At 34.2% G+C, this 144,179-nt stretch overlaps 1 pseudogene; it reads left to right on the plus strand.

Moving 5' to 3' along the window:
• Positions 1-19,329: 19,329 nt before the first annotated feature.
• On the plus strand, positions 19,330-110,634 carry LOC143680230 (suppressor of cytokine signaling 4-like; annotated as a pseudogene).
• Positions 110,635-144,179: the final 33,545 nt, after the last annotated feature.

The raw sequence follows: 144,179 nt of genomic DNA on the forward strand, positions 1-144,179 counted from the left end.
TTTCTAAAGTTTATTTTGAAATTATTTATTATTAAATTCACTATTTCAGAATTCCAAGCAATTTATTGAGTTACTAATTCAGAGCCAGATGATTCACAACGGTAATTTGATGGAGCATTCCCACAATATTATTTAAGAGCTGATGTTTAGCTATGACAAAAGATTGTTAACTCAGTAGGCTTTGCAAATCCTGAGGCTTCATATTTTACCCAGTGTATAAGCACATATGTGAAATTTTCTGAACAATTTCTTTATATCTCTCTCTGAATATAATCAACATTACATTGCATGCATATTAAATCTATAGTTCAAATCATATCCTAATTCAAAACCTTTATATACAATTTTTAGCCAGTTTTCTTTACTTGAATTATTATAATCAGTACTAGGTTCATTCTTATCATCTTCATAGAAATAATAGCTCAAAGAATGATAAAAATGTGCCAAAACTATGCAAAATTAACTTCCATGCATCATCTCACTGAGCACACCAAAAAGGCATCCACTGGGACAAACAAAAGCTAGGTAGCTCATCCAAGATTTTGTAACTAAGAAGTTATGAAGCAAAGATTTGCACTCAAGCTTTCTGATTCCGGAGTCTTCTTCTCCATCAATATTTTGCCGCATGCCCTACAGACAGTCTTAGTGGAAAACTAAACTCTTCTTCTGCCATGTTAAATTTTCTACTCTTCCTATTGAATATCATGGACACTGCCTTAGTTCATGTTCTCATTTCTCACTTAGATTACTATGATAACCCTTGAACTATTTTTTTTCAGACTATCCTTCTCACAGTTGTCATATTTAATGTCCTAAAATTCCAACCTGATGTTACCCTTCCACTGTTTAAAATTCTCAACCTTTAGAAATACATTTAAAATCTTCAGCATGATATCAAGTTTAAATATGTGCCTATACCCTGGGTACAATATGAAGCCTGAGGATCTGCAATGTTGACTCTGTCACCAATCCTACCTGCCCAGTGTCATCTTTTATGTCTTTTCTGACAAACATTAGTGGTATGCATACAGTAGGCTGAATTACATGTTCTCTACTAAATAGGCTGGGGAAATAAAACAAGGCAAAACAAATAACAAAAAAGACAAAAAAAACCCCAGATAAACAGCAATAATAGAAACATGCTGCTAAGCATCATAAAATCCAGGCATGCAGGAGTGACAATGTGGCCAAAGCCAATGATCCAAGCTGTTTTTAGCACTAAAAGAAGTGATTCACAAGTCTTCTCCTGGGAGCCATTGAGTCTCCATATAAAGTATTTACTCACAATTGTACCTGGTGGTATGGCAGGAAAAGAAATGCTGATGGCTTTTTCTTTTTGTCTGCCTTCCAAGTCTTGTATGGATACTGTTGTTGGTAGACTCTTCTAGATTTGTAGACAGGTTTTATGGCCTAGGAGTGAGAAAATATGTGGTCCTTTCTTTAAATAAATAGTTGCTCCCAACGTTCTTTGCCTCAATCTGAAACTCCTTTGTTTCTCCCTAAAAGGCATGTTTATATTTATATTTTATATTTTAAACTTATATCTTGGAGGAAAACAATAATGTCAGGCATTTCTGCATCTGATATTTATGGATTTATGTCTGCTTCTTCAGGTTTTTACTGTTGATATTGTAAGTCAATTTTTCTAGGATCTACAAACCTCATTCTTCTAAAGTTTCTGCCCTTGAAATTGGACGCTTAGGCTTTCAAATTGTTGTCAAACCCTCAAAGAATACACGAGTAAAATTTAACAATATCCAAAAAACTGGTATGTGTATGTATAGGTGTGTGTTTGGGGTGGATGTAGGTGGACACGAAAGGTGAGAGCTTACTGTTACCATACAGTACAGAAATATGACAACTAGGAAACACCAATAGGGGAAAGAAAGGACCGTCTAATATTTCAAAATGCATTTTGTCCATCTGGGTGACGGGTATTAAAAATAAAACAGCCACTTGCAAGTTTATAATAGAAATTTATTTGAACATGCATCAAGGTTTTTCTGAAATGATTTAACATTTTTAGTTTTTCTACAATGTATCCAAGTGTCTAGAACTTCATCACTTCATACTGAAATCCAATAGTTGCTATGCAGAAAGGATCTTTACAGTACATTTTACAAGTTTAGTACACGAACAGGATGGAGCATTACCGACCTTGTTCCACCAGCAGAAAAGAATTAGATTTCAGCAGAGAAGTAGTGGAGTGTAATCATGTTTTTGAGCTGGAGTTTCAGTAATTTCCCATATTTGATTTCAAATTTAAAGTAATTGTATTTAGATAAGGTTCTTTAGTTGAAAGTGAAGCTGATTATAGAAAAGTTAGACTCTTAGGTACTTAAAAGAAGTAAATAATTACACCTCATCATTTTATGTGTCCTTTTGCCTCAGAAAATCACAATGGCCGACATTTAATTATGCATATCTGACTACGTTAATGAGGAATTTACACTCTATTAATTGAAAGGTCCTCAAAATCTTATAGAGTTGTTTTTCAAGGAATGAAAATGATTTTATTTACAATGCTTTTTACATAATTAAAAATCTCATCTTTGTTATAATACATAAGACTTTTTTTAATGTAAGTTATTTTATAAAAGGATGTATGTGAAATAAAAATAAATGAATAAATTGGTTACATTTTTCATATGTATGAGGAACTTGTGACTAGGTAAAGAAATAGACAGAAGTAGTAACAGAGAGATGTTAGAAAATTCTCCTGAAGAATCCTTGTGTGTTTAATATTTACTAAAGAGAATGGGCTGAAACCAACATGGGATAAACTGATACTAACTAAATTATTAACACTTTAGCAGAGCCAAGCATTTAAGGAAAAGGGGGCAGATGAAATCAAGGACTTGTTCAGATCCTAGAAAGGAAAAGATTGGGTAAGTTAGAGCTCTACCAAGGCTACTAACTGTAATCTCTGGGATAATGTGCCCTTGAATGAAGTTAATGGAGTTCTGTGCTGCTAATATCAACAAAGCATGACACACTCTAATACACTGCCCCTTGATTATAATGGTTAACACAATAACCAAATTCCAAGCCACCCACGATAATCACCTCTATCATTGATACTATGAAGTACTCCAACATGTGTGCTTACTATATGGATGCTAAGTAGCACTGAATTATAAATTTAAATCACCAAATATTAATACAATACTGGATATATGGCAGATTTGGTGGTGATAGCAATGGTAAAACATGTATCATCTTTGCCTTGAGTATTTTATTTTTTAATTTTTTTCAATAATAAGTATAAGACAAGACTTTGGTGTTGAGAACTGATGTATAATTGCGTAAGTAAATAAAAACTTTGCAGAAGTTTATAATTAATAAAAACTTCCCAAAATATACAGAATGGGAAGCTCATTAAAGACTTCATAAATTCTACGATATTTTAATGTTTTTTTCTACATTTATGATTAAACAAATTGTTCTTCCTTAAATTATTAGTAAGCTCTTTCTTACAAAATTCAAAGGCTACTTTTGATCTTTGATGTCTTTTCATGCTACTGATTCACATCTTAATATAACAGCACTGTGATCATTTTGCAAGATCTTTCTGATCATGCCACTCTCCTCTATTCAGTATCCTCCAGTGGCTTCCTAGTTTGCTCAGAGAAAAATCTAGAGTCTTTGTAATAGCACCTTGATATGTCAAACTCACTACATTTCTAACCACCTCTCTTTGCCTCCTTTTCTTTTTTTCTATCTGCTTCAGCCACCTAGATATTATTCAAAATATACAGTCATGACCCATTTGCATCTTACTTAGCCTTTAACACTCATCTCTCAGATATCCGTTTGGTTAATTCTTTCATCCAAATTTGGATCAGATTTCATCTATTCGATGAACTATATAATATGGAAAACATCTGTTTCCTTCTCTCTATTTCCTACTTTTCAGATCCCCAGCATACTACATGCCTTCTTTTATCTGCATATATTTTATGACCTTACAACATATTATATCACTTACTTAGTAATATGCTCATTTTTTCATTCATCTGGCAAGTACCTACAGCAATATCTGAAATACAGAAGGAACAGAGTGCAAATTTATTTCCTGATTAAATGAATGAATCACTGTCCCTCAAAAATTCCCTTCCTTTCAATTCAATTACACTGATTCACTTCTGAAACACTTTTCTCCCTCTCATTATTTTTGTTTGTTTGTTTTACTTCATTTTACTGGCTTTTCTTCTTCAATCCTCTATCCTAATATTTTTCTTGGGATCTTGGCCAATTTTTCCTCTGATACTGTAGTTTCTCCTTGGAGCATCTCTGTAATTCAAGGCTTTAACCTCAAAGTTGAAACAGTAAGACTCACAGCTGCAGGAAGAATGGAAGTTGGAAGAAAGTGCAATGATATCTTCAGAGTTACAAAATAAAAGTAGCCAACCTAGAATCCTATACTCATTAAGATTTCCTTAAAAATGAAGGGAAAAAAAATAGTTTAGACTAGCAAAAAGCAGAGATAAAAGACACTGGTGTTTATGGAAAAAGGAAACTGATCTCAAAACGAAATTTGGAATTGAAGGGATAAAATGAAGATTGATTATATAAATGTATTACAATAAATTAATTTGACTGTTAAACAAATTCAATGACTTACATGTTTTTAAAATGTATATAAAACCATTCTTCTTATGAAAACAATGCAGAAGGCAGGAAAATGTAAATGGAGTTCATGAGTTCTAAGGTTCAAGTATTACCAGGGAAGTGGGTAAAATTTAAAAAGATTGTGTTAGACTATAATATGTCAAGAAGGCATATTGTAATTTCTCAGTAAATCACCAACATAATGTTAAAATAAATTTGTAATAAGTAATGAAAAGAAATATTTTAATTAAAATTTGACCAGACCCAAAGTCTTAAAGAAAGGAAAGGAAAGAAACACTGAGTATATGAGTCAAAAAGAAAATAGAGTATGAATATAAATCACCTATGAAAGTATGTGCATTAAATGTAAACAGATTGATATCCCAATTAGAAGACTTAGAGCATCAAAGTGAATTAAAAACAAAATTAGTAGAAGTCTCTTAACAAGGACACTCTTTAAATTTAAAGAATTAGAAACTTTGTAAGCAAAGGGATAGGAAATAACGATAAACTATATAGGCACTAATCAAATGGAAGTTTATATAACTGTATTAATATCAAACAAAGTAGATTTTAGGACAGAAAACATCGTGAAAAAGGACATTTCAAATGAAATTTTCAATTAAATAGAAAGATATCTAAATACCGAGTTTTCAAGTTCCCAATAAAACACCTTCAAAATAAATAAAGAAAATAATTACTGTTCTATGCAGAGAAATTGACAAATACACATTAATACAAGGAATTATGAAAGCAGAGATTTGTTGGTTCTTAAAAAAATTACTAAGCTGATTAATCCCTAGCAATCTTGGTGAATAAAAATAGAAACAAAATACCAACATCAAGAGTAGAAAAAAGAAAATCTTCACATAGCCTATAGACATCAAAAAAGGCAATATTAGAATAGTATAGACAATTTTAAAACAATGCATTTGATGACTTGAATGAAACAGAAAAATCCCTAAGATATAAAGCTTACCAAAGTTAACAGAACAAGAAATGGAAAAATAGCAATTGTGTAATATCTTTTAATTATTTTTGTATAATAAAATCAGTTTTTTAAAATTGCTACAAGACTTAAGACCAGTTTTTCACAATTTCTTCCAAAAAACAGAAGAAAAAGGAACACTTCTTGTTTTATGAAATCAATATTTCTCTGATGCCAAAGACATACAAAGACAGCACAAAAACAAAAAACTACAGATCAATATCATTCATGAATGTGGATGCAAAATTCCTCAAGAAAATCTCAGCAAACCGTATCTAAAATGTATAAAAAGAATTTTATATCATGTCCAAGTGGGATTTATTCCAGGTATGCTAGGCCGATTCAACATCTGAAAACAAATAAATGTAATTAATCGTATCATCAAGTTAAAAACTAGAAATCATATAATCATTTCAAGCAATGCAGACAAAACATTTGCAAAAATCCAACATCCGTTCATGATAAAGATTCTCAGTAAGGTAATAATAGAAGAGAACTACCTCAACTTGGTAAAGAGCATCTACAAAACACCTTCAGCTGACATCACACAAAATGAATAAACCAAAATTTAAAATACCAACATTTATACTTGCTCCAAAGATAACAAAATACTTGGGTATATACTTAACAAAACATGTGCATGGTCTGCATGCTGAAAATTATAAAGTGCTGATTAAAGAAACCAAAGAAGACCTAAGTAAGTGGAGAGGCATACCATGTTTGTGGATGGAAGCCTCGTCATAGTAAAGATGTCAGTTCTCCCTACACTGATCTATAGACTTAATTCAACCCCTATTAAAAGCCAAGCAAGAACTTCAGAATTGTAACCCATACCAAACTTTGAAATCTATTTTACAACCAAGTGTTGTAACGTGCTTTGAAATTTGTTGCTTTTTTGTATATGTTATTTTTCACACACACACACACACAAAATTGATTGTGATAAGTGCACAGCTATAATGATGATATTGTGAACCAATGATTGCACGCTTTGGATGATTAAATGGTATGTGAATATAAAGATATATATCAATAAAAAGTAATAATTTAAAAAGCAAAAAAAAAAAATTGCTACAGAGAAAATCCCAGACAGAATCAAATGGATTTACCATAGATTCTTCCAAATATTTAAGGAAGAAATAACATCAACCCTACATAATCTTTCTAGAGTAGAATAATAACAAACATTTCCTAACTCTTTTAATGACATTATGATATACTTGATTCCATTATCTGACATGAATATTGTAAAACAGAAAAATTAAAGACCAATCTGTTTCATGAAAATTCTTGCAAAACTAAAATAGTGTGCAGCAAACATAATCTCTGATATTTAAAACAAAATTAAAGAGGAAGTAATAGGTGGTTTTGGTATATTAAAATTATAATAATAATGCACTCAATAAATAACATTCACTGGGAAAAATAGGGAAAATCCTATAAACATCTTGAAAGTGGCATAAAGAACATTTGAAAAAACTCTAAGGAAGTTAATTCTAGAAAGTAATTTTCCAAATATGCTAAAATTACAAAACTGTACAATAAATGTCATATAATTGTAAAATATTGGTAACAAGATTGAGATAGTGATGCTTATGATCATCTCTTCTGTCCAATATTGTATCAAATACATTAACTACTTAAAAAATTTATGTTGTTTATGCTTTTAATACTTGCATGAGGTTTCTTTTCCAGAAATTTGCAATCAGATTCTAGGATCTATATGGAAATATTTAGGGCTAAGAACAATCAAAACAATTTGAAGAAGAACAAACCTGGAGGACTTACACTAAATGACACAAAAACATTATTAATTTATAGTAATTAAGACAGTATCTTATAAATGCAGCATAGACAAATTGATTAATTGCACAAAACATAGAGTCCAAATCAATAAAGAAAGCATGATCTTTTAAAAATTTTCTCCTTGGTCAATTAGCTACTCATTTGGAAAATGGTGCCTTGACCCCTACCATACATGACAAATAAAAATCACTCCCAGATCAACTGCAGAAATAAATTTGAATAATAAAGCAAAAAAGCCTTTAGTTGAACACAAAAGAAAACATATTAGTGACTTTGGAGATAGCACAGATTTTTTTAAACACAACAGAAAAAGCAGTATCCAACAAAATAAAAGAAAATTGGACTGCATTAAAAATATTTGTATTAATTAAAATATACCAGAATGAAATTAATAAGGCAACCTGCAGAGCACTGGAAGATATTGACCACAAGCGTATACTACTTAGGACTCATCTAGAATATATAAAGAACATGTACAAATGGATGAGAATAAGTTAGAAAATCTTATAGAAAAATGGACAAAAAAGGTTTGAACATTTTTTTTACAAAATTAAACACGTATGGCCAATAACATGTTAAAAGTCACCAGTTATTAGAAGAATATTACTTAAAGCTGGTATCATGAAACATACCTTAAAACAAAATTAATGAAAATTATACATTTTCATACCCTGCTGGAGAGAGTGCAAATCAGCAGAACATCTTGGAAACATCATTTGGCAATATCTATTAAAACTGAACATACACTCTGGCCCTATAAACCCGCTGCTAAGGATGTACCCAATGTAATTCAGCACACATTTTTACCAAAAATGCATCCTAGAATGTTTACAGAAGCAATAGTAATGATCACCCAAACCAGGAACTGCAAAAATGCTCAAAAATTATCATAATATATTTGCATAATATCATTCCCATAAAATCCTGGATGACCCCACGAACATATTGTACAGACAAAGAATCCAGACACCAAATAATATATACCATTATATTTCATTGATTTAAGTTTAATAACTGGCAAAACAAGTCAATGTTGTTAAAAGCTAGGATTCTAGTTGCCTTTAGGGGAAGGATAGCAAAGCAGGTAGTAACTGGGTAGGAGCATGAAGGAAACTCCAGCAGCTCAGGTAATTTTCTGCTTCTGGGTCTTGATGCCTGTAACCTAGATATGTCCCATCTGGAAAAATTCATCAACATCTTTATATTTATGAAATAGGAAATTTTTCTCATGCGTATATTATCTGAATGAAAATTTCAAGTTGGTGTTTAATGAATGATTTAATCAATAAATCAACTGCAAGAAGAGTTTTAATGATAACCAAGAAAAGAGGAACATGAATTTTGATACAAACAGGTAGCTGAGGAATGTTTTCAAAAACTTGTAATGAGGAGTGTGAGGGTGATTCAGTGGTGGAATGCTCGTCTGCCATGTGGGAAACCCGGGTTTGATTCCTGGCCCATGAACTTCCCAAACAAACAAGCAAACAAATGAAAAACCAAGCCAAAAAAAATTCAACCAATGGTGCTGCAGTAAGGGGATACTCGCATGGGAAAAGAATGAAATGTGACCGCCACCATACAGCATGCAAAGAAAAAATAAAACTTACAATGAAGTAATTTCTGAACAAACCCGCTTTTTAAAAAATGTCAGTTCAAAAGAAAATGACACATAACTCATAATTTAACAGATATTTCTTTCATGAATATCATTCTATATTTCCTTGTAAATATTGGCACAATGCTGTGGAAAACAAATCTGTCTTCAGAGAGGATGAGACAATTTTTCCCAAACATTTAAAGTTTCTTTAAAGAAAATTCCTCAGAAAACAAAACTACTTACATAAAGATATTCCCTATAAAGTGCATTTCTCATAGCACTAACTTGAAAGCAATTCAAGGGTCTCACAGTGATGGTTTGGTCAAGCCAGTTCAAACTGGCTTGGTAGAACTGATTTGAGCATTTCTTACCAAATTCAAATTCAGAGACATCATGTTTGAGGCTAGAAATCAGCCAAGGTAAAGTACAACTAAAATCAATAAATAATGCAAATCAGGATTTTCCGCTGCTGCCATTGGAGTCCTGGCTGTTTAACAATTACCAGCACACCACATGTAAGATTAAATAAAATTTTATTCTAGCATAAATTTGCAATATTAAGCAATAAGTAAAAGTAAATTTAAAAGGCTTTATACTTTTCTGTTGAAAACTGCCCTATTAAAGTTATTTTAAAATATCACCATTTCATTTTACCATTACCAAATGATGCTTGAGGGAAAATACCTGAAAATAACTGTAACATGGTAATTTTGGAGAATGTAATTTTATTGCTCTTATGCTTGCATTGTTAGTTAAAGTTTTTAAAGCAAATAATGTTATTGTGGGGCACACAGTATTTGAAGATGTGAACAGCCTGCTAAAATGGCTGCCTAAAGTACTTCCAGGAAATAATGATTTAGCACTTGTTATATAGCTTTGACTCAGCAGATGTTATATAATTGTTTGGTATGCTGCCACCTTTGTGTAATAATGGTAGAAAAACCCATCCCTGCATACATAGCTTGCAGGACAGAGAGGAATGAATAAAGCCTGACCACTCTACTGGTGGCTCCTTGTGCTTTCTTTCTGGGCAAGAATGACTGAACCTTGAGCTGGAGCCTGACAGCCATTGTAAATTGAAAAATGTAATAAAATGCATTTAATTATTAAAAAAAAATCCAGAATTTATTACATAAATGAGAAACTTAATAGAATTCATATTTATTGTAAAAATCATAAAGCCTAATAACTCAAACTTTATATCAGTTAAAGCTTACTGTTTTTTTAAAATGCTAAAATTTTTTATCAATCTTTTTAAATTCAGATGTCCTAATGTACTCTATTGTTTACAATAGTGATAACATAGATGCTTCATTTGGAACACCTCCATACTTTTTCTTAAAATAAGAAAGATATTAACATCTTGCTAAGTTGTTTTAAAAAAGCTAAGATACATGTATGAAATGGTAACTTCTATTAAAGGAGATCAAGTCCCTTAATTACAAAAGTCCACGAATATTTTGGAGGTATGCAACATGTATGGTATACTTTTCAAAATTTATATTTCAAATGTAGATAGTAACTAAGATGCCAAAGAAACCTATAAGCATAGAAGACTGGGAAAGTAACAACACAATATCCAAACAAATAATCAAGCATTATATTATCTCATTTGTGACCAGGACTGTATTAATTGAAATAAAAATTGAATTTCATATTTTCCCTTGTAAAATACATTAACTATTATAAATCTAGTTAAACATAGACTTAATTATAAAAATGATGTAATCCATTTGTGTATCTGCTGCTTATCACATAACTTTTTGGCATGTTTTGTGAATCATATAAAATTTTTATTTTTATATCTAATATATAATAAATTTTAATAAGGTTCCAGTTTGAAAGTAGAAGTGCTCTTTATTCATTCAGTGAAAATGAAATTATTTTAATGTATACCTTCTTAGAGTAATGTGGGGAAGTGTGAGCTAATTATATTACTAGAGAAAAGAATCATTATTACAAAAGTTAGGAATTGGATATATACAGTGCAAATCTAAAGAATTCTAATTCAGTTCAGCTTTCAAGATAGTCTGATTTTCCAAAAGAATATCATTTTAATAATACATTGACAAACGGGTAATTTCCAAGGATATATTCGCCTCAATATCTTTTGGAATCCTTTAATACCAACTCTCAGCTCTTCCAATTCCTTTCAAAATATTTCATAGACCAACTGGAACTTTAAGTTGTGTTCTCAGAACTTCTAGTTCCATATAAAAATATAACTCGTTTTCCTGTGACATCAAGAACAAAGGCTAAGTGGTCTGACACACTTAGTTTCCCATAAGATGGTAGAATTAAAAAGCGATTTGTATTGTAGGATTAGAATATGACACATTCTATTTGTCTGTATTAGTTGGGCATTCAGGTCAGGAAGGGTTTCATCTAAAACATATCCGCCTTGGTTTTCTGATTTTCTTTACTGGCCTTATGCATCTTTTTTCCCATAAATATTTTTACTCTTCTCTAGTGGGCATGTTTATACCCTGCAAATATGTCTATGATTTAATAATCAGGTCCCCAATGATCCATTTTCTCATTAGCCTTTGTAACTCGTCTCTTTATTAGGTATTTAGGGTAAATGGATGTGAAAACAAAATAAAAACAACCAAAAAGGATTTTTAAAGTAAACAGGTTGCCTATTCTATATACTCTTAATATTGCTTTGATATAATTTACTTTCAAAAAGCTTCTCACCATGACTCACTTGATCTGCAGGACATACTCTACCTTCCCTTCTTTACTATGACTGTACTGTCCATGCTCTTAGCAAAGCCAGTCCATCCACTTGGGCACTGATTGCATCCTCTCTTATCTACTGAACAGTATTGCTCCAGCTGTTTTCTCCTTTATCTCCTGCAGATGATTTTTTTCACTTTCTACAAGATTATATTCTTTAACATGCTGACATTGTGTTACTTCCTTAAAAGAAAACCTTGTTGGCTGCATTTTCTCTCCAACTATTGGTTCATTTCATTCCTTATCTTTATGGTAAAAATATTTTGTCTATGGATGCTTTCATCTAGTTCTCAAATTTCATTCTCTCTTAAACCCATTCCAGTAAGGCTTTCACCCGTACCACTCAGCCATCTGTGCCTTCATCAATGTCACCTGTGATCAGCACATCACTAAGTCTTATGATCAATACTCACTTTCTTTCTTATTCTAATTTCAGTGTTACTCACAGTTGATTGTTCTCTTTTCAAGATGCTTTTCACTGTACTTCAAGGACATGCCATTTTCTCAGTTATTTTCCCTATCTATCTGGAATTACTCCTAGGTCTCTTATTGATTTCTTCTCATCTCCTTAATCTCTAGATGTTGAATGGTCCCTATTAAGATCTCTTTTCTATATGCTGTCACACTCTAATCTCACCTAGTTTCATGGTTTTATATTTTGACTACTTTATAATATATCGCTCCAGCCTCAATTGCTTCTCTGAGTATATAGTTTATTATGCTTTTCTGAACATCCACAGATCATCCATCCTATAATTAAATATATATATTTTTTACATTAAAAATATTACTTGATATGAATGTCACCTTTCTTAATGTCACATTCATCAGGACTTTTTGTTTGCTGATTGGTTTGTGTGTTTATTTGTGCCCATGTGTGTGTTTACTCATCCTTCAAGAAACTCTGTCTAGGTCAGAGTTGATCAACAAAAAATTGGTATGTATTCAACTTGATCCCTACTACTATCTATATGGGTACTTGGGTACCTGGGTATATGAATAGACTTTTCCTTTCAAAAATTAAAACAAAATTGTCTGGTTAATATATTACCTATTTAGCTAAATTTCCCATGCCAACCAGATTCTTATCTAATATAATTGTCCAACTCAAACAATAATATTTTCCTGATTTCATTATTTAGCCTTCTATCTATGATACAGAGTTTTTATTAGTAGATCAGTGGATGCCAGCTTTAGTTCTGTTTCCCAAAAGGAGAGAAAATCTCCATTTGTTAAAATACACTACTACTAGTTTTCTTCCTGTGAGACACATTCAGGAAATACATACATACATATATATATATATATATATATATATATATACACACACACACACACATATGTATATACACACACATATGTATATATGTATATATATACTGGTTTAAGGCTGTTGTGTACCATAGAAAACTCATATTCTTTCAATCCTAATCCACATATGGGAGGGAAGACCTATTGTTTAAGGTGGATGCTTTGGTTAGATTGTTTCCATCAATATTTGCCTCCATATATTCAAGGTGGGATCACTTACTGGAGTCTTTTAAGAGGACTTAAGTCTTCAGAAAGCTTCAGAGCCAACAAAGACAGATACATTTGGAGATGCAAAAAGAAAATACCCCAAGGGAAGCTATTTGAAATCAAAACCCAGCAGATACCACTACATGAATTTGGCTCATCAGTCTTTCTTGAGCCAAGGTATCTTTCTCTGAATGCCTTAGTTTGGACATTTTATGGTCTTAGACCTTTAAAGTTGTAATTTAATAAATTTCCTTTATAAAAGCCAACACATTTTTAGTATATCACATTTACAGTAGCATTAACATACCAGAACACATTTTGGTACCAGAAGTGGGGTGCTGTAAATTGTAAATTACCAAACATGTTGGAAGAGCTTTTTACATGGATAAGGGGAAGATTCTGGAAGTGTTGTTAGAATGTTGATAGAGAAGGCCTAAAAATGCTTTGAAAAGACTGTCAGTAGAAATGTGGATTATAAAGATACCTTCGGTGAGGCTATAGACAGAAATGATGAACATGTCATTGCAAACTAGAAGAAATACAACCCTGATTTTAAAGTGCCAGGGAATTTGGCAAAATTGTGTACTACTATTCGATGGATTTAGAATTTAAAGGCAATGACCCATGATACTTACCTGAGGAAATTTTTAAATTAATTGTAAAAAATGTAACCTGATTTCTCCTTGCAGCTTAAAGTAAAATGTGACAGAAAAGGGATAAGTTGGAACCCAACTCATGGGTACAAAGAAAACAAGTATTGATGATCTGGAAAATTTGGGGCTTCCAAAGAGTAAGGCCCCAGTGAATAGTGTTCCACATGAGGATTTAAGCAGACATTGAAGAAGTAAGCCATTACAGGACAAGTAAGGATTGAAGATGGAGTTATCCAGAAAGGATTTGTGGAAAGTCATATTGTCTGATGGCTATGACCCCCGTATATTGCATGGAAAACCAACAAATGTCTTGTGAGATCTAAATGAACAGAACCACTGCCAATATGAGAAAAAAGGGACATAAAAGGGACAGATTGATGGAAAAATGACCTCAAAGTCAAATTCATGGAAGCTAAGGTCTGAAGCCTAGAAACTTTAGGCAGAGATTGGATCCACCCATGCATGTGGAGAGGGTAAGTTCACCCCAAAAGCAGAAGGCAGGCCTTCAACCTTGATCTTAGGAAGATTTTTGCCACTTCAAGCCTCAGAAAGGGTGGAGTAAATTTCCCAGGCATTTGGAGGAGCCTGGCAATTGGCCCATTGCTTTGAGGGAATTGACCATGTGTCCTGGAGATGGCAAAGAAGCCAGGTGTGACCTGATGCTTGGAGAGGGTGGAGCCAACAAAAGAACATTTCCCAATGGGGCAACTCTCACCGTAGCACTTGCAGACACCAGGGTTGCTGTGTTAATCCTTGGAAAAGTAGAAAGGGCTGCTTTCTAAAGCCCAGAGGATAAATGACTCTCAGAGTTTCAAATCCAGTAGAGTTTGTCCTACAGGTTTTCAGTCACTGTTTGGGTCCAGTGACCCCTGTTATCCTTTAGATTTCTCCCTATGACAATTGGAACATGTATCCTATGACTGTTCCTCCTTTGATATTGGAAGCAAATAACTTATTCTGAGTTTCACATGTTAACAGTCAGAGGAGAATTTTTGCCTTAGGACAGACCATGCCTGCAAATTACCTCGATAAGATTTTGTACTGATATTGACTTTGTATTGTATTTGTATTATTACTGAAATGATTTAAGACTTTGTGATATTGTAATGGAATTAATATATTTTACATATGGAAATAATGTCTTTTGGGGGTTCAGAGGGTGGAATGTGCTGGTTTGAAATTGTTGTGTACTCAGAAAAGACGTGTTCTTTAATTTGATTCAATATTTTTGGGTGATATCTTCTTGATTAAGTTGTTTCCATGGAGATGTGACCCAGAAAATTGTGGGTGGGTCTACATGATTACATCATTTCCCTTGAGATGTGTCTTCACTCACTGAAGGTGAGTTACTTACTGGGGTCCTTTAAGAGGGAACCATTTTGGAAAACACTTTAGAGCCAGCACAAACAGAGATATTTGGAGATGCAGAAAGAAAATGCCTCAGGGAAGTTGTTTGAAAACAAAAGCCAAAGGACCAAAGATACCAGCCATGTGCCTTTCCACCTGACAGAGGTGTTCCAAACCCATCAGCCTTTCTTGGATCAAGGTATCTATTTGTGGATGCCTTAGTTTAGACATATTTATGGCCTTAGAACTGTAAACATGTAACTTAAAAAATTCACTTTATAAAAGGCAACTCATTTTTGGTATATTGCATTTCCAGTAGCATTAAGAAACTAAAACACATGGCTTTCTTAAGTGAGCATGAAAGATGCTTTAACTAAGCACTTCTGTCATGTGGATGATCAATTGAAAATTCTTGTTCTTAGATAAACTTAAGCATATGGTCAAAAATTATCCTGAGTTAAAGTCTGGTGAATACTATCTAATATGGGGTGGAACCCAAAAGCTTGGAATCCATAGATTCTTCCTCTGATAATGAGGAGGAGGAAAAGAAAGAAATATGGTAAGTAGAGGAACAGGAGTCACCCTATCAGATTTGCTCGGTACTACAGAAAAAGCTAAAAGCAGTGCAGGAGTAACCTAATGGGATAGATCCTCAAAATTTACAACCTCCTGAGTGGAAACTCCACACTCCCATGGGAAATTACACTGCTGTGGAATTTGGTTGTCTTTGGCAGCCTTCAAGGCAGAAAGCCAGGAAGTCATTACCCAGTTGGCTTTATAATTATGGAACACAGCAGCTGAAGGTATAATATGAATAACAGAATGGAGATGAGTAAGTTAGCATTATGAAGAACCCATCTCTATGCCGGTATGCCTACTTGAATTGTGAAGAAATGGTATATTTGTTAGCCTGACTAATAGCTGCATATAAGGCTGCCTGTCCCAATGAGGGAGCTATCCCATATCCTGTCCCCCCATCTATGAAAGAACTGCAAGATGTTTTGTGGGGTCTTGGGATTAAATCTGCAGTATATTCTGAGAATCTTGAAGGCCCCAACAATGAAGCTTTTACATCAGGAATGAAAGACAGACACTGCTTCTAATCATTTTTATGAACACTTCATGTCCATTTTGAGTCCTCTAGTAGGACAATGCATTTCAAGAGCTGCTCAAACTATAACAGATATCAGGGAATCAGAGCAGCTCCAAGATAAAGGAACGGGAGTGGCAGGAAAGATTTACTAGGAATATGACGGCTCTAATTGGGTCTCACACAAGAAAATGTAGGCTGATCTAATTGCTACAGGGACATAACTAGAAACCATAGATAAACAACCCAATGCTGTTTTAATTAAAATATGGAACAAATTACCTAAAGACAAGAGATTTACTAAAATGAATCCTCAAGCGGCTTAGGGTGAAAATAAACCAACTAATAAAACTCCTTCCAAACACAAAATACCCAACCATCTGCATCTCCAGAGGAGTTTTGTCAAGCCCTCTTTCCCCTCTCATAGTGAAGAGATCAAGACCCTCAGGTAAAAGCAAAAACTGGGGAGCCCAGGGATCAGAGACCACCTGTAGAATTAACTATTTATTGGTCCTCTACCAACAAACACAGAATGTTAGATCTAGTGAACCTGAGAACTGAATGTACTTTGATTTATGGGAATATAACCCAATTTTATGGTCCTGTGTAGGCCACAGATGGCTATGGGGGAAAGACAGACAATCAAAAACTAATGACATAATTTGATCTTATATATTGAGAGATTCCCCACACCTGAATGAATTATATATTTCTCTTATATACAAATATGTATTAGGAATTGATCTTATCTTAAATTACACATTACAAGGGTCATAGGGGAATTCTGCCTATTATAGAGTAGTAAAAGTACTGCAACCTCAGAAGTTTGTAGTCAGATAATATGAGCTTCCATGGGAAAATCAATAAATTTCTGCAACCATTAAGGAACTAGAAAGAGTGGGAATATTAATACCAACCATAGCCCTTCTAATAACTCTGTGTGGCCTGTATGGAAACCTGACAGGACCTGGTGCATGGTAGTTGATTACAGTGAATTAAATGAAGTAATGCCACCTTTGTATAAAACAGTTCCAAATATTGGCTCTTTACTACAAGAAATTAGCACACATTTATGCAAATATCATTTGGTTTTAGATTTGTTTATTGCTTCCTTCAGTGTTCTCTTAGATAAAACAAGTTGTGGTAGTTAGGTTCAGGTGTCAACTTGGCTATAGGTGAAGGTGCCTAGTTCTACTGCTATGGACATGAGCCAATGGCATGTGAAGCTCATCTGTCACTGATTACATCTGCAGTTGGCTAGGAGGCATGCCTGTTGCAATGAATGATGTTTGATTTAATTGGCTGGATGCTTAAATGAGAGTGCTCAATGTAGCACAGCCCAAGAAGCTCAGCGTACCTCATTTCAGCACTCACAGCTCAGTCCAGGCCTTTGGAGATGCAGAAAGAAATCACCCCAGGGAAAGTTATTGGAACCCAGAATCCTAGAGAGAACACCAACAGAGATTTCCCTGTGCCTTCCTGTGTAAGAGAGAACCTCAAATGAAAGTTAGCTGCCTTTCCTCTGAAGAAGTATGTGTTGTTAACTAAATAAATCCCCTTTTATTAAAAGCCAATCCATCTGGTGTGTTGCATTCTGACAGCTTTGGCAGACTTGAACACAAGTCAACCTGCTTTCCCCTTCACCTAAGAATAACAACAGAAGGCTTTTGTTGTGCTGCCACAAGGCTATCCACATGACCTGACTATTTGTCACAGCCTAGTGGCAAGACTTGGCCAATTGGGAGTAACCTAAATTTGTGATTTCATTTCATTATATTAGTGACATTATGTTAACCCGTGAATCTCTTTCAGAGGTATAAGGCATGTCAGAGACCTTAATATCTCATTTTGAGAGTGTGGATGGGCAATCAACCACCGTGACAAGCTATAAGGCCCTGAGTGCTCTGTCAAACTATTGGTTCTTGCATGGTCAGGTAAGACAAAATTGTTCCTTCTTCGGTAATTAATAAAAGTATACTATTTTCCTATGCTGCATGCACCAAAGCAATTATTGGCCTTTATAAGTTATTGGAGACCTTTCACTCCTCATTTAGCTCAAATATTAAAAGCCTTGAATATGCTAATTAGAAAAGCTCATATTTGGGGATGAGGTGACCCCTAGTAGGCTCCTTTTTATAAAGCAAAAAAGGCAGTAGGACAGGCACAACCATTAAGAGGGGTAATCCCACTTTACCTTGTGAATTTCATATGGCTAGCACTGTCGTTGGCATCAGGTGGGGTTTGTGGTGATGGCAATATTCTAAATGGGTGACTATAGAGTTTTGGTAACAATTATGGAAAAAAAGTAGAATTAAGATATACACCCTTAGAAAAGCAACGGTGTCCTGCATATAATACTGTGTTACAAATGGCAGATCTGATACGGAAAGGTCCTATCATCTTGAGGTCTGCCTTCCCTATACAGGAGTTGATTACTGACATGGTCAATAAGCCACATTCTGGCAGTGTGCATTTAAGTATCTTAACAAAGTAGAAAGCTTACTTACTGCAGTGCAGTGTTTACAGACCCATCCCACTTAGTGCCTAGATGCATGAAATGTTAGGACCAGTATCATATGTAGCAGATTCAGCAGCTAAAATTGACACACTTGAAATAGCTGTTGAGCTACCCACTGTAAGGAATACAGAAACAATTCCTGAGTCTGCTTGGTACACTAATGGATCCATTAGCAGGCAGCCTCCCACATGAAAAACTGTGGTAGTAGTACCCCGTACTGACATTATATGGTATAAAACTTCCACTCTGCAAAACAGTGAATAAACTGAAATACAGATCATATTGATGGCCATAATGCAAAGGCCAAGGAAATCCTAATCATCAGTACCAACAGTTGTGATGTTTACAAAGGCCTCATGAGCTACATAGCAATCTGGAAACAAAAAGAGTGAACAGTCTGAAGTTAAGAACTGTGGCAAGACATCTGGGACAAATGCCAGTGATGAAATGTAACTGTCTACTATGCCCCTGCCCAGACGCCTAACATGCAAATCAAGAATGTTGAAGCAGATGCTCTCACGTGAGTCTGAAATCACACTATTGAAACCTGAGAAACAACCAAGTGGCCTCATGGAAAAGCACACTTTGGGGTTATCAAACCTTATGTCAGTTAGCCCAATGATTCCAGTTATCCATCGCAAACCAACAACTTATAGGCATCACTCAGGAGTACCTGTCATGCTCCCTGTGATGACCACACTGATAGCATCACCATGTGGGACACAGCAGCTGATCACAGGCTCAAGTAACCTGGTGGCAAGTGGAGTACATCAGCCCCCTTCTGCCCTTGGAAGAGGCAAGGCATGCATTCACCATCATAGATACTGCCATGGGACTTCTGTTAGATTTTTCCACTGGGAAAAGCTAATCAATGAGAAACCAATGCTGCCTAGAAAAAGTAAACAACCTTGATGGCATACCTACACATATAGACAGTGGTTGGGGAACCCCTTTCACTAGATGAATGACCCAGGCAGGGACTATAGACTTTGGTGTAACGTGGACTTTTCATCTACCTTATAACCCACAGTCATAGGCCCTATAGAAAGAATGAATGGCCTCTTAAAGAAACAGTTGAAAGATGATAGGAAATCCCTACAACAATTGACTAAAAGGCTATATCAAATCTTAATCCTCCTAAACTCTCTACTAGGGTCTGCAGTCCCAGCCCCAGCTGAAATGATACCAGCAGGGCCAATGCAAGTGTTAAGAACACAAATAAAAGGGCCAGCACTTCACAGTTTAAAAGGGGGAATAATAATAATTTATTGCCTATGTCCAAGACCATACAAATGGGGGAAAATAAGTCCCTTTGGCCTTCGTGCTGATCTATGGCTCCATGCTGGTGAAGAATCCTAAGGCCATGAGAATAGAAGTCCCTCAAAGCATTGTAATATGGCTGCAATTTATACAACAAATGCCTGTTAAAATCTTTAACACCAATCCAGGGCCTCCTATTCCCACAGGAACTTTATATATAACTATATATGTAACTACATATATATGTAACTATATATATATAAAATTCTTATGCCTAGAATAGCAATTGATGTGCCAATGGAAGACTCCCAAGACTTGCAGTGGTACAGAGGGAGAATATTTTTAATGTAAAACCTCCCCTGTGGATAGGCCACGGTGGCTCAGCAGGCAGAGTTCTCATCTGCCATGCCAGAGACCCAGCTTCGATTCCTGGTGCGTGCCCATGCAAAGAAAAGAGAAAAAACTCCCCACATTCCTCTTTGCCTGATACCTTACTACCTGCTAATGACACTCTGGCATGTTTATTATCAGGTCTACAAGATTTACCCTTTATTGTTCCCCACAAACATCTTTCTTTTAGTCCATAGCACCCTAGAAAACACCTTTCTACAGTGGACTTTAGAGGTAACTCATGTCCACAATTAAGCCTAAAATGTTGAGTTTGCATTGGATTGCCATCTTTGGGTGCTACTGGCCTTTCCTGGACCATAACTCCTGCTAACTGGACTATGTGGAATGCCTTGTTGACATAGCAAAACTTGATACCCCAACAAATCTGGAATGAGGCCTTCTCTTTTAAAACTGAAATCCAATTACCATCTTATAATGAGACTCAAGCTTTTCCCTTGTGAGGGAACAAGTATATAAGCCTGGACTATATTAAGGCTTGCTGTACATAACAGAATAGGATGGCTGACAGTCAGAAACAGTAACTTTAAACTATATTGCCCCTGTCTGCATGGAGCATCTTAATAGAAACTGATATAAAGTGGTTACCCTCAGAAGTGTGTAATTTTACCATTAAGCAACAAAATCATAGCCTTATCTTATGGCAAAATATCTCCCACAGACATAGAACATATGTCTCCCCCATATGGTGGCTATGGAAATGTGGCCATATACATGGTCATATTTACCTTCAAATTGGACAGGGCATTGCAAATGAGGATAATCCTATGTCATTGCCATATTAATATACTTTACCACACATTCCTAACAATTGTGATATGGTTAAATCTAAGTATTGGATGAACCATACCTCTTGGTGGTATCATTTTTTAGCTAATTTTGTCCCAGTGGGAGCTGCAATGGCTACCAAGAAGCATCTAGCAACTTAACCTAATCATACAGCTCATGAACAATGTGAACCTATGTTGAAAATATCATTGTTAAATGATGAGACCACTCAATTACAGAAAGTAGTCTGACAAAACAAAATGGTTTTAAGCATTTCAACTGTGGCACAAGGCCCTTATAAAAACACAATGTTGCACATATATTTCTGATCACTCAATTTTTCACAAACATTAAATCATATGCAAGAGCACATACACAGTATTGATCAATTACGTAGTGACCCCTTTCTACTTGGTTTAATTCCTTTACTCAGCCTTGGCAGCATTTTTTGTAGGAATATCTTCCCTATGCGTTGAATTATGAATATCCTATCTTTCATATTGTTGTGGTGTATGGATGCAATGCCTGTCCTATGGGCAACATAAATTGGTACATGGGGGTGGATTGCGGTGTCTCAGGGATGGACCCCTCCTAAATGGGAATGAAACCCCAAGCACATAACAGTCTGCTTGTCCGGGACAAAGGTCAGGAAAATAAACAACTTCCCTAAAAGGAAAAGAATGTAGTCATGAATGTAAAGGGATGGGAGCAGGAAAGCACTGATTGTATCTTATTCTTAAACTTTAACCTTAATAAATATCAGGTCATAAACTATTTAATGATTATAATAAAGTCTGATGTCTTCATACTCTATGGTATGTCTTTGTTCTAAAATCATATACATATTGCCTCTTATAATTTTGTCCTTCTGTGGAGTGCTATCCCTTTGAGATCACCAACACCAGAGACTCTCTCCTGTTCATAAGTCCTAATAAATCTATGTCTACTTCAGTGGCTGGTGTATTTCTTAGTCTTGTGGTGGTAATGGCTTGTTCTCTTCATGAACTCAGCCTGAGTTTGAACAATAATAAAATAAGATTGAGAAAAACTAAGTTTATCAAACACAAAGGAGGTTGTTTTAATAACACATGAATGTAAGACTCTCTAATACACTTAAATTTACAGTGAATTTCCCAGACACATTGAATCAAAAATCTCCTAACCTGTTTTGCCCAAAGAATTCTCTATGAAGCTTGTTGCTATATGGTGCATTATGGAAACATGGACTCAGGCACAACCAGAGCTTCCAGGAAATAACCACTTTATTGCTTGCAGAACACAATGGATCCAAAGGAACAGGGGAAAATATTTCATCTTGGTTCATCCTACAGTAAAGCTAACTGCTTGGGTTAAGGTTCACAGTTGACAGCTCCACACCTCTATTCACATGGGAGTTAAAGGACCAGTAATGGCTGGTCCCCTGGGGAGACCAATTGCTAAGCAGCTCCTCATGATACCCTTTCCACCAAAGTTGGGAGACATGCACAGAGTACTCTGCTTTTATACATTTCAGGGGGAAAAGGCTTTGCCAAAGAGCAATCTTTATGCCCTGCTAAGCAGCAGGGATTGTTGAGGATGTAATGCATCCACAGGCTGCATGAGGTCTCTTGCAAAATAGAAACATAGTATGAACATCAGCATGTAAACAAGTGCAAAGGAAAGCATACCAAACAACGGTATGCAAACAAGAGAAGAAGCATAACAAAGATCTGCAGATACACAAGCAAGAAGAGGAAAGAAGAGAGAGAGGTGAGGGCTAGGAGATGGCTGCTGATGTGTCCTTGACTTCCTCAACATCTTCTTTGTGTGACCAATGTTCCATAGTCCATCAATTTCAGAAATAATATGATAGAACATTCCCAAAGTTTAAACAACACAATTCTTGGGTTTTAATATTCACCTTTATTAATTTTATACTAAACAAGCACATGGGATAGTCTGGTTGAGAGACACTTTCTTATTAAAGATCTTACTGCAAATAATGCACTCAGCTTTCTTTTGCCTTATTCTTTACTCCTGGGGGAACATGATGAGAGCTGATGGGGATTTACCTACATGTATAAGTAGACATTTCATAGGCAAGGGACAGAGAAAATTATTATTTTTTTTTTATAATGGGGAACAAGGCAAATATTTCCTCCCCTCCTGGAAAGGTCTCCTCAGAAAAGTTTCTCCAAGTTCTGAAATGGCATTGATATTTTTAAATGCAATTTATTGAGATATATTCAGAAACCATATAATCATCCAAAGTATACAAAGATTCATAGTATCATATTATAGTTGTGCATTCATCACCATTTTTTTAACATTTTCATTGCTATCAAACAACAAAAATAAGAATAAAAAAAGTAGAAAAGAACACCCCAAGCATCCCATACACACTATACCTCCCGTTAATTATTTATTTTTTGTCTTTATTTTCTTACTCATCTGTCCATACACTGGGGAAAGTGAATGTCAGTCACAAGGTTTTCATAATCACAGAGTAACATGGTAAAAGCTATATGACTATATAATCTTCTTCAAGCATCAAGCTACTGAATTAGAGTTGAACAGCTTCAGGCATTTTAATTTGGTTACTCCAATTAACCAAAAACTGAAAAGGGATATCTATATAATGCATAAGAATTACCTCCAGAATGAACTGTTAACTATATTTAAAAGCTCTCAGCCACTGAAACTTAATTTGTTTCATTTCTCTTACCCCTTTTGGTGAAGAAGTCTTTCACAATCTTACAATGCCATGGCCAGGCTCATACCAGAGAGTCAGGTCCAACATTGCCAGGGAGATTTACACCACTTGGAGTCATGTCCCATGTAGGGGGTAAGACAGCGAGGTTACCTCTGCAGCTGGATTGGAGAAAGCATCCACATCTGAGCAACAAAAGAGTTTCTCTGGCTGTGATTTTAGGCATAATTATAAGTAGTCTTAGCTTCTACTTGACATGAATAAATTTAATTAGGGCAAGTCACAAGATCAAGGGCTTGGACAATTAAATTGTTAGTCCCATTACTTGTGAGAATATCAGGTCTTCCTCACATGGGAAAGTTTAATATTTCCCCTTTTTGCTGCAATGCTTCCAGGGGACATTGCAAATAATTTTATCTTCTGTCCAGATTACTCTGGGATGCATCAAGGCATCACACAATACCGTGTAAACCAGCAAAGTCTCACTACCATTCAATAATTCATCTAATAATGGTGTTTGAGTAAACTGACCATAAAGTTAAATTAGGGTGCTACAGAAGATAAATTTTGCATCAAATAAACATCTCTTCCTTTGGTCTCACATAGAATATGAAGCTTTAAAATATAGTTAATATCAACCTTTTATATTTTAATCTGATTACCTTTTGTCCTAGCCAGTTCAGCTTCATTCATACCTCTAATTGAAGTCTGATCTCTTTCTCAGCTGTTTTGACAGAAGCTATATGGATTAATAATGACTCTCATAGCTTCAGAATTTTAGCTCTGAGCCTCAGGTATCACAGAGATGTCCAAAGTTCCAGGGAATGACCAGGTTATACATACAGAGCTCAGCATCTCAAAATTTAAAAATTACAGTTATAATTCAGGAATAGATGTGACTACCATAACAGTCACAATCTCAGAAATTAAAATAAGCTTTCCCCTGATAGCCTATGCTCTCAAATTCAATTCTCAGAGTTTTCACATTATATTTAATATATACTAGTGAGGCATTATAATAATATCTATCTTTTTATTTCTGGCTTAATTCACTCATCATACAGTTCTCAAGATTCATTCACCTATTTGCATGCCTCACAAATCCCTTCCTTCTTGCAGCTGCTCAATACTCCATTGCATGTATACACCACAATTAGCCCTTCCATTCACCAGTCAATGTACCCTTGGCCACCTCCATCAATTGCAAATCATGAATAGCCCTGTCATAAAAATCAGTGTGCTAATGTCCATCTGTGCCCCCTGCTTTCAATTCTTCCAAGTATATATCTAATAATACAGCATACTTATACTTAGCCTCCTGTGAAACCATCACACTGCCCTCCAAAGGTGCTCCACCGTTCTACTACCCTATGAGTATTGAATAAGCACATCTCTCTGTCCACATTTTCTCCAACACTTTATCTTTCTGTTTATATTTAAACAATTTTACTCACACACTATGCAATCCATCCCAAGTAAACAAGCAATGGTTCCCAAAACAATCATATAGTTATGGATTCACAACCAAATTTTGAATGAGGATGTTTCCATTTCTTCCACACAGAAGAAGAAAAATATGAAAAATAAAAAATAAAATAAAATAGAAACAAAACCAAGAAGTATTCCATACCCCTCCCTTATATTCTCCTCTTATTGACATTTAGCTTTGTATATTGCCTTGTTAAATTTAATGGAAGCATATTACCAGCTCTAGATGCTAGGTTGCATTTATTATAATTGTTATGCATTCCATCCCATTTTCAATACCTTGCACTGTTGACATTCATGTATTCTCCCTCATGTTATAAAAAAAGATTTGCAAAGTCCCCTTGGAGGACTGAGGCAAAAAGTAGAAATTAATGTAAAGACAGTACTTTTTTCTACCAGTTTTTCTTTTGGATTTTATATGTCATATCTTTTCCCCCTCTCTCCCATCTTCCTTTTAAGATTAATGATAGTCTTCACTTGTAAACATTCTCCAAACCTCTCTCTTCTGTCTTTTCCTATCTGCCTGTAGTGCTCCATTTAATATTTCTTTTAGAGAGTCTTGTTCACAAACTTTCTCAGTGTCTGTCTGAAAATATGCTTAACTCTCCCTCATTTTTGAAGGAGAGTTTTGTCCAATATAGGCAACATTTTGCCCAATATAGGTAGTTTGCTCTTTCAGTATCTTAAATATTTCATACCACTGATTTCTCACCTCCATCATTTCTTATGAGAACTCTCCACATAGTCATATTGTGCTTCCATTATATGGGATGAATCACTTTTTTCTTGTTGTTTTCCAAATTCTCTGTCTTTGACATTTGACAATCTGATTAGTAAGTGTTTGGAGTGGGTCTATTCAGATCCTAGCTACTTAGATGCTTTAAAAAACAAAAGAAAACTAAAAAAAGAGAGCTAGAAGATAATGATAATAAAATTACCTTTCAGAGCCAGTCTGCAACCCCAAGATTCACCAGTCAAGAACTAGAGTTGTTACTTGGCTGTAGTTGCCCCTTTTCTTGAGAGACAACCCTTTTCCAGTATTCTAAGCTTGATGGATTCAAAAGTTTCTTTTTTTTTTTTCTTCACAGTCTTATCTTCTCTCTGCTAGAAGAGTCCTTGGGGTTACGTTCCCACTTTCTCTAGATTTATCTGTGCTCAGAGCATGTATCAGCAGTGGAAATTTATTAATTAAAGCTGCAATTGGAGATTGGTGGAGATACCTTCCTTGCTCAAAGCAGATAGTGCCTCTTTTTCTCAACAGCCTGCCATGCCTTTGGGAGAGGGGCAACAGCCTCTGCAGTTTGAGGCCTTTATTTGCAGTTTCTGTTGTGATCTTGGCCCTTCCACCCATTGTGGACTGATCCATGAGGTGTGTCCAGTCATGATCACACAAATGGTTGTTAAAGAGAGTCCTTGGCTATTGACTAGCTGCACTAGAAGCCTGACTAAATTTCACACCTTTCTAGGCTATCATCTTACCCCCACAGCATTGATTTTGACATGTCTCAGAACCCTTGGCTTAGCATGTAGATCAACATGGGATGCCAACAATTGGTGTTCTCTTCTGGAGAAGAAATGAGTTGTTATCATTTTTTATCAGATCAAGAAATTAGACAAAAGACTATGTATATAATTCTCAAGGTATGTGAGGAGTCTCAGGAAGCTGTGATCTTTTACAAGAACACAGAAGAATCCAGAGAATAAAACTGTGCCAGTCTGAAACAATTATGCACCCCAGAAAAGTCAAACTTTAATCCTGATCCAGTGTTGTGGGGTCAGACCTATAGTTTAGGGTGGAAACTTTTGATTAGATTGTTTACATGGCGATTGACCCACTCAATTGTGGGCATGACTTTTTGACTAGGTTAACATGTGGCTCCATCCATTATAGGTGGATATTGATTAGTTTACTAGAGTCCTTAAAAGGGGAAACATTTTGAAGAAACTTCAGATGCAGATGCTTGGAGAAGAGCTGCTTCAGAACCAATAGAGGCACAGACATTTGAAGATGCTTAGAGTGATGATCGGGAGAGTAGAATCCTAGACCCAGACGTTTGGAGATGCAGATCTCAGCAGACATTGCCATGTGCCTTCCCATGAGATGCTAAGCAAACCAGAACCCAGAATTGTGTTCTAGTGGAGCTATATGAAGGCCCACAGATGCTTAGAGAGGTAATCATTGGTATCAGGGGCTGAAAGCATCAGAACCAGGAATAAGAACAGCAGACACCAACCATGTGCCTTCCCATGTGGTAGATATGTCTGCCTTCCTTAAGTCAAGTTATCTTTTTCTGGATGCCTTGGTTTGAACATTTTCATGGTCTTAGAACCATAGACTTGTAACTAAATAAATCCCTATTTTAAGATCCATTCCATTCCTGGTATACTGCATTTCAGCAGCATTTAGCAAACTAAAACTATATATAGAGAGAGATTAAGAAAAGATCAAAAATTCATAATTTAATGTTATTTAAATTTGCTTTGGACAAAGTTTATAGGTTTTGATACCCTTTATTACAAACATTATTACAAGATTTCAGTTACTCATTTTTGTTTCTAAAGAATTATATGATCTTGTACACAATATAAAAAATTATCTCAAAACTTACGAGCTTAAACAACAACCATTTTTTACCTCACAATTTCTATGGATTGGAGATCCAAGTACAGCTTGGTTAGGTGATTCTGGCTCAAAATCTTTCATGATGTTGCAGTTAAGATGTCACATGAAGGTTTCTCCTGGGGGGAGGGTTTCAAATCTCTTTGAAATTCACTCATGATCCCTCATGTAGCCTTTCCACAGTGTTGCTGCTGCCTGAAAACCGGGTAACATGGCATCTGATTTTTCACAGGGTAATCAATCCCAGAGTGAGAAGGTGAAAGTAAGAGACAGAAACTACTGCCTTTTATGTTCTACTCTCAAAATTGTTATCTTTATTTTTTCTATTGCATCCTATTCTTTAAAACAAATCAATAAGCCCACCCCACACTTCAGAGGAGAGGATTACCCAAAAGCAGGAATAACAAGGGGAATAGGATCGTTGAGAGACATTTTAGAAGCTGCCGAATAAATGAATATTAAGTTTTTCTAAACATGGCTGTTACTATTGCCTCTAACAACACTGTCACAGCTGGTAAAAATTGCATCATATAAGTGAAAATGGCTTGACAATGTAATCACCAGTAAAGCACTTGAAAATTAGTCAGATAATCACAAAATGACAGAATATATAAATAGTAAAATTCTGAAATTCAGGATTGTCTTGTAATAGAATGTTTCCCAACTAACATGCTGTATAAAATTGTCACTTTATACTCCTCATTAAAAAAAATTATATAATAAAAAATGGACTTTAATCAATGTAACAGTATAGCCAAGGGCTCTGACTGCCTAACTTCTTTAATTACTAGATCTTTATAATATTCTGTAATATTATAAATACTAAGTATATGGCTAAAATATAAAATATTTTAAACTTAGCATTTATCCTCTGAAGGTTAAATGCAAATGTTTTGATCACTAATGCTCAGTTTCCCTTATTCTCATGCCAGCTTAGCTAATGAATAGTTCTCATTCATTTAGGTTCAAATTTTGAATTCTAGTTTTGTTTGAAATAAGAGGACTCTTTCTCTTTCATCTTCATTATCTATCAACAACAACCACAAAAAACTATTCTCTTTCTCCTAACTTTTAGGTTCCCATATCCTTGTCTTCCGTTTGCTCATATTCTTGCCTTTAAAGTGCCCAGATTCCTTGAAATTCCATCTCCTGACTTTCTCTACATTTCAAAGTCCAATCTTTCTTTCAAGAGCCAGGATTTTAACTACCTTGGAGCTTCTATAGCCTTAAGAGTGACTCTTTCCTCAACTGTACTCTCATGGATCTATGTAGTTCTCTTTTAATGCACGAATTATGTTCTAGCTGGGATTTTAGTTATGTACGTAGTTTTCTTGCCTTATTTCCATTTCTGATCAAAAGTTGCATGAAGTCAGAGTCTTTATCTGGACTATCTCTGTGTCTTCCACAGTGGCCCGGGAAGTATGCTGCAAATGCTATGTGACTGCTGCATGTTTACTGAGTACTTGAGTATAGGAGCTGTTACACTACATTGCAATGATTTTAGAAATTGAACACAGTCGATCATACCAATAAGAATCTAAGAAAGAAATTCTATAATTTTCAACTAAAGCCATTAAGATTCTGAGATGTTGACATAAGTTAGAAGATATAAAATTAATTGCTAACATAAAACAAATATATAAAGCAAGTTATAAGATTGAAAAGAAGTATTTCATTGTAAATTCCTAAGAGTAATTTTCATTAAAAAAAACATGGTTTATAAATGTAGATGCTAAAGAAGGCCTAGAATAGAGTCATTCAGTTTTCTTATCATGTATAAATAATTTTTTCTGTTCCTAAATAAAGTCCATCCATAACATTTATTCAAAATTATTCAACAATTAATTTTATGGCAATAAGATTCCAGGGTAAACTAAATTCATGATCATGCAAGATCAATTCTCTAGATTGGCTAAAAATAAAGGACATTATGCAGGATGGAAAAACTGAAACGGCAAATAGTTCACATTTATAAAAGGCAAACTTCAGGGGTTGATAAGTTATAACCAAATAAGTTTGCTTGATTATCATGCAGAGGGAGAGAAGCAGAGAAACTTGTGACTTACTCCTCTATACATGCTCTTACTGGAACATATTTTTAGTTTGGTAAATAATTATTTTCAATAGCTTACAACCTAATGCATATGCACTGGGCTAGATTAGAAAATAGATTATATTCCTTCTACTTTTCTCTAGTTGTAATCTAATTTTTTACATCATAAACCCTTTCCAAATGATAATTTTTTATTGACTTTGAAAATATATCTATCAGGTCTCAGACAGCTTAAGCTACTGGAGTTTTCATCACTCAGATCTTTATGTTAGCATTGTTTATCACCATATTTTTGGCCCATCCTGGTTGATATCCTGGGATTAAGAAATGAGATAGTTTCATATCCTTGACTCACCTTTGCTTTTTAAATATCTCATCACTTAGATCAAGCATAAGAATTTAACTTAAATAGAAGGTAAAATGTAAAATCAAGAGGATGGAAGACCTCTTGAGGAATAAGAATAGAAAATGTTAACATAATTGAAGATGTTGTAGCTTAATTTACCTATTTCCCTATCCACATATTAGCGTGCCTTTCATAGTAGTTAACCCAACTTCTCTGAATTGTGAAGATAAGAAATGTCCATTATTTCAGTACTTACTACGCATAGCCAATGTAACTGCATACATGCCAAAAAACAAAAATGATTGGTATCATTATCATTGTCTCATTGATCGTTATTATTATAAGACTTTTAAATATAGGATGGCTTGATCTAAGTGTCCTCACATTTTTCAATTTTTTTATTTGTGTGAGCACAAGTTTTCCTAACTAACTTTTAAAATGGCATTCAAATTAATGAGATGCAGGTTATTATATTTTCAAGTAAAGAATGATTAACATTACTATATATTATGCATCTCAAGTAAAGGATGAAATATTTATAACTTAAACTGCTCTTTTAGAGTGGTTAACTCTTTTTTTTTGTATGCTGGATGGAGGGGTCACATTTCATTATTTTTCCATGTGAGTATCCCATTATTGTAACACCATTTGTTGAATTTTTAATTGTTTGCTTTTTGTTTATTTGTTTTGCTTGCTTGTTTGTTTTTTTGGAAAGTGCTTAGACCAGGAATCGAGCCCAGGTCTCTGGCATGGTAGGCAAGAATTCTACCACTGAACTACCCTTTCACCCCCTAGGTTGATTAGCTTTTATTTCAAAAGTATTGAAACTCTGTTTCTCTCTATCATGTATTATCTGGTTGGTGTTTTAATTGTTCAATAATGTTTCACAGGTATGTAAGGTTGTGACAATTTCTAGGTTAAAAAGCTCTATGATGTTCTGTGTGATTTTTAAAAAAAATCAAAAATACCTTGAGGTAGACACATTTTTATTATGAAATTAGCATATATACACAAGAAGCAATAAATTTCAAAGTATATTGTAGCAAGTAGTTGTAGAACAGACTTCTGAGATTGATATGAGTTATAGTTCCACAATTTTAGATTTTTCCTTTGGGCTACTCCAAGATACTGGAGACTAAAAGAACTATCAATATAATGATTCTACAGTCATACTTATTTGTTAAATCCTATCTTCCCTGCTATAACTCTTCCTTCTGCTTTGATCTTTCTTCTAATATTTAGGGGTATTTGAGCTATACTCATTCTAACTCTTTAAGTTGAAAGGAGTGTTGACAATATATAATGAGGGATGGAACTAGTTGACGTTCTTGGAGAGGCTGGCCCCTCTGGGTTTCAGAAAGTATCTGGTTTAGCATCATCTGGAGGGTGTAGGTTTTCTAAAGTAATCTCAGTGTGTGAAACTTTTGTAGACTCTCAGATAGAGCCTTAGGTGTTTGTTAAGGTTAATAAGAATGACATTGGTATTTGGCACCTATAGTTGCCAAAAGAAAAATATACAGGAAGTCATGATAAATAAACAAATTGGGATGTGAAATATTTGAGTTACAAATTAAAAAATAGGTTGGGGGGGTGACAGAAAAAGTTTATTTTTATGCTATTGAGTTTAAGTTGGTTGTAAATAAATTACAATTGTTATATATTTAGGATGCTAAATTTCGGCCCCATGGTAGCCACTAGAAAATAGACGAAAAATATCTCCAAGTAGCAATAAGAAGGCACCCAACATGGTACAACACAGAAAAACAAATAAATATAAAAGCAGGCAAAAATGGAAGTGAAGGACAAAGAAAGTATAACTCCTACAAAGAATAAATAGCAAAATGGCAGAAGAAAGTCCCATATTATCAGTAGTGATTTTAATTGTAAGTAGATTAAGCTCTCCAGTTAGAAGGGAAAGATTGGTAGAGTGGGTCAAAAATCATGATCCAACTATATGGTGTCTACAAGAGACTCACCTTAAAGTCATACTTATATGTATATTGACAGTTTAAGGATGAGAATATAGATGCTGTGCAAGTAAATGAAAAATGAGTTGCAGCAGCTATATTATCAGATAAATAGACTGTTATAGTTTACTACAGCTGCTAGACACAATATACCAGAAACGTGTTACCATTTATAAAGGGAACTTATTAAGTTACAAGTTTACAGTTTTAAGGTCATAAAAATGTTCAAACTAAGGCATCCAAAGAAAGATACCAAGACTAAAGAAAGGCTGATCTGGGAAGGCCCATGGCTGGCCTCTTATGGTCATTTGGCTTCTGGTTTCAACAGCTTCCCTGGGGGCATTTCCTTTCTGCATCTCTTAACGTCTCTATGTCAGTTTTGAGCTTTCTCCAAAATGTTTCCTTTTTTAAAGAACTCCCGTAAACTAATGAAGACACACCACAACTTGGATGGTGGAGTCACATCTCCATCTAATCAAAATTTCACATGCACAATTGGGTGTGTCACACCTCCATGGAAGTAACCCAACCAAAATGTCTATATCACAATGTTGAATCAGTTTTAAAAGAAACACAGCTGCACCCACAAGATCAGATCAGGTAAAGAACAACATATTTTTTTAGGGGTACATAATAGCTTCAAATTGGCACATGGACTTTGAATCAAAAATAGTTATGTGGGACAAAATGATCACTACACACTGATAAAGGTGACAATTTAATAGGAAAGTTTAACAATTATAAATAAGAGAAAAATCATTGTGCAATAGCAACTAAGATACATATGTATCTCGGAATAAATCTAACCAAGGAAATAAAGGCCTTGTATACAGAAAACTAAAAACCATTTTTAAAATAAATCAAAGAAGACCTAAATAAATGGAGGGACATTCCATTTCATAGATTGGAGGACTAAATATCATTAAGATGTCAATATTACCCAAAGCAACTTAGAAGTTTGCTGCTATCCCAACAGAATTCCAAACCTTCTTGCAGAATTGGAAGAGCCCGTCATCAATTTTTGTGGAAATAGATTCCTTCTTTCCCCTCTTTACCTCAAAGTCTTTTTCTCTGACCTTGGTTCCCTAGAAAATTCAGTTTTCATTCCATATATTCTGTGAACTCTCACATTTGAGAATCTAGTTTCCTGTGACTTTCTCACACGAGGCATTAAGATATATCTGACTACTATGATACTTAAATGAACTTAAATACATTATGAAAAAAGGCAACGTACTTCATGTATGATTATTAAATCTGAAAATCATGCTGAATTTACACCTTCTTGTAAAAGCATAATGCAGTTGGAGGACTCTCACACTTCTTAATCTTAAAACATTTTACAAAGCCACAGTAATCAAAACAGCATGGTAATGACACAAAAACAAATATATAGAACAATGAAATAAAATTGGGAGCTCAGGAGTCAACCCTCACATTCTTAGATAAATTGATTTTTGACAAAGTAGTAATGACCACATAATTGGGAAAGAATAGTCTCTGATAAATGGTGAGGGAAAAATGGATCTCCATTCGCAAAAAAAGGAAGGAAGAGGACACTACCTTAGACCATATATAAAAAATAACTCAAGGTGGATGACAAACCTTAATGCAAGAGCTAGATCTGTCAAACTCCTAGAAGAAAAGGCAAGGAAACATATTCAGGGTTCTAAGCAATGATTTCTTAGACTTTATGTCCAAAGCATGCAACAAAAGAAAAAAATGGATAAATGGTACCTCATCAAAATTAAAAGCCTTTGTTCTCCTATAGACTTTCTCATGAAAGTAAAGCAACAATGTACACAATGGAAGAAAATATTTGGAAACCAGATATTTAATAGAGAATTAACACCCATAATATATAAAGAATCCCTTCAACTTAATAAAAAGACAAACAACCCATTTAAAATGAGCAAGAGACTTGACAGACAACTCTCTAAAGAACATATATAAATGGCCAGAAAACACATGAAAAGATGCTCAATATTATTATTATCCATCAGGAAAATGTAAATCAAAACCACAGTGAGATGCCATTTCACATCAATTAGAATGGATGCTATTTTAAAAACAGCAACAGAAAAAGTGTTGTAGAGGATGCATACAAACAGGAACACTCTTTAATTGCTGATGACAATGTGAAATGATGCAACTGGTATAGAAGACAGTTTGCCAGTTCCTCAGAAATGTAAGAATAGAACTATCACGTAATCTGGCAATCCCAGTACTAGGTATATACCCAAATGAAATGAAAACAGGGACTCAAACAGATATTTGCACCCTGATGTTCATAGTGACATTCACAATTGCCGAAAGATGGAAACAACCTAAGTGTCCATCAGTCATTAAATAGACAAATTAAATATGGTATTTACATTCAATGGAATATTTATCAGCTGTAACAGAAAGGATGTCTTGCTGCATGCAGCAACACAGATGAGCCTGGAATATAACATTTGAGTGAAATAAGCCAGATACAAAAGGACAGATATTTTATGATGCACTAATTTTAAGCAATTAGAATCTAGGCTACCAAAAGATGGAGTGGGGATAAGCAATGTGAAGTTAAGGCTTAAAATGTCAGGGTTCCTATTTGGAAGGTGGAAATATTTTGGTAATGGATGGAAGTGATGTTAGTACAACATTATGAACACAATTAACAGTTCTGAAATATATATCAGAATATTATTAAAAAGGCAGGAAAGACTTAGATTGTATATATGGTAAGAGAATAAAAATTATAAAGCATCCATTATCACACTACACAATGAACCCTAAGTTAAACCATGGAATTTAAGTAATAGTATGATTATAAAAATGTGGTATCATCAAGTGGAACAAATGTTCCACACCGATGCAAGTTGCTAGTGGTGGGGTGGTGTAAGGGAATTCTGCATTTTATGCAAGATTGTTCTGTAAATCCACAACTTTTCTAATAGTAATAAAATAGCCTAGAGCACAGAAAAGTTATATCTATTATATATATGTATACTTTTGTGCAGTCATAAAACATGTTTGATATACTATTATGCAAAGCAAATAGCATATGTATGAAACAAAAGAAAAGATCTTACCATGTATACAATTCCTTAAGGTCACTTAAGCAGATGCTTCAAATGAGAATATTGTCTGAAAAATTAGAATATAAGTTAGAGTTTTGGAGCTGAGGAAATTCAAGGACAAATTAAATGCATTGTCCTATACCAAGCAGATGTTCAAGGCAGAGTTTTCTTATTCTCAGTTTAGTATTATATCTACTCCAATTGAATTAAAGAACTCTACTGATTCATGTATTCCTCCCAAAAATTTAACTGAAGCTATTTATAGAATCAGTAACAAACTTCTTATAAATCTCAATAAAGTAAAAATAATTATTCATTTTATTTTCTGTAGATTCAGATTCTCTATACTATATTCTCTATACTTTATAACATACTATAAAGTTATATTATACATTATTTAGTCAGTAATTATTTCCACAGCTAAATGACCATATATGATAATCAAATATGGTTATTTGACTCATATAATAGAGTTAATATTTTATAAATATTTATGCATTATAAAAAAATGTAATCAGGATTTTTTAATCAGAGTCTTTTACTCAAATATTTTAAGCCTGTGTAATGTTTTATTTTCCAAAATGGATTGTTTTATGACTTGTTTAATAGATTATGATATCATTCACATTATAATGAAGGTCATTAATTTGTCTAAGAGTTTTAAAACATAAAGACATTATCAAGGATAATCCATTTGATAAATGACATTGCCATTTTCCTTACAACATGGAATTTGGTCAGTTTATATTCTCTATAGCTATTTATCTAGGAATTTTAATATCTGTAATATACCCAATTTTCATTTAGGCATTATGCCAAGTCATGTATAAAATCAAAGCAGAAAAATAATTATGATTGAATACTATCCCAAAGTATGAATGTTTTTATTGGGCTTTATTTCCTCAGAGATTCTATTGTAATCTCCAACTAATAAAATTTTACATTCTTTTGGACAATGCAAGCACTTTATATTTTATTACTAGGTGCATCTGAATTTTTGAAGTTATATGTTGAACTGAATAACTCATATTTTACACCTTTCTGAAACATGCTGTTGCATTTCCATATAAGATTTGAATTTTTGAGAAAAGTTAATATTGTCAAAATATTATTGTTTTCTTCTAGTTTACTTTCTACTCTGATATAACTAAACAGTCTTTTTCCTGTGGTTGTATTTAAGAAAACTATGTGCATTAAAAAATATAGGTGCCCAGGAATGAAAATTAACTATAATGCACTTAAAAAGGAAATGTGCTTTCTCTGATTACTGCTGTTCAACTACCATAGAATTTACTATATTTTAAAGATTTTCAAAGTAAACATTAATTGTGACCATAAGGAAATTATGATACAAAGTCACCCACTGCAAAGATCAAATTCATTTTTATATCTAGAGTCGTATATTTTATACCAAACATAAAGAAAACTTGAATCAGTTGCATCCTTGACTCAATGTTTTACTTCTCCTTTTCTTCTCATTCTATACGTTCTTAGATTATTTTCTATTGTTCTACACAGACCTAATGCTATATTTTGAATGACTCATATACAACTTTTTGAAAAATGTAGATAAGATGTTAATAGTTAAATATGGCAATTAATAGATCAGAAGATTACGTATTAACAGTGAATAATTTCAGTTTAGTACAAAATAACATTGTTCACAGAAAAGTTGAAGATTTTTTTGAAAATTATGTTTTCTGTTTAGTAGGAAAAGAATTACCTTAGCGGAAAAGAATATCATGTAGCATTTTCATGTGTGAATTTTTTAACTGTTATCTTTCAAAAGGATAACTAAATATGAATCTTATTCTAGGGTTAACAAATACCCAATTTGATCCACAAATAATATAGTTATAACCAGATCATTTGCCCAACCTCTAATCCCTTTACATTGTATGACAATTTCAGAGCCTAGGGAAAAAGTGTGATCCTTTCTATTGGGACATTGTGGAAGTACACATACTCACCTGGAACTCTTCTGTTCCTTAATTTCTCCTTGTCAAAGTATTAACAGGAACTGAATTATTAAGACATTATGTACATATAGGAAAAATTAATAGAAAAATGTATCTAAGGTAAAAAATAAAATGAACAAACCTGTCACCTTTGATTTCTGTCAAATGTTTACATCCATGTGAACATAATTCAAGATATCATCATGCCATTTAAGGTATTGTATTCATACTCAACAACATATAAAATAGAGCTAAATTTAATATTAATTCCCAAGAAAATTATAACCACTGCAGAAAATTGTACTTTGAGGATTCACAGCTGCCTTCAAATATACAAAATAAGACTACAACACAAAATGGTAAACAAAGACAACTGAAGCAATCATCAAGAGAATTTTATAGATATTTGCCTACTTCATGTCAATGTCATGATCATCTATAATTTCAGTGTTCCTAGAAAGTTTTATCAAAATAATGGTATAATATTTCAGACTCTCTTGGATGCAAATGTAAGTCAAAAGTTCAATCCTAGAATAAAAATTCATCAGAGCAAATTTTTTCATCAGTCCATCTTGCATTGTTCTTTCTGTGAGCATGCTTAATTCTTTGAATCCTACTCAATAAATATATATCTTTGATTACCTGAACCCCATGAGGTAAAAATGACCACTGGCAACATGAAAGTTATTTTCTTATGCTTAAAGTCACTAGAAAAACTTTGATTCTGTCAGGTTCAAAATCTCGGTAAATAATCTAATGAATCCAAATTAGATCAGAGCCTATCCCTGGACCGTTCAACTATGATCAAGGGGTGCAGTCATATTCTATGAAGATGGCAGCTGTTGCCTGAGTCATGAGTGTAGGTGGGAATCCAGAATAAGGAAGGATGCTGAAATATTTTCCTGTTGATAGTTCCTTGACTTCATTTCCCATGATCTACTTCAATCTAACTCTGCTGCCCTGAAACCTTGCAAATGTATTGCCTGTGTAACTACTAATTCAAATATCCCTCTCTATGTATACAATTTTCAGTTTTTCCTTTATTTTATTCTGTTTTTAATTCCTACCTTACACAATTTAAATTTCATGGGCTAATTCTATCAACACTTGTTTCCAGATACATTGACGTTACTTGGATGTCTCATTACACTCACTTGCTAAAACTGAATGATGGATGAATGCAATCAAAAGTTGTCTTCATCCAACACCTTGGTAACATAGTATTGTTATATAAAAATTATACCGATTAATTAAAATCCTATAAATTTGTAATACCCACCTGCAATGGGCAATGAAGAAAACCTACTTTTCCTCTGACTAAAATGCTCCTAAGATTTTTTTCTAGATCTCAGTTCAGCAGTTACAACTTTATCCGCTTTCCACTTTCCTCATTTCTCCAAACTCTCCTCTATATGATATCCATGACACAGTCTTTATGTAAAACATGGCAAACAGAAAATTTTAACACTTTTTATTTGCCAATTAAAAAACTGCAAACTTATCTACATTTTCATATATCATCTGTCTTTCCACAATAGAAAAAAATACCTCTTCTCTTACAAAAATCCATACATTTGCATGTACACTATATCCCAAACTCTTGGGTTCTCAGAAAACTTGCTATATCTATTGTCTCATATCTCATAAAATTGCAAATTGTTTCCCTTTATATATTTAGCTATTATTTGTGTTTATAAATGCTTTTTAAAATGAAAACCCTTCTTTTTAGTACCTTCTCTCCTTATTATTCTTTAGCAACAAGCTTCATGAAAAAGCTATTGCATTTATTTTCTCCACTTCTCCACATTTTGCTTATTTCTCAAACCTGGATCTGGTTTCTTCCCTCACCAGGTGATGAAATTGTACTTGACAATGTTATCAATAATCTTATTGTCATAAAATATAATTAATACTTTTTCAACTTCCTCTTATTTATATTTGCCTAGCTTAACTTCATTATTTTGCACTCCCTTGATTTTCTTCACGTATCTCTGTTTTCTTCAACACTTCTACTTTTTCTTTCTCCTCCACCTTCCTTTAAATGTTGAAGATGCTCAGAGCTGATATCTAGGTCCTATTTAATTTTCAGTATGGAATCTCAGTTGTTGAAATAAATTTTGTCTATATAACAGATCAAATTTCTTTCCCATGAACATTTTTCTAAGCTTTGGACTTGCATCTTTAATTGCTTCTTGGAAATGTCCACTTGGATGTTCCACAAACATTTCAAATAAAACACTATCATAGATAAATTCCTCCAATTTTTCTCATATTTTAAAATGGCTCCTTTGCCCAAACTTTTACTCAAGCCAGAAAGTTAAGGACTGTCTTTTACAACTCAATGTCCCTCAAATTGCAACATCAATATTCTACCAAATGTACAAAATATTTACTCAATCTATCTACTTCTCTGGCAGTAATCTGGGTATTATTCTCCACTTATCCAAAATTTATCTCACCAACTTCTGTAGATTTTATCCTACCTATCTCTCAGCCCATTTTCTTTTCCTCTTTCCCATTTCCATCAATCCAGTTCAAGCCATCAATAGGTCTCTCATAGACTAGTCAGTGGTCTCCTCATTAGCTTTTCCATTTACAATAATACAATCATTGCATCATTTAGCAGGTTGCAGAATAATATTTTCAAACATAAATTGGTTAACATCACAATCCTTAATAAAAGGCCTTAATTGACTTTTAACCCCTCATGTAAATCATTTTACCTGACTTTTTTAGCTTATAATCCACTGTATTTATACCATAGCACTTAACACAGTCTACAACTATATATTTAATGGCTCACTGTGCACTAAAGTTAATTGTTACTAAAGTTTGTCCAAGAATGGTAGCTCAATCTAATTAATGTGCTAGAATTATGGTTTATTTTTGTGGTTTTAATTTTTTTCCTCTAAATGAAGCATTCTTAATTGTCAGAATATGTATGAACACTCTGAACTGTACAAATATCAGGAGTTTTTGTTTGTTTGTTTATTCTGTTTGAATTGGATGGGAACCAGTAATCTGCCTGTTTAGCAAGCCCCCATGGTGATTCTGTTGCCAATTGTCCTATGACTATATTTAAACAAACAAAATAAAGCACACACAAAAAATCACTCTTCTAAATGTAGATGTGCATTAATGTACTTGAAATCTAGAATAAAAGTATTTCTTAAATTTTACCTTCAAATATCACTCCAATGTGTTATATTTTCTGAAAAATTTCAGGTTTTACCCATATGCCAACTGGAAGAGTCACATGTAATGGATTATTCAAATTGTATGCATTACTTCAAATTTTATATTGAGTGAAAAAATGTTTTTAATTTGCTTTTTTGTTTTTTTGTTTTAAGTGAAATGCATCTCAAAGAACTTCAGTAGGTAAAGTAAGAGAGAAATCCTTTGCTCTAACAAAAGTTTCCTCCATCTGGACACTTTGAAATTTTGAACTTGAATTTTTTTTGTTGTGGAGGCTGCCCTGAGTACTGTCATATGTTTAGCAGCAACTCAAGCATCTATCTACCCTCTAGCACTTCCGTTTGGGTCAACCAAAAATGTCTCCAGTTGCCAAAATCCCCTAAGAAACCAAAATCATCTCAAAGCAAAAATCACTATTTTAACAGAAAGATCACTTCTCTATTGACACTTCATGTCCTACCAAGCAGAAACAAAGGAAAAAAGTCTTTATTAAACAAGAAGAATGAAAATGGATAACATTCTGAAAAGGAAAACAGTTTGAAATCAAATTTTCTCTATTCCCTATTATTTGAAAAGCCATTTGTTTTTTGTTTTTAGGTAAAGAAATAAAACACAGCCCTCCTTCTTCCTGTGTCTGCATAGAAATCCCCTAACTAAACCTCAATTCAACTCTGAGTCTACTTCTTATTACCTGATTAACTTTGAAAAATGTTACTTCACTCTCTAGGTTTCAGTTTTCTCATCTGAAAAACTTGATTTTTTAAAAGTGCTTACCTGAGTGGCTGCTCTGAAGTTTAAAATAACATATTTCCAAGGATTTAGCCTGGTGCTTAGCATTAAACAAGTTCTCTGTAAAATGTACTCATGCGAAAGAGAGTGTGCTCTGGGTACATTTAAAGACTGGATTCCGGCTGACCAGTTGTGAAACCTGGAGATAGTTTTTTACTGCTGTGATCTTTAGTGTCCCCTTCAATAGAATAAGGTTAATTATAAAACGTTCTTTGTAGAGTTTTATGAGAATTAAAGGACTTAACCCAATGTCTGGCAAATAATAACCAATTGATACATATTAACATGTATTGTTATAATTAGAAATCCTGGCTCTGATCCTGCCAGAAGCATTTGCATCAACTTTTTATGTGAATGCTGCATGGATGCCTCATGTCCTTCTGCCTATCTTAGGTTGTGTGGCATCCCAGTCTTTCCCTCCCAGTGATGTTTTCATGCTTCACATCTCAGCAATTCAGCAGGATGGAGAATTTTTTTAATGATCATGCTCTCTCAGCAGGGAATCCCTTTGTTATCACCTATCTCATCCTTTAGTTTCCTTCATAGCACTCATCACAGTATGTAATCGTCTTATTTTTATGGCTTTACTTATTTCTTTCTTCTCCACCAAATTATAAGTACCATGGGGAAAGGAAACATGCTTGTCTTGTTCATGTAGCACAATGGATGACATATTTTTAGCACACATTTTCTGTTGAATGAATAAATGTGTTTTTTTCCAAATTGCTGACATTTAAGCAAGCTTTTCTGCTCAGACTCCCTAGGTGATTTCAGGACAGGATAGGAAGTAGAGGACTGAGGTTGGTTTCCATTTCTCTAAGTCTCTGTCTACTTACATATAAAATACCCTACAATGTCACCATACAAAACAATCAAGATTCTATCACAATATCATATAAAAAACCTTTACATCACAGCAAATATGAGACACCATTTCAACTGAGAGCATTTTTGTATATGTAGTTAATCTGTCCAAATAATTCAAAAAGAGTAATCATCTAAAATATCTATATCATTATCTCCATCTATGTGTTTATATTTATTTATCATCTCTCTATCCATATTTGTTTTTCTCTTTCTACTTCATGCATTTACAGATGGCCTTATTTTTCTTTCTTTATTTTTGTTCTTTGTTTGGTAGTTATCATATACCATAAAAACTGGGGAATGAAAACAAGTAATTGACACTTCTATTTATTTTCCTTTTTCTTTTGATGGACAGTCAGAAAAGGAATATTGCCACAACCAGCATGAAATTGTGATTTATGGCAGGGTAAAGAATAAAAAAAATTAGAAAAGAAAGATTATGAGAAGCTAGGGCTTTCAGAATTTGTAGCAGCAGTTTCAGCTTGTGAATAGCAGTAATTTTATTTACTGCTGCCATCACTTGGCCACAGACAATCAGAAGACAACAGGAAACAGCTTTAGATAAAAAAAAATCACTGTATTTGGTGAGTTTGTTCCAGAAACATTTTCTTGTCCTTAATATCTGTTCTGTATTTGCCAATATCCATATTGGCAAATATGGAACACTTAGCAGTTAAATGTGTTAGCCACAAGCTCCACCTTCTCCTTCTTTATTTTATTTTCTTTAATGGCTAAGAGCTGTCTCTGTAGTGCAAAAACCACAAGACAGACATCGGTAGCCTCTCTGGTTTCCCTGTATGCTTGATATATTTCAAAGGGCTTTTATCAGTTGCACTTCTATTGAAACATAAATACTATTTGAACACAATTCCTTTCCATAGCTAGATTGTTGGGTCTGTCACTTTCCTAAGATATGCAGTTGCCATTACTAATTTGTCAACTACAGAAAACAGAATTATTCTTCCATTCAATATAAACCCTATGTTTTGAATGGGTTTTTCTCAACCTAATCTCTTTTTCACTTTGTAAGTCAACTTGTGCCTGGGAAAAATGCAATATTATCATGATGCATTTCATATCTAACTATGCTGAGTTTACTTCAATGTGTCAAATCCTTAAAAACTCTAGAGCATCTTGTTTCATAAAATATAAGTAGCTTTTGTTTTTGGAGAACATAGCTTAAAATCAATTCTTTCAAATATAGCCCCACAAAAATGTGTTCTACATATTTATATAATATTTTAAAATTATACTTAAAATTATTTTAAAATTATCAGTTATATTGAAGATATATAACATAAAATATTTAAAAAGTAACACAGGTAGCAAAGACATTTTGGTGGGGAGGGAGTAAGCAGTTTCGAATCCCTTATATACAAGAGTTCTCATAACACACTGACCTCAATATCCAGGTTTTGTTCCTTATTAGCTCAAGCAAAGTTGAGCAACCTCCAACATTACAGCTACATACTCTCTTTTCACTATTTTGTCAATTATTTATAACCCCATTAAATATATTAACTTGAATGGAGACCTAAGTTATTAGTCATTATAACAAACACAATATTTTTTCTTGAATTGGATTGACAAGCTCTCAAAATACTCTATAGTAAATTGCATATGGTTGGCTTAAAATATTTGTTAATTTCATGAAAATAAAGCCATAACCTATCATTATACCTGTATTATTTGTATAACTTGTAGAAATTTTTCTTCTCTAGTACCAATTCACAGATATTATAACTCTTAAGTAAAACATTAATAAATTATCTCAAATTTCAAATTAAAATAAAACTCTAGATAAACTTGAAAAATATATTAATTCAAAGGAAATCCTTTTTTAACATCTTTACATGTTGTTTTCTATAAGCTCATTTTATTTGTAATTTTATGAAACATTTTTCTTCATTTAAAACCCAGTAAGCTTATATTAAACATATATCTGCATAAGAGGGGGATACCTGGTCAATCATGTTATTTTGAGATGATTTTTTCCCAGAACACATCATAAAAGGGAGGAGAAATGACAATGATTTACAAAAGAAGCTTAAACATACCCCTCTCCTTTAATGTCACACATTTGTATAATTATAAATAGCATTGCAATTGATATGTTAAGTTCAAGTACATTACTATTTACCTGGCATCGTCCAGATGTGTTATAATTATTCTTTTGTTATTGGAGCAATTGAAAATCAATCATAGAGTGAGTCCCTTGTTAAGGAATAATATGAAATTGGGAGCCAAAAGGAAGTTACACAATTTTGAAAAGCCTCTTCATTTAAACCTTAATAATTCTTGCAATTATGTTTGTTATGTTTTGAATAGTTATAGAACAGCCAAGCAGAATATAAAATGTGATAGATAGTATTTATGGCTGCAAATATGTAGGCTTGCGATCATTAAGTTGTGATGCTTCTCTGACATAATAAAAGTAAGAACATAATAAACCATGAGCTGAGTGAGATGTATTGTGAAGCGGCTCATCTGTCTTCCGCATGTTACAACTGTATGTGACTGCGTTCCTAACTCTGACTTACCTGTCACAGCTAAATTGAAACACTCTAAAATGTCCTTGAAACACTTCAACCTTTACCTCTATGGGACCCTGAGCAGGTATTATGGTGCGTCTTAATAATTGCAGTGTTGCTGCCTATATTTCAGTGTGTTGACTTCAATAGTTAGGTGAGGAGAGTTATTCCCAGGTGAAATTCTTTTTACTGAAATCTGTGTCAGCATCAGCGCACTATTGAATATTGCTGTCTCAGTTAAATAGTCCACAGCATTTGTGGGATATTACGCAGCTATCGCAGTCACATATTTCTCAGCAATGGGGAAGATGAAAAGTGATGACAGAATAAGAAGGCCTTTCAGTGCCAGTAATGGAAGAAATTTACGTGCAAGATACACTGTAAATCAAATATTAATCCAAGCTGCCAGTAATAAATATCCTTTATTTGTTATTGTCTATTTTTCTAAAGGAAGCCAGTTGTATTCAAGAGTGCTGTTCGCAGTTTACTTCTTTGATCACACACGCACGTCTTAATAATCTAATTAGCGAAGTCCTGATGCTTTACTCTAATTCATCTGAAACTTTTGTGATTATCAGAAAGCTGTTCACATCATTCAACAAGGGGCTTGTTTATCTTATCTTAAAGTAAATTGGAACCATCTTACCATTTTTTTTTATTAATGGAGTTTAAAAGCTCTATTAAACTCATATAGCTTCCTATCAGCATCCATTTTACCAGGGCACGGGAAGAAGGGGATTTAATAAATTGATTTATCCAATTTCCATCACACTCACAAGCATGTCCCAAATTAACTAAAGCCAAATTAGTTTTCTTTTAAATGTGATATATCTTAATTGTCCTCAACAATGAGCATTTGAATGCTTCTTTTCTAGACTCTTTTGTTACTCGGTTTAGATTTACGAAGGGCTTATTTTTCCAGGTCTTAGTCTTTATATGGGCAATGAATTTAATTACCAAAATTATCACTATGTAGTATTATACTTACTTTAGAACTGGTGAACAATTTTAGTGTGTATCACCTGTAGTAGGTAAGGCTTCTTCAGTCTGAGGGCAAAATGAAAAAATAATCAAAGACAAGCAGTAATCTCAGAATAGCTTGTTTATTCTTGGTGAAAGCCTAACCGAGAGCAGAGTCCATAGAACATTTCCCAGGTGCCCGAGAGTTACACAGAGAGAAGCTTTACAGACTCTTCTTCTCACTGGCTTCCTTCCCACTCGGAGCTTTGCCTTCGTGGCTGAGGGTCGTGCACTTCTTTCCCTTGCTGGGTATTCCTGATGCCGACCCTGTGCTGTCCCTCTCAGGATTTCTTACCAGTGCAGCTTCTCTCAGCTGTTCATGATCAATTAAGCATTTTCATATATTTCTATCTGCGGCTTTGGAAAAGCTCTTCAGTGGGAATTACCTTCATCTTTCTGTCCATAATGTCATTGTCAACTTTTCCCTGGATGTTGTCCATGAACTTACACCAAAATAGTGGCTAGTCAATCCACATGGAGATCCCGGTATTGTTACTGGTTTTTTTATTGTTGCTTTTACCCAGTGTGCTTTCTTTACAAAAACCTTAACTCCTGTTCACATATATAAGATTTAAGTTTTACATAAAACTTAAATATTCAAAACACTCTGCAGTTGAGAAGTGCTTCGCTGAAAGCCTCACTGGTGGTAGACTAAGCAGAGAATCCTAGCCTCAGACACCATCCACTGGATTTGACCTTTTGTAACAGCTTTACCTTACACCTGCTACATCACTGATTAAGCTCTGTGTTTATTGTAAAGATTCCCTGGCTATCATATTTGCATGTAGCCTCACCAGTTGTATCTCAATGAGTTATCTAGCTTCCCTGTGACACAAATCTCTGCTGGTGCCTGCACTGCAGAAAAGGTCAGGGAAACGATTAAACTGAAGGGTCTTGACCAGTTTGACCTGAAGATCCTATGACTTAAGCACAATACTAGAGAAAAGGTCAAACTGTTATGGATTAATTGCTACTTCTGGGGCAAGATGCCATCTTAAAATTCATGGTTAATCATAGAGCAGAGGACTTCACACCTATTTCTATATTCCACACGTAACACACTGAAATCAGCTACTTTAGAGGTGAAAGTTTCTCTCTTCACAAATGGCACATTAGAATAGGACACAACTTGACTCTTCTAACACTGATGACACTTGTCAGTTTCTGGAGGCCCTAGTATATAGGCTAACAAATTAGAAACTCAGGAGTAGATAAACTAGAGTTTGAGATTGCTAGCACTTACACTGGTGGAGTCTTAAGCATTGCATTCTAGAAATCATCAGGAACATATCATTTGCACACTAAAGTATGACAAAGATTATCCCAGTTGCATTGATATTGTTATAATTCCTAGTTTAATTTTGTTTTGCTTTCTTTGGTATTTGTGTTTGTTTGTTTTGTTTTTAATTGCATGATATTTAACCAGGCACCTTTAATAGTAAGGAACAGAACTCTACTGCAATCTGTTCAGATAGAGTATAGTAGAAAAGGTAAGTGTGGAAGGGTTATAAGTATTCACCACATTTTTGGTAAACTCAAGAGAGGTTGAAATTAGTTATCTCTGGGGATCTAAGCAAAGCTAGTGGTCCTTTCTTAGAGTATTCTGCAAATCATAATGTCCCAGGTATTCAATCCCTTATTTCTGAATCTCTCAGTTTAAATTTTCAAAAGAGAAAATCTAATTGTTTCTGTACATCTGAAAAATAGTAAAAAACAGTAAAAAAAAAAAATAGACTTCCTAGGTCTGGTGAATACCCTAGAACAATCAGCTGACCTGGAGAGTACAAGGTTAATTTATACAATTATTGAGGTCACAGGTAGAGAACAGAACTTCTTCAGAATAGATGTGCACAACACACACAGACTTTTCTGACCAAATACATCATATAATAATACAGTTTGCTTATCCACTCAAACCACACCATAAAAAATTTCAAAGACGATGCACCCCATTTCACACAATAGTTTCCAAACTGTCAACTCAACTGACTTTTCAATGGCATTCTATAATTGTGGGTGAAAACACATATAGGAAGAAAATGAGTTTTAAGTTCATGGCCTGTTCCCTACGTTGTACCCTTTTATATGCCTTGGTGAGGGGCAAATCTAGGACAAATATTGTGGTGGTATGTTTGGAATTTGTACTTTAAAATGTGATGGCAAGTGTATGACAGGAAAAGAAAGAAAATGCAAAACCTGGAAAAATGCACTGTTCCAGTGAGGGAAATTTTCTATCCCTCCCATCGATCTATTACAACAGGTCTGGCAGATTTGGCAATTCTACCTTCCGTGTGTGTGATGAAATTTAGCCAAACACTTCAGCAACATCGGTAAGTTTGTGATTAACTTTTATGCCTCAAATCCTGATTTTATATGCATGAGTCATTGGAAAATCAATGGCCAGGCTAGGGAAAAAAATGAATGACATCCTTTTTCCATCTAGTCTGAATAGAATGGTATATGATATACATTCTTAAGACTTTTTAACAAGCTGTTTAAATTAAACTCATCTCTAGATTTGATTTTTCTAGTTCAATTCAATGTATTCCACAAATGTGGCCCTTCTCCAACATCTTTCTTGAATATCTGGGATAAATAATTTTAAAGCAACCCATTACAAGAAAAATTTTGCAAGGACTAGGTATGTAGATATTTGAGTAAATTGATTACCTGAAAGGTAAGTGGTGAAAAAGTTATAAATTTAACTTTATCTCATGGAATACATCAATATAGCATCTATTTATTTTTGGTACATTTCATGATTTACACAACTACTTGAGTCTGTGATATAGATAGTTTCCTTTCCTGTTACTTAACACACCTGCCAACTTTTAGATTCTGGCATCTGATCTTAATAATTGTTACAGTATCTCCCATATTGTTATTGCAACTCACAACTCTACGTACATGCATTTATAAAATAAAATTACTTTTAAAGCACTTGAACATTTCTTAAAAAGACACATGCTGATTTATGGCTAGCCCTTCTAAGATGTATTGCATTTGAGAATTTACATTTATTTGAACTGTCACCAGAATTATTATTCATTTTACATTTTAGATCGGGGTATGGTCTCATATGTATAAAAAAATGGCCACTTATGGAACGTGCACTAACTTTTTTGTAGGCACACGTAGGTAATTTGGAAATTTTATAAATATTCTTTAAAAGCTGATGAATACCTGGTGTTCCATTCATGAGATGGCTACTCATTCTTTTTCTAGCCTTCCTTTTGGTGAGTCTATAATACGGTGCAGCTCCTTTGGCAAAGTTAGTGTTTTTGTACTCCTCCAAAACAAATGTCATTGTTGCTGTTTGTTTTCTTGTCTTTTTCATTCTCAACCTCATGATAAAGTTAATTCCATTAACAGTAAGCCTTTCTTGTCTTCTCCTATAACCAGAAACAATCAATCTTAGGCCCATTTAATTTTGACATGAAGCTTTAGAGGTCATAGCAACTAAGAGAGATCATTGCTTTCTCTGTATTCTTATATAAATTCTACGTTAGTTAAGATATTGTCCACATTTATAAAATGCATTCTTAGAAGAAAGCTTGGAATTAGTTTTTATTAACGCATGGATACACAATTTTTTAAAATAAAGTTCACATAGAAACTTTAATTGGATTGTAAATCTCTCTTGAGGACAAATTATATGTGTAGACTTCTTTTCCGTTCTGTACTTAGTAGGGTGGTAGAGTGCTATGTCTATTTATTTTCTTTTAAATTTTGTTAAAGTACAATATAACTAAAAAAGCAAAATAATAGGGGAAATTATGGTAAAAGTCCCCAGTGCATTAACTTTTCCCTAACAGTACCATTCCCTGAGGTGTACCACTAACCATATCTGCATTTTTTTTTAATTTTTTTATTAATCAAAAAAAGAAAAGAAATTAACACAACATTTAGAAATCATTCCATTCTACAAATGCACTCAGTAATTCTTAGTATCATCACATAGATGTATGATCATCATTTCTTAGTACATTTGCATCGATTTAGGAAAAGAACTAGCAAAACAGCAGAAAAAGATATAGAATGTTAATATAGAGAAGAGAATTAAAATAATAATATTAATAATATATATATATATATAAAAAGGAAAAAGAAAAAAAACAAAACCAAAAGATACAAACACACAAACAAACAAACAAAAAACCATATTTCAGGTGCAGCTTCATTCAGTGTTCCAACCTAGTTACATTACACTTAGGTATTATTGTGCTGTCCATTTTTGAGTTTTTGTATCTAGTCCTGTTGCACAGTCTGTATCCCTTCAGCTCCAATTACCCATTATCTTACCCTGTTTCTAACTCCTGCTGGTCTCTGTTACCAATGATATATTCCAAGCTGATTCTCGAATGTCGGTTCACATCAGTGGGACCTTACAGTATTTGTCCTTCAGTTTTGGGCTAGACTCACTCAGCATAATGTTCTCTAGGTCCATCCATGTTATTACATGCTTCATAAGTTTAGTCTGTCTTAAAGCTGCATAATATTCCATCGTAGGTATACGCCACAGTTTGTTTAGCCACTCGTCTGTTGATGAACATTTTGGCTGTTTCCATCTCTTTGCAATTGTAGATAATGCTGCTATAAACACTGGTGTGCAAATGTCCGTCTGTGTCTTTGCCCTTAAGTCCCTTGAGTAGATACCTAGCAGTGGTATTGCTGGGTCGTAATCCATTCTGCCAGTCTATGTCTTTTGATTGGGAAATTCAGTCCATTAACTTTTAGTATTATTACTGTTTGGATATTTTCCTCTACCATTTTGCCTTTTGTATTATATATATCATATCTGATTTTCCTTCTTTCTACACTTTACTCCATACCTCTCTCTTCTGTCTTTTCGTATCTGACTCTAGTGCTCCCTTTAGTATTTCTTGCAGAGCTGGTCTCTTGGTCACAAATTCTCTCAGTGACTTTTTGTCTATAAATGTTTTAATTTCTCCTTCATTTTTGAAGGACAATTTTGCTGGATATAGGAGTCTTGGTTGGCAGTTTTTCTCTTTTAGTAATTTAAATATATCATCCCACTGTCTTCTAGCTTCCATGGTTTCTGCTGAGAAATCTACACATAGTCTTATTGGGTTTCCCTTGTATGTGACAGATTGTTTTTCTCTTGCTGCTTTCAAGATCCTCTCTTTCTCTTTGACCTCTGACATTCTAACTAGTAAGTGTCTTGGAGAACGCCTATTTGGGTCTATTCTCTTTGGGGTGCGCTGCACTTCTTGGATCTGCAAATTTAGGTCTTTCATAAGAGTTGGAAAATTTTCAGTGATAATTTCTTCCATTAGTTTTTCTCCTCCTTTTCCCTTCTCTTCTCCTTCTGGGACACCCACAACATGTATATTTGTGCGCTTCATATTGTCATTCAGTTCCCTGATCCCCTGCTCAAGTTTTTCCATTCTTTTCCCTATAGTTTCTGTTTCTTTTTGGAATTCAGATGTTCCATCCTCCAGTTCACTAATTGTAGCTTCTGTCTCTTTAGATCTACCATTGTAGGTATCCATTGTTTTTTCCATTTTTTCTTCTTTGTCCTTCACTCCCATAAGTTCTGTGATTTGTTTTTTCAGATTTTCTATTTCTTCTTTTTGCTCAGCCCATGTCTTCTTCATGTCCTCCCTCAATTTATTGATTTGGTTTTTGAAGAGTTTTTCCATTTCTGTTCGTATATTCAGCATTAGTTGTCTCAGCTCCTGTATCTCATTTGAACTATTGGTTTGTTCCTTTGACTGGGCCATATCTTCAATTTTCCGAGCGTCATCCATTATTTTCTGCTGGTGTCTGGGCATTTGATCAGATTTCCCTGGGTGTGGGACCCAGCTGGTTGAAAGCTTTTTCTGTGAAATCTCTGGGCTCTGTTTTTCTTTTCCTGCCCAGTAGGTGGCGCTCGTGGCGCTCGTCTGTCTGCACGGCAGTCGGCCCGGGAAACCGCGCGTGGAGGTGGGGGTCACTGGCCGCTGCGGCTTGGGAGAGTGCCGGTCCTAATTGCCCAGCTGGCCCGAAACGCCAAGCGTGACGGGAGGGCCCCGCTATCCAACGTTCCCAGTCAGACCGGGGAGCCATGTGCGTGGAGGGGACCCCAGTCGCCAGCCGCCCCAGCCGGGAAAACGCGCGCCCCTCGGGTATCTCACCGCAGCAGATTCTCCCTGTCCGTTCAGCTGTTCCAGATTGGGGTACGCTGTCTTTTTGGTCTCTGTCGTGACTCCGGGAGCTGTTTCGTATTGTTTCTGTTTCTTTAGTTGCTTTTCTGGAGGAGGAACTAAGACCCGCGCGTCTTACTAAGCCGCCATCTTCTCCGGAAGTCTCCATATCTGCATTTATTACTGCATATGTGAATAAGAAAGTTATATAAGTGTTTCTTAAGTTACCTCATTTATTTCATGTGCAAAAATGTAACAGAATATTTTATTTCACCACGTTGAATATAATTCTACCTCTCCTGGTATTTGACATCTCATCAAGGTAAATGCCATCTGTATGTATTATGTAATGATAATTCAATTCCCTATTCTGTGTCTACAGGTTAATTCTAAATGACGGTGTTCTAGTTTGCTAGCTGCCAGAATGCAACACACCAGAGACGGATTGGCTTTTAATAAAAGGGGATTTATTTTGTTGGTTCTTCAGAGGAAAGGCAGCTAACTTTCCACTGAGGTTCTTTCTTACGTGGAAGGCACAGGATGGTCTCTGCTGGTCTTCTCTCCAGGCCCCTGGGTTCCAACAACCTTCCCCGGGGTGACTTCTTTCTGCATTGCCAAAGGCCTGGGCTGAGCTGCTAGTGCTGAGATGAGGAATGCTAAGCTACTTAGCAGTGCTATGTTGCAATCTCCCATTTAAGCACCAGCCAATTAAGTCAAACGTCACTCATTGCAGCAGACACGCCTCCTAGCCGACTGCAGATGTAATTAGCAACAGATGAGGTTCACATACCATTGGCTTATGTCCGCAGCAACAAGACTAGGTATGCTCGCCTGGCCAAGTTGACAACTGAATCTAACTAACACAGACGGAAATCAAGAAATTGCATCTGTATTGTTGTGACAATGCAACTGTTCATCACAGAGCCAAATTGCATGTTTTGATTGCTATTTCCTTATCTACAGTTCCAGTGTCATGACACCAAGTCAATCAAAGGGAAAAGTACTCAATATTCCTGTTCAATGAATTCTCCTTTCTTGTACTTCATTAACATGTTGACTTACTAGTTAGTTGAGCCATAAATTTCTTGCAATTAAACATATATTTAATGGAGTTTTTGGCTGCCTTTATTTATGTTGTTGAGAGAAAGGAAATATGTCTTCTTTGCCAGATATGTATATATATCCTCCATACCTTTATTCTTCTATGTATTGTTGGGTTTCTTTTTCAATATTTTTTAAGAAATTGCTCTTAAAAGCTGTACTTTTATACTGTATTTGTAATTGTTCTTAAAAGCAGGAACAACTGCTTTATAAGTATGCTGTACAACTAAATCATGTTTTTTAACCACATTTCTGGAAAAATTCCCTAAAAACTTCCATTAAAACTCCATTTCCTTAGTTTCTATACTTGATGAGGAATTTTCTAATAAAGATTCTTAAAATAAAATTTGTCTTTCAATTCATTGAATAACTTTATTTTGCCCTCAATATTGATAACAATAATTTACAATGAAATGCCAGCAGACAAAATCTAGCAACATATAATAAGGACTGTATTCCATGAACAAGTGGAAATTTTCCCAGAAATACAAGGTTGGATTAGCCATGAAAATAAATCATTGGTACAAAGCATCATCAGTAGAATGAATAACAAATATCATACACTAATCTTAATAGATACAGAAAAAGCATTTGATGATAATCTAATACCATTTCTTGATTAAAAAACCCTAAAAAATGAGGGATAGAACTTTCACAATCTGATAAAGGGCGTGTATGAAAAACTTCAAAATAAATAACAAGAGACTGGGTGCTTTCCCTCTAAGACCAGAAACAAGACACTGTTGTTCACTCATATCACTTCTATTTAACATTGTACTAAAAAGTTCCAGCCAGGTAAAACAGACAAATAAATGAAATTCTTGCAGATTTTTAAAGAAATATAAAAGAAAAACAATTTCCATTTGATGACCATATAATCTTGCATATAGAAAATCCTAATAAATTAACTAAATATGATAAGAACTAATAAACAAGTACAGCAGGCATCAGGATACAAAATCAATACACAAAAATAAGTTATATTTCTATATACTAGAAATGAACAAACTGGTAAGGAAATTATGAAAATTATCTATGATTATAGCATCTAAAAGAATTAAGTACTTGGTGATAAAACTTAACGAACAAGTGCAAGACTTGTACATACAAACACTGCAAACATTGTGGAAAGAAATTAAAGAAGATTTAAATAAATTCAAAGGTATGTTATAAGGTTTGATACGATTTGCACCACAGAAAAGCATATTCTTAAAGTAAATTCATACCTGTTTGAGTGTGGAACTATTGAAAGTAGGATCTTGAATAGGTCTTGAGACCAGCACATGCCATATGTGCCTTGTCATGTGATAGAGGAATGTGACATCTCTGGTAACTGTCTTCAGGAAGAAACCATTGCCTTCATGATACTTTGATAGGATATTTTAATGGCTTTAAAACTTGAGCTTGTAAGCTAATAAATTCCCATAGTTAATAGCAACACTTTTTTTTTTTTTTTTGGTATCTACTTTCAGCACCTTACAAATTAAACCATATTTCAGTACTAGTAAAGTGGGGTGGTGCTATTGCAAATTCAAAAAATGTGGAAATACAAAAAAGTGTGGAAATAGATTTATAATTGGTTGAATAGAGGCAAGAATTATTGTGCAATGCTTGACAGAAACTGCCTAGATTGCTTTGAAGAGACTGTTCATAGAAATATAAACACTGAAATAACTTCCCATGAGGCCTTAGACAGAAATAATGAATGTGTCACCACAAACTGGGAGAAAGGCAGACTTTGTCTTAAAAGTGGCAGAGAAGTTGGCAAAATTGAGTGCTGATGTGAGATGGAAGGCAGAATTTGAAAGTGATGAGGTTGGGTATTAAGCTGAGATTTCCAAACTATATGTAAAAAGTTCAGCCTGGTTTCTCCTTGCAGCTTATAGTAAAAGAGAGAGGGGGAAGAGATCAGCTGAGAACTGAACTCACAGGCACAAATAAACCAGAAGTTGATGGTTTGGGAAATTCAGAGCTTTTCAGAAAGTGAGTCCTCAGAGAGTAGAACGCCATGTAAGGGTTTAACTGAACATGGAATCTGTCAGCCATTTCAGTGCACACCCGAATTGCAGATGCCGTTATCCAAGAAGGATCTGTGGAAAGTCTTCTTGCCTGATGGCTTGGACCCCTGTGTGTTATGTATCAAACCAACAAGTGTTTTGCAAAGCATGTTTGAAAGTAACCACTGGCAGCCTGGACAAAAAGGACAGAAAAGAGAAAATGTGAAGGCAAAATTTATTCAAAGGCAGAACCATGGAAGGTGAGGTCTGGAATGAAGATATATTCTTGGAAAGCAAGCCCACCATGTACATGAAAAAGGTGAGTATGTTTGAACCTGAAGAAGGCAGAGCTTCTGCTCTATTTTTCATGAAGTTTACTCCCACCCCAATTTTCTCAGCTGTCTGAGGGGCTGTAGAGAGGGTGGCCACCAACCTGATGCTTGAGGAGGATGGAGCCTATAACCTGGCTTTTTACCTCAAAGTTGAAGACATCGGAGCCTTCACCCCAGTACTTGGGGAGAGAATGGCCACTGTACAAGCACTTGGTAAGGGGGGTACTACTACTCTATAAGGCCCTGAAAGCAAGACATGTTTCTATAGATGACTCAAGACCATGAAATCGAATGGGGTGTGCCCTGCAGGGTTTCAGAATTGCTGTGGACCCATGACCCCTGTTTTTCTTTCAATTTCTCTCTATGGTAACAAAAATGTTTGTCCTATGAATGCTCCTCCATCGTATATTGAAAGTATATAATTTGTTCTCTAGGTTCACAGGTCCCAGACAGACCACACCTGCAACAGAGTTTAATGAGACTTTGTACTTAAAATTGATGCTGAAATTATTTATGGCTTTTGGGATATCATGATACAATGAATGTATTTGTGTATGGAAAGAACATGTATTTTGGGGGTCCAGATGGCTTGAAACTGTATGTACCCCAGAAAAGCATGTTCTTAAAATTAATCCATTCCTGTTTGCATGTGAACCCCTATAAGTAGGAATTTTGATGAGGTTATATAAGTTAAAGATTGGCCCAGGTGGGTCCTAATTCTCCTTCTGAAGTCATTTATAAAGCAATTTCATTCAGATGGAGAGAGAAAAGCCACTGTAGCAAGAAGTTTGGAACAACAGAAGAGAAGGGAGAGACCAGCAGATGCTGCCATGTACCTTGCCATATGACAGAGGAGTCCAGCATTGCTGGCATCTGGTTTTCAGGAAGAAAGCATTGCCTTGAGGCCTTCTCATGGCTTCAAAACTGTAACTTGTAAGCTAATAAATTCCCATAGTTAAAGCCAATACATTTTATGATATCTGTTTTTGTCAGATTAGAAATTAAAACATCACTGTGTTCACATAAAGGGCTTAATATCACTTATCCTGAGCAACATTTTTCCAGAAATTAACAGATTGATCCTAAAGTTTATACGGAAATAATAACAACCCAGAATAGTCAAAACAGCTTTAGGATTAAAAGAAGAGAACAAAATTGAAGAACTCACACTTCCCAGCTTCAAATATTACTACATAACTGCAACATATAGGACATTGTGGAATTGGTGTCAGAATAGAAAAATAGATCAATGGGATGGAATTTAGAATCTAAAAGTAAACCTGTATAATTATATTCAATTGGTTTTCATTGAGGGTGTCAAGAAAACTCAATGAGGAAAGGCTAGTCTTTTCCACAAATAATACTGTGAAAACTGGATATTCAATTGTAAAAGGAGACTGTGGGCCTTCCTCACACCATACATACGTATAAACTCATGACAGATCATAGACTTAAATGTCAGAACTAAAAATTTAAAATTAGAAAAAAATAGGAGTAAATCTCTGTGACCTTAGCTTAGAGAGTGATTTCTTAATATAGCAACAAAGGTATAAGAGACAAAAGAAAGAAAGAAAAAAAAAAAATCAGATGAACTTCCTCCAAATATAAATCTTTGTGTTTCAATAAGAAAGTGAAAATACAACACACAGGGTGGGAGCAAATATTTAAAAATTCTATATCTGAAAAGTGTTTTTATCTAGAATATATAAAACGAATTCTTAAACTCAATAATAAAAAGGAAAATCAGCGAATTTTTTGAAAAAAGGGAAAGGATTTGGATATATGCTTTCTGAAGAAAATATAAAAATGATCAATGAGCACATGAAATTAGGAATATGTAAATCGAAACCACAAGATATTTCTTCACACCAGTAAGCATAGCTATAACTAAAAGGCAAACATGTCTCGGGAAGGATGTGGAGGAGTTGGACGTGGAACCTCATACATTGCTGTAGAAGTGAAAAAGCTTTAGCTGCTTTGAAAAAGTTTTGCAATTCCTCAAAATATTAAATATAAAGTTACCATACAACCTGGCAAACTCACTTTTAGGTATATTTCCAGGAGAAATTAAAATCTGCACATGCAAAATCTTGTGCACAACCATTCAGAGAAGCATTATTAGGAGCCCCAAAGTAGCCAGTTAAAAGTCTACTAGCTGATAAACAGATGAGCAAAAGGGGTATGCATATAATTGAATATTATTTGGCAATAAAAAATAATGGAATGCTAATATATGCTGTAACATGGATGAAACTTGAAACATTTAGTTGACCACCTATTGCATAATTAAATTTATATGAAATGGCCAAAATGGGTATATTGATAGAGACAAAAAGTAGAGTAGTGGTTGACCAGGATTGGAAGTGGCTGTGGCAAATGACATTAAAATTTATGGGACTTCCTTTTGAGGTGATGAAAATGCTCTTAAAGTAGATTGTGGTGATGAATGCACAACTCTGTGAATACACTAAAAACCATTGAACTACATATATTAAATGGTACATTTTATAGTATGTGAATTATATCTCAACAAAGCTCTTAATTTAAAAATCTGAAGTAGCAGTTTCCTTGTATATAAAATTATAGACTCAAAAATAGTAAAATAAAGTCCTCCAAAGCATTGATCTACTGTCCTCTAAATACCATGTCATTAATACTGGCTCTGCTAAAAATTTGATACTTTTTCCATTTTTAATAAAATTTTATTGAGATATGTTCACACACCATATAATCAGTCAAAGTATACAACTAATGGTTCACAGTATCATCACATAGTTCATCATCATCATTGATTTTTGAACATTTTCATTACTCCAAAAACAATAAAAATAAGAATAAAAATAAAGGTGAAAAAGAACACTCAAAACATCCCCTATACCCTGTCCCTTTTAATTAATTTATTTTTGTATTTATTTATTTATTACTTATCTGTCCATTCACTAGACAAAGGGAGTGTCAATCACAAAGTTGTCACAGTCCACGGTCACACCATAAAAGTTAACTAATTATACAATCTTCTTCAAGAACAAGGTGATTGGTCCAGAGCTTAATGGTTTCAGGCATATCCTGAATTTCTAGTTCCTTCAATATACCAAAAACTGAAAAGATGTATCTATATAATGAAAAAAAATAGCCTTCAAGAACAACCTCTTTACTGTATTTGAAATCTCTCAGCCACTGAACATTATTTTGTTTCATTTCTCTTCCCCCTTTTGGTCAAGAAGTCTTTCACAATCCCAAGAGTCCAGGTTCAGGGTCATCCCCAGGAGTCAGGTCCCATGTTACCAGATAGACTTATACCTCGGGAGCCACGTCCCATGTAGCGGGGGCGGGGTGGGGGGATATTCCTGCCAAGTTGGCTTAGAGAGAGGGGCCACATCTGAGCCACAAAAGAGGTTTTCTGAGGGTGATTCTTAGGCATAATCATAAGTAGTCTCAGCTTCTCCTTTTCACAAATACGTTTCATAAGGACAAGTCCCAAGATTGAAGTCTTATTAAATTGGTAGGTACTAATTATTGGGAGAGCATCAGATCTTCCACAGGTGGGGAAACTTAATATTTCCACATTTTTCCCCAGTCCCTCAAGGGGACATTGCAAATATTTCCCCATCTGCTGCCCAGATTGCAATGGGGCATATAAGGGCATTACATCAACCCATACAAACCAAGGAGGTCTCACTCCCATTTAATTACAAAACACCATGTAATTAAGGTGTTTTAATAAAGTGACCATATGAATTAAATTAGTTAGTATGCTACGGAAAATATAAATGTCGTGCCAAATAATCATCTCTTCCTTTGGTCTCACAAAGCGGTTGAAATTTTAAAATGCAGCCAATATTATCCTTTACCCTTTAGTCTGATTGCCCTTAGTCTTTAACACTTCAACTTCATTCATATCTCTAACTGAAGTCTGATCTTTTTTTAGTTTCGAAACAATTACTTTATGGAGTAATGCTGACTTTCATAGCTGCAGAACTCTAGCTGAGTCTCAGGTGCAACACAAATACCAAACTTCCAGGGAATGACAAAGTTATATGCAAAATTGCTCAGCATCGCAGAATTTAGAAATGAGAGTTACAACTCAGGAAGAGATGTGACTGTTGTAAAAGCTTATAATCTAGGTACATTATAATAAGTCTTTTTTGTTACTGTATACTCACAAATTCAATTCTCAAATTTTTCACTTATGGTTAGTTGATATTATTGAGTCATAATATCTGTCTTTTCCTTTCTGGCTTATTTCACTCATCATACTGTTCTCAAGTTTCATTCACCTGTTTGCCTGACTCACAACTTCCTTCCTTCTTGCAGCCACTCAAAGTTCCATTGTATGTTTACACCACAGATGGCCCTTCCGTTCATCAGTCAGTGTACACTTGGGCCACCTCCATCCATTCAAAATCATCAATACTGAAGTTCTAAAAATCAGTGTGCAAATGCCCATTAATGTCCCTGCTTTCAGTTCTTCCAAGTATATACCAAATATGGGATCACAGGATCATATGGCAACCCTATACTGAACTCCTGTGGATCCATATTGCCCTCCAGATGGGCTCCACACCATTCCTCTCCCCTACCAACAGTGAATAAGTACATCTCTCTCTCTCTCTCTCTCCATTTTCTCTAGCATGTGTATCTTTCTGTTTATTTTTTAAACAGTTTTATTCACACACCATGCAATCATCTTGAATAAATAATCAGTGGTTACCAGAATAATCACAGTTATGCAATTACCACCACAGTCTTTATGAGGATATTTCCATTTCTTCTACAAAGAAAGAACAGGAAGAAAAAATGTTTTTAAATATAAAAAGGAGAAAAACACCACCAAGAATCTCATATCCTTCCCTTACATCTCCTTTTTATTCACGTTTAGCTTTGATATATTATCTTTGCTACATTAAATGGAAGCATATTACAATTTTACTGTTAACTACAGACACTAATTTGAATTGATTTTATTTTTCTGTATAGCATCCCATTTTCAACACCTCACACTCTTGACATTCATTTGTTCTCCCTCATGTAAAAACATTCTTATATTTATACATTTAATCAACATCATTTTCCACTCTAGGTTTTCTTAAGTTAAACAGTGCCAGTCTTTATCGTCTATCTTTTCTTCTGGTGTCATAAACGCCTTGATCCTTCCTCTTTCAACTATACTCACACTCACCTTTGTCCAAGGTACTCACAATATTGTGCTACCATTGGACAGCATTGTGCTATCCATTTCTGGATCTTTACAATCAATCCCATTGAACATTCTGTATTTGCTAAGCATCAAATGCTGAATCTCTGCCCTCTTTCCATCCCCTGATAGCCTGTGTGCTCAACTGTAATTCTCAAAGTTCACTATTTAATGTTATTTCATATTAGTGAGATCATAAAGTATTTGTCTTCTTGTTGCTGGCTAACTTCACTCAACATAATGTCCTCAAGGTTCATCCTTGCATGCATTATGGTTTTGTTCTGATATTTGATATCATATATTTTCCATTTACCTTTACTATTAGTCTTCATAGCTATACTCTTGTCTAGACCCATATCTCCTGTCTTTTCCTATCTGCTCACAGGGCTCCATTTAGAATTTCTTGCAGAGCAGGTCTCTTGTTCCCAAACTCTCTCAGTGTCTGCTTGTCTGAAAATATTTTAACCTCTCCCTCTTCTTTGAAGGTCAGCTTTGCATATATAGAATTCTTGGTTGGCAGTGTTCCACTTCCAGGAGGCCTTCTCACCACCATGGTTTCTGCTGAGAAATCCCCAACAGTCTTACTGAGCTTCCCTTTGTATGTGAAGGATCATCTTTCTCTTGCTGCTTTCTGAATTCTCTCTTTGTCTTTTGCATTTCACAATCTGATCAGTAAGTGTTTTGGAGTAGGTCTATTCAGTTCTATTCTGTTTGGGATACCCTGTGCCTCTTGGATCTGTATATCTTTCATATGAAAGATAGAAAATTTCCTGTGATTATTTCCTCAATTATTCTTTCTGCCCCTTTTCCTTTCTTTTCTTCTGGAACACCCATGACACGATATACATGCACTTCATGTCACTCCATTCCCTGGGAACCTGCTCATATTTTCCATACTTTTTCATATCTGTTCTTCTTTGTGTAGAATTTCAGATGTTTTATCTTCTAGTTCATTAATCCTTTATTCTGTCTCTTAAAAGCTGCAGTATTAAGTCTCCACTGTTATTTTCATCTCTTTTATCATGGCTTTCATTCCCATGAGTTCTATGATTTCTTGTTTTAAGCTTTCAATTTCTTCTTAACAATTGTTCAATGTCTTCTTTACATCCTTCATCTCTTTTACCATATCTTGCCTAACTCATTGATTTGATTTTTGAATTTATTTAGCATGCATGTTCTGACATCTTTAATTAGTTGTTTCAACTCCTGATCTCATTCATGAGTTAGTTTGTTCCTTTGACTGGGCCAAAGAATAACTCATAATTTTTTGCTGATGTCTAAGCATCTGATTTCCTTGATTAGTTTATTCTGGAGGATGTTTTCACTCTTTCTTTTTTTTTTTTTTTCTTTGTATGCTGCATGGCTGGATTAAATTTCATTCTTTTTCCATGTGAGTATCCACAGCACCATTTGTTGAATTTTTTTGTTTGTTTGTTTGGTTTCGTTTTTTGTTTGTTGGCTTGTTTGTTTGTTTGGGAAGTGCATTGTTTCCACTCCTTTACCTAAGATTTTCTTGTTGGTTGGCTCTGTTCTCTATTTGTTCTTTGGCTTCCAGTTCAACTTATTTTAGACCTCTAGCATAGCTTATGTTTAACTAATTAGGATTTTTTAGTCTTTGTTTTCCTGGTTCTTGCTCTGCCTATATGGAAACATTATTGAAGAGGGTCTCCTCACATCTGATCTACCAAATCAGATTTTCCAAGATACAACAGGCTCGGGTCTGAGAGGGAGGGTGTAATCAGCATCAAGTTTCCCTGAGGATGAGATCCAGCAGATTGTCTGACTTCCCTGTGGTGCCTCTACATTCTGTGTTTTTCCTATCCTGACCAGCAGGCAGGGGTGTAGTTGAGACAGAGGCTGAGGTGGAAGGCAAGCTTAAGCTACTTCTAATGTCCAGCCAGTGGGGCCTGAATTCTCTGAAAAAGGAATGCTACTTGAGCTGGGACCTTCCTCTCTTCTCCTGTGTAAGATACACCCTTTAGGAAAAATTAGGTCCTTCACTTTCCTTGTTACTTTGTCTCTCAAACTTATCTTAACTCTGACCTAGCCTGGGTCAGCACAGAAAAATGGAAATGCCTAAGGCTTTCTCTAATGAGCTACTTAGAATACTTTTTAATTTAATTTAATTTAATTTAATTTAATTTTATCTATTTATTTTGCGTGGGCAGGAACCAGGAACCGAACCCGGGTCTTTGTGATGGCAAGTGAGAATTCTGCCTGTTGAGCCATCATCACACTGCCCTCAGAATACTTTTTTAAAAGAAAAGAGTGAGCAAGAGAGAGAAAATAAAAATAAAATTAAAAGAAAAATCCCTATTCAGAGCCAGTCCCCAGGCCCCAGACCCCAAGCTTCACCAATCATGAGCTCGAGTTGGTATTCATCTCTGTGTGCCCTTTTTCTTGGAGTACAGCCTTTTTCCAGTATTCTGAACTTGGCTGACTCTAAAATCCTCCTTTTTAAAAAAATTCTTCTGTCCCATCTCTTCTGCTGGGAGAGACCCCAGATTTATTTTTCTGCTTTCTCTGGGCTTATCTGTGTTCATAGCTTGTATTCAGTAGTTCAAATTTGTTAATTAATGCCATAACTGAATCTTGCTACCTTCCCTTGCTCCAATAGAGACTGCTTCTTTTTCCCATGGGAAGGGTTTCCAACAGCCTGCTATGCCAGTGGGAGAGAGGTGCTATCCTCTACAAATTGGGAACTTTACTCACAGTTCCCTGATGTGATCGTGGTCCTTCCACTCATTTCAGACTAGTACACAATGTGTGTTCAGTCATGGATGTCCCTGAAACAGTCCTTCCAGATAGTTCCTGGTTGTTTACTAGCTACTCTAGAGGACTAACTAAATTCCACACCTCCCTATACCATCATCTTGTCTTGCCTCCATTCATTTTCCCTTTTTCCTTTATGATTCTTTAATTGTGTTTCAGTTTAATCTGTAAGAAATTTTAAATCTTTTAAATTTTAATTTGTTAAATAATGTTTATAGATATGGGTCTTTTTTATTCTTGCTTTTTTCTTGGCAGCTGTTTTTGACCAGAAAAATTGGGACTCTTTCCTTGTAATAAGATTTCTCATATCATTTCATTCAACAACTTTTCCTTCCATTTAATCTAGTCTCCATTGTTGAGACATCTATTAGTGTGATGGCAGACAGTCTGATGTTTTTTTTTTACTTTATGCCCTATACTTCTTACATTTCCTCTAATACTCATCCATCTCTACCTTTCTCCTCTATATTTTGGGGTATTTCTGTGACTGTCTCTTGCAAATCATCTACTCAATTTATACTGACATTTTATTGAGGCAAACTTTATAGTTTTCTAGGGCTATTGCTTCTTTTATTTTTGTTTCTCTTTGAACATGTCATTTCTTGTCCACTTTTTGAAGATTATATTAATGTTGTTTTAAAATAATTTTAGATGGTCTCTTTGATTATGTATTTAATAATAAGGGAGTTATTGGTTTTCTTTTGTACTTTCTTATTTATGCTGACAAATAAGGACCATTTCACATAAGCTATTAGTCTTTTTAACTGGCTTCTGATACTTGACAATCCATAACTTTAAAAATTAGAATAGGAGAAAATTTTTTACTGAACGTGCAAAAATAACTTTTTGAAGGTATTATTGTGTAGATAATGAGTGTCTCTTGAACTAACTTGAATTTTATAACAGTTTAAAAGTATAGGAGAGGGGTATATGAGGGATGAAGATTTATCTACCCTTTTCTGAATGCATATGGGAATTAGCTTTTAGATTTCATTCAATCCCATAAACCTGTTCTTATTTTTAAAAATCTGTCATTATATTTTCCTTAGAGTAGTTCTTTTATGAATGGCTTATATGTATTGTACAACAGGTTATAGAGTCTTAAAGAATAATAAAAACTTTTTTAAAGAAGACAAGGCACTAAATATAGAAACAAAGTACTGTTATTCTAAAATACTATTCTGTCAACGACCACATGACCATTCCTCAAATTTCTTTTTCCACTCTCATACCTAGCCATCACACTCCTTTTACACATAATTATTATATTAGTAGTTACATCATATGTCAACTTTTTCATTCATTTTTTCATTTCCCTTTCAGCAAGGAGAAGGAAAATCATGACTATTTCCATATATTAGATTTGCTAAATTAACATTTGAGCTTCCTTGCTTCTGCTGATATATATATAATATATGATATATATATATATATATATATATATATAATATGTATACAATGTTTAAGGTATATATATATATATTATATACACAAAATCAAAGTGAATATAAACATCTTCAAGTAAGAGAATTGAGAAAAAAAATGTCAAAGCTGTGAGCTGCTCAAGGTGCTAGACTTGTGGGCCCCTGAGTTCAGAAATAAAGGTAGTTAAGAATTTGTCCTGTAAGAAGCAATAAGAAATAAAGAATAAAAAATCTCTGAAGGACACAGATATCAGATGTCAGACTTCTTGTTTTCAAACAGGAGCTATAAAAAGAGGTTAAAAAAAGGTGCCTAAAGCCCCAGACTAAATGAAGCACCAGGTTTAGGAAAGGAGAGACAGAGTCTCATACAGCAGCTGAACGAAACCACACTTCGTTACTACCTGATCTATTACATGCCCCAAATCAAATATGGCAATGTTCCAAACTCCAGATATAGTTCTGTGTTAGGAGTTTGGAGCCTGATTGGGAAATGAAAAGCCTCTATAAATGCAATTGGAAGAAAGGTAATTGAACTAAAAAAAAACTGGCAAAACCAAATTCCAAAACACATGGGGAAAAATAATACCAATAAATATAACAAAAAAAATTAAAATAGTCTCATTATGAAGGAAATTAAATTGTAAAATATGAATCAGAATTCTAAAAAATGTAGTTTGGGAGCTTCCTGAATATAAATAGTTAAAAATATATGTTAAAAAAAGGAAGTAAAAAAATGTGTTCATGATAGCATGACATAATAAAGAAACATAAATATTGAAAATTTAAAATAACAACTATTTTTTTAAATCTTTATTAAGAGGATAAAAAAACTAATCTGTAATATAAAAACAAGAAATACTTAAAAGCTATGAAATATTGAGTGTGTTGTGCATTATAGGGTTCAAATGTATCTAATAGAAATTTCAGAAAAGAAGCAACTTTTGAATTTTAAGATATGATATTTGGAATGATAGTGGCAGAAAATTTCTCAGAATTGAAGTGAGAGGTGAAACTGAAAGCCAAATGTCATGGTCAGGTTCATGTGTCAACTTGGCCAGGTGGTGGTGCCCAGGTGTCTGGTCAGGCAAGCACTGGCCTGTCTGTTGCTATGAGGACATTTCATGGACTTAAATCATGATCACATTGACTGCATCCATAGCAGATGCATTTGTAATCAGCTAAGGGGAATGTGTTCTGGAATGAGTGACACTTAATCTAATCACCTGAAGGTTTTTAAGAAGGATTTAGAAGAGGCAATCACTCTTCTTCCTGCTTTAGCCAGCCAGCCTCTCCTGAGAGTTCATTTAGAATCTTCATCAGAGCTGCCAGATGCAGCCTGCCCTACAGACCTTGAACTCTACATTCCCACAGTTATGTGAGACACTTTTACAAATTTTATACTTACAGATACCTCCTGATGATTCTGATTCTCTAGAGAACCACAGTTAACACACCAAGCAAGATGAATTTTTTAAAAAATCAACCTAGATATATCAGAGTAAAAGTTAAGAACAATAAATTTATATAAAATCTAGAGACAAAAGTACAAGGGGCAAATTCATGTTACCTATGAAGATACTGTCATCAGATTGTCAAAATTTCTTGTTAAAAACAACAGATAATGGAAGAAATGTTATAAAACATTTATAGCATTAAGGGAAAATAATAAACAGCCTTAAATACAATAGCTCAATAAATCATCATTCAATACAGTTCAGTAAAATTTGACAAATTAGAATATGCTCAGAAAAATTTTAAAAACAATATTTAGAGGCTAAATTATTGCCTAAAGTGGATTTATTAAATTAAATATTAACAATAAATGTGACGGACATCACTTTTGCCCACCAAACAGCCATTCCCTCCTTTACTGCTTACTCCCTAGAGACTAATTTTGTTCAGAAAGTAGGTAGCAGTTTTCTAACCTAAAGAAGTTAAGCTCTTCCTCAAGCTTCTGGATCTGCATTGTGATTTGCATAAACCACTAGTGAGATGCCATTCATTTCTCTTATTAAATTAATGGGAGCAGACGTGAAAATTTTTGGCTTATGAGACAAAGATAGAACTCTAGTAAGGACATTCTGAAAGTAATTTTCTGCTTTGGGGGGGAAAAAACAAAGACTTGTCAGGACAATTATTATTATTATTATTATTATTATTATTATTATTATTATTATTATTATTTTGGCTCTCATTCTTGCCTGCTGGTTTTAAACACAGTTCTGTGACAGTTAAATATTTGGAGCTGCAATAGCATCCTGTCACTATGAGGAAAAGATCAAGGAAGAACAAGAAAATGCTTACTCAGATCTCTGATATCCTGGAAATGCCTTGGGGCCATCCAATTTCAGACTTCAACCCTCAAGAAATAAGCAACAGACATTTGATAAAACTGCTTCAGAAAACGAAAACAAGATGAATCTACCCAACTCAACTGATGAGATTAGATGACCTTGATAACAAGTCACGACAAGGACGGCAAAGAAGAGAAAATAATAAAGGAAACAGATTAATGAATACATGCACAAAACCCTATAGAAAATCCAGGGCAGTATTTCCCTTGAATACAGACACACATATACACACACACATGACCAAATAGGGCTTATTCTTAGAATATTGTAACTGTCCATTTAAAAAATCAATTTGTTTTACAATTTTCATAATAAAATAACAGAGAAAATGTAACAATTTCAATAGCTGAACAAAGCTAGACAAAGAAAGGGATTTCTTATTACTATCAAAAACCAAAATACAAACAATAGTTTAGGGTGAAATTTTGACACCTTTAGATTAAAAATTAAAAAATGAGATAAGAGTATTTATTATCATTGCTTCTATTAACATTGTTCCAAATAGAAAATAAGGTAGAAAAAAATACTACATTTACAATGGCAACAAGAAAATGTAAGGGGTTTAAGAATAAATTAAAGGAGACATTGAGGTAAAAAGCATAAAAATTTTATGAAGAAAGTGCCCTTAATCATTCATCATTATATTCATTTGTCAACTTCAATAACTGGAGTGCTTTTCCAGTTTTCTTTTACCTCAATAATTCTATGTAATGATCAACCTTAAAACTCATGGCTTGAAATAGTAAGCATTTATTTATATCATGAGTCTGTGTTTGCTGTTTAGACTAGACTCAGATGGGGAATTGTCTAGCTGGTTTCAGTACAAGCTTGTAGATTGGCTGATGATTATCTGGGGTGATGGAAGTGATTTAGCCATGAGTCTCTCATTTTCCAACAGTTTGGTCATCTGGCTATGGCAAAAGAGCAAGAATAAACAGAAATGAATGTACCAGCATTTTTAGTACCTCTTATTGTTTGAACAGTGATAATATCTCTTTGTTTAAAGTAGGATATGAAGTTAGTCCAGAACAAGGAGTAGGGAAACAGATGCCAGCTCTTTAGTGAGAGAAACTGCAAAGTTATAAGGCAAAAGACATGGATAGAGGGAGGGATGATAAATTGGAACCATTAATACATTCACTATACCATAATCAGATTAACATATTCATGGATGGTAGCATGTAATATTAAAAGTGTGTTGACACTTTCCAAATAGCACTATATATTCAATGTAATTTCAATAAAGATATCAAAAGTATCTGTCATGGAACTTAATGGATATATTCTAAAATCCTATAAAAAATTAAAGGCCAAAAACAACCAAGTCAATTTTGAACAACATTAAGTTATGGAGGGGAAAATTTATTATAAGGTATGGTTTGGGCACTACCTCAGTAATTAGTTAAATTGAAAAATGGAAAGCCTAGAACTAAACTATGCATATATGGAAACAGAATATACGAGACAGCTAGCACTACAAATTCATTCCTAATGATGGACTATTCAATAAATGTTGACAGGATATTTGACAATCTGTATGTATAAAAGTGAAATTAGATCCATATTTCACATCATACTCAAGAACATATGTCCAGTTAAAGGCATAATATAGGAAGTAAATTTCTAAAACTTTTCATTAAGAACAGCTGAATGTACTCTAAATATCCATTCAAAGCATAAAATAAGCATCCATGAGTCTATAATGTTATAAATGATTGAATAAATAAACAGTGGGGGTGAAGAGACAAGCCCCTGTGCAGATTTCAAAGTAGTTTATAAATGTATATATACATATATTTTCCACACTCAACATTCCACACTTAAAAAGGTAGAGCATAACTACCACTCCTTATAGCAGGGATGCATTTAGTGGTTCACTCAAATAGAACGTGAAAGCGGGTGAGGAGGGAGAAGGAGGAGTTTGTAACTTTATACTGTAAAATCCAGACAAATTCTACCTCAGCCAGGTGGCCAGAGTTAACACCAACAGTGATGACATGTTGTTAATGTACATCCTTGATACAATGGGATAAAAATGGCACATTGCCTCTGTATTCTTCCTCTCCAAGCTCATAATCCCTGTCTAATCATGAGAAAAACATAAAATATTCCAATTGAGAGTCATTCTACAAAATGACCAACCAGAATTCCTCAAAACTGCCAAGGTTATCAAAAGCCAAGACATCTGGAAAACCTCACAGCAGAGAATCCTATGAAGACATGACTATTTAATGTAAATTGGCATTCTGAATGGGATCCTCAGACAGAAAAGGACATTAGGTAGAAACTAATAGGAGTAAAACATGGACTTTAGGCAGTGATAATGTATAAATATTGATTCATTAATCGTCATAAATGTACCACGTTAATGTAAGATGCTAATAATATGGGAAACAGGGTGTGTTGTGTATGGGAACTTGTCATTCCATTTTTTTGTAAATATGAACTTTCTAAAATAAGTTTTTTTTAACAATTTACTGTATAGTTTACATACTTCATACCAATATAGTCAAAACTTAATTATTTTATAAATCTTGCTAAATATTTTACTGCTAAATATAAGCCATAATTACAGATTTATAGCTGTATATATGTTACACTTTGAATATATAAAATAACATCTTAGTGCTTTTCCAGTGATTTTATAAACTTTCTATGCAGTACACCTAATAATTCTTTCTCAAATGAATGCAAATTGTATTTTCCAGCATATTACATTATATAGGGTAGGGTAAATTTTTAACAAACTGAATGTTGAAATTTTTATTTATTTCATTTATATACTCAAATACCTGAAAATGTCCTTTGCTTTTCTTGCATCAATATTTAGATCAGTCCTCTGCATCGTTATCAGCTTTATATTTATGTGCCAGTTTTTTAATTAAGTATTTTTTAATATCAGATTTGTAACAGTTTGGTTTTACCAACTCCAACTTTAATATATAGATGAGGGTTTACAAGAATCAACTATTTCATATCCGTGCAATTTTTTTAAGACTAAGGGATGACCAATGACAACTCAGAAAACAGTAGTAAGCTGGTTTGTCTTGCACAGGCTTGCAGTGTCTTGTGAGAACCATTTGTGAGTACCTTTTCCCAACTACACGTTCAGTGAGGACATCGTGTTTCTAGATCAAACTCTGGTACTGGTAGGAGAACCCACGTCATATGAATTGGTAAATGTTATAAAGCAGGGATTTTTCTCCCTCCTTTAGAAAGCCAGCTGTTTAACATTTCCCAGAAAGCTGGTCTTGAGTATTTTGCAACCCAATGCTTTCAGTGCTCTCGCTTCTGCACAGAATGGTGGAAGGCCTTTTTCATTTGGACTCTGATGGACAAATGCTGGAAAGTAAAGTGTCAGTGAAGATGTTGCTCAGAAAGCCCAGAGGTGAAAGTTGATCCTACTGTGGATTTAAATTTCACTCTTGGCAATATTAAGATTTTTCCTCTAGGACATTTAAATACCGTACAACTGAATACAATACATTTCCTTAAAATTAAATAAAGGTAATATATAAAATATATATTATTCATGTTGCACAAAGAGAAAATACGTGTTAAATATTAAAATAATAACAATTTTATCAGGTTTCAATTTTCCTCAGTTCTTGGTTTAATTTTCTATATTAAGCTTCATCTTGCAATGAGAAAAGTGTCTCATTTAATTACAAAGAAAATAAATCAAATCATATTTATTATATCATATTTACTATATTGTATTATTCAAATTTTTGTGTGAGGTCCATTTGAGTTTTAGTATGGAGAGAGCAATGATTTTGGGATTTATTGCTGACTCTTAATACTTGGACTTTTGACAAGCCACTTAAACTTTTCTAAGGCTACTTCCTGCCCTACATACCTCACAAATTAGGTGTAAAAATCAAATGAGGTTATTTATGAAGGCTCTGGAATTCCCAATAAAAATGTCAGGAATGATTACTGCAAAAATAATTTCAACACAATTCTCAGTTTCATGTATACAAGTAATATGCATTTATATGCCTTATTGAATAGGTATTTTACAGTTTATGAACTGTCACCAATCTTACAAAGCACATTTATATTGGATCATAACAGAGCAACACGTTTATATAGAATCCTGTTTTAAAAAGCTGAAGATGTTCTGAATGGTTATGTTGAACTGAATTATCATACTATCTTAAAGAATTTGAAAAATTATTTTAAATTAAACAATGCCATTTTTAATGAAAGAAATCTAACAAATAAAAACTAAGATTTTGTACCAAATCATTTGCTCTAGATACCATGTTTGGAATTTATTAATATTTAGGGACTTTAGAAAAATTTTTTAGAAAAAAATCCATATTTGGGTAGAAATTATTTTGGAAATCTTTGGCCATTTTTACCTCAGTAACATCAAGACACGATACAATGTTTTCTCTATATGTATAATTCCACGTGTAGATCATTTACATTTTTATATTTGATATATGCAGAATACATTGCTTTATCAAGATCAAGAAGTTTACATAATTCCTTAATTCTGTTGTTGATAAAATTACGTCTTGGAGTTCATACAATTATGAACCCACTGAAATTTTCACCCTTTAGGTGACAATAAAAGAAAAATATGCACACATAAAAAGTCTTTCCAAATTTCCAAAGAAAAGTCAAAATTTCTTTTTAATATCAGTTAGTTATTCAAAGATAGTCAATTTACCCTATAATATGCTATTATTCTAATTGTTACTACTCCCCCAGTGACTAAGTGCCACAGTGATAAAATTCTCCACGTTATTCCTCATCTACCCTGCATCCCAAGTAGGAATCTCGGATGGGGCGGGGATATAGGGTGGAGAAATCTAGACCTCTAGTAGGTCTGGAAGGCAAAGGGAGGAAGCGGTTACCAGAACCCAAGAGGGCAACTACAGACAGCTATGGCTTTTGATGGGGGGGGGGGGGGGTGAGCTCTTCTCAGTGAACGGGCATGGAGGAAGCTGGAGAATATATATCCCAACCTGACCATACTGCCACCTTCCAGATTTCCCGCTAATGTCTCCCAGTAGCTAGGTCTGACTCAAAGTCCATAAGCAAGAAAGTCCATAAGCTCAGCTTCCCCCAGAGTGAACCAGGTTGGAAAGTGGATCTTGAGGAGCAAACAGAAAATGTCCAGCATGGATTTCACGTCAAAGCACTTTTGGTGCTGCCCATCGTATACAAACCCATTGAGTATCACTCATATCTCAAACTGTCTCCTCCACGATATTGCAAGCAATCTCTTTTTTAACACAAAGTTCCATTTTAACTGATTTTCTTGTGAATGTCTTTTGTTCACCTGTCTGACATGTTCCGCACTCACTTGGAGAACTTGCCTCGCATTGCATTTTTGAGTACTATGCATTTGTCAGTATATAATCTCTTTGGGAAACCTCAGCTGATCATGCTAGATGACATTACTCCTTTCTGATGCAAATACCTTTAATATTTACTATTAAACCGCAAAAAATTACCATGTAATTTCAAGTCCCACACTTCCCCCCCTCATTTGTTTGTGCAGTATCCACAATCTCAGTTCATGTGGGCTCAGATCACCTTGTCTTCATGTGGTTGGGGAAGGAGGGATCCCAGCCCTAAACAGTATGAGGTGGCCAAGCATGGGACACCGATACTGGACAGAAGGGACAGGAAGCAATTTATCAGTCACACACTCACAGACCAGGGAAAGATGACACTAAATGTCATGCAGAGCCACTTGTGGGTTATACTTGGGAGCAGAGCGAACCAGGAGGAATTGTAGGAGGCAAGCTCTGTAGTGTCAAAGGGTGGGATGAGACTTGATTAATATGGGAGGAGGCGATTGGTGTGTTTGAACACCTCCCGGCTGGCTGGGAGGCAGAGCCCTTTAGGATGAGAACCAGGTGGGGTGGAGTTGGTGTGCTGATAAGAGAGACTTTACTGCTGGGAAATGAGCATAACTGAGGAACACACAGAAACTCATTGTTAGATCTTGGGGGCCTAGTGAGGCTCAAAAATGTCAAAGCAGCACATAGAATTTCACACCTTAAATACAAATTGTCACCCATATTCAAAAGTCTCTCTTTTCCTGCCTAGGAAAAATGATGTTTCTTTCCTGTGTATGTCAGAATTGAACATGAGCACTGAGACCATTATAGATATTCCAAGTCAGAGGGAGTTCATACAAGAAATGGGTGATGTAAAAATGATTGTAAAAGATAAAGGAAATAAGGCTCATATTAGCTCCCAGAGTCGACACTGGCTTTCAGAGTCAGGAACTTTCATGAACTACAGAAAGCTACTGTCAGTGATTCGCAGAGAACATAGTGAGCCACAACAAAACAATCTGTCTACTGAAGTATACATTGTCAGCCTGGTGTGTGCAGCCCTTTCATTTTCTACATCTCACAAGAGATTTTCCCACTGCCAGATGCTAAACTGCCATCCTGCTAGAAGAAATCTGGAGAAGGCCTTTTACAGCCTGTTGAAATCCACATACTTGAATCATCAGTTTCAAAGAAAACTTTAATTCATTTTATCCCACTGTACTAAGAAACCTTAATATCTTTTTCACCTAAGTTGTTCAGCTAATATTTTTAATTAATGCAAATTAAGTAACTGTGCTATGCTTTAACTTACCCTTTCTAGTTATCTTCTACATCTACATCTATCTCTCTATACCAATCACATGATTAATTAATATATTCTAAATATATATGCTAAATATACTAACACAATCATTAAGTGGTCTTCCAAAAAATTAATCTGTGCGAGAGAAAAAAAGGAACGCTGATTCTTTTAGATTTTCTCTTTATGGTTCATACTTCTGCCACTCTCTCAATATATATTATGCTTTACTTAGTTTTTGGACCCAAACTCAATATTCGTGGGAATACTACTACATTTAAAAATTATGACTTCAAGACCACAAGCATTTTGAAATCAAGAATTTTTTTTTAAGACTTTACCAGATATGCTCGTATTAAATTTACACCAAGGAGATACTTTTACAAATAGCATTGAATTAAAAGTAAAGCAACAAAATCACTGTAATTTGAACACAGTTTTTTTTTTTTTTTTTGCATGATCATTGTTTCTTAGTACATTTGCATCGGTTTAGAAGAACTAGCGACACACCAGACAAAGATATAGAATGTTAATATAGAGAAAAGAAATAAAAGTAATAATAAAAGTAAAAACAAACAAACAAACAAAAAACAAACAAACAAACAAAAACAAACAAACAAAAACAAACAAACAAAACCTATAGCTCAGATGCAGCTTCATTCAGTGTTTTAACATGATTACTTTACAGTTAGGTATTATTGTGCTGTCCATTTTTGAGTTTTTGTATCTAGTCCTGTTGCCCAGTCTGTATCTCTTCAGCTCCAATTACCCATTATCTTACCCTGTTTCGAACACAGTTTTAAAGGTGGTTCTGGAAAAATACTAAGCATATTTTATTGGTTCCCAATCATTTAAATTACAAAAAAATAAATTTCAAATTTGGCTTATAGTAAAATGATATTTCTCATGCTATATTGTATAAATATTTAAAATAAAACATGAACGTTTCTAGAGAGAGATGTTCTTTTACTTACTGCTAATTTTTGTTGGCACTGTGATTCTATCTAGCTAATTATACTTTCCTATTCATTGTGCTGCTTAATTTTACTATTGTATGACAACTAGAATGCTTGGTTGTTTTCCTTATTGGACAATAATTCTTTTCTTTCTCTTTCCTGTTAGAGTACAGAGAATCCTCTCTGTATTATTTAATAACTCAATTGACCTTGTAAATCTCCTCTCTCAAAAATTAACTATTTTTACATATGCTTTGTGAAATTGCATGTTCTTCTTTAATCAAGTTAATCACAAAAGCACATTAATGCTGGGCGGTACAACGGCAGTGCCATGCCAGAGTCCTGGGTTCAATTCCCGGAGCCCGCCCATGTTAAAAAAAAAAAAAAGTGCATTAATGCTATAGCAAACTTGACCTAATTTTTACTTCTGAATAAATGTTTCAAGAAATGTAAGTCAATTGAACATGCTCACTTTTTTGGCAAGCATTCTAATTACACAATTTTCCCCTTTGCTCTGTTCAAAGCCTTATTTTTTTTGCTATTAAATTGTACTTTTGACTCACTGAAATGTTTATGAATCAGCTATACTTTAGTTGACTCTATCTTTACTAGTGTTAGTTTTAAATATGGAAAGTTTCAGTGCGTAGAAAAATAAGAATTGCATTTGACCCAAAAGTTTCAAATATAAACTATTAATCCTATCTCTTTTACATTCCACTGCATTCCATCTGGAGTCTGGATGGTTTCACAATGACTGATAAAGTCATCATATATCTGAGTGCACTAGTCTAGCATAAATACTACATTTGTTTAAGCTTGAAAAATGCGTAATAGATAAAGACAGAATAAGCAATGCTTAGCTTTTCAGTATTCAAGTGTAGAATAACTTTTTCACTTGAAAAGGTAGTATATATTTCTCAAAAAAAACAAAGAAATTTTATGAGAAAGATTTAAAAAAAACAGAAATAAAATTGCACTAACAATTCCATATCTATATTTATTTTTTAACTCTCAGATTATTGATATTTTCACACACACACACAAATATATATGTGGGCATGTTTCAAAAGAAACTCTACTTTGGAATAATAATGATAATTAACATTGTTCATAATTCTGATTGTAGGAATCTAATAAGCTATGATCAAGTTTTAATTTAAAATAAAATAAATAATAATTTTACTTTCCTGAAACCCCCACTTTCTGTTGGTTAAGCTATCTTTTGCTTTATGCTTTAATTAATTATGTTGATGTAGTTTTCATTGTAATAGCAGTGTACAAAAATGAAATTATGCTTTAATTCTTCCTTACGAGTGATTTTCTTTTAAAATACTTTGAGATTTATTATGATAAATGTTAACAAAATGAAACATTATTTTATATAATGATTATAATTGGTTCAAATCTCTCCAAATTAAATGATTGAAGTTCTATTATACATTAGATTAGGGCATCATATTCAAAATTTTATTGGCAAACTGCCCAACTACAGCAAAGTATTTCATTTCTATTTCACTGTCAATTAGTTTAAGGAGAACAATGGCGATAAGAGAAAGGGACATACATACCCTTAACTGAGTCTTATTTTTTTTTATTCTATTACTCATAATCTTTTTCCATCTATTTTTCCCTCAAATTTCCTGTGAAATTTTGTTTGGTGTAACAAAATTACAAAGATATTTTTTACAACTTTTACTTAATTAAATTCACTGATATATTTTATCACCATATGTTTTCACTATTGTTTCTCATATTACCTCTTTCCCAGGTGATCTTCTTTTTACTGAACTATATACTTTAATAAAATCATTAACGAGGGCCTCTGTAGACTAAATTCTATTAGGCCCAGATATAAATTGATTTTTCTCTTATATATGAATGGCAATGTAGTAGGCAATAAAACTCTAATAAGAAAGTGAAATTTACTCAGCAGATTAACTATTTTGCTTACCTTCATTTTCGCTGATTAGACATTTGTTATCAATCTAGGTGTTCTATCACAGTAGGTAATCTGATTTATCATTTTGGTAGCTTTTACAATGTTTCTTTGTGAACTGAAGTTTGACTCTAAGCAACTTATATGTAGAATTATTTTTATTTTTCCCACACACTATTGGTTTGTACTTGAAATCTGAGAACTCACTTCTCTCTATAATTTGATAAAACTGTTATTATTGCACCTTTAAAATGTGTCCTTTTGCCCTTCACTATATGCTTTTCTCTTATACCATTCCACCTATCTAGACTTCTATACTGTTTCCTCTTTATGTCTTTTTTTTTCCTTCATCCTGGCTGAATTCTTCAGTAATAACACATTTGTTATATCTGTGCTCAGTTGAGTCGCAAATGTATATCCCATTTGGTGTTTGTTTATTTCATAGTTTTATTTCCATGACACACTATTATAATCTTTGAGTAATGAAGATGAATATGTATTATATATATTCAAGTTATACATATAATTAATAAAACAAACAGCTGTGAGCCCACCACAAAGTTTAACAAATAATGCATTGCACAATACTACTGAAACTATTTGGGTACCATTTACAATCTCATTACCCTGCCCTCAAAGGTGAAGGGTCACCTGAATTTTGTGTTTAGTTTCTTTCTGCTTTGATCATGTGCACTCATAATCATGAAATCATGTAGTGTTGTTTCTTTTTACAAAGCTGTTTGCATTAAACTCAATAATATTGTGTTGTGCTTGTTCTTCTGGGGTTGGCTTTTTGAACATAGCATCATGTTTTGAAAATTCTGTAGTATTTATGTGCATGGTTATACATTATACATTTGTACTATTGCATATAAATCTTTTTACATTTTTCATTTGACAATTTCATATATATCACTTTTATCACCTTATATTTAGCATTGTATATGTCCTTACTCAATGTATGTATCCATTCTCTGGATATGTCCAATCAGAGATCACTTGTCTCTGATTATTTTTTCATTATAAATGATTCACAGTGGACATTCTCATGCATGCTTGCTCTAGTTTATGGGCAAGAATTGCTCCTGAGTTTATGGCTATGAATGGAATCATTGATCCATAAGTTAGGCACATGTTCAACTTTACAAGAATACACTGCTTTCCAAAATGGGTATATTTAGTTGTGCTCCAACCATATCTTGTTCACTTATGTTTGGCATATAAACCTTTTTTTAATTTTTGCCAATTTATTGGGGGTAAAATTGTTCTTCAGTGTAATTTTTGCTTTTTTCTAATTGCTAGTGAAGTTGATGATCTATTTTTTTTTGGTTTATTTTTTCAATATTGTCCCCTTCTGGGGACTCTGAAGTCAATTGGCTTAATTGTTCTATTTCAATTGATTTATAGTTTTTATTACAGTACTCATAATACTAATATTTTCCTGATTTACTTTGTTGAAAATATCTTCTCCCAGTTTGTGAGTTATCTTTCAATGCATTTAATTCTTGTAATCTTAATGCAATGAACCATGGTTAATACGTGTGTATCCAGCTTAAAAATACATCCCTAGGTTTTGCTCTTAAAATTGTTTTCATATAAATTATTCTAAAATTTTAAGTTTTGATATTAACTGTCTGCTAACCATTGTTCAAGACTCAACTCTTCCCTCACTGTTCTGCAATACTAAGACTGTCATATATTAAGTTTCCTTATATATGTAGAACTGTATCTTTTCTTTCTGATCTGCTTCATATATCAATTCTCTTTTCATTTGCCAACTATAATTTGCTATGTTTAGTTCATTCTAGCTCGTTATTTTACATAAGCAATCCTTGGATGTTCATATATATTAGCTCTGTGATATAAAGTTTGGAATCAGTTTGTTACGTTTTTAATAAAGACTGCCATTATTTTGATTAGACAGTGAATCTATTGATTAATTTAACAAAAATTGATTTTTTTTTTACTGTGGTGACTGTATCTATGGCCTTTTTAAAATCATTTTGGTAAAATTATATTAATTTTTTTACTCATTTTCCTAATTTCCTCCACAAGAATACCTCAGTTTAGATATTATTTTTCTCATAATTTCTATTTTCTTTCTTCTTTGTCTCCATTTGCTCTGTATAATGGGTGTATTTATCACTTTTTTTTCATTTGGATCATTGACTTGGTCTTTAGAAAAAGATTAATCTTTCAAAAATAGTAATTGTACTCTTGCTATGAGTCAGGCACTGCATCCGACCACGAGGCTAGGATGATGACCAGAAGCAGACTTTCCCCTTGAAACTAAAGGAGCACAAAAACGATGTGAGAGATGGAAAAAGGATGAGAAAGAGTAAACCCACTAATGTATATGAAATGAAAACTGAAGTAAGAACTATAGAGGAAATTAATTGGGTTTTAAAGAAGGACTTTAATAGCTCAGTAGGTAAAACCTCTTCTTTAAAAATATGATATTTAACCTGAGAATTGCTTGTACAGAAAAGTTGAATCTGCTGAGTTCTCCAGGTGATAAGGGTCTTGAATTTCTTGTCAGAAGGCACACTTCACCCCCCTACCAGGTGTTAGCAATATTTTATGGAGGCTTTAATATTTTCAGATTGTGAATTTTCATCTTTTTATAGAAGTGTTAGTGGGAAGATTGGAAAGACGGCTGCCTCAAGGGCTCCTTGTTGTATGCTACTTAATACCAGAAGTACTGAATTAATTTTTAACAAAATAAAAAATATTCACTACTACTATATACCTCTAATGCTTGGTTAGTGTGAATTGAGGAATTTATCTCTTGACTTTATCTTTTGACTATTAATCAATTTATCTCTTGATTCATGGGTACATTTGCTATATTGTACTAAAGGTATGCATGTTCTTCTTTCATTCTAAGTTGTAAATTCTGTTAGTGTTTGTTCTAAAATAATAACAGTAAGTATTATTATTACAGTAAGCATGAAGAGAATAAAACTTTTGGCTAATATTTGTATTTACTATAAGCCAGGCATTGTGCTTTTGTCTTTACTTACATTATTTAATTTAATCCACTTTAGAACACTGCAATAAACTGAGATAAGATTTAAGCCAACACTCATCTTAATTAGCATTCATGTTAATTAGGTGTTAATTAAATATAGCTAATTGCCATATTTAATTTTCCCCTACACAAATGTATGTCTGGTGTTTTTCCTGGGCAGGCAAATTAAATATCACATAGTCTGGTTCAAAACTGCTCAGGTGAAAATCCTTTCATCTTAGTCTGGAATGTTTTAATTGGGGAACTTAAGGTGAAGGAGAAAAAGAAAATGATCAGTGGTGGAACTACCAGGGTAAAAGTATGCAATGGGACTGTAATGAGAAACTAGATGATACCTCCCATATTTTCATATATTCTTCATACATCAATTATTAAATGGACTAGAAGCTCTTCCAGAAGATAGCAGCCCAAGCCAATATTTCCTCAAGCTGTCATTATCGGTCTTTACACTGTGCATAGGAATGTGCATATGTGTGTATGTGCATGTCTGTGTGTGTGTGTGCTGGTTGGATGCTTCCAACCTTTAAAACCCTTGGCTTTTCTCCTTTAGAATAGAACATTTATATTTTTCTTCAACTTGTCTATGAGATCATATTTTCCTAATGTGGTCAATGGAAATCATCTGGACCTAGACACTCTAAAGCCAATTCCAAACTTGGATAATACTTGCTACCAAGGGTTAACAAGATTGCTCTATAAAATCATGTTGCCCTCCTGGGACTGTCTCCATGGCTTTATGTGCAACTGTTCCAAATTCCCTTGGAGTACATGACTGATAGAGAATACTTTACTGTATTTTTATTTAAAGATATATATCTGAAACAGGAAGAAAATTGGGTATTTTTTTAATGTAAAATAGAAAAGATACCTAATGAAGAAGGGTATATCTGTTTTTCTTGTTTTGTTCATCAGTATGTTAAGAATATAAAACATTGCTTGGCACACAGTACGTGATCAACAAATAGTGGTTGGCTAAACATTTTAACATTTTAAAATATTTAAATATATTAACTACTAAAATATTCAAAAATGAAAAACAGAGAAGAAAGAAGTAGGAAAGCAATTTGGCAATTCAATTTTACATGTGGTAAAGTTGAGTCAAAATTTAAAAGCCAAATAAAAACACCAGATGAATTATATTTCTCATTGCTATTGGGGAATGGGGCAATGTGTACAGAGAAAGGCTGGAGTGACTTGTTAAGTTCTGATCCTCTCTGACACGTAATTATTTTGCTGTGACTAAAGCTGTAAAATTTTGTATATTGAGGACAGGTGAGAGTTATAGACATTTAATGTACTGATTCAAATTTTCATCTTCATTTTAATCAAATACAGGAAGATATTAAAATTTCCTCTTAAGTTTTTCCCATCAAAACATGCAAATTACTCTTTCTGGTCTTTAGCCACACTGAGATATAGGACCGAACAGGTTATGAAATGAAACCTAATTATGGGCCAAGGACATTTTTCTTTCAAAACCTTTATAATATGAAACTTTAAAATGTTTTATGACCCTTCTATATAAGTAGCAACCAAACTTTTTAAAAAGTAGGCTACTTTCTGAAAATTGTTTAATAATTTCCAACTTGGTAAAAGTGAATATAGAACACTGTGTATTCAAAAGCCATTTTTCACATACACCACCTAGTGAATTTCGTCATCTTTTATTTCTGTTAGTACATCTTTATTTCTTATTATGTTTGCTCTTTCTACTCTAGATTAAGATAAAAATAGCAAGAAAGAGAAAAAGGAAGAAAGATAAATATATAGATAAAGAGATAAATAGGCATGGAAGGTCAATATTCGCTTCTTAATGTGCAGTGAGAATGTTCATTTTAAATTACTGACACAATTTCTCTCTATCTTCCCATGTACCTGATATCATCTTAATTGACCCAGAACATTCATCCTCCTGTGAAATGGGATAAACAAGGGAAATGAGGAGAGATGTGGAATTAAATATGCAGAAATAAAGAACATATGTAATATTCAGCATGTTACAGGTAAAATACAATTATTCAAACAAATAACATTGCAAGCCAGGATACTTTTCTTTAGAAAGAACATGTTACATATTTGTTTAGCCACCTCTGGACTTTCTACATTAGTATATTAGCAGTGAATAGGTCCCGGAAGACCTACTTATAGTTTATTTATAGTGTCTAGAAATCACCTCTTACATCTTTGATATGAAGGGCATAAGAATAAGATAGAAAGAATAAATGTTTTTTAAAAAATATTGTTCTTTAAAATGATGCTAAGAAGATGAAAAAGGAAATATAATATTTGGTCAGAATGTGTGCTCTAATTTCTTTTTATGTTTTGTTCTTAAAAAGAAGCAAGAATGAGGGACATGTTTGGTAGTTGGTAGTGCAGGGTAGTGGTAGTAGGACAACACTGTGGATGCACTTAACAACACTGGAATATATATCTGAACATTTAAGGGAAATATTACATAGTACATATGGTACAACACACACATACTTTGTTGACTTTATTGAACATTTAGTTTTCTATTTTATTGATTTCCTCCCATTTCTCCTATTTGCTCTATTTGAATTTGATATGCCAAATTTTTCCTAGTGTCTCAAGATAAATCTCAAATCATTAATTTTCAGCCTCCCTTTCTAACATATGGATTTAATGGCATAAATTTCCTTCAAAATACTGTTCAATTGTACCTTACAAATTTTGATATTTTATCTCTATTATTATCCAGTTCAAAAGATTTTCTAATTTCCATTGTAATATCTTCTTTAATCAAAGGATCATTTCTAAGAATATTCCTTGATATCTAAGGAGTTTACTACTTTCTTATTATATTTTATTATTGATTTCTCCTTTCAGAGAATATACATTAAATGGTTTAAATCATTTGAAATATTTTGAACCTTGTTCTATACCCTGGCATGGAGTAATTTTGGTAAATAAAATTTGATAATCAAAAATATTCTGGAGCAGCTAAAAGGAAAAATCTGAGAGGACTGTATGGTAGCCCATGACAGACTCTGGGATCTGTCCAGTAACTACTTGTTGAAGAGTGCTTTGAAAACTATTGCTTTTTTATTTCCTTACTTTGTATATATGTTATACTGTATAATAAAAAAGTGGAAAAAAAATCCATGACACTGTCCCATACAAACAGCGAACCCTAAGTTAAACCATAGGCTATAGTTAAGAGTACAATTATAAAAATGGGCTCTTTTCAGTTTTAACAAATGTACCACACCAATGCAAGGCGTTAAAAACAAGACGGTATTTGGGAATCCTGTGTTTTATGCATGATTGCTCTGCAAACCCACAACTTCTCATAAAAATAAAATAAAACAAAGCAAAATTAAACAATATAAGCAGTATGCAGATAAGGACATGAAGGTAATATTGAAGTCAGAGGAAGGAGTCTTTTCCCTCCAATCTCTTGATCCCCTGACAGAGATCATCTCCTGTGTAACCCCTCGTCAAACCACATAAACTTCTGAGATAGTGTAACAACAACTTATTCAGGGAGCAAAAGCCCACTGAGAAGATCTCTCGGGTTTAGGTTGTTATACCTCAATCTATACGGGGTGGGAATGCTCAGTTAAGAGCGACTGGGCATTTCTGTAGACCCAGTATGAGAACTAGGCCACCCCACAGCAAGGGGGACACAAAAGGACCGGGGAGCTGGACAGAGAATATGGAAGTCACTCCAATGTTTGTAACTGACAGAGGTTATAACCCAGGGAATGCTCTAGGAATTTAATTAAACTAAAAGATTTATGAGCAAAAATTGCCCCATTTATAGTTATTTGCAAACTATAAACAGCAATATTAACAAAGCAAACCAATTACAAGTAGACAAGAAACACTGCTCTCAATATGAGCTAGACTAGCATGTGGCCAAAGAAGCCATTCTTCCTAGGGAGAGAGAATTGAGGATAGGGAGGATAATAACTGACAAGTTGGGGATTTTCATTTAAATTAGAGCTTGAACGTTTGTAAATGGATTGATTAAAATTTTAATTTGAAAATATTTCAACTGAGTTGGGCAAATTTTTTTTTCCCACTAATCATAGATGGAGGTAACTATGGAGCTCTTGCTTGCTATTGATTACAATAGAAAAAGAAAGAGATAGAGAAAGAAAGAAATAATACTATCTCTGCAGATTTGAATTTTAGTATAAGCTAAACTTCAATCTGTTACAAACATCCCGATATGCTAAGGAATATTTAAATTTTCAAAGACCATAGACATTCTTTTGATAAAAATAATCTGAGTAAAGAATTAAGGAGAAACTTTATTCAAAAGACTTGAAGGACTCAAAATGGTGCAGAATAGAAAATTTTAAAGATCACTCTATAATGAGTGAGCTGGAAAAAAGCAATTGGAATTGACAAAGTAGTAATCCTGGAACCAGACTGGACATTTAGAATAACCATGGGAGTGCTAGACAAAGGGAGTGGCTGCTAAGAGTTCAGCCTTTGTAAGCAAAAGTGTGAATCAGTGGCCTGTCCCCTTTTCCCAGCCTGAGGTAGCACAGTGGAAATGGCAGCAGCTATGGAAAATGACCTGGATTGCAGGAACAACCAGCTGGAAGCAGGCAGACAATTGGATAATGTGTACTAGGGTTGAGAATTAAAGTTAGCCTGAGGAACAAACATGGGCACTGGGTCTGGCTTTGGCCTCTGGGCAGTAGGATTCTGGCCTCCCATCAACATTCACCAGAACATAAACAGTCAGTGCACCTTCTTTGCTTCTTTTTCTTAAATTCTCTGTGTGGCTGTTTTTTAGTCTGGCAGATTCTGGAATGTCCAGCAAAAATACTGTCCTCATTTTCAACCGTAGTTTAGACCCTCTCAGCACAAGCAGTTTCTGGCCTCCCAGAAGTATCTGCTGGGACATAAAAAGCAGTGAACCTTTTTAAAATTGGTTTTCTTACTTTTGTGAGTGAGTGTTTCTTGGTCTGGCAGATCCTTGAGGGACCATACTTGATGCTCATCTATGTTTGATCTCTATGGGAAGCAACAGCTTCCAAACACCTACCATTATCTACCAGGATGTAAAGAGCCAATACAACTTGTTCTGCTGTGGCTGGATTATTTCTTTTGCTTGTGTTGCTTGGTGTGATAAATTATTGAAGAACAAGCATAAACATTATGTTCAGTTATGGCCTGTTGATTGATGAGTTTAATCATTTTACATTTCAAATTGCTGATAAGGCAAGACTTCTGGCTTTTTGTTATTTGTTTATTTGCCATGCCCATAAGAACATAATGTGGCCATAAGATTAGCAAGCACCTCAAAATTAAGCAGAAAGAAGCTTTCTTTTATTGTAAGGAGTAAACAGGGAATGGAACAAAAGGTGGAGATAAACAGATGGCATGGTCATGATTATTTAGTAAGAAATTTTTTCCTACAATCAGCCAATTCTCAGAATGAGCCATTAACAGAGTATGCTCTGCAGGCCAGTGCTTTCGTATACTTAGGGGTGAGCCCAAGTTCAGGGCCTGGAAGAAGAGGAAAATCTGACCAAATGTTGGTCTAGTCAAGTCTATGGGTAGATAATGGGCAATTATAAGTACCTGGTCATAGCATGAACTCATAGTTTTTAATGTATATTCAGATAGATACAGAAATATATGTGTGTGTATGTGTATTTGTATGTAGTTACAGACATATTTCCTAGCTCTGTGCACTGAAAGCACATAAAAGCAATCACACTCAGTAGCAATGAGCATACTTTGCACCCATATTTCCATTTCTAAATACTATTCTTCAATTAAAAGAACAAGGATTCTTTGGAAAAGAATATTTCCATGACTGACACAGAAAAAAATACAAGAAAACCCGGAGAAACCTGCATTACCAGTAAGTAAAAATTTGCTAAAAATAATGGCTTCAAACCTGCAACTTTATGGCTAATTCAATATCTCAAAATTTAATGTAGAAAAAATAGTCTCTTCGACATATGGTGCTGTGAAAACTGAATGCCTGCATGTAAAAAAATTAAAGATGGATACCTATTTCACACCATATAAATTAAATAAAAATGGATCAAGGACCCAAATATAAGAGAAAACACCATAAACCTTTCAGAAGAAAACATAGGGAGATATATTCATGATCAGGGATGTGGCAATGGAATCTTAATTAGGACATCAGAAGAAGGAGCATCAGAAGAAAAATAGATAAATTGGAAATCATCAAAATTAAAACTTATGCCCATCAAAGAATATCAAGAAAGTGAAAAGACGACTTAGAGAAAGGAAAATATTTGCAAATGATATATCTGTAAAAGTTTATTATCTAGGTTATACAAAGAGCTCCTACAATTCAGCAACAAAAAGACAAGTAACCTGATTTAAAAATAGGCAAAAGACTGAAAGACACATTTTTTTTCCAAAGAGATACAAATGGTCAATACACACATGAAAAGACTCTCAGTATGATCAGTCATTCACATAATGCAAATCAATACCACATTCAGATATCACTTAATAATATTCATAGAATGCTTGTCATTTTTTTTAAGATAGAAAATAACAACTGTTGGCAAGGATGTGGGTAAATTGGAACCCTTGGACATTGTCGGTAGGAGTAAGAAATTGTGGAGCCACTGTGGAACAATTTGGCAGTTCCTTAAAAAGTTAAACATAGAATTATCATATACCAGCAATTTCACTTCTCAGTATACACACAAAACAATTGAAAACAGGAACACAGAGAGATAAACACCAATATTCATAGCAGCATTATTCACAAAAGCCAAAAATCAGAAACAACCCAAATGTCTATCAAAAGTTGAATACCTAAAATATTTTATATGCAATTTTAAAATATCAAAATATTTATATGCAATAAAGTATTATTCAGCTGTAAAAAGGAATGAAGTTCTTATATATGGTAGAACATGTATTAATCTTGAAGACAAGATACTAAGTAAAACAAGCCAGATACAAAAGGATGAATATTATATGATCCCACTTATTTGAAATATCTAGAATAAGCAAATTCACAAAGACAAAAAGTAGACTAGAAGTTAAGGGTCTAGGGAAGTTAAAGCTCAATGAGTATTAAGTTTCTGTTTGGAGGGAGGAAAAGTTTTGGTAACGGAGGGTGTTTTTGTTTGTTAATGGTGTTAGAAATGCAATATACCAGAAATGTGTTGGCTTTTATTAAGGAAATTGTGCTGGTTTGAAAGGAAGTATGCCCCCTAAGAAAAGTCATGTTTTAATATAAATCCCATTTCTTAAAGGTAGAATAGTCTCTATTCAATGCTGTGTATTTGGGACTGTGATGGGATCATCTCCCTGGTTGATGAGATTTAGTTAAGAACGGTTGTTAAACTGGATTAGGGGATGATATGTCTCCACCCATCTGAGTGGGTCTTGATTAGTTTCTGAAGTCCTATAAAAGAGGAAACATTTTGGAGAATGAGAGACTCAGAGAGAGCAGAGAATGCTGCAGCACCATGAAGCAGAGAGTCCACCAGCCAGCGACCTTTGGAGATGAAGAAGGAAAACGCCTCCCGGGGAGCTTCATGAAACAGGAAGCCAGGAGACAAAGCTAGCAGATGATACCGTATTCACCATGTGCCTGTCCAGCCGAGAGAGGAGCCCTGACTGCGTTCGCCATGTGCCTTTCCAGATGAGAGAGAAACCCTGAACTTCATCGGCCTTCTTGAACCAAGGTGTCTTTCCCCGGATGCCTTTGATTGGACATTTCTATAGACTTGTTTTAATTGGGACATTTTCTCGGCCTTAGATCTGTAAACTAGCAACTCATTAAATTCCCCTTGTTAAAAGCCATTCCATTTCTGGTATATTGCATTCCAGCAGCTAGCAAACTAGAACAGAAATTTATTAAGTTACAAGTTTATAATTCTAAGACCATAAAAATGCCCAAACTAAGGCATCAGAAAAAGATATCTTGACTCAAGAAAGGGATGATGATGCTTGAGGTTTCTCTTTCAGCTGGAACATCTGCAAACTTTCCCTCCTGGCTTTCCTGGGAAAGTATTCCTTCCGGAACTCTGAATATTTGTCTGTGTCCACCCTGGACTTTTTCCAGAATGGTTCCCTCTTAAGAACTCACCTCAAATGGTGGAGACAAATAACCATGAAAACCACCTAATCAAAAAGGTCCTACTCAACAATATTGCATCAAAATGAAAGAATATGGCTTTTTGGGGGTACACAACAGTTTCAAACCAGCACAGATGATGGTTTGGTAATGGATGGTGTTGATAATTGAACAACATTATGATTGTTATTAATACAAATGAAATATATAGTTAAAAGGTTAAATGGGAAATTTTATGTTATATATGTATATGCTACTGTTACTGTTTGCTAAAGATGCTGCAATGCAATATTCCAGAAATGAGTTGGCTTTTTCAAAGGGGATTTATTAGCTTACAAATTTATAGTTCTAAAGCCATGAAAATTTCCAAATTAAGTCATCACGTGGAAGATACCTTCTCTGTGGAAAGGCTGTGGAAAGGCTGCTGGCATTGCAGGTTCCTCTGTCACATAGCAAGGCATATGGCAACAACTGCTGGTCCTTCTCTCCTGGGGTCTGGTTGCAATGGCTCTCTTCAAATGTCTCTGGGAATTTCTCTTTATGCTCTCCTTCTTACTTGCCTTTCATCCTCTCATAAAGAAGTCTAGTGAAGGATTAAGAACCAACTTGAAAGGGCTAGGTCACATGTCAATTAATATAGTCTAACGAAAAGGTCCCACCCACAATAGGTCTGCCCTTACAAGAACGGATTAAAAGAACATGGTACATAACACATTTAAACCAGCACTGTTACTGAAATGAAATTTTAAAAATATGTTGGTTGAACATTGGAAAGTGAGGTTGAAGGAGCATCCAATAACCAAACTGGAGACAATTTGCACTCAAAAAAGAAGAGCGATCAATTATGCATATTAAGACGAAGTAAATATCACAATTCTCTACTGATATGAATGATTGAATAAACAAATACATTGAGAAGGGAAAGTTCTTCCATATACTTGAATTTCTATGAATAAACATAGAAGGAATGATGAAAACACAAATAATCACCATTAGGCAAACACCACAGTAATGTAGTAGACAGGAATCATCAATAGATACTAAAATTTGATGGCAAAATATCATAAGAAACAGTACATTTAAATAGTCCTACCCCATGGGAGCATTATTTACTACAAAGGGACAAATAGTAACTTTACTGGTGAAAGCTTGGCAATTGTCACTTTAACCAACTTTAGGCAAAACATTCATTTTTCCTTCTATTTTGGGTACAACCATTTTGTATCATAAAAGCCTGATAATATATTTCTACATTTATTGAGTTTTTAGATTTATTTATACTATTATATATTCTTCATTTTAATTTTGCTTTCATTTTAGTATTTTTTTTAAATCTTGCCTTGAAACTTTTCTTATTTTGGTGCTCTGTTTCCCACTGATAGGAATATTTATAAATGAATACACATTTTCATGATTTTATTTATTAGGCAGGGTGATATAAAAGATGTTTTTAGTATTTTCTGAGGCAGGCGTCTGACTCAGTCACTATGTCACCAAATTTTCAAGTGTCAATGACAATATATATCAAAATACCGCTGTACAGACTGCTGTTTCAGACAGTTGGTGGCTGCATGAAAATTGATGCCAGCAACTTGTCTTTGAGATAAAGTGTTAAATTTACATGATTAAAGATGCTAAATATAAAGATGGAAATTTTATCTTTCTGCATATCAGTGAAGATTTAAAATCTGGCAAATCTCTATTTCAAAGGAATACAGGATAAAATAAAATCATAGGATTTTTTTTTTATCTTTCTACTCTTCATTTGGTGCAGTTTCTGCAGGTAGAAATCATTGTCCATGCCCAGTCCCTATTTATCATCTTGGTGTTTGACTTTGACATTACTTCTTTGAGAGTAAGTGAGCAAGTCACTTCATTTGTCTAAATTGCTGATACCTGCAGAATTTATTTAAAAAATTATTCAGAAATTCTGATGGGGAAAATGAAGGATAAAGTATTTTGTGTAAAAATACACTACAAAATTTATAGACAAGTTTTTCTGTTTATATGCTCACCTTCTTGGTATTTCTTGAGGAAGTAGACATTGAATACTTGGGGAATACCTCATTGACTTTTCAAATGAAACTCAGGAAAGAGCATAACTAAAACAAAACTTTTTCAGAGATGCCTTGAGTAACTCCTAAGCATACCAAACCTGTTTCCAAAGACCAAAGAATTCAACAGAATAATTCAATTCCAGTTCCATTTCTTCTCATAACCTCAGCAATGTTCCTTGTTGAAGGAGGGAGAAAGTTCTTTTTTTTTTTTCTTTTTGTCTATCTATCTATGTAGATGTACTAGTCTTTTACATACCAACAAATACTATTTATTTCATAATCACAAACACGAAAATTGAAATCCACACATTATTTTTTTCTGTCAGAAAGAAGGTTGATGACCTTTAGTAAGGATGGATTGCAAAATGCTTTCATGAATCTTGGATGCTCAAATCAACATTTGGGACTAAGAAGAAGTTTGAATAAAATATACGATCATTTCAGTAACTTAAAGGTGTTAACCAACATTTACAGGTTCTTTGGTAAAAAGTACTGTTGTCTAATTATATTCAAGAAGTTATTTGATTGAAATGACTATTTAGTCAGAAAAATAGTACTTTTCTACTGACTAAAAGTTAATCCATAACTTGGCATTTCTTGCCATTTATATGTGGCACTGGGCTACCATATTTTTTCTGTGCCAAGACAACTCTTCTTTATTATTCCCCTTGCTGAAGAAATACTACCCAAGGACTATGTCTGCTTTATGGTGACCCACAGAGGGTTTTGCATTCCTTCTCTAATAAGTAAAAAAGACATTCAGAAAAAGGAGCAGAGAAGAGAAAGCCATCCCTTGAAAGAGTTCCTGAAAAGCTTAAAGATAAAACAATGATCCTTTCTGAGATTTTGAATTACAAATTCAGAAAGATAATAAGTCTCTGTACTAGATAAGGCAGAAGGATGTCTGCGAAGAGCAACAGCCCAAATCTGAGACATCTCTATGTGCTTTCTTTGTGCGCAAGAAGGAAATGACCACATGAAGCTTTCTGAGAAACTACAGCCATTAAAGCCAGGATGCTGCAGTGGAACACACTTCCATAGAGGCAGATCAACAGTCTATGGAATGGCCTGGTAAGACCCTTCTCTATACTAAACAAAGACAAATACACTGTGATTCTCCCCATTGGGGAATAGAGTAAGAGAAATAGAGAAGTTGAAAATAACCACAGACAGAATGAGATGGCCATAAGCAGAAGCTATTAAGTAGTAGAAGCCATGAGTAAATAGGAGTCATAAATTTGGAGTAAGCTAAGAGTAGAAAGAAGTTAACGTGAAGAGAAGAAAAAGAGGTAAAGTAAATAGAAGAAGCCAGAGATACAGGTCTCCGAGGGAAGGAAAAGACATTTTTTTTGAGTTTGAAAGTCTTTCTTTATGTTCCCAGGTATATTCCCTTACATAAGACTTCTATTTATTTTAGCAATCTGATTGTTTATCTCTTGAAAATTGTAATATGATTGCACAGACATCTTACAATAGTAAAAAATGATGGGAAGCTAAAGTGAAAGTAATAAAAATATGGAAACATGCTCAGAAGTATGTATCATATTTCTGAATTCTGAGAAGCTTCAGATAAAAGCCTGTCAGCAGCAAAAATTCCAAATTTAAGCCATTTGTCCTCAGCTGTGGTTGGGTTTCCTCCATTCCCCTCCCAGAGAACAACGGGTACATTTGGCAATGCCTGGGTACATTTTTTGGGTTACCACAAAATGGGAAGGCACTGATAATAACCCCTAGGGGTAGAAACCATGGATGCTACTAATCACCCTGTACAAATGCACAGGACAGTCGATTACAATAAAGAATCATCCAGCCTATATGTCAGTTGTACCATTGTTAAGAAATTTGATCTTATCCAGAGATTTAGGTCAAAACAAATTATAAATCTCTAAGTTGATCTAATTCTGATCTAACTATTTCAAATTGACTCTTATTCTTACAGCATTTATACAATAACTATTATACTTGAAAAAATCTAAATTAAATATGTTAGCCTCAAGAATGTAAATTTGTCTTGGGCATTTTGTTTGGAATAACTCTTTTATGCAAAAAAGGAATATTTTGAGAAGTTTCATTGGAATGCATTATGGCTTTGTTGCTAATGTAAATAAAGGAATGGACTGAAATGGATATTTTCAGACAACAGGGAAATCAAAGAAAGTGATAAACCTGCAAATTCAAGTCTGGCATGTTCTTTATAAAGCAAAAGGTCCAAAGCAAATTTTCCAGTAACTTTGGCACATCTAAATGTGAATATTTTGTTTTCCTATAAATTGATTATATTCATGTGATAGCTAATTCTTTGCAGATAAGTGGTTAATAATAATATACTAAAAACAAGTTAGAATTATACATGGACAGATAAATGTTTACCTAGTATGATTTTAACTTTTCCTCCCCTGACAGGGAAAAAGAAATCATCCAGCTATCATTACATTGCCATTAGACTATACAATTAAAAATGCCAAAATCCTGGGGCAGAAAATGCATCAAACTTCACTAGTCATCAACATTTGTGTGTTTTTAAGTCTGTGTGTTTTGGGTGGGAGGGCATGGGAGAATAGACCAAACAAATCAAAGCAGAAAATTCAACCCATAGAAGACAATTTAAGTAGGGGAGGGAAAAGCAATAAAGAAACCTGAGAAAGATGAGGTAGACAAGCATAGCCCATTGCCAAGTTCATAACCTGAACTAAGGTTTCTCCTAAATAATTTATGTTTGTTTAAACATGATATGCTAGGTTGTTTTCCTTACAAAAATTTAGTAAAGTATCTATGCCTATTTTTATATACTTGGAAACTGAGACCTAATGTACTTCATCAATGCATCTAGACTGTACACTTAGTGCAAAGCAGAGTGCTTTAGTTTCCTTAGTTCCTGAAGCAAATTCCATGAAAAGGGGCAGCTTAAACAATGGGAGTTTGAGGCTGGGAGAAAACTCCAAATCAAGGAATCATCCAGGTGATGCTTTCTTCATGAAGACTGTGTGTTCTAGGGCTGGTTGCTGGAGATCTTAAGTTTTTAGCTTGTCACATAGGAAAGCACATGGCAGCATCTCCTGGTCTCTCCCTTCACTTCCCGGTTCCATTGATGTTCAGCTTCTTGCTTCCTGTGTCTTTTTCTCTCTCTTTTTGTCTGAATTTCCTTCTATTTATAAAGGATTTCAGTAAAAAAATTAAGAGTCATCCTGATTGAGGTGGGCTACACCTTAACTGAAGTAACCTTAACAAAAAGGTCCTACTTAAAAGGGGTTCACACCCACAGGAATGGATGAGGTTTAAGAACATGTTTTTCTGTGCTATATGCGGCTTCAAACCACCACTGGGAGCAAGGATTTGAATCAAGACCTGCCTGACAAGAGAGGACATCCTCTTTTACATTTGTCCTCTAAAATCTTTTCTTCAAGATTGTAGGAACTAGTTTTAAATAGATTTTCAATAAAGTAAAGAATGCAAACATTCACTAAACATTTATATACTTAAATTTTGCTCTCTTTACATAAATTATTTTATGAAAATAGTTTGTCATTTGTTGAGAATATGTTAAGCTATAAAAAAACAGAAAGCCCAACTACAATGACTTAAACAATGGGTTCTAGATTCTGTCATCTAGAATCTCAAGTAATCTATCACTACTATTTCTTAACCAAGTTTCTCCAAAGTCCACCAAATTAGCTTTTTTGATCAAACAAGGGCATTTGTATTGCTCACTGCCATAGGAAAGACCACTATAATGAAAGCATCTTAGTAGCTACTTGGAGTAAGGAGACCAAAGACAGGATTTTCAATGTCTGGTTTAAGGTGGTTCTCTCAAAGTGGTAGCCTATCTGAGGATGGGTAAAGTTATCCTTTAACATTAGTGGACACAAGGGTGCCAGGCTTTAGAAGGGACTCAGGAGGAGCAGACAGTCATTTGAAGAGCCAATTAGAGTAATCTGTTGTCCTGACAAGAGAATAATGAGGGCTAGTGAAGTATCCCCCTATGCAGATACACGGATTTGGGGAGGATATTCCAGACACTAACAGTAACACAATTTGCAATGTCACCTTGGCAAATGTATCTTGCAATAGTAAATTCACATTAATGTAGTGTATCACAGCTCAACAATGTCACCAACAATTCAGGTTTCTTTTTCTTCCTCTCTGCCATCTTTTGCAAGAGACATTTATTCTCATGGTTTCAAAATAGCTTGAACACCTCCAACATCACAATGATATCCCTGGCATTAGAAAATGAAATGAAAAGAGTAAGCTCAAAGAGCCAAGTCTAGTTCATTCAACTCTCCCTTTCAAAACTGCTTTCCTTTGAGTCCTATATTCTGCTTTTATCCTGTTGCCCACAACTAGCGCCAAGAATTGGTTCTAACTAAATGAACATTGAGTAGATGTATCTTTCGGCTTACAGCCTTTGCAGCTGAGAAGAAAGCAAAAAGACGTTAAAAAGTTGTGAATTGTTTTTTACCACTTAAAACACAGTGTTAGCTATAAACTTGATTGCATCTGAATAGTTTCATAACTGCTACATTTATTGTGGATATTCATAAGGTGATATGGTTGATTAATATCCCCAGGCACTCTGCTATATTATTTACATGCTTCGGTTCATGAAACTTCATTCTAACCCTATTTGATAGATATTAGTAATATTTCCTTTAGAGATGAGAAAACTGATGATAAGTAACTTGTTTAAGGACATGGAGCTACTGCAGAGATTGATTTAGAATTCAGACTATTTTACTCCAGAGCTCTTCTCATTATACTTCTTCTGCCAATGTAAAATATAAAATTCAACTCTAATGGACATATTGATTAAAATTAATTAATTGTGATTACTTAATTGTGATCAATTAATTGTCCTGTGCTAAATAATTCCTGGTTATAATCAGAAATTCCTGAAGTCAGATAAGTCTAAGTACCTGAATGTGTTTTTTTTGCATACTATTATCTGTCTTTTTACAAAGTAAATTCTACTTTATGTGGAATAAAGTATTGTATTATTTTTTTCATGTACTGTAAGTCAATGAAATGGAACTGGTGTTATGAGCCATGTTTTTGTTGGCAACTATCACCCAAGGACATATGTTCAAAATAGTTTAATAATCATATCTGATAAGTTGCAGATTCAAAATATTTTCAAAAACTCGTCTAAAATCCAGTTTGCATGATTTTTTCCATTCTCATATCATATCCCTACAGCCGATTATTATCTATCTATCTATCTATCTATTTATCTATCTATCTATCTATCTATCTATCTATCTATCTATCTATTTACTTATTTATTTATTTTGCATGGGCAGACACTGGGAAATGAACCCGAGTCTCCAACATGGCAGTCGAGAACTATGCCTGCTGAGCGACTGTGGCCTGCGCCTACAGCTGATTATTTTAAATAGCGATCTCCCTAGAATTTCAAGCTTAGTAAAGCAATTTTCTCCCACCATGCTGAAAAATTCTTCCATGTTTACATTGTAAAATCAAGTGATTCAAATTTAAAACACAGTGTCGACTGTTACTTTTTCTGAGACTGTTCTTAAAACATAATTTTTCATCTCAGAAAATAATTAAGCTGAAACCAAGTAATATCACAATAACAAAATATCTGTTACAGCTGGTACATTGCCAATTTTTTAAAAAGCCTTCTTGTACTGATGATTGCTACTCAGAGTACAGTCTGACCATGACTTTATAGATTTATTGGCTTACTACTAGATCATATGGGGATATGAATGTTTACGTTACACAAAATACCAAAAAAATTAGGCCAAATGGATTGCTCCCATAGAAAACTGGGCTTTTCCATGTGCAGAGCATGTGGTTGCCAAAAGATATAATTTGAAAGCTACTTAGAAAAGTTGTTTCATCAAAAACAAAAAGCAAAACAAAAATCCATAGTTATTTAATATTAAGCATATAGAGAGCTCTGTAAACACAACTTATCTCCAAAGCATATATATTGTGTCATTAAGAGTTATTAATAAATTGTCTGTTAATTATTGTGCATTAGTATAGCTGCTAATGGCTGAGCAGGGACCATAGAGGATAAGAGTCAGAGCCAAGGGTGGGCCATGGTGGCTCAGCAGGTAAGGATGCTTGCCTGCCAAGCCCGAGGACCCGGGTTTGATTCCTGGTGCCTGCCCATTTAAAAAAATAAAAAAGAGTCAGAGCCAATGTGTTTACTGCCACATTATCATTACTGCTTTTTTTCTTTATAGTTGTTTAATAGTTTCTTCTTGAGCAGACTATTTGAGGGAAGAATTAGCACATTAGGAAACTGGCTCTGTTACTAGGAAAGTTTGAGTAGAAAGGCATTGTACTCCGGCAATTATGTTATTTCTTTTATTTCAATAACATCATATATGAATAGTATCTATGATGAAAAACAGACATTTAAACCACCCATTCCCAGAAAATTCTGAACAATATTCATGGAAGAGCAATGATTTTATGCTTTAAAGTATAATTCTGTTATCCTCTTGCCTTCCTGCTCACCTGTCTGTTTACATGCTTTCCTGCATGTCTTCTTCCTTTTATCCCTTCCTTCCTGTATAGCTAACTATAGAATAAATTAATCACTCCTTCCACATCACGACTTTCCCCATTGCATTTTTGCTATATTGCAGGTCAGCATAAGAAGTTAAATGGGAGTTTTAGAGGAGTCTTGTGGAAGCAACAGATGACACGCATAGGCCAACAGATGACACGGAAAAACATTAGAAACTCAAAAATGCATACAAAATATATATGTAAATATGCAATGTAAAAGTAATGTGAGAAGAAAGTCTGCTGATCAAGAAGCAGCTAGGGAGTTTCCTGAAACCCTAAACAAAGAATCTTATGTGGATTTACCCAATTGCAGGGTGACCGTGTCCCTAAGCCCCATGATGTGGAATGAATTACTGTAGTTGGAATCAAATAAGGTACATCTGCCTGTTCTTGGCAGTGGAGAAATAGCACAGCACATAAGGTAAGAGCCTACGTGGAATAGGAGAATACCCACACAGGGGGGTGATGGCTGAATATGACCCACACGGATTGTTAAAGCCACAAAGGTCCTGCCTGTCTCTGACTAGTGGAGGCAAAGCAGAGTGAGAATAGCATCTGCTTGGGAGGGATTACAGTAGAGACTGGATATTGGTTACATGCAAGAGAGAGATTTGTAAAATAAGTTAGTATGTTAAGGCTGATTAAGGATGAGGGAGCCAGGGTTTCTTTGTCAAAGAATGCAAAATCATAGAGAAAATTAGAATGTTCTCTGTGATATTGAATTTGAATTAGAGGAATTATGAGCTAATGATTTTAAATATAGATAGAGAAATAAATATGTTGGGTGGAGGCAAATACATTCTTTAGTTCAGTCCTGAAAGGCTAAAAAGTCCCAGACATAGCATACCCTAGTTACATGGTTTTTTTTGGTTGGTTTTTTGTTTTTTGTTTTTTTTTTTTGCATGGGCAGGCACTGGGAATCAAACCCGGGTCTCTGGCATGGTAAAGGAGAACTCTGCCACTGCACCACCTTTGCTCCCCCGCCCGTGTTTTTAAATCCCATTCTCCATTAAAAGAATGAGACCTCCTTTAAGAAATGACTAATTCCAAGGCTGGGACAGAGAAGGTATAAGGTGTAAGAGTAGGTATAAGAAAGTAGACGAGCCTGGAACATTTTATTGTACTAAAAAGTAACGGATGGCTCAAATAAAATGCAAATGTGTCAAAAGGACACGAACCCAGATTGAAGGGTCTAATATAAACCATATTAAGGATTATCTGAGCAGTAAAGTAAATATCGGTACTATTGTATTGTAAGCAGTTAAATAAAATAGGAGTCTATGATTACTTACCGATAAATAAGTAAATTACTTGTCAGAGGAGAAAGTTCTTCCTTAAGTGATATGTCAAAGGAAGAATGTCGAAAAGCTTACAGAATTAGAAAATCATCATTTAGCAACCGTCCAAGAACTATAATAAAGTAATGGGTGAAAGTCTGGTGAAAAATGAAGTAGTCTCAAATTACTTCCCTAACAAGTCCTTACAAAGGTAAAAAGATTAACATGCAATGGAGAAACCTGGTGGAGAACATTTTAATCAAGTTACCAAGTTTAACATCACAAGCAATAGGACAAATTGAAATTGCATATCAGCTGATAGGATGGAATGAGAAGAACGCAACATCACATCATTATTTTCCCATCAAAGTATATGACAAATTTATGAATGAGGGAATATGAGACAAATGTATTCTGAGGACATCGTATAAAACAATTGGCCTATAATCTTCAAAATGTCAAGCTCATGAAAGTCAAACAAAGAGAACAACTGCTCCAGAGTATAAGGAAAACTAAAGTTTACCCATAATTAAATGTAAAATGTAACCCTGGACTGTCCCCTTTAATGTAAATGATATTACTGAGAATGCTGACAGAATTTAAATGAAGTCTTTGGATTGGATGGTAGTAATATATCAATGTTAGTTATCTGACTTTATGGTTGTATTTTACTATGTAAGAGAATGTCTTGTTTATAATTAATATATATTAAATTATTCATATGTGGAATTGCATCATGTCAGCAATGTACTCTTAATGAGTTCAAGAACAAAAAGACTGTGAAATTCTTGCAATAGCACAAAGTTTGAGGTTATATGGAGATTTTTAAAAAAAATTAAGAAAAGTAATTCCATGCACAATTTGCTCCAGTTGATTAAATGGAAAAATTTGCCCACTATTTTCTACACAAATTTCTCTTTGAAGCCAAGGAGAACAAAGTTATCAGGAAAAGATGATTGTATGATAATTGTGTCTCTAAGAGTCTGAGCATATATGCAAAAGGCCTTGAAGAAGTTCTCATTTAAAAAAAATGTTTAAAATGTGTATTTCTAAATTACTCTAATATTATATCTACCAATTACTGGTACTTATTCCTTTATAGCTCCTAAAATTAATTTATTTTCCCATTACTCTTTTTCTTTTCTTGGCGGAAATCCATGTTTCCATAGCTCTTAAGACTTTTTAAAAAGATGTATGGTTTATTGGATTCAGTTCAAACTACTCCTCTGCCATCTTGCGAGATAAGCTTTAAAAGGGCAAATTTGTTTACATAAATTTCAGTGCTGTTTGTAACTACGAATCTCGAAAAAAAGAGATAAAAACACAAGAAGTCATTTTCAAGATGAAATGGGAAGAAAATGACGTAAAGTACAAAATAATTTAAACTATAAGGAATCTGTGTTAAATTTGCAGCATTAGCACATAGATAAGCTTAAATAATTCAGAATTCTACCCAAGAAAATGCGTCAGAACTCCTGACAGAAATATAATAAATATTCTATATTTTACTGCTTTCATACCAGTGACATTAAAGTGTTTTCTTGAGGTTAAATACTATATTTGTGCAAATTGACAATTAAAATATTTTACCCTACCATCAATCCTACCTCTCTCCCAAGAAGCATATTGCTAACATCTTATCATAAATCTCTGCTGGAGAAAGCTAACTTGCAACTAACAATTTGTTCCATTGTATAAAGTGACTTATTTTGTGTGCAGTATGACAAATACATGATTTATTCTCTTCCCATATAAAAACTTCTCTGCTTGTACTGCTCTGAAGGGAAAGGTGCCTTTGAGGATGAATGAGTAAGGTTCGATAGAGACAAATAATCCTAAGGGCAACAGGTTAGCCCACTCAATCTGTAGTAGAGCAGAGCTTCCCTGGAGATGATCCAAAAAGTGAAGAATCAAAAAAATGAGGAAACTTTTAATTTTTGTGTTCAAACCCAGAAAGTTCAGTGTTTGCTTCTTGTCATATTTGAAGGTATAAGTGACATGGAGAATAATAGTCATCTTACTACAAGGCATTATGAAAGTATTTCCAAATTGAAGAAGGAAACCTTGAAAGTATTTGAAGATGTGTTTTTCGCACCTGCACTTATCATATGCACTTAGAATATGTTACTACATAATGTTCTGTCTAACTACTTTGGAAGAATAAATTTAAGGGGAAAAAATCTATAACTCAATAGCTATACTTAAGAGTGTTGTTTTTAAGTGACCATGTTTGTCATGGAATTTATTATGTGACCATAAAGATGTTATATAAATAAATATATTGCCATTATTTTGGATGCAATAGGTCTCTTATGAAAATGGTTTCAAAGTTAGCTGGTATGGTAGCTTGAATCGTGTTTCCCAACAAAGCATACATTGTTAATACACATTTCCCTGAGTGTAACCCCTTCATAAAGAGGGCTGTTTGAAAATACATTATCGGTTAAGTTGTGGACTTGTTCATGAATAGGATCTTCCTATTTAGTTGTAGTCAAACTGAATCAAGGTAGAACTTAATCTCTATTACTGAAGGCCGTATAAGGAGAAGTCATTAGTCAGAGAAGGTCAGAAGAAAATGTCCGAAGTCAGCAGAAACTGGAAGAACAGACACAAGGAAAGAAAGAGAGAGAGATTGCCATGTTATAAAGACAAAGATTCAAGCAAGGAACCTCAATGACTGTGGCAAGTCAGAACCAGAATGCTATCGACTTTGGGAGAAAGTTTGCCTTCCTGAAACCTTGATTTCATACTGCTAGCCTCTGAAACCATTAGACCATAATTTCTGTTATTAAGTGAACCAGGATTTGTGGAATATTTTCCATAGCAGCCCCAGCAGACTAAGACAGCTGAAGATTTAGAAACTAGGGTAAACTATGTTAGGGAGCAGATTAGTGATAAAGAAAGTACAGATTTCAGTATTGGAGACATGGTAGTAAAATCCAAAAGAGAATAAGTGAGGTGTAGCAAGACTCTTAAATAGTGGTAGTAGGTAGATTCTTGTGAGCTGATATGGCCCCCTTTGCTGGTCAAAGTTAGACAATGGAGTGACTCAGAGCTTAACTTGTTCTTCTTAAAGAGTTCTCAAAATCTATAATGACTATTGCATTTCAGGTGATCTACTATGACTGATGTCTTTACAAGAAAAGGAGGAGAGACAGGCAGGGAAGAAGATAGCTATATGATAACTGAGACAAAGATTGAAGTGCTGCAAGCCAAGGAATGCCATGGTTGGTCAACAAATCAACAGAAGCTAAGAAGAATCAAGGGAGTCTTTTTCCTTAGAGTCTTCAGAGGGAGCACCTTGATTTCAGACTTTTAGCCTTCAAAAGTGTATGAGAATAAATTTCTGTTGTTCTAAACAACCTAGTTTGCCCGTTTGTGGTACTTAGTTATGTAGCTCTAGGAAACTAAGACACCAGGTATGATCCCTACAGCCAAAACGTGGGCTTAAGCACTGTTCTATTTCCAGAGGTGAGCCAAGAAATATGGCTTCAATGTTTCTTCTACTCAGTGTGAAGGAGGTTACATTATTCTGACTGTATTGAAACTGGGATGATATAATGACCAACATATCAACCACATATGAAAGCAATTTAAGTGGCAAGTGTCCAAGAATTGTTTTAATGTTCTTCAATTTAATCTGATTTGTCATGGCCAAAGCACAAGGCAGTTAAGGCAGTTCTGTGGAAATTTCCTAATTGTCTGTTTCAATCTAATAACAGATTTTAGAGTTACTTAGTTACATTCTTCAGGCTCTACTCCTTAAACATTTTTCTTGCTTTGAATTTTTTTTTATCAGAATTGAAAGAGTGCTTTTTTTTGTTTATGCTCCCTGACATATATTTGGATTATACATATTTTCCTGCCATTGAACGTATGCCATTATGAGCATCATATTTAAGAAGAACATTGAAAAAATAACATGTATTCATGCAGTATCCTCATTATTATAAATGATTATAAAATCTTAAGGGAATTTAAAAGTATAACCTAGAGAAGAAAATATGGAAAATATTATATATATTCTCAAATATTTAATAAGCTATTACATAGGAGATGCATAACACTTGTGATATGTAATTCCAAAGGAGAGAATGGGAGATAAAATTTAAAGTTATAGGCAGTTATATTTCAGACTAACATAAGAAAGAACTTTCTATTTTAGAGTACTTCAATGCTCTACAAATTCTGGCTTACAGAGAGATGTGATTTTGAAACAAGTGATGAAAGCAAAATATTTTAAAAATGCAATATGTGTGTTTGTGTGTGTGTGTCTGTGTGTGTGCATGTGTGTGTATATATGTATATGGTAGCCCATCAATATTGTCACTATATTTTCTGGAATATAATTTGTCTTATTTTCACCTTAACTTTTTAATTTTAATAATGTTCTTTTTTGAGAGTGCATGGGCGGTTTAGTGGTAGTATGTTTGCCTTCCATTGTGGGAGACCCTGGTTCAATTCCTGGACCATGCATCCAAAAAAAGTTATTTTTTTCTGAATTTATGATGATGTTATTTTTAATGAATTGATTGCTTCTTTGGTTGTGTTTAAAAACTTGTTTTTAAGTTCAGGTGTTACAGCCTCTGTGGTAAATAAATGATCCTATAGTCATGACGTTTTTGAAAGAATTCAAATGGTGACTAGAAAAAATTAGCTTTATGAGGTTCCTCTAATCCAGACACATTGATTATTTGTTCCAAAATCAGCCAATGGATGAAAATTACTGTGAGTCTTTTTTGTGTAATATCCTAGATCTGTAGTTTTAAAATCTTGCAAACACAGACCTTTGTTCCATTAAAGCACGCAATTTCTCTGTTCTGGACTTACCAGACTCTCTAGACTCCATATAATAGATTTCACACTTAGTGGCATGGAAATAAAATAGTTTAAATGGAATCAGAAATTTTACTATTGATGATAACTCTCACAATGATTTCATGTAACTTAATCTTGAGAGGGATTTTTAGTTCTTATTTTAGATCATAAGGACATGGTTGGAATTTAAGATTTGTGCATTCCTTATTTTTTTCTGTATTTAATAATAAAATAGTGTCTCAATGACACGTAGCACTCAGGAAACTGAACAGCTGGCCATTAAAACATTGCCATCCACAATAAATAATGTAGTAAAAGTGTCCAAACATTATCTGATACTAATGTTATTTCCATTGTCATTCAATTATGTTTTCACATTTTCTACTATGTTGTTAATGTTTCATCAGCTAACATTTGCTTTTCTTGTAACTATTAGATAACTATTTAAAGTTTAACACAAAATAGAATTGAAATACATAGTTCATTAAGTTTTTAATCGATTTATGGCTGTTTGCGTGTAAGAATTTGATCAAGCAAGTGCTCCTCATGTTAATAAGTAATGTAAGACTGAGATATACTTAGACATCTGTTTTCTAACAGGAATGAGGAAGAATGGAAATACCAAAGTAAATATCCATTTGCATGTAACACAAAAGAGCTCTGGTGTTATTTAAATAATAGCAGTATACTTGGTTTCTGAAAAATGCTTTTAGCATAATACATCTATGCTTCTTTTGAAATGATGTGAAGCATATCACTGCTCACCAAATCTCCCCTCCCTCATACAACATCACTAATTCTCCAAGGCTCTCTCTCTTCAGCTGAACCCAGATGTAGTTTTAGAATATTTCTCACCTTAATGCTCTAAACAGCCACTACCAATCCATCAGTATCGGCACGTAAGTTAAAATCAATTTGCCTCTCTATTTATTATTCCATGTGATTCAGTAGGAACTGAAACTTCATGCTGGAACACTAATATGAATTTGGGAGGCAGCCAAAACATAGAAGGCAGTTGTGTGTATATTATAATAGGTGAATTCCCGAGTCCTAAAAGACATCTAATCTATGGAGATAGAAGGCAATCCTTTGTTCAGATATATTGCTTTCAAAACCCATTACTAAAAACATTTAAGAAAATCCAAACCATCTCTACCCAATCCATTGTAAACATTGTTTAGGTTTTTCTCAATAAATAACTTACCTTTGATGGATTTTGTGGGTGATAAAAAAAAAAAAAAACTTAAGTGCTTTCTGAGAGCTTAGAATTTTCCTTCAATGTCAATCATGTGCTAGTCATTGAGAATAGCACAGGGACCAAGAGAAGCAATCCCATTCCTCTTAGATTGTGCATTTTAGTTGGGAGACAATAAGTGATGAGTAATAAATAAGATGCCTTTATATAGGGAAATATGTTCTGATAAACATTCAACAAACTAATGGGATAGCAAGCAATAGGGGATGGAATCAACCTGGGGTAGCCAAGAAAGTCCTCTTGCAGAGTTAAGAGCTGGATGTCAACAAAGGAAGGAGTGGCATGTGATATCAAAGACAATGTTGTTGCCATTCGCTTAGGACCCATGTTTCCTATTTTGTTTTTAGTGTTATCATGATGTAACTGCTTTCATGGAAAGAACTGAAAGCAGAGAAATCCAGGGAGAGGAAATAGGATGCAAAAATCATCCCAATTTTTCCAGAGACAGAAATGGCCAGTTTATACTTACGTGTAGTAAATGATTGACACTAATCAGTATTGAACGAAAAGATTCTACTGCATTAATTTACGCAGAATGTTTACTTTACATGCACAAGTTCAGGGTGGGCCATGATGGCTCAGCAGGCAGAATTCTCATCTGCTATGCTGGAGACCTGGGTTCAATTCCCAGTGCCTGCCCATGCAAAATCAAAAAAGAAAAAAAAAAAAAAAAAAAAAAAACAGAGATGTGCAAGTTCATGACCAAATGTAGTACAGCCCACTGCATATAGATGGCCTATATTGGTGCTATTTGTTTTGCTCAATGTAACTATTCAAACGTCTGTTGGGAGGGGTAGATATTTTCTCAGTTGGTGACATATACATCTTACTTGACTGTCTATCATAACTATCTTTCTCTTTACTCGGACATAAATTTTACTCTTTCCCTTGATGTCGGTAGTTCAAACTTGGTTCAGAGTTACTAAACTTCAATTAAATGTGACATATTTTCATCAAACAAATTAAAAAATTGGAAAAATTCATCATTACCACAATTGTCTGAAGTAGGGACCAGCAAACCACTGTCTGTAAGGCAAATCTGGCTACTGACTTTTCTGGTAGATAAAGTTTTACTAAAACACAGCCATGGTCATTCCTTTGCATATTATCTATAGCTATTTTTTTTCTTTTTTTAGGTGTATGGTCCAGGAATCGAACCCGGGTCCCCCACATGAAAGGTGAGCATTCTATCACTGAACCATCTGTACACCCTATAGCTGTTTTATTGGTAAAATAGATAACTAAAGAGTTGCAGTAGAGAATACATGGCAATAGTAAGTAAAGTATTTACTGTCTTACTTTACATAAAACTTTCCATAACTTGGTCTAAAATAGCTTAGTAATCATGGATGAGATTTTTAAAAATAACTGGTTTCATTAAAACCTTCAGTGACAATCTTAATTTTTAAGTTATGCTGTTTCCTATTTACATCTATGTCTATCTCTAAAAATCACCTGAACCCATGAAATTAATTCTAATTTTAATTCTGGAAAATAAGATTCTTTTAAATTTATTATACCCCCTAAAATTCCCATTTGTTTTCCAGCCTAAAGTGTTGGCTGCTCTTTTTGCCAAGCAGACTAGTTTCTTTGTAAAATCATTCTTTAGTAATTCTTTTTTGCTGTCCGTGTTCTCATTTTTTTTAGAAAATTGTACTCCAGTTTATATATTACCATGTCTCTACAGGCTAAATTAGCATTGTCAACATAAAGAAAAAGCTTGGCTAGCCAAAAGATACTTTAGTACTCCCAGCCAGACGCCAGGACTTTTGTCGAGTTAAATGAAGTCCATCCATGGTCATGTACTCTTGCTATACAGCTTTAATTGGCAATTTGGGAGTGATTTTTTTCCATCAAAGAATTCATGAGAACCAGACAAAAATGCATACTTCTTTGTTTTCCCTTTTGGAGCATTCTTTATTGAGAAGACTAATAGCTGAATATAGTTGTCAGAACCGGGCTTAACACTTTGATGTATCACTGCACTTACTTTAACTCACTATTTTATAAATTTGGCCATTTGAAGCAGCAAATCTAAAAACAGAAATTCTGTATTTAAATCCTCATCTATAGCAGTTACAAATTGGATGATTTGAGCAAATCTTGTTGCTTGTTAGACAGTTTCTACTACAACCCTTCTCACTCTTTTAATTATTTCAACAAATTAACAGCAATGTGAAGTCCCATGATAAACATTTGGGAGATAAAATGAAGCAGAAAAGTTGTCACCATCAAAGAAATAACATACTAATTGTTTTGTAAGATATTTACACAAATATTGGCAATATGATAGGTGTTCCATTTAAAGTTACACTAAGAAAACAAAAATGTTCAGTGAAAAAGAAATCGAAATTACTTCTACTTAGACAAAAGTTCCTGAAGTTTGTGCTGGGCCTTGTAAAATTAAAATTTCAATGATAACTGATGATGGGGAAAGAGAATTTCAGGCCTATAATCACTTTAATGATTCATTCATTTATTCATCAATCATTTATTGAACAATAATTATGAGCAAGCCTCTGTGCTTGGCTGTGTGTCAAGTGGTAAACCAGAGTACATGCTAATACCCTTAATAGAATTTACTGTTAAGTTGAAGGATTGACCAATAACCAAAACAACAGAAAAAGTAAGGTGTAATAAGAGAATCCAGCTGAAAAGAAAGCATTAGTAAAAGAATGAATAAAAGTGGGAATCTGAAAAGGGCATATATATGATCAAGTTATATTTGTTACATGCTTTAAGAAATTAAATTTGTACAATTAAAGTTGCACAACAATTGCAGGTATTGCCAGAGGGGAAAAAAGATATGATGTTTTTTTTTTTTAGAGAGAGTTCATTTTTTTCTCGTTTCATTTCTAATTTTTTGACTTCTCATCGGCTCTTTTATCTTGCCTAGTATTACATGAGCATTTATTTTTAAATGGAAAATAATGGTAGTCATCTTTCAATTACATATACCAGAGTATTTTGAATATACAAGCACTGTTTCCATTAATTCAATAAAGATTTATTGAACTCCTACTATATTCACAAGTATGATTTCTCATGTTGCTTATATGACAGTGGAGAGACAAACATGGCCCTTACTTTCCTGAAGTAGACTTGAGAGTAGAAGAGAAAAGGGAAGTGAGTCAACAATAAATATTCAGGTAATTTCAAGAAACTTCAGACAACAGAAGTATAACATAGTTATGTGATAATGTTTGGGAATTAAGATGGACACCTTATTTCAGACTGGGTGTTCAAGGAAGGTGACAGTGAGAAGAGAGTAGAAAGCTAAGGCTTGAATGAAAAGTTATATATACAAATCAGAGGAAAGACTGCTAACAGAAACAGCTTAAAAGCATCGAGATGAGAAGGAGTTGGGCCTTTCTGTTTTTTTGGAAATGAAAAAAAATAAAAACAAAACAGAATGGTTGGACAACAGTGTATGAGGAAGAAAATGTAAGTACATGAAATGAGAGATGTTGCCAAGAGGTTGGGCATCTTCACCCCTGTAGTCCAAGGTAATGTTTAAGATCTTATTTTAAATGGAATAATAAACTACTAGAGATTTTAAAGCATGGAGTAGGCAAAATCCAATTAATATATATATATATATATATATATATATATATATATATATATATATATATATTTTAATTACCTCAGTTGCTACGTGGAGGAAAGATGGTGGGGACAGAAGCAGAGGGTCCATCTGGGAGGTCACTGTACTTATCTAGCTGAGAGGTAATGGTCACGTGAACGGGGCGGCAGCACAGCACAGAGACCACATGGAAATTTGTGTGTCATGTATCTAGATCTCGCAGATTGATGATGAGTTACATGCAAACAGGAGGGGAAATAAAAGAATTAAGGAACTCCTAATTTTCTTCTAATGGCAAAAGGACTATAGTGCCAATTATTTAGAAGCAGAAGTCTGTGAAGAAAGCAGGCTTGGGGTTGGGTTTCTGCCTACTTAGACACGCTAACATAGAGCTAGTCAAGTCTAGAATGTACAGGTGAGATTAATAGTGATAACATCTATTTAGGATTTCTAAGTGTACAGCTTCAAATTTAAGATGAAAGTGCTAAAAAGATTGTGTAGATAAAGCAAAGAAAAAAGCCAGGAAATTGTCTCAAGGCATCCCAAATTGAGAGAGCAGAAGAGGACGCACACTTATGCACGCTGAGTGAGACCAGGGAGCCTGACCAGTGGTGAGCAAGGGGAAGCAGCAGAGCGTGCTGTCACAGAAATTAAGAAAGTGTTTCAAGAAGGAGCCAGAGATCACCTCTGTCAAGTACTCCTGCATGATTACTGACCTGAGGATGGTGAAGTAACCTTCGAATGCAGCAACATAGGTCAGGTGATCAGAGAAATTTCCAGGAAGTGAAAGCAGCAAACCCTATTTAGAGAACATAGAAGAGAGGGTGGGAGGAGAGGAGACAGCACTAACACTGGTAAGTCTTTTTAAAAATTAGAACGTCCTATAATAGCACACTTCAAGGCTTAACTGAGGGCTCTAACTTCAACATATGAGTTCAAACAGGCCCGGTAGCTGTACGATCTTCACCAAGGAGTTTAAAAATAATCATATGTCTAGGAAAGTCTCTTATATCATTCGTACTCATTGCCAAAGAATTGAATATCATATTTTTGTATTAAAGAGGAATGGATTCATGGCATGAATGCAGGTGTTTTCAAATCAAGCATTTCAATTTATTATTTCTAGGGGGAAAAAAAGTCCATTCTTGTGTGTCCTTCATGGTTTACCTATCCTGCTCTACCCAGAAAAAAAATCACAGGTGTTTTGATACTGGAATCCCTGGACAATTAATCCAGAAGCTTTGAAACATGTTAGCATAATATCACTAATCTGTTTTGCTTCCTATTTATAACAAAAGGTAAGTAATGATTATGGCACATAGTCTCTAGATTATAAATTATACATGGACTTTGAGCCATCATAAATTAAGCCGTTTCTTTTTATACTACTGCAGTTAAGAAGTCCCCAACGCCGGCGAGGAAAGGAGTTCGGAAGCGGGATAGGGCGTGGGAAGCAATAGGAGCAGAACACCAAGCGGTGACAGAGCCCGGGGGGCAGGCGGAAGCAGTGACTGCGACGTCTGGGACCGGAACCAAGCGCCGAGGAGGTGGGATTACAGAAATGCATCCCCCTTTATGGGGCCCCGCGAGGTGTCGGAGGGACTGGGCCTCCCTTCTCAACCTTGGCGAGCAGCCTGAGTGATGGCCACGAGGGGCCAGTCCCTCGGGTCCCACCAGTTAAGGTGCGCTCCGGGAGATCCTCCGCCTTGGAGCCTTGCATCCTAGTATGGCCACATGGACCATGGACAGTGTGCTCTCTAGAAACTCTAGACACTCCCATTTTTCAGAGACTTCCCTTCATAATACCAGAAATTTATGTTTGCCCTCTCCTGTATCTCTCAGCTTCCTTTGTTTGCGTTTAGCTCATCATTTTAGGAAAGCACAATCATTCAGTATGAGGTACATCAACAGAGTGCCCAGAAGAAGCATCCTGCTGGAAAAACTGAAAAGGCAGCATTGGTAACACTAGGATTTGTGGATAAATTCTTAAAATCGCAGAAATAGTGAAAAGAAGAGTAAAAAACGTAGGTGTAAGGCCCAAAACTAGTAGGACTACAAGTGCTGACAGAAAAGACAGTTACATATGGAAAGGAAGGATGATACCTTGGTCAAAAAAGAGTGAGAGTTGCTCAGATGCTGAAGCAGTGAATAGTATAGACACCATTGAACAACTGTAGTTCCTTCAAGGAACAACAAAAGGAATGTTGCTCCATTGACTCAGACTTAGATCATTCTTGTGGGCATAGATTTTTAGGTCAATCCTTTAAACAGAAACTGTGAGATGCTGTGGGTCAGTGTTTTCCAGTAAAAAATTGTAGTAGTCAACACTCTTCAGGGCTTCCACCTAAAGAAAAAATATATCGGTGAACTCATGTTTAGATAAGTGTCCTATCCCACTTAATCAGATTGAGCCTTTAGGTGGTATTTCAACAAATGACACACCGCCACTATCAATCCTAAAGCAGAGGAATGGGGAAGCCTGACTTGTGTGAGAATGAATGAGGGATGGTGAGGTAAAACAAAGAAGAAACAAGGAAGAAGATGAACATTGTTTCTCACATACCAGAATTTAGCCCTGTTTCATAATTCCTATGTAGAAGTGGTCATATGACTCCTTCTGTGATGAACTTGGTTTCAAATAATAGTTTTGAAGATAGTGAAATAGATTCAGAAGATGAAATTATAACACTTTATACAAATTACAGAAAAGAAACAAACCCAAATAGGAAATGGATGATGAGATCCTGGGGTTGGAAACCCTCCAAAGTACCACACTCAGATGGATTATGTTCACTGTTCACTGTCTTGTACCAAACCTCCTTCAGCTCAGTAACAATCCATGTTACTGGGGAGTTATGGATAAATATGTAGCTGAAGCTCGACTTAAAGGAAAGCCAGGGGGTACCTTTTTACTTTGAGACTCAGCACAGAAAGACTGTTTATTTTCTGTTAGTTTTAAATGCTATGTATCATTCTCTTGATGCCAGAATTGAACAATGGTATCACAACTTAAGCTTTGATGCACATCATCTTTGTATCTTCCATTCTCCTGGTATTACTGGGCTTGTGGGACATTATAAGAGCCAGAACATCTGTGTGTTTTCAAATCACTTTTAGCCACCCCTTTACTCTGAACTTTTCCCTTTTCCTTACAGCATATATGCAGAACCTTTATTTGTCACTGTGTAACCTAAGATGACATTGATCCCCTTCCAATTCCTTCTTCTATGAAATTGTATCTGAAGTAATATCACTATAAATCAGAAGTTAGAGTACTCAGGATTGACGCGCCAGAACAATAATGCAAAAAGATTTGGGAACACCTGAAAGAATCTATGCATATTTTCACTTCATATTTTTTTTTCTTATATGACACCTTGAATTTTCCTACAAGGACAACTGTAAATTTTATGACCCTAAATCTTACTTCCTGACTAGTTTATTTTTCTTACAATACACTGATTGTCTAAGGTTACATATCTAGGGTTTAAAGAATATTTTTGACCATGTTTTTGGTTTTGTTTCTACCATGTAAATTGTACGTTTAATTTCATCTTTTCTTAATTGCAATTTTTAATTTGTATATATTTTTTATAATTAGCTGTAATTTGTAATTTGTATAACTTGAGATTTGATAGGGAATGCAAGCACATTCAAATGTTTTGTATTTTCATGCTTTTCTTGAAAAGTAAATCTATGTTCTTCCTACATGTAATATACTTTGTGAATCTATGCCATCAATATTCCTATCCATAAAATATAGTTTCTCCATAAAAAAAGAAGTCCCCCAACATGCCCAATACACATCTTTACTTTTGCAGGCTTTCATATGTCAAGAAAATGTGGTAAAACAAAATTTTAATGGTTAAAGTTTGGGAAAACATAACTTTTTAAAAAGTCAAGAGAAAAGACTATAAATGGACTATTTTATATTTAAAGCTTCACTATTAATATATGTTTTGATTTAATTCAAATATTGGTAATATTGATATGAGTGTCAGATGAGAAACTGTCAAATATTTAGAGATCATAAAAATGTGGCACTGAAACAGAGTAAAGGGTTTTGTTATACTTACAGTAAAACCAACAGTGACAGATGTATACAGCTGCCTCCCTCACTTTCTTCATATCTTCGGTGAAATGCCCCCTTCTTATTCTGATCCCTCAGTCTAACATTGTGCTGTCCCCATTTCCTGATTTATTTTTCTCCAAAACACATATCTAACATAGAAGTTTATTTTTCTTAATTTGTTTTTTTGTTATTGTTGTTGTTCGATTTCACTAGAAACTAGGGAGCGTAAGAACGGGCGTTTTATATCTTTCACTTGTGGCTGCACAACAAGTGTGTACCCTTTGCTTGCACATAGTAGGAGCACATATTATTTGTTAAAAATAAATTTCATTTTTTAGGGAAATAAAATATAATAAACCTATGAGATACAAACATTTACCAAGAATCATTTAAAAATGTAAAATATAGTGCTTTAGTAGATTTTTAGAGGTCTGAAGAAAGATTGATTTATGTGAAATATGCATTGAGTCAGAATAAATGAATTGATCTGTTGACACTGTTTTGGTTTCCTTAGCTGATCAAGCAAATGCCACGCAATGGGTCACGTTAAATAACGGGGATTTACTAGCTCTGTCTGAATTTCACTCTGCTTATAAAGGAATATAGTAATAGGATTAAGGCCCATAACTGATTGTGGTGGCCACATCTGAATTGAAGTAACCTAATCAAAAGGTCCTGCCTACAATGGTTCACGCCCACAGGAATGCATTAAGTTTAAGAACATGTTTTTCTTTTGTTCATACGGCTTCAAACCGTTGCACTAATTCTGAAGTACCAGGTTGGGAGCGCTCACATTTTCCTTTCTTCATTCCACTATTGAAGACAAAGTATTCCCATTTATAATAACAGAATAGCAGAAACAAGGGAAATTTTCATGTAGGTGGAATTATTTACATGTTTGGCAATAATGTTCATAATCTAGGAAAAGCTAAATTTGACCATTTTATTTGGACAATATCTCTGAATAAATAAGTGAGCAGAAGGGACATTCCTTGGTTCTGTCATTTAATTGGGCTGTGAGGCAACTCCTCAAGGACTCAGTTTCTTTAATAGAAAAATGGAAAACTATGATGGGCATTTTATGCATGATTGTTCAATATAATGCTTTACAGAAATACACACACAGAGACAGAGACAGAGAGAAAGAGAGAGATACATGAGAAAACTCAGTCCCTATAATTGCCTAAGAGGACTAAAAACATGACCCAATAGTTTTTTTTATCTATCTAAACTCATCTCCTTCTACTCTTCCTCCTGTCCATTTGACTTTAGAACTATCATTCTTTGCATTATTCCTTGACTACCCTCAGACATGTTTCCACCTTAAGAACTTTGGACTTGCTGTTCTTTATTAGAGGCGTGAAAGAGTCAACATGATCTCTGAATCAATGCAGCATTTCACAAATGCTTTGTATTATGTCTTCTTTAAATTATGTTCAAAGGGTATTTTTAAATATTCCTATTATAATGTAGTTATTTATCATTTTGAATTGAAAACATGAATTCCTCTGGGGTAAGATTAAGATGGCAATGAGAAAACTTTATAAGGTCAGAATCTAGAATATAAGTTACCAGAGGATGGGATGGTGGTACGGAATAAGGAGTGAATTCTTAGGTTGTACAGTTTCTATTTGGGATGGTGGGAAGGTTTTGGTAATGGATTGTGGGGATGGTAGCCCAACATTGTAACTGCAGTTAACATCACTGTATTGTATATTTGAATGTGGTTAAAAGGTGAAATTTTAGGTTGCATAAATGTTACTAAAAAAATTTTTTTTGGAAAATCTTTGGACCTGCACAGTACACACAGTCAAACTTACCATAAATGATGGACTATACTTAATTATACAATTATAAAATGTACTTTCCTCATTTGTAACAAATGTACCACACTAAAGTATGATGTTGATTAAGCGAGTAGTATGGGAGAACCCTATATTTTATGCACAATTGTAAGCACACAATTTTTCTAATTAAAAAAGAAGATCATAATGCTAAAAACTAGCAGACGTAAAACAAATAACTGGTTTCCTTAAATTGTTCTAATATTTGATCAGTAATTAGTCTAAATTGACAGATTATCCATTTGTTTTGTCTGTCATTGGTTACATGCTAAAAAAGAAAACAAAACAAAGAAACAGGAGTTCATAATTATATGGCAGAAATTCTATTGACCAACATTTCTTACTCCTCTCTTTCTGGACACACAGAAAGAATGCTGAAGTTAGGTGAGGACCACGTGATTAGTTCCGGAAGTAGGGTTTGTAACTGAAGTGCTATGTATTCCTTTTGAAATCCTAACTAGTTGTAGGATCTTCTGCCATTTTCTTGCACTGCCAAAATAATCTTAGAAGTAAGTTGGAGATGGATGTGCTACAAGATCCAAGCAGCCTGGATTGCTGAATCATCACATGGAAGACGGCTGCCTTGAAGAGTTGGCTCAGAGCTGGAGAAGATTTTGTATAAAGGAGTAAGTAATAAACCACTGTGTTAAGTAACTGAGGTTGTCTTTGGTGCTGTTAACATAACTTTATGCTACCCAGAACAATTATAGTCATGTTTTCCTTATTTCTTATTTTGAGATCCATTTGTTAATTTTGCTTCCAATTAAGAATATGTTCTTCCCATATCACTTCTTCATGCCTTGTCTTCATAAATTCGAAGAAATTGTAAAGCACAAAGTTAATCTTCATCCAGAAAAATACAAATAATAACTATGTTTACATACAGGAAAGTATGTAAATATGATAGATTTAAGGTAACTTACAGTCAATATTTTAATAATACATATTTAATATTTAAATTGATTAATTTACTGTGAAATAAAGATGTATATTAAGAAAATGCATTGCAAGGAAAATACATCTATTGTCAACTAATCTGCTGTTTGTTAACCTGCTACCAGTGTACTTTCAGAATTATTTAATTTACTTATTATTTCATGATCACATTTCTTTTGAGGCTATCATGTTTGACTTTAGTTTCTAATAGTATCTTCCTTTAAAATTAAATTAACAGGGCACTAATGAAACACTTTAGATTACCTATCCATATTTATTATGGAAGGAAAGGTCCAGCGTTATTAAATTTAAAATAGTAAAAACAACCTTTTTTTTAAATATTAAAAAAATGACATTTTTAAATGTATTTTAAAAATACATTTTTAAAAGTGTTTTTAAAAATGAGTTTATATGCCAAATTCAAACCACAAAGATTTTAATTTACTGTGAAACATTTTAGTCAAATGGTAGTGTTTGGAGTACGATAAAACAAACAGACCTAAACCTATATCCAAGCTTATATAGTTAAATCTTCCTAATGCATGAAATATCCCAAATTTATATTCTTACAATCATTTAAATAATTTCCTTTGTTCTCCATAATAAGCAATGTAGCTAAAAGTGCACATTTCTCTGAGAAAATATGGAAAAAAATTGATTTTTTTTTCAAAATCCTTTTTTTGAACCATGGACCCATAAAATGTGGTGTGAAGTCTATGGATCACTTATCATAATTAGGTTTCAAAAACATAAAATAAGATCACTGATGGGAAAGAAAACAAATTTTTTTCAAGTAAAGTTACTACATTATCTAAATAAATAATGTCTGGCATATTAATATAATTTTTTATGAAAATATCAAAAACATGAGACCAAACAAAATCTCTCATTTCAAGATTATGATGACCCTTAATATTATCTGTATCTATAAAACTTTTAATATGATATTGTTCTAGTTTGCTAGCTGCCAGAATGCAATATACCAGAAACGAAATGGCTTTTAAAAAGGAAATTTTATCAGTTGCTAGTTTACAGTTCCAAGGCCAAGAAAAAGTCCCAATTAAAACCAGTCTATAGAAATGTCCAATCTAAGGAATCCAGGGAAAGATACCTTGGTTCAAGAAGGCCGATGAAGTTCAGGGTCTCTCTCAAGTGAGAAGGCTCAGGGCAAACACAGTCAGAGTTTCTCTCTCATCTGGAAGGGCACATGGCGAACACAGCATCATCTGCTAGTTTCTCCTCCTGGCTTCCTGTTTCATGAAGCCCCCCAAGAGACGTTTTCTTCTTCATCACCAAAGGTCACTGGCTGATGGACTCTGCTTCTTGTGGCTCTGTCATTCTGTTCTGCTCTCTCTGAATCTCTCATTCTCCAAAATGTTTCCTCTTTTATAGGACTTCAGAAACTAATCAAGATCCACCCATATGGGTGGAGACATGCCTCTACCTAATCCAGTTTAACAACCATTATTGATTGAATCACATCTCCAGGGAGATGATCTAATTACAGTTTCAAGCATACAATGCTGAATAGGGATTAGAAGAAACAACTGCCTTTATAAAATGGGATTAGGATTAAAACATGGCTTTTCTAGGGAACATACATCATTTCAAACCAGCACAGATATAATTTCTACTGATGAACAAGTCACAGCGTTTGTGACATTTGAGGAAATACAGAATTTAAGGTTAAGGTTATTGGAAATAAAATACAATACATTTATTTTCACCCCAAACTATAGATCTCCTTAACCCAGGTTAAGGAATCCCTGCTCTAGAATATCAAACTCTATGTTTTGTATACTTTTCGCTCTAACAGTAGAAAAGAATGTTCACTGCTGCACATGCTCATCAACTCTTGATAATGAGAGAGACTCTCTATATTTTGCCCATTGGATGAGTATATAATAGAATTTCACAATTATCTTAATTTGCATTTCTTTTATTCAAAGCTTCAGTATATTTTAAATAGAAATTAGCTATTGCTTTTGATTTATAAAGTGCCTCAAGACATGTTTTCCTATTTCTCTCTTTTGTATGTGTGTATGCTTTTGAAAATTGATTTCTAGAAGATATTTGCATTATGGATAATATTTATGCTTGGCAAATGTATTTTTTGAATCTATGATTTTTTCAACTTTTCAAAACTGTTTTCTAAGTAATAATAATAGTAATAATAACATGTTTGCAGTGCATTGGACACTGCTCTAAGTTCTAAACATAAAACTGATCTCATTCTCAGAGTTACTTTAGAGTATAAGTACTCTATTCCATTATCAGATGAGGAAACAAAGGCAAGTGAAATTTCAGTAATTTCCCTATGCTAGTTTGAAACTGTTAGGTACCCTAGAAAGCCATGTTTTAATCCTGATTCAGTCTTGTGGGGCCAGACACATTGTTTAGGGTAAGAAACTTAGATTGGATTGTTTCCATGGAGATGTGACACACCCAGTTGTGGGTATGAACTTTTGGTTAGATTACCTCCATGGAGATCTGAAACAGCCAATTGTGGATGTGGCCTTTTGAATAGAAGGAGATGTCACTCCACCCATTCAAGGTGAGCCTTGATTAGTTTGCTAGAGTCCTTTAAAAGGGGAACATTTTGGAGAAAACTCAGATGCAAATGCTTGGAGAACAAAGTGACAGAGCTGACAGAGCTAACATGAGGCATTCGGAGATTCAAGTTCCAGCAGATATTGCCATGTGCTTTCCCATAAGATGCTAAGCAAGTGAGAACCTTGAGAGAGCTGAGGGAAGCCAAAAGATGAAACCCAGCCCTGGAGAAGCTAAGTGAGGAATACTCACAGGAAACTAGGCTGAAAGCAATGGAGTCCAGGAGCGAGGGACAAACAGATCCCAGCCAGATTACTTCCCAGCTAACAGCAGTATTCCTGACCCATCAGCCTTTCTTGAATTGAGGTATCTGTCCTTGAATGTTTTAGTTTGGACATTTTTATAGGCTTAGAACTGTAAACTTGCAAAATAATAAATTCCATTTTTAAACACCATTCCATTCCTAGTATATTGCATTTCAACAAATTAAAACCTTCCCCAATATTTCATATCTAATAAAGGTTAAATTCTCATATCTATCAAACAAATCAGTTTCCATAAAATGTACTCTTGTTATTGACTGATTCTGCCTTTTAAGGTATTAATTGTAATTTACCAAAATTTTTATTTTTGTTTACATGTGAGGCATCTTATTTACAAAACTCGTTGTTCTCCAAGTTTATATATCTATTATCCTAAATTTTCTTTTAAAAATTAATACCTTAAGCATCTTCACAAACAAAACGGGTCATAAATCATTATATCCCAATGTGGCACACTATGTTATTGTGCATTGTCATTCTCTCTATATATACTTAATTTTGTAAGGCATTATTACTATTGCCCATACAATACATATTACATTTTACTGCCATTAGTTAGTAGAGATAGCATGTTTCTGGAGCTGGCAATTATGATTTGAGAAGTCTGATTTAGCAGGCTTCTCATTTTTGTAGCAATTCCCTCTAAGCAGAGGCAGCAGTAACCTTTTGGCTTAGTTCTCTGCTGTGGCTTGAGAGGCATTCTTGAATAAATAGCCAAGAGGCTGTTTTTCATCTCTTCTTATGATTCTATGAAGTATGTATGCCCTTTACTATATCTCTTTCCTTTTACATCACCTAGATAGGATTCAATTTTCTGCAAATAAGAACTCTGAGAAGTATAACCAAAGGCTTGGAAAAAAATATATTGCCTATAAGGAAAATACAGTGATCTCATCTTTGTTTTTGAAGAATGGGATATTTTCAGGTATGCGATATGACACTGAGGTATAATGCATAAAAATCATTAAAGTATAATTTCAAGAAGGAACATTTGACTCCACTGTACAGTCTCACCCCTGACAGGATGCTAATCTTATGTACCACCTTGTAGTGCAGCATATTTTTCATTAGAAATTGCATTCTAGGTGGAAATAATATGCATATCCTGGCCACTGGTTAAGCATTGAACAGTATCCACTGGTTAAACACTGGACAGTATTCCAATCTTCTGTATTGGACAGTGTTTTGAAGGATCATATTATAAGTCAATAACTACTTGTGTATGTTTTAAAATTACATAAGCTTTATATAGTTAAATCTTCCCAGTGCATGAAATACACAAATTTAGATGACCACACTCTTGGAGATGGGTTCTTTTTGTGAAAAAGAAGCGAATGGATTCCTTTTTATGTAAAATTAATCTCACATACCTTCCTTTTGTTCTACAGGAGGACAAATCAGAGAACACAGATAGCTCATTCGGGTAGCCTGACTATTGTTGTTTCAAGGATTTGGCCTATGTGTGTACTTTCCTGTCCACCTGGGAATCATGTCAAAATATTTGAAGATTATGGGGGAAAAAAAAGAAAACAAAGATTTGAGCTTTCTCTTTCTGGCTGGAATTTCCCCCCCCCTCACTTTATGAATACAATTTGAAGAAATAAGTTACATTGATTTATTAAAAATGCTATTGATTTGGGGGATTATTAAAATGACATTCACTGAAAAATTCTAGAACTTCATTATAAGAAATTCAGAAAACCGATTCTCTAAGGCAGCTGGTAACATCCAGGAACTGTATGAAAAAAGCCCTTTGTTTTTTTTCCATGACTAAATGCACATCATACACCAGTCTGGAATGGGAGGAAAGGTCAAAATCACAGCATGGAACTGTAAGTAAAGGCTCCCCCATGGGCATGTCAGGCTTTTTTGGAGTCACTCCCTATGGAGAAAAAGCAGTCTCTACTACAAGCAAAGGAAGGTAGCTCAACCAAGCTCCAATTGCAGACTTAATTAACAAATTCAGACTACTGAATATAAGCTCTGAGCACAGATAAATCCAGAGCAAGTATGAAAAGAATGAGGGATTTTCTCCCCAACAGAGAGGATGGAAAACAACAACAGCAACAAAAACACAGGATTTTGGAGTTTGCTGAGTTTAGAATATTGGGAAAGGACTGTGCTCCAAGAAAAGGGGCACATAGGCTGGGTACCAACTTCATCTCTTGATTGGTGAACTCAGAGACTGGGGGCTGGCTCTACAAAGTACATATTTTCCCTTTCTTATCTTTCATTGTTTTCTACTTTTAAGCAGCCCATTAAAGAATTTTCAATTCAATTTAAAGGCATTTTCAATTGTCAGCACTGACCCAGGTAAGAGCAGAATTAGGATATGCCTGAAAGACAAAGTAACTAGTCAAAGGAAGGAGATAGCTCCATAAAGTACATATCTTCTCTTAGAAAAGGGGAGGCAGGTCCAAACAAATGTGGCCACTCTCATTCAGAGAATTCAGATCCCTGGGAAACAGAAGCAATTTAAGCACAAGTTCTGCCTCACCCTTGGTCTCACACATGCCCCTGGCATGGACAGGGCCTGCTAAGAATAAAGGCACTGTACCACTTTACACAGGTGGGGAACTGTAGACTGACAACTGCCACCTGATGGACTAGATAGGAAAAGGACAGAATCAAGAGACTTGACAGGATAGACTGGCACCCTACTGGGTCTTACTTTCAAGGACTCTTGATACTGATTATATCCTATTCCTGAGTAGGATTTGTCTTGTCTGGGAAAATGTGATTGGCTTGTTCCTATCTGGCAAGGTAAGAATCAGAAAACTGAGAGCTGAAAATTTTTGATCAGTTAAACAGAAGCTATGTTAGAGGCTGTGGCAGTTAGATTCAGTTGTCAACTTGGCCAAGTGAAGGCATCTAGTTCTGTTGCTGTGGACATGAGCCAATGACACATGAACCTCATTTGTTGCTGGTTACATCTGCAGTTGGCTAGGAGGCATGCTTGCTGCAATGAATGATGTTTGACTTAATTGGCTGGTGCTCAAATGAGAGAGCACAACATAGCACAGCCCAAGTAGCCCAGCATACCTCATCTCAGCACTCGCAGCTCAGCCCAGGCCTTTGGAGGTGCAGAAAGAAATCACTCCAGGGAAAGTTGTTGGAACCCAGAGGCCTGGAGAAAAGGCCAGCAGAGACCATTCTGTGTCTTCCCACATAAGAAAGAACCTCAGATAAAAGTTAGCTGCCTTTCCTCTGAAGAACTAATGAAATAAATCCCCTTTTATTAAAAGCCAATCTGTCTCTGATGTGTTGCATTCTGGCAGCTAGCAAACTAGAACAGAGGTCTAGAATAAGTTGGCCTGAATGGCAAAGAGCAGATAGAGAAGAAAGCTGACCCAAAATAAAACCCAAGATAAAAGAGAGTAAACAGCCTCCATAATAAACTAATCAAAGAAATTAAATGCCTAGACATCAACAAAAAATGATGTGTAGTACCAGGAAGGATGAAGATATGGTCCAGTCAAAGAAACTAATTCTCTAAATGAAATACAGGGCTTCCCAGAAGAAGAAAAGAAGGGAAAGGGGGCAGAAAAAATAATGGAGGAAATAATTACTGAAATTTTCCAAACTTTTATGAAAGACATAAAATTACAGATCTAAGAAATACAGCATACCACAAACAGAATAGATCTGAATAGACCTACTCCAAGGCACTACAAAATCAGATAGTCAAATATTAAAGACAAAGAAAGCAGCAAAAGAAAAATGATCCATCACATACAAAGAAAATTCAATAAGACTATGTGCAGGTTTTTCAACAGAAACTATGAGAGTGAGAAGGCAGTGGTATTTAAGATTCTGAAAGAGAAAAACTGCCAACCAATTGAATTCTATATCTGGCAAAGCTGTCCTTCAAAAACAAGGGGTTACTTAAAATATTTTCAAACAAACAGACACAGAGAGATTGTCTTAACAAGAGACCTGCTCTATAAGAAATACTAAAGGTAGGATTACTGTCAGACAGGAAAAGACAAGAGGGATAGGTTTGGAGAAGAGTGTAGAAATAAAGATTATTAGTAAGGCTTAAAAGAGAGGAAAAATTAAGATATGACATATAAAATCTAAAAGACAAAAATGTAGAATAAAATACTTCCTTTACTTTAATAACATTACATATTAATGAATTAAACTGCCCAATCAAAAGACATAGATTGGCAGGACCCATCTATCTGCTGTCTATAAGAGACTCACTTTAGACCCAAGAACAAAAATAGGTTTAAAGTGAAATTTGGAAAAGGATGTTGCACACAAACAACTAGAAAAGAGTGAGGAAGAGTAAGGAAGCTATATTAATGTCAGACAAATTAGATTAGACTTCAAATTTAAAAACATTAAAAGAGAAAAAGACACTATGTACTAATAAAAGCAAAAAATTCATTCAGAAGACATAACAATCATAGAAATTTAGGCACCAGGCTAGAGTGCTCCAAAATATATGAGGCAAACACTGCAACACTGAGGAGAGATGTAGACACCTCTGCAATAATAGTTGGAGACTTCAATACACCACTCTCATCATTGGATAGAGCATCTAGACAGAGGATCAATAAGGAAACAGAGATTTTTGAATGGCATGATAAATGAACTAGACTTAATAGACATTTACAAAATGTTACAGCCCTCAACAGCAGGATACACATTTTTCTCAAGTGCCCATGGATTATTCCCCAAAATACACCACATGTAGGGTCACAAACAAAGTCTCAATAAATTTTAAAAGATTGAAATTATGCCCAACACTTTCTCATATAATAATTGGATGAAGTTTGAAATCAATATCATGTGGAAGGAAAATTCACAAATATATGAAAGCTAACTATACACTCTTAAACAACCAGTGGGGTTAGGCAGAAAGTAAAAGAGATACCAGTAAATACTTCAAGACAAATGGAAATAAAAACACAATATATCAAAACCTATGGGATGCAGCAAAGGCAGTGCTGAGCAAGAAGTTTATTGCTGTAAATGCCTATATTAAAAAAGAAAATTGAGGAATTAAAAGCTCACCTGAAAGAACTAGAGAAAGAGTAGCAAACTATCCCCAAAGCAAATATAAGGAAATAAATAACAATATTAGAGCAGAAATAAGTGAAATTTGAGATCAATAGGGGGAATTAGAAAAAAAATAGAAGTTGGTTCTTTGAGAAAATTAATAAAATTGATGGACCCATTGCTAGGTTGACAAATAAAGAGAGAGGATGGAATTATGTAAAATCAGAAATGAGAGGGAGGACATACCTATTGACCTCTCAGAAGTAAAGGAGATAATGGGAGGATACTATGAGAAAATATAAGCTAATAAGATGGAAAAGTTAGATGAAATTAACTTCCTAAAAATGTATGAACACCAATACTGAGGTGAGAAGAAATAAAAAACCTCAACACACCAATCACTAGTAGAGATTGAGTCAGTCATCAAGAAGCTCCTAAAAAAGAGAAATTCAGGACTAGATGGCTTCACATATGAATTCTACATGCATTCAAGAACAAATTAGTGCCAGTCCTGCTCAAACTTAAAAAAAAAAAAAAAAAAAAAAAAAAAAAACTGAAAAAGAGGGAAAGCTACCTAACTCATTCTATGAGGCCAACATCACCCTAATACAAAATCCAGACAAAGATATTAGGAAGAAAACTACCCACCAGTCTCTTTAATTAATATAGATGCAAAAATCCTCAACAAAATATTTGCAAATATAATCCAGCAGCACATTAACAGAATTCTACATCATGACTAAATGAGTTTTATTTCAAGTATGCAAAGGTGGCTCAACACAAGAAAATCAATTGATATAATACACTACATCAATAAATCAAAGGAGAAAAACCACATGACCATCTCAATCGATGCAGAAAAGGCATTTGATAAAATTGAGCATCTCTCTTGATGAAAACCCTTCAAAGGATAGGAATGGAAAGAAACTTCCTCAAGATAATAAAGGGAATAATAGGAAAAGCCCATAGCTAAAATCACACTCAATGGGAAAAGACTGATAGCTTTCCCTCTAAGATCATGAATAAAACAAAGTTGTTCACTGTCACCATGATTATTCGGCAGTGTGCTGGAAATTTTAGCTATGGCAATTAGGCAAGAAAAAGAAATAAAAGGCATTCAAATTTTACTTCTTCAAGTAAAATTCTCACTGTTTGCAGATGTCATAATTATATATGTAGAATATCCCAAATAATTTACAGCAAGGATACTAAAGCTAATCAATAAGTACAGGAAAGTCACAGGATACAAAATCGACATGCAAAAATCAGTAGTGTTTCTATGCACTCGTAAAGGGAAAATCTGAGGAAATCAAGAAAAAATTCCATTAACAATAGCAATCAAAAGAAACAAATATTTAGGAATGAAAACCAAAAAAAAAAAAAAAAGGGTAAAACAAATTAAGAAGAAAGATATAAATAAATGGAAGGACATACCATGTTCATGGATTGGAAAACGATATACAGTTAAGGTGTCAATTTTACCCAAACCCCCAAATTTGCTTTGTAGAAATAAAGAAATCAATAACCTAATTTATTTGGAAAGGCAGGTTGCCCCACATTGCTAAAAGTGTCTTCAAAAAGAAAAATGAAGTGGGAGACCCTGCACTACATAACTTTAAAGCATATTAGAAATCTACAGTGATCAAAATAGCATGGTACTGGCATAGAGATAGGTATACTGACCAGTGAAATTGAATTGAGTCTCCAGAAAGAAATCCTTTCATCTATGGACAATTATTCTTTGATAAGTTGGTAAACTCAACTCCACTGGGACAGAGCAGCTCTTCAACAAATCTTGCTTGGAGAACTGGATATCCATATCCAAAAAATGAAAGAGGGCCCATATCTCACACCTTCTATATAAATCAACTCAAAATAGATTAAAGACCTAAACATCAAAACTAAGAACTTAAAACTTTTAGAAGAAATGTAGGGAAATATCTTAAATATCTTGGGATAGGAAGTGGTTTCCTAGAACTTACATCCAAAGTACAAACAATGAAATAAAAAACACATAAATTGGATCTCCTCAAAGTTAAATTCTTTTGTACATCAACAGATATTTTCAGGAAAGTAAAAAGTCATCAGCGATGGTTGGGTTCATGTATCAACTTGGCCAGCTGATGGTGTCCCATTGTCTGGTCAAGTTAGCACTGGCCTAACTGTTACTGCAAGGACATTTCATTGACATTTCATGACTGATTAATAAACCAGAAGGCCGGGTTATTAAATCATCAGTCAGTTGATTGCTTCTGTGGCTATTGCTCTCTCTCATTAACTAAGGAGTCTCTTTCACAATGAAAGAATCATCAACTGAATTTAATCCAATCAGTTGAAGACTTTTAAGGGGGAAGAGAGAACTTTCACTTTTTTCAACCAGCAGCCTCTCTTGGAGAGTTTGTCCATGACCTTCATTGGAGTTACCACCTAATGGCCTGCTCCACAGAACGTGGACACATACATCACACAGTTGTATGAGAAACATTTATAAAATCACATCTTTACAGATATCTCCTGTTGTTTTATTTCTCTAGAAAACAAAATGACTAATACAGTAGCCTACATAATGGGAATTAATATTTGGAAAGCAAGTATGAGATAAGGATTCAAGATCTAGAATATATAAAGAGATCATATAATTCAAAAACAGAAAGATAAATAACCCAATTTAAAAATGGGGAAGAGAAAATGGGCAGACACTTTTCCAAAGGAAAATGCAAATGGCTCAAAAACATATGAAAAGATGTTCATCATCACTATCTATTAAGGAAATGCAAATCAAAACCACAAGAAAGCATCATCTCACACCTACTAGAATGGCCAGTATCAAAAAAAGAGAAAACTACAAGTGCTGAAAAGGATGGAGAGGAAAAGGTACATTTATTCACATTTTGTGGGAATGTAGAATGGTGCAACCACTCTGGAAGGCAGCTTGGCAGTTTTCTCATGAAGCTAGGTATATAATTGCTATAAAATTCAGCAATCTCATTTCTAGGTATATACTCAGAAGAACTGAACACAAGGACCCAAATGAAGATTTGCACTCCGATGTTTATAGCAGCATTATTCACAATTGCTAAGTGATGGAAATAGCTCAAATGTCCATCAATTGAGGAGTGCATGAAAAAAGTGTGGTATATACCTACAATGGAATATTATGCAGTGGTAGGATGGAATAAAGTCATGATGTATGCAACAACATGGATGAACCTTGAGGACATTATGTGGAGAGAAATTAGCCAGAAACAAATGGACAAACACTACATGGTCTCACTAATATGAACTAACTATAATGAGCAAACACTGAGAGTTGAAGTTAAGAACACAGGTTATCAGAAGACAGAAAGGGTAGAAAATGGGCATTAGATGTTGAAGGAATACAAAATATTCAATGGGATGGATTGAAAAAATTCAGAAGGAATAGCACGATACTATCTGACGGTAGCACAATTGCAAGTAAAATGAACAAAGCTGAGTATGAATATGGTTGAATGAAGAAAACTATGGGCTTGTATGATACCAGAAGGAAAGATTAAAGATAAATAAAGGGACTGTATAACTTAGACAAACTTAGAGTGGGTGATAATGGCAATTAAATGTACATGTATAAGAAAGTTTTTACATGAGGGAGAACAAATTAAGGTCACCATTACAAGGTGTTGAAAATGGGATGGTATATGGAAAAAAAATGTAATCAATTTAAACTAGGGCTCATGGTAAACAGTAGTGTGATATTCTTCCATTAATTGTAACAAAAGTAATATACCAAAGCTAAATGTCAACAAGAGGGAAATATATGGGAGGGACATGGGTTTCATGTTGTTGTTTCTCCTTTTTATTATTTTGTTCTTCATTTTTAAACTTTTTCCCTCTTCTTTATTTGCAGAAGAAATGTAAATATTTCATATATTGTGCTGGTGAATCCATAAATTTGTGATTATACCAGGAGCCATTGATTGTTCACTTAAGATGGATTGCATGGTGTATGAATAAAGCTGTTTAAAAATAAATAAAAAGATACAAGTACTGGAGAAGATGTGAAGAGAGAGAAAGATACCTAGTTACTGTTGGCAGAGAAGTAGAATGGTGCAGCCCCTCTGAAGGGCAGTGTGGAGATTCACAGGAAGCTAAGTATAGAGTTGCCATACAATCCTGCAAGCCCATTATTTGGCATATGCTTGGAAGAACTGAAAGCACGGGCATGATTAGACATTTTCATACTGGTTTATGGCAGCATTATTCATGATTTGCAATGGATGGAGATGGTCTAAGGGTACCTCGATGAATATACGGTAGGGTAAACTGTATATATACATTCAAAGAATATTGAGCGGCTGAAAGAAGGAATGAAGTTGCAAGGCATGCAACTAGGTAAATGAAATTTGAGGATATTGTATTGCATGAAATAAGCCATAAATGAAGGATCAAATGCTGTAAGGTCTCACTAATATAAACTAACTACAGTGAGCAAATACTGAGAATTGAATATGAGAGCATAGGTTATTAGGGAATGGAATGTGGGCAGATTGGACAATCAATAATTAAAGAGTACCAAATGTTCACTGAAGCATATTATAAACATTCCTAGATTGTAAGCTTTTATAGCAGTCACATCCTGTGTTTTAACTTCTGCTTCTAGATTCTGAGATGCTGAGCTCTTTGTATGTAACCTGACATTTCCCTGGAAATTTGGTTATCTGTGTGACACTAGAGACTCAGAGTTAGAGTTCTACAGTTCTGAAAATCAGCATTATTCCATGCAACACATTTTTTCTGTACCATTTAATGTAATACTCCAATACATCCCAAAATATCTTGAGAGGAAACAGAAACTATTTATAAAGTCCCCTTGAGAGACTAGAAGAAAATTAGGCAATATTAAACTTCCACAACTCAGGAATTACTGATATTTTAGCAAGCATTAGGGACTCCCTATTTAATAAGTCTAGACCTACATGTGGACTTGCTTTTATGAGACTTATTCCTGCAAAAGAGAAGCTAAGCCTATTTATAATTATACTTGAGTCCCCCACAGAGATCCTCTTTTGTTGCTCAGATGTGGTCTCTCTCTCTAAGCCATCTCTGAAAATAAACTCACTACCCTCCCCCTATATGCAACATGACTCCTAGGGTATATGTCTCCCTGGAAACACAGGATATGACTCCCAAGGATGGGTCAAGCCCTGGGATCTTGAGATGCAGAATACCTTCTTTACCAAAAATGGGAAAGAAATGGAACAAAATAAAGTTTCAGGGGCTAAGAGAATTTAAATGGAGTTGAGAGGTTATTCTGGAGGTTATTCTTATACTTTATCTAGATATTCCTTTCTGGCTTCTAGACTTATGTAATAGGAAATACCTGAAATTGTTGAACTGTAATCCAGTAGACTTGATTCTTGGTGATTATTGTATAACTATATAGCTTTTACAGTGTGACCATGTGATTGTGAAAACCTAGTAATTGACACTCCCTTTAACCTCTGTATAGGAAGATAAATAAATACGGGGATAAGTGGCATGAGATGTTCTGGCGTTCTTTTTTATTTTTATTTTATTTTATTTTGTTATTTATTTTTGGAGTAGTGAAAATGTTCTAAAATTGATTGTGGCAATGAATGCACAACTATATGATGATATTGTTTATCACTGATTGTATACTTTGAATGGATTATATAGTGTGTGAATATATCTCAATAAAATTGCATAGAAAAAGAAATCTAGAGAACAAAAGTACAAAGAGGAAAATTGATCAAACAATTTAGCTACTTAAAGGTAGCTGCCAGTGTTGATAAGATTGTATATCTATCCTTTAAGATATAAACATAGGTACATATATAAACATAATATGTATTATACCTAGGCTTCTTATATATATGCTTATAAGACCTGTAATAGATTAAATGATATAATATTCAACCTTGTTTGTCTTTAAAATTATGTCATAATTGATATAACATTACAGTTGATGATTTATTTTTAAAACTCAATACTTGATATAAGCAAAATGCTATGCAATAAATTGTTTTAATTTGCTAAAGTTACAATCAATAAAACATTATTTTATATTATTTCTCCCAAATCTTCATTTTATTTAAGATTAAAGTTTGATTTAAAAATATATTCCTCCATTACTAGATATGATTTATTTCTTATACTCTGCTATTACAATAGCACTGAGATGTACATTTTTTCTGCAAAACTAATTACCTGGATTTTAAAGTATTTTCTTTGTTTTAGTATTTAGAATCTAACTATCAAGGGCTCTGTATTTTAGGAAAGCTTGATAAGCATTTAATATTGCATTCTTAGCAGGCTTGTTAATACTGGGTTATAAAACTGAACATTCTATTATATAATCATGAGCCCTCGTGGATGCTATTGTCTAAATATTTTGTTCATTTGGAAAAAAGAAAAAAAAATCTCATTAAAACTGTGCTATGATGTATACTAGATCAAAGAAAAAAAAACACATTTAATCTGTGCTACGATGTATATTAGATCAATGAATGCCATTCCATTTATGCACTAATGTATTTTCATCCATACTAATATGAGATATTTTTGTCATTTGTTATTGGCCATTATCAGTTCTTTTCTTGTGCATTTTTTTTCATAGAGAAATCAGGGTATATTGTTTCTCAAAATATACTAAGTTATTAACTTTAACTATCATATTTGTTTCATGTTCTTTATCAATTTGTTTTGGCATTTTTATTTCATTTGTTATACATCATTGTTCTAGTTTGCTAGCTGCCGGAATACAAATACCAGAGACAGGATGGTTTTTAATAAGGGAAATTTGATAAATTGCTAGTTTACAGTTCTAAGGCCGAGAAAATGTCCAATTAAAACAAGTCTATAGAAATGTCCAGTCAAAGGCATCCAGGGAAAGATACCTTGGTTCAAGAAAGCCAATGAAGTTCTGGGTTTCTCTCTCAAGTGGAAGGGCACATGGCGAACATCGCATCATCTGCTAACTTTCTCTTCTGGCTTTCTGTTTCATGAAGCTCCCTGGGAGGCGTTTTCCTTCTTCATCTCCAAAGGTTGTTGACAGGTGGACTCTCTGCTTCGTGGTGCTGCAGCATTCTCTGCTCTCTCTGAATCTCTTTCTCCAAAATGCTTCCTCTTTTCTAGGACTCTAGTAAACCAATCGAGACCCAACCAAATGGGTGGAGACATGTCGTCACCTAATCCAGTTTAACAACCACTCTTGACTAAATCACATCATCCGGAGAGATGATCCAATCACAGTTTCAAACATACAGTATTGAACAGAGATTATTCTACCTTTATGAAATGGGATTTTGGTTAAAACATGGATTTTCTAGGGGGCATACTTCCTTTCAAACTAGCAAAATTATGTTGTGCAAAACTGAAAAAAATAGTAAAACAAATTGTTTTCTTTTTGCAAATTCTATCAGTTGTTTAATATGTGTAAGACCATTTTGACTCTCTGCAATCAGACAATTTTTCCCTTCAGATTCTTTTACTTATCTTATGCTTATGCCATAGTGCCTTGAAATTCACTTGTGTGTGTGCATGAATATTTTTTCCCATTTTCTTCTGTAGCAGTCTTAAAAATAACACCCATCTTTTTAAAAAATTATGATGCCAACAGTTTTCTACAAAGCTTGTAGTTTTAAGGTTTTTTTTTTTAGATACCTCTGCTTTTTTTGGATTATGCATTTTTGTGTATGTGTCTGCAAGATCAAACTCTTAACTTTAGGTTGCTTTATAATGTTTCAAAATCTGTTTGGAAAAGTTTCACTTAAATTTCAAAATTTTTCGGATATTTTTGTCTATCTTTTTATAATGAATATATTTTAGAATGCTTTTGTCATGTTCCCAAAATAATGCTGCAGATTTTATTGAAAAATCAGTTTCTGTAAATTATGAAAGAACAATGGCATTGTTTAAAGATTCTTTCTATTGACATTCTTTAAAGTTCTTTCAATTTAGAAATATAATTTACTTAAAATTTAGATTCTTTTGTTTCTGTGCATGGATTAGCACTGCCTTTTCTTCCTATTAATTGTGCTCTTTTGAAGATGTTATGTAATATAGAAAAGCCATGTTATTTTTCCAAATACAATCTTGTGGGGGCAGACCTGTTTAGGTTGCCTAAACTGTTTATGTTGGCAACTTTCATTGGATTGTTACCATGGAAACATATCTCCATGTGTTTTTCACACTTTGTGGGTGTGCCCTTTTGATCGAATTGTTTCCATGGAGATGTGGCACATCCAATTACGGATGAAACCTTTGATTAGATTGTTTCTTTGAAGATATAATTCACTCAATTGTGGGTGTGACCTTTTGACTAGATGGAGATGTTATTCTGTCCATTTAAGGTGTGTCTTGATTAATTTGCTAGAGTCCTTTAATAAGGGAAACATTTTGGAGAAGGCTCAGAAATGACACAGACAAAGACATGCAGAGATGCCTGAAATGCCAAAGGAGACACTTGAAGTGCTCACAGAGAGAGTAGATACCTAGACGCAGTTATTTGGTGATACAGAAGTAGTCATGCACCTTCCCATGAGATGCTAAGCAAGCCAGAATCCAGAAGGATCCATAGGGACTGATGAAGTTGCTTAAAACCAGAAGCAGGGAGATGTTGCAGATGCTGGTCATATGCCTTCTTGTGTGATGGAAATCAGCCTTTTTTGAATCAAGGTATCTTTTTCTGGATGCCATTGTTTGGACATTTTTATGGCCTTAGGACTGTAAACTTGTAACTTAATAAATCCTCTTTATAAAAGCCAACACGTGTCTGGTATATTGCATTCTGGAAATATCAGCAAACTAAAACATTATTTATTCCATAGCATTTTGTTTATATCAAAAATTGACTTTTAAAAATAAATCATATTTTGTATGTGGGATGACTGTTGACTATCGTTTAGGGGTTTTGAGTCTGATTGTCTATACACACACTTATTAGTGCTCTTTGGTTTTCAGTTCTTTGAGTGGCTGCTCTTGTTGGGACTTGGGATATAGTAGAAAATAGTCTATTACTAATGATAATACTAATGTCAACTCCGACTTTCAAATATATCTCCCTTTTAATTTTGCATAATTTTATTGATATGTTGTAATTTATGAGACTAGGTAACAGTGACTTTTATTAAGTGGCTAATGATAAAAAATCAAAATATAGATACTCTTTATGCTGTTTCAAAACTGTTCTCAGATTAAGAAATTTTATTCAGAAGGATTTCTACCCTGTTTTCTGAATACTTACTCTTCTAACTGGCAGGTGACTATATATGAATTTTTCTATTTATAGTCCTTCTGTTGTTATGTTTCATCTATCTATATCACAGATAGATTATTTTATATCATATTACATATTGATAAATATGCTATTATACATATATCATACAACATAGCTTAACAGTTAATTATAAATATGTATGCTAATTGATGTAAATTGATTCTAGTCTTTGCTTTGTTAATCGTTAGCTTCAAAAAGTCAAATTGTACTGTAGTCACAGGGCCTTCATTTTTACTTTTTAGCATAGGACTTTTTGTTCATCTTATTTTTTTTTTCCTGGTATTTTCTTTCTTAACATCAACACCTTATTAAGACTTACTCATCTTCAGATTTTGGTGTGATTGCTATTACATCAAGGAAGTTGTGTATCATATCCCTGATTAGTGTACATCTTTGACTTAGAATCATCATATATCTCTTCTCTGTAACACATAATGTAGTTATGTACTAGTCATATATGTGCTATTTGGCAGTCTCACATTTATTTGTTTTATTTTGTGCTTGGGCAAGTTTAGTATCTCCACAAATAGACTGCAAGCTGCTTGGCCCTGAGTTTTTAAATGTTGTTTACTTATCATTGTTTCTCCAGAGATTAGCACAATGCCTGGTTAGTGGGCTGTTGGGGTTTGAGCCATGTCCTCCACAAGATATATTTAAGTACTACCCCCAGATCCTGTGGAAATGAACTCATTTGTAAATTAGTTATTTGAAGATGCAACCAAACTGAATGAGGATGGGCCTTGTCCCAACTTGGATGAAGTCCTTTCAAGAAGAGGAAATGGGGCAGACATCCAAACAACTGAGCTGAAAAGGTAGAAGGAACAAGAGGAGTCAGAAGGAGGCAGGGAGAGATTGATAGCCAGTAAAGCACTCCCAGTTCATCACAGACTTCAGAGAATGCTTGGCCTTGATTTTGGACTTCTAGCCTCCAAAACTGTGACACAGTAAATCCATGCTAAGCCAATCAGTTATGTGGTAATTTTGAAATGTAAAGGTACTAGTGGAAAACAGTAAAGGGAAGGAACATTGACAAGGACGCAGAACAATGAGCAGTTGCTTTGGGAGTTAGACTCCGAGAGATGGCTGACACTGGTCCCAAATCTGAGGTGATGCCTGCCAAGCATCTTGGCTCCAAGGGGGAAAAATACAATAGGCAGAATTCAAGGAGAGGGTAAGGCTGTAACTCCCAAAGGAAGATTCAAGGAGAGGCCAGTGCTATAATTCTAGTTTTCACTCCTAAGTGGATGTGCATTCCAGAGTCAATAAAGTCTCCTCAGAAAGATTTGCTTTATAACTTGTAGTAACGATAAAAAAAACCTAAGAGAATAGGGCCTATGCTGAGAAAAACCCAATATGACCAACAACTTTTGTGCATTATTTTCAAAGATCCGGGGCTGTCACGTTCATTTTAATGTCACTCTGGTGGACATCACCAATATAATACGGCTTTAGCATTTCTCTGGTATCAGAGGAGTGACCTATATCTTCAAAGCTTTTACTTGCATCTGCACCAGCTTGTTCTGGCAGAACTTTCCTTCCACTAGGATGCTCATGAAGAAGGAGGTAAATCATAAACTTGCGTATATTACCAACCTTATTTCCTCCTAGGAGTTGAGCTTTGCCACCTACCTGAACTGATAATAAATGACTGAGGTCCCAAACTACTCCCCCCATTCCCATTTCTGCCACTAGCTTTCACTGTCACCATTGGGATCAGTATCAACAGTTAACTTCCTTCAGTTAAATCTCATGCTGGCTCATTCAGCTTCATTCTGTGGTATTTTTTAATAGCAGCCAAGGAAAAACTAAGATATGCCATCAATAAATATTCATTACATGAATGAATAAATACTAAACAAGTACTGTGATAAACAGCAAGTGAACTAACTTGCAAATACCCCATGGGTCTAAAATTTAACTGATTAAAAACTAATATCAGGTCAGACTTCCCTCCTTCCTGTGTGTGCACTATCAGCCACAGTATTGCAAATAAGGGGGACTTATTTAGCAATCCTCATCATTGTCTTACATACTCACCAGCATATGCCAATAAGAATGTATAATAAAATACACAAGATGGAGGGACAGGACAACTTTTTATTGAAATAGAATTTAAATTAATTGATGTAGAAAGAATAATAGAAATACAAATTCATCCTTCAGTAAACATTAGTATAAATAGTAAGAAACATTGTTGGATTTTAAAATTATTGGATGAAAAACATGATGAGACACAGGATAATGTCATTGTCTCAAATTATCTCCCAATAATGTCTTTATTAGTTAAAAGGGAAAATTAATAACTTTACAATGGAGAAACTTGGCAGTCACTGCATGTATAAGATGAACAAATTTAACATCACCAATAAGACATGTCAACACCATAAACCTCTTGAAGTGATACATTAAGAAGGGCACTGTTCACTTCTCTTGTATTCTTGCCAAAAATGAATAAAATCAATCAAATCATGAGAAAAAATTGACAAATTCTAATTAAGAAGCATCCTAAAATAACTGATCAGAATTTTTCAATAGTATAAAGATCGTATAAATCAGGAGTATAGAAAAAAATAGAGGATACAAAGGCTAAAACACATCAGGTAGATGGAAATACTAGCAGGCAATGAGAGAGAGGGGTAAGGAGTATGATATATATGATTTTTTTTCTTTTTTCATCTTATTTTTTCTGAATTGATGTGAATGTTCTAAAAATGATCATGGTGATGAATATACAATTATGTGATGATACTGTGAGTTATTAATTATATACCAAAATAGAATGATCATATAGTAAGAATGTTTATGTCTTTATGTTGTTATATTTTTTAAAAAATGACCTACCTGGAACTGGTGGAGTCACATCTTCCTCTAATCAAAGATTTAATACATGTGACTGGGTATGTCATATCTCCATGGAGATAATCCGTCAAGTTTCCAACCTACACTGCTGTATAGGGATTAAAAGAAATGACCGCCTCCACAAAATTGATCAGGATTAAAACATGGGTTCTCTAGGGTACAGAATCCTTTCAACTGGCACAACTTAAAAGTGGTAAAAAAGGGAAATATTATGTTGCATATATATTACCACAACATACATTTTTAAATGCAAATTTTGAAAAAGATTCTTTCTACTCTTTTTATGCCGTTCTTGTTCTAAATGAGTGAAAATGAATACTGTGAACCTAGGATTACTTACTCAACATAAATTATCCCCCAACTGCTCACACAGATACTCTACCTCCTACAAAATCTGTATAATTAAAATTATAAATAAATATGAAAAACTGTGGAATAAAATGTTTTAACCCTCAAAAAATATCATATAAAACCAAGAGTGTTTATACTGCCACAGATTAGAGGACACCAAGATGATACAACAAATGAATGCACTGTGGGATCCTAGTTTGAATCCTGGGCCAGAAAAAAAAAAGGATATTAGTGGAAATAGTGAAATTTGAATTACTTCTGTAGGTTTGCTAATGATATTCTATCCTTTCTGATCTCATAACTTCCATATTTGTACCTTGGTTATATAAGATTTTATCATTAGAGGAAGATTGTTGAAGCATGTAAGAGCTCTTTCTTATTATGTTTGCAATTTTTCTATAAATAACAAATTATTTTATATAATTTAAAAACTAATTTTACAAATATTGATAACAGGCATTTTTTGAGGTTCACTATGTGCCATGTTTGTTCCAAGTATTTCTTATGTATTAACCATTTTAAGAAATGTATTAGATAGGTACTATTACTAACCCCATTTAAAAGGTGAGGAATAGTTGCAGAGAGATTGAGAAACATAGCCAGCTATGTGAAGTAAGGTTTCAAACCCAGGCAGACTGTTGATTTTTCATGTTCACACTGTTAACTGCCCCAGTAAATTTGCTAATAAATCACTTTCTCATGGTTAATATGTGATGCATAATAAGTGATCACATCTGATTGACAATTCCTAATTTAATATATTTTTAGATTACCATCTTTCTATTATTTATTTTATTGTTCAAGTTAATACTGCTTTGACAATTGGGAGTTCTTTCATTTAGCTCCTGGGTCCCTGTATTACAGCCCCATGATTTTGACTTGATTTTGTGTTTTGTTTTGTTTTGTTTTTTGGTAAGTACTTCCTTACTTCCAAGCAGGCTTTAGGTTCCCTTGTACATTTTCTACCTCAATACTAGAGTCATATATTTTTCCAAGGAGCCTTAGTTCATTATATTGGGAAATGTTATTAGAAACCACAATCTAAAAATGAGCCCATTGCTTATAGGGGGCTATTGCTTCTAAATCCTCTTAGCTAACAAAACAAGGAAATATACATATATGTATGTGTATATTTATAGATATGTATGTATATGTATTTGCATATATGCATAGCCCCATATATATACACAGATCTATAAATATTTCTCTATATAAACATGTTTATATTAAGCTAAACATGCATTCAGACTGATGTCTCTAAACTCTATTCCAGTATCACATGGATTACTCTAGCCTCCTATCCTTACATATCTGTAATTTTCTACATCAGCAGTGAGGAAACTAGCTATACCATCTCACATCTATTTAAATGTTCAATTCCACCATGTATGCATAGTGAATTCTGAAATATTAATCTTTATCTCCATCATGATAGTTTATCAACTAGAGTGCAATGCTGATGTATTGTTTCTTTTGTCTCTGGTTTTACAGAATGCGCTCATTTCCAAGTTTCTTAGGTCAACACCTTTCTACCCATCATCTTCAGAGAGCTTGTTTCCTATACTGTTATCTAGTTAGAGGGTTTTTACATCATTCTGTATTTCATCAGGGATTTCTCTAGCCTCCGAAATGATTTTTAAATTTGTATTACTAAGAATCACTCTTTGTAGTGTAAAATTCAGTGGGTTTTGACAAATACATAGTGTAAGGGAGCCACAGTTACAGTAACATGCAGAATAATTTCACAGCACCCCCCTTAAAATTTTTTTTTCTGTTTTACCCCAAACTCCCCCTTCCCTCTGAGCCCCTGACAACCACCACACCTTTTACTCTACATAATTTGCCTTTCTGAGAATGTCTTATAATTGGAATTATACTTTATGTAGCCTTTTCAGACTTATTTTTTCATTTATTAATATGCCTTTAAGTTTTATCTATGTTTTTTTTCTTGGTTTGATAGCTCATTTCTTTTTATCATTGAATAAAGTTCCATTGTATGGATATACCAATGTCTTTTTCTAATTGCTTTTTGAAGGAACACCTTCATTGGTTCCAGCTTTTGGTGATTATTAATAAAGCTGCAACAGGTATCTGTGTATTGATTTTGTGTGGACATATGTTTTCAAGTCATTTGGGCATATATCTAAGTATTCTCACAAGGTATGAAAGCTCCTAGTCCCCTACATCTTCGTTGATGAATTCCATCGCCCATAAATTTTTAGATAGTACTTATCTAATAGGTCAGTAGTGATATCTTACTGGTGTTTTAACTGGCAATTCCTTAAAGAGGAAAGATGTTGAGCATCTTTACATATGTTTATCTGCCATCTATATTTGTTGTGTGGTGTGGTCCCTGTTCAGATCTTTTGCCCATTTATTAAATTGATGTGTTTTTACTTATTATTGAGTTAGAAGTGTTCTCTATACGCTTTGAGCTGAAGTCCTTAAATAGATTAATGTTTTGAAAATATTTTCTCGCAGTATGTGGTTTGTTTCCTCATTCTTTTTTTTTTTCTATTATTGCATGGACAGGCACTGGGTGTTTTCTCATTCTTTTAACAGTATCTTTCACTGATCAGAACTTTTCATTTTAACAAGACAATCTGGGCCTATTGATTTGGGGTTTTTTGAAGATTTTGTTACTAATTCAATTTCTTTGCTATATCACGCTTTTGGTGTTGTATCTAAAGTTCTCATCACCAAACTCAAGGGTACCTAGATTTTTTTCTGTTTTCTTCTAATATATTCTTAATTACATTTAAGCCTATGGCACATTTGAGTTATTTTTGTGAAATGTGTAAGGCCTTGTCTAAATTCATTTTTTTCTTTGCATGTGAATGTGCAAATGCTCCAGCACAAATTGTTGAAAAGACTATTCTTCCTCCATTGAGCCTTTGCTCATTTGTCAGTGATGAATTGACTACTATTTGGGTGGGTTTACTTATGTTTTATCTGTTCTCGTCCATGATATATGTGTGTAATCTTTTGCCAACACCACACTTTCTTGAATACTGCAGTATTATGATAAATGTTGAAACTGGATACCCTGAGTTCTCCAATTTTGCTCTTCTTCTGTATTGTGCTAGCTATTCTAGGTCTTTTGCCTTCCCATATACATTTTTTTTGGGGGGGTGCATGGTCTGGGAATCAAACCTGGTCTTCTGCATGGAAGGCGAGCATTCTACACTGAACCACCCATGTACCCCCATATACGTTTTATAATCACTTTTTCAATGCCTCCAAAACAGCCTTTGGAAATTTGGGTTGATACCACCTTGGATCTAAAGATCAGATTGGGAAAAGTTATTTTAGCAATATCCATGAACAAGGAAGAGCTCTTCAGTTATTTAGATATCTGGTTTCTTTCAACAAAGTTTTTTGCTTTCTGCATATAAATCCTGTACATATTGTGTTATATTTATTCCTAAGTATTTCATTTCCTGGTGGGGTGCTATGATAATTTTTTTCTATTCTAAATTCCAGTTGACCATTTTATTGTTCAAGGAAAGCAAATGACTGTTGTTCCTGCAACCTGTCTATAATTACTTTGTAATTCCAGGAGTATTTATTGTTGTTGTGGTTGATTCTTTGTAACTTTCTACGTGGACAGCCATGAATCTGAGGGAAAAAAAAAGACAATTTTAATTCTTTCTTCCCACTCCATATACTTCCATTTTCTTTTCTATTTTATTCTATTTCATTTCATTTTTTGGTCTTATTGCAATAGTTAGGACTTTCAGACAAAGTTGAATAGGAGTGGCATGTGAGGATCTCCTTACACAATACTAGGTGTAGGTGTATTTTTGTTTATATTACTTATGAAGTTGCAGAGTTTCCATATATCCCTAATTCGATCAAAGGTTTTTTTTTAATCATTAATGGGCATGCAATTTTGTTATTTTTTTCTGCATCAATTAATACGATCTAATAATTTTTTCTGCTTTCATTGATGTAGTGTATTTCATTGGTTGATTTTTGGATATTGAACCAGCCTTGCATAACTGGAATAAATTCCTCTTGTTCATAGTGTATACTTCTCTTTATACAGAATTGGATTGGATTTGCAATTATTTTGTTGAGGATTTTTTCATTTATACTCATGAGTGATTGTCTGTACATTTTATTTTCTGTAATATCATTTTACTGTTGTGCTATTAAGATAATGTTCACCTAATAGAATGAGTCAGGAGGCGTTTCCTCTATTTTCTGGTAGAGATTGTTGAGAATTGCTATAATTTCTTTCTTAAATATTTGGAAGAATTCACCAGTGAATCCATAAGAGGCTAATGATTTGGGGTTTTTTGAAGATAACAATTTATTGTTTCTATTTCTTTAATAGAGGTAGGATTATTCAAATGATTCATTTTTCCTTGTGTGAGTTTTGGTTGTTTATGTCTTTCAAAGAATTGAGCAACTTCAACTCTGTTAAATACAGTAGGGGGTATAGAGTTTTTCAGAGTATTTATTTGTTATCCTTTTAATGAACAAGTTATCAGTAATCATTTTATTTCTGATATCAGTAATTTTTGTTCCCTTTCTTTTATCTTTGATTAGCCTATGTGGCAGCATATCGATATTATCAATCTTTGCAAAGAACCAGATTTTGGTTTAGTTAATTTTTTCTATTGTGTTCCTGGTTTCAATGTCTTCGATTTCTGCTATAATTTTTATTATTTCTTTTACTTTGATAATTTTAGGTTTAAATTTTTCTTTCTTCTCTGCTCCCCTAAAAGAGAGTCTCATATTGGATATTTTTATATCTTTCATCTTTTCTGATACAGAAATTTAAGGCTATAAAGTTTTCCTTAAGCATTGCTTCACTTCATTGTTACAAATTTTGTAAAGTTGTGTTTTATTTATTTTAGTTCATTTTCAAACATTTCTTTTGAATCTTTTTCTGTGAGCCATATATTATTTAGAAGTGTGCTTTTGAAACTTCAAATATTTCGGGATTTTTTTTTTATCTTTTGGTTATTCATTTCTATGTTAGTACATTCGTAGTTTGACAATATACTTTCTACGATTTAGTGATTTTAAATTTGGTAAGGTCAGTTTGTGGTTTATCTGAATGTTCCATGTGAGAACATTGAGAAGAATGCATATCCTACTTATTTTGAATGGAGTAGCCCATAAGTGTTAAATAGACCTAGTTAATTGATAGTGTTGTTCAAGTCAATTACATCTGTACTGATTTTTATTGTCTGGTTGATATATTAATTAATAAAAGAAGGGAGTTGAAGTCCCAAACTATAACAGTAGGATTCTATATTTCTACTTTCATTTTTATTAGCTTTTTCCTTATGTATTTTGTAACTTTGTTCTTAGGTTCATGAACATTTAGGATTTTTATGGATACTTAGATAAATGATTCATTTATTATAATGTAATGCCCCCTCTATCCCTGAAAAATTTCCTTTTAAAACCTGCTTTGAATGAAATTAATGTGACATTTATAGTTTTCATTTTATGTTAGCATACTATATTTATGTTTCTCTTTATTTTAACCTGAGTTTATATGCTTAAAGTGGGTTCTTGCAGGCAACATATAGTTGAGTCCTGCTTTTAAAACCACTCTGATGGTCTCTGCCTTTTTTATTATTATTAATTAAAAAAATTAACTAACACAACATTTAGAAATCATTCCATTCTACATATACAATCAGTAATTCTTAATATCATCACATAGATGCATATTCATCATTTCTTAGTACATTTGCATCGATTTAGAAAAAGAAATAGAAAGACAACAGAATAAAAAATAAAACGATAATAGAGAGAAAGAAATAAAAAAAACTATACCTCAGATGCAGCTTCATTCAGTGTTTTAACATAATTACATTACAATAAGGTAGTATTGTGTTGTACATTTCTGAGTTTTTGTATCCAGTCCAGTTGCACAGTTTCCATCCCTTCAGCTCCAATTACCCATTATCTTACCCTATTTCTATCTCCTGATGGTCTCTGTTACCAATGGCATATTCCAATTTTATTCTCTAATGTCGGTTCACATCAGTGGGACCATACAGTATTTGTCCTTTAGTTTTTGGCTAGTCTCATTCAGCATAATGTTCTCTAGGTCCATCCATGTTATTACATGCTTCATAAGTTTATTCTGTCTTAAAGCTGCATAATATTCCATCGTATGTATATATCACAGTTTGTTTAGCCACTTGTCTGTTGATGGACATTTTGGCTGTTTCCATCTCTTTGCAATGGTAAATAATGCTGCTATAAACATTGGTGTGCAAAGGTCCGTTTGTGTCTTTGCCCTTAAGTCTTCTGAGTAGATACCTAGCAATGGTATTGCTGGGTCATATGGCAATTCTATATTCAGCTTTTTGAGGAACCGCCAAACTGCCTTCCACAGTGGTTGCATCATTTGACATTCCCACCAACAGTGGATAAGTGTGCCTCTTTCTCCGCATCCTCTCCAGCACTTGTCATTTTCTGTTTTGTTGATAATGGCCATTCTGGTGGGTGTGAGATGATATCTCATTGTGGTTTTGATTTGCATTTCTCTAATGGCCAGACATTGAGCATCTCTTCATGTGCCTTTTGGCCATTTGTATTTCCTCTTCTGATAGGTGTCTGTTCAAGTCTTTTTCCCATTTTGTAATTGGATTGGCTGTCTTTTTGTTGTTGAAGTCAACAATCTCTTTATAAATTCTGAATACTAGACCTTTATCTGATATGTCATTTCCAAATATTGTCTCCCATTGTGTAGGCTGTCTTTCTACTTTCTTGATGAAGTTCTTTGATGCACAAAAGTGTTTAATTTTGAGGAGCTCCCATTTATTTATTTATTTCTTCAGTGCTCTTGCTTTGGGTTTAAGGTCCATAAAACTTCCTCCAATTATAAGATTCATAAGATATCTCCCTACATTTTCCTCTAACTGTTTTAGGGTTTTAAACCTAATGTTTAGATCTTTGATCCATTTTGAGTTAACTTTTGTATAGGGTGTGAGACATGGGTCCTCTTTCATTCTTTTGCATATGGATGTCCAGTTCTCTAGGCACCATTTATTGAAGAGACTGATCTGTCCCAGGTGAGTTGGTTTGACTGCCTTATCAAAGATCAAATGTCCATAGATGAGAGGGTCTATATCTGAGCACACTATTCGATTCCATTGGTCGATATATCTATCTTTATGCCAGTACCATGCTGTTTTGATCACTGTGGCTTCATAATATGCCTTAAAATCAGGCAGCATGAGACCTCCAGCTTCGTTTTTTTCCTCAAGATAATTTTAGCAATTCGGGGCACTCTGCCCTTCCAGATAAATTTGCTTGTTGGTTTTTATATTTCTGAAAAATAAGTTGTTGGGATTTTGATTGGTATTGCATTGAATCTGTAAGTCAATTTAGGTAGGATTGACATCTTAACTATATTTAGTCTTCCAATCCATGAACACGGTATGCCCTTCCATTATTTAGGTCTTCTGTGATTTCTTTTAACAGTTTTTTGTAGTTTTCTTTGTATAGATCTTTTGTCTCTTTAGTTAAATTTATTTATTTAATCTAAGTATTTTATTCTTTTAGTTGCAATTGTAAATGGAATTCGTTTCTTGATTTCCCCCGCAGCTTGTTCATTGCTAGTGTATAGAAACACTACAGATTTTTGAATGTTGATCTTATAACCTGCCAGTTTGCTGTACTCATTTATTAGCTCTAGTAGTTTTGCTGTGGATTTTTCAGGGTTTTCGACGAATAGAATCATATCATCTGCAAACAGTGATAGTTTTACTTCTTCCTTTCCAATTTTGATGCCTTGTATTTCTTTTTCTTGTCTAATTGCTCTGGCTAGAACCTCCAACACAATGTTGAATAACAGTGGTGATAATGGACATCCTTGTCTTGTTCCTGATCTTAGGGGGAAAGTTTTCAATTTTTCCCCGTTGAGGATGATATTAGCTGTGGGTTTTTCATATATTCCCTCTATCATTTTAAGGAGGTTCCCTTGTATTCCTATCCTTTGAAGTGTTTTCAACAGGAAAGGATGTTGAATCTTGTCAAATGCCTTCTCTACATCAATTGAGATGATCATTTGATTTTTCTGCTTTGACTTGTTGATATGGTGTATTACATTAATTGATTTTCTTATGTTGAACCATCCTTGCATACCTGGGATGAATCCTACTTGGTCATGATGTATAATTCTTTTATTGTGTTGTTGGATTCGATTTGCTAGAATTTTGTTGAGGATTTTTGCATCTATATTCATAAGAGAGATTGGTCTGTAGTTTTCTTTTTTTGTAATATCTTTGCCTGGTTTTGGTATGAGGGTGATGTTGGCTTAATAGAATGAATTAGGTAGCTTTCCTTCCACTTTGATTTTTTTGAAGAGTTTGAGCAGGGTTGGTACTAATTCTTTCTGGAATGTTTGGTAGAATTCACATGTGAAGTCATCTGGTCCTGGACTTTTCTTTTGGGAAGCTTTTTAATGACTGACTGAATTTCTTTACTTGTGATTGGTTTGTTGAGGTCATCTATGTCTTCTTGAGTCAAAGTTGGTTGTTCATGTCTTTCCAGGAACCCATCCATTTCATCTAAATTGTTGTATTTATTAGTGTAAAGTTGTTCATAGTATCCTGTTATTACCTCCTTTATTTCTGTGAGGTCAGTGGTTATGTATCCTCTTCCATTTCTGATCTTATTTGTTTGCGTTCTCTCTCTTCTTCTTTTTGTCAACCTTGCTAAAGGCCCATCAATCTTGTTGATTTTCTCATACAACCAACTTCTGGTCTTATTGATTTGCTCTTTTGTTTTCATGTTCTCAATTTCATTGATTTCTGCTCTAATCTTTGTTATTTCTTTCCTTTTGCTTGGTTTGGGGTTAGTTTGCTGTTCTTTCTCCAGTTCTTCCAAGTGGACAGTTAATTTCTGAATTTTTGCCTTTTCTTCTTTTTTGATATAGGCATTTAGGGCAATAAATTTTCCTCTTAGCACTGCCTTTGCTGCGTCCCATAGGTTTTGATATGTTGTGTTTTCATTTTCGTTCGCCTCAAGATATTTACTAATTTCTCTTGCAATTTCTTCTTTGACCCACTGGTTGTTTAAGAGTGCACTGTTGAGCCTCCATGTATTTGTGAATTTTCTGGCACTCCACCTACTATTGATTTCCAACTTCATTCCTTTATGATCCGAGAAAGTGTTGTGTATGAATTCAATCTTTTTAAATTTTAAGACTTGCTTTGTGACCCAGCATATGGTCTATCTTTGAGAGAGATCCATGAGCACTTGAGAAAAAGGTGTATCCTGCTGTTGTGGGGTGTAATGTCCTATAAATGTCTGTTAAGTCTAGTTCATTTATTGTAATATTCAAATTCTCTATTTCTTTATTGATCCTCTGTCTTGATGTTCTGTCCATTGATGAGAGTGGGGAATTGAAGTCTCCAACTATTATGGTAAATGTGTCTATTTCCTTTTTCAGCAATTGTAGTGTATTCCTCACGTATTTTGGGGCATTCTGGTTCAGTGCATAAATATTATGATTGTTATGTCTTCTTGTTGGATTTTTCCTTTTATTAGTAGATAATGCTCTTCTTTGTCTCTTTTAACTGTTTTACATTTGAAGTCTAATTTGTTGGATATTAGTATAACTACTCCTGCTCTTTTCTGGTTGTTATTT

This window comes from Tamandua tetradactyla, chromosome 4 (assembly GCF_023851605.1).
Source record: "Tamandua tetradactyla isolate mTamTet1 chromosome 4, mTamTet1.pri, whole genome shotgun sequence".
Taxonomy (NCBI): domain Eukaryota; kingdom Metazoa; phylum Chordata; class Mammalia; order Pilosa; family Myrmecophagidae; genus Tamandua; species Tamandua tetradactyla.